This window comes from Pelophylax lessonae (assembly GCF_965119305.1).
Source record: "Pelophylax lessonae genome assembly, chromosome: 12".
NCBI classification, from domain to species: domain Eukaryota; kingdom Metazoa; phylum Chordata; class Amphibia; order Anura; family Ranidae; genus Pelophylax; species Pelophylax lessonae.
The window spans coordinates 92,000,018-92,144,196 of NC_138779.1; the positions used below are offsets into that span (position 1 = coordinate 92,000,018).

At 43.9% G+C, this 144,179-nt stretch overlaps 1 protein-coding gene across 1 annotated transcript; it reads left to right on the top strand.

The window, feature by feature from the left end:
* Positions 1-41,453: 41,453 nt before the first annotated feature.
* Positions 41,454-109,046, top strand: LOC309568882 (L-amino-acid oxidase-like; the record flags this gene model as incomplete). Its single annotated transcript, XM_082274665.1, has 7 exons — positions 41,454-41,562; positions 80,709-80,932; positions 95,751-95,860; positions 96,110-96,311; positions 104,616-104,684; positions 105,495-105,628; positions 108,236-109,046. 7 exons carry the CDS (start codon positions 41,454-41,456, stop codon positions 109,017-109,019), a joined length of 1,632 nt encoding a protein of 543 aa, XP_082130791.1. The 3' UTR covers positions 109,020-109,046.
* Positions 109,047-144,179: the final 35,133 nt, after the last annotated feature.

A 144,179-nucleotide genomic window follows, 5' to 3' on the forward strand; every position in this document is an offset into this window, starting at 1 on the left:
CGCAGCACCCCATGCTGAAATGGGGGAGTGACCAGCTTGGAGTAAACCCCTGCTTGGTTCCTACTATATGGTGAGTAGTGCCCCCCTTCCCTTGGGTCTCAGGGGGGCCTGGGGGGTCCTCCTGTGGTCGTTAGGTCTCCTGGGTCCTCCCCTCCTTTCATCCACCCCCCCCTCCCTCCCTCTGGGGTTCCCTCTGTAGGGTTATTCCCCAGGTTGGTGGGTGATTGGCATGTATGTTTATTTCTAAGTGTTCCCCACACTATCACTTCAGTGATAGTGCATGATCAAGGTGTGGGGGGATCTGATTATCCGGTCCACTTAGCAGCAGCGAGCGGCCGCATGGTTGACGAGACTGCCGGGCTGCTCCCCGGCTAGTTCGCGTGCGTGAAAACCATCAAGCCCAGTACTTGCATGCAAGTTCTGAGAGACAAACGATGGTTGTACAGCAGGTGAAAAAAAAATTAAAAATCCCATTTTGCAATTTTTAAGAGTTTTGTGTCTATGAGGAACACCCGGGCTGAGGATGAAACCAGAGTCAGCCCCAGGAAGTCCAACCTGGTGGATGGAATCAGACTGACATTTGAAAGTTCAGAGTCCAACCGAACTCCTGCAGAGTTCTTACTGTGATGTCCAGATCCTCCTGCAGGATGGAAGATGATTCTGCCCTCAGAAGAAGATCGTCCAGGTACCCCAGTAGTTTTCACGAATGTGTTAGCAATAGTGCTAGCCTTGCTCAGACAGCGGGGGATTTCGTTACTAGGTTACCTGGATGATCTTCTTCTGAGGACGGAATCATCTTCCGTCCTGCAGGAGGATGTGGACATCACAGTAAGAACTCTGCAGGAGTTTGGCTGGACTCTGAACTTTCAAAAGTCAGTCTTGATTCTGTCCCCCAGGTTGGACTTCCTGGGGCTTACTCGGATTTCAGCCTCGGCCCGGGTGTTCCTCCTAGAAACAAAACTCTTAACCACTTCAGCCCCAGAAGGTTTTACCACCTTAAAGAGGAAGTAAATAAAAATATTTTTTTTCTTCCCTGCAAAGTAAATGCATAATGTGCTAGTATGCATCACATACTAGCACATTACGTGACACCTCCAACGAAGCCCGCGTTGTCCCCGCTGCTGGCCGTGTCCATCTTAACCCGTCTTCTTCCGGGTCTGCGGTCTCCGCCAGCCATGGCACAGGGCTCTGAAGAAATGGCACAGGCATTTCTTCAGAGCGTATGCGCCGATGACGTCATTGGCTGCATGCACTGTAAATATCCCCTAAACAGTGAAAGTTTAGGAGATATATACAGCACGTATAGGTAAGTCTATATTAAGCCTTACCTATAGGTAAAAGTAATTAAAGTGGGTTTACAACCACTTTAATGACCAGGCCATTTTTTGTGATTCGGCACTGCGTTACTTTAATGGAAAATTGCGCAGTCGTGTGACATTGTACCCAAATATGTCCTTTTTTTCCCCACAAATAGAGCTTTCTTTTGGTGGTATTTGATCACCTCTGCGGGTTTTAGATATTGCTCTATAAACAAGAAAAAAGAGCGACAATTTTGAAAAAAAAGCCATATTTTTTTACTTTCTGCTATAAAACTCTTCCCAATAAAAATGTATTTATTTTTTTTTATCAGTTTATGCCAATTTGTATTCTGCTACGTTTTTGGTAAAAAAAAAATCCCAAAAAAGAGTATTTTAATTGGTTTAGGCGAAAGTTTGTGTTTTCAAACCACGGGATAGATTATTGGACTTTATTTATTAATTGTTTTTTATTAGTAATGGCGGCAATCTGCGATTTTTAGCGGGACTGCGACATTGCGGCGGACAGATCGGACCCCTGACATGCACTCCAGACACGCAATACTACGTGACTGGATGCAGCCGAGCCGCTCTGCCGCAGTAAAAAGGTGACGGGCAGTCGGCAAGTGGTTAGAATTGCAACATGTGATTGGGCTCCTGCTGTCCAACTGTCGATCGTCGCTCAGAACTTGCATGCAAGTGCTGGGCTTGATGGTTTCCACACACGTGAACCAGCTGGGAGCAGCCTGGCAGTCTCGTCAGCCATCTGGCTGCTCGCCGCTGCTGAGCGGACCGTATCATCAGATCCCCACACCTCGATCCTGCACTATCACTGAAGTGATACAAAAAAGCATACATGCCAATCACCCACCAACCTGGGAAATAAACCCCTACAGAGGGAACCACAGAGGGAAGGGGGGGTAGGGGAAAGGAGGAGGAGAGGACCCAGGAGACCTAACGACCCCAGGAGGACCCGGTAGGCACTCCTGAGACCCGAGGGAAGAGGGTCAATACTCACCATACCGTAGGAACCAGGCAGGTGTTCATTCCAAGCAGGTCACCTCCCCATCTCAGCATGGGGGTACTGCGGCCCAGGGGAACGCTGCGACTCTGGCCGCGACCAGGTCATGTGTGTCCATGCGTGGTGTCCCACTTGCGGGCCAGTCCCTCCGTGGGACCCTGTTGTGGACAACCTAGCGCAGAGCTAAGTTCTGCACGCGCTCGCTGGCCAGACTGGGAGGACCGTTAAGGATCTACAATATTCAGTACATCACCCAGTCTAGCAGTTAATTGTAGATCTCACAGAAACCAAATTGATTGTAGTTCTCACAGGAATAGACTTGATTGATGAAGGAATAAACAACAAAAGGAAAACAATTTTGTTTAAAAAAGAAAGTGCTAGGACCAAAGATCCCAGCTAGGTCCTTACTCCTGAATAGGCAGAAAAACACTGAGATCCTAGAGCAGGAAGTGGGAGTATACCACCTGGGACTATCCTATAGGTGTAGTTAAAGTTCTGTTAACTTTGTTAACCCTTTTCCGCCTAGTGTCCTACTCCTAGGAAGCGCAGCATAACCCATTGGTCTAATGAAGATATGAAGCTGTGTCCATGAATGAACATCAGAGAAAAAGGGGATGTACACATAGCATACAAAATAACCACTCACTGTTAACTGTATTGTTATTCTTGAACTACCCTGTGGTCTAGGTTTAGATTCTCCATTCTAACTATTCCTGTGAGCAGCTGCTCTTGTGAAAAGACCCTCAAGAAGCTACAGTTTCAGGAGCCAATTTACTAAGGAAGCTCAAACACTTGTAATAGGCCCCTTTCACACAGGCGGACCGTTCAGATTTGCCTGTCCTTTTTTTTTTGGCAGATCTGAACGGTCCCCCCATGCATGTCTATGGGGCATCGGATGTCAGCGGAGACATGTCCACTGACATCCGATCCGTCAAATCTGGACAGATGGAAACCTTATTTTCCATCCGTCCAGCGGATCAGATCGGATGAGAACAGACAGGTGGTCCGTTCCCATCCAATTCCCCCATAGAGATGCATGGGGACCTGGCAGGTGTGTCTCCGCACACAGCGCGGAGAACAGCTGTCATCCCCCTGCTCAGCGGGGGGAAATCGTCAGATCGATCACCCGCTGAGATAAACAGAGTCCGTCTGACGGACCGGACTGTGTGAAAGAGCCCTTACTCTTTAGAGAGAACCAAGGTATGCCTTCTTGATTGTCTGTTACCAAAATGATCAATTACAGATTCATCAGAGACAGATTCCAAAACATCTTTTTCAATGGAAAGAACTGCAAGATGATGCAGCCTTGATTGCCCCATTGTACCTCTGAGCCATGTATGAAGACGTCTCAAAGCACTAAATGATCTTTCACAAGAGCAGCTGCTCACAGGAATAGTTAGGACAATTTGCATGAGTTGTTTTACTGTCGGAAACATGAAAGGATCCAAAAGTTTCCACACGTGCTGTATTGTTAATACTGCACCTTCCTGTTTTTTACGGGCGAAGAAGTTTTTAGCAACAACTACTTCTTCATAGTGAAGATTAATTTTGTAATGTTGTGCTAGTGCCGTTACATCTTCTGACAGAAAAGATTTAGAAAGTGGGTTGCATGCCTCAATGCCCTTGACCAAAGTTTCCTCAATGCTTGAGAAACGATGATCAAGTTCAGAGAGCATTCTATCCAAACACGGGTAAAATATTTTTGTTCTAAGATCCTCTTCACTTGACACATCATCCCTTGTTGACCTGGCTTCATACACAAAGTCTTCCATCATTTTTGGTTTTTTAATTTGCCAGCATGTTTGTGGATTCTCAGTGTCAACCAAAGAAGCAGCTTTTTGAAGAATAGCTCTTGATTTGTCATTGGTTCTTAGAGAACTTAATGAGCTACAAACATCTTTTTTATACTCTAATGCACTTGACAAATCTAGGTTTTCCTTCTGAAGCAACTTATGGAAACCTTCAGTAGTACCCAGCAAACATTCAAACACAAAAAGGCAATAGCGCGTTGATAACTTACGTAATTTAATCAATAAGCCAGTGGCTATCGCAGATTTATCCTCTTTAAGACACTTAACAACAGCTGGAAAGTTGCGTATTAAGGCAGTAATGGAACGTATCTGGCAAGACCAACGCGTGTCTGACAGCTGTATTAGTTCTGTTTCTTTTAATCCAAGTTGGGCCTGAACATCAATGAAGTTTTGGTGCTGTTTAAAAGATACACTAAAAAATGTATAAAGGTTTTCTAGTGTTTGGAAAAAATCAGAGGCCTCTGGGATCGCTTTACAGGTATAACAGAGAACAAGGTTTAGTTCATGGGCATAACAGTGAACATAAATTGCTTCAGGGTGTTTGTTTTTAAATCTTGCTTGTACACCACCAATTTCACCACTCATAACTGCAGCTCCATCGTACGTTTGAGCAACACAGAGGACATTGTCTAAACCATTCACTGTGAGGCAATCTTCTAAAGATTGTGTTATTGAATTAGCGCTTAAATCTTTCAGTTCAAAAAATCCCAGGAAATGTTCTTTGACAGCACCTGTGTCAACTTGAACGTAGCGTACACAGACAGCAAGTTGCTGTTTTCTTTTATCCCTAGCTTCGTCTGCCATTATGGCATACATGCCAGATTTCTTTACCTCACTAACAATCATACTAGTTACTTCTTCTGAACAGCACTGTATGAAATCATTTTGTGATGAAGGTGAAGTATACTTAGCATTGCCTGGAGGCTTGTAATTTTGAAGGAAAGGATCAAATTTACTTAAATAATTTAAGCACTCTTTAAAATTGCCTCTATTTAAGCTTCCTTCTCCTTCTAAATGACCTCTAAATGCTATACCCTGCTTGCCAAGAAGCACTGTGGTTGCAACAATTCGCTTTAGATATTCTCGCCTTTCTCGAATTTGGAGTTCACTTGCTTTTTCTATTTTTTCTACAACATTTCCATGCAACTTAGCATCTTTATAAGAGGCCCATGCCAACATGCAAGATTTGTGAAGAGCACTCCTTGTATGCTCCTTAAAGGAGTCTAAAGCACGTTTCCAATTTCCAAATCCATGTGTGGTTAATAATGCATCCAGATTTTGCCTCTTGGTTTTTGGGCCGAAATTTCTACAAGCAAAACAAAATGCAGTATTTTTTTTGCAGGAATATTCTAGCCAATTATATATTTCAAACCAGTGAAATTGGAATGATCGCTTTTGTGAACCAAACATTTCATAAGGATAATGCTGTAGTTTAGGCTGTATGGGACCACTATCCACATCTCCTATATCCGTAACATCACAAACTCCAGTCAGATCAATGGATCCATCACCCTCTTCTGTATCTGCTGTGGTACTAGTAGTGCCTTCCTCAGCTAGTAAACTACTCTCATCACATTCTGCAATTTCATTGCTGCTCACATCTTCTTGCCTTGCCTCGGCTTCTACTGATGCCCTTTTGCTGAAAAATTTTCTGATATCCATATCCTATGAAAAAATTATTCCCAATTAAGCATTTGCTTTCCTCAAGTGGGTATATCTTAATTTTATACAGGTCTCTAAATATAAATTGTCTATTTCCACTCAATATGTGGATTCAGTGAGCGATTTCCTATAAATGAAAAAAAGACACACACGCTATTCACTTTGTTCTACCACTACCAGTGATATTCAGTAATACATTTTAGGGACATTAAAGGAACACTCCAGCCACCATAACCATGTCAACCTGCTGTTGTGATTAGGGTGCCAAGAAAGCCTTGTTGCCCCTTCCTTGGTGTGTGAGGTTAAGTGAGAAACAGTTTAAAAACATTAATACAATGTATCTGGGGTCCACTAGGTGCCCCTTGCAGCCTCCTCTGGAGTTGGAAGCTCTTTTATGGTCAGTTCAGCATACCAATATGTGTATTTTCAGGTGTTGCTCAGTAAAAAGGTGTTCCAGGAGGGCCCTGGCATTCTGGCAACATCTCACTGTAAAATTTTAAACATTTTGAAACTTACCTCTGATCTGCTGGAACTGAGTGAAATGGTGTCGCAACCTGTCGCTTCCTTCAGGGCCTTGGCTGTAAGCTGAGCCGCGCTGCTGTCCGGAGAAGAGGGAGGTCACTGAATAGGGCTCTGCCATGAAGCAAAAAAAGAGAAATAAATAAAAAGATTTGACGAGAAGGCTTTTTGGGGTACAGCCATCCGCAAAACATGGACTGCATACTACTATTTCAGGGCAATTCAAAGATTTAGCTTCTTTTGCCTGGGACTGCAGTGACTGCTTCCATCTCGTGATGGGATCAGGCGTGTTCAGATCCCACTCCACTCCTAACCAGTTTTGGGGTAGTTACTCAAAAAATGTAACTAGTTACTTCTGTAAATTGTAATGAGATTACTTTACTAGTTACTGCATTTGAAAAGTAACTTCACTACTTATTACTTTAGAAAAAAAATATGAACAAATTACAATACGCATATTTATTTGTAGTGCACAAAAAAACAATACAATATTTATTGTTTTATTTACATATATGACCACAGTGTGCCCCCTTTCAATGCCAGAGTGACCACAGTGTGCCCTCTTTCAATGCCAGAGTGACCACAGTGTGCCCCCTTTCAATGCCAGAGTGACCAGTGTGCCTCCTTTAATGCCAGAGTGACCACAATGTGCCCCCTTTCAATGCCAGAGTGACCACAATGTGCCCCCTTTCAATGCCAGACTGACCACAGCGTGCCCCCTTTCAATGCCAGACTGACCACAGCGTGCCCCCTTTCAATGCCAGACTGACCACAGCGTGCCCCCAGAGTGACCCCTTTCAATGCCAGAGTGACCACGCCAGAGAGACCAGTGCACTTACCTGCAGTGGCGGGTGTCTTCTCCTCAGTCCTCCCGCTCTCCTCCTCTGCCACACGATCCCCCGCCGTCTCCTCGTCCTCCCGCCTCCTCTTCGGCCCGTGCGAGATGTCAACGGCTTGGGTAACGCAGGAAATCGCGTTACTCAAGCCGAGTAAAGTAATTTAGTTACCGATGTTATGAATGTAACGCGTTACGTTACCAAAAAAAGTAACGTAGTTAACGTAACGCATTACATTGTAACTAGTTACCCCCAACACTGCTCCTAACCCACCTAAATGATCCCGCCAGGAAGCCGTCACTCCACACCGCCAATCATAGGCAGTGAAGCATATACTGGCCCGCAGCTGCACATACACACATTGCTCATGATTGTTGGTGTGCAGTGATGGCTTCCTGGTGAGATTGCTCAGGTGGGTTGTGAATAGGAACCCGAACACGCCTGAGCCTATCCCTACTTCCATTGTAACCTTTACCCATAGGTGTTTCGCTTAGAAACATACATTACGCACTCACTCAATGATGCACAAAGAAGCAGCACCATAAGGATGCTGCGATGAATTTCCACTCACTACGTACATACCTAGAGTTGAGGTGCCGTGCAGGTGCGTGCAACAGGCCAAGTGTTGGCAGTGTGGAATAGGTGGAGTGGACCATTGCTCGGCCAAAAGTACATCGCTCCTGTGTGCTCACTGTTCCCTAGTGTGCTGCAAATAAGGAAAGGAAAACATTTTATTTATAATGGGCTGACAAAATATAGCAATGGAAATCAAATCCAAAATCAATATTACGTACCATTCTTTTTTGAGGTGCAGCAGGTCTTGGCTGTAAACTGAGCCGCGCTGCCGCTCGGAGAAGAGGGAGATCACTGAGTAGGGCTCTGCCATGAAGCAAATAAAAGAAATAAATAAAAGAAAATGTGGCGATAAGGCTTTCTGGGGTACAGCCATCCTAAAAACATGGACTGCATACTACTATTTCAGGGCAATTCAAAGATTTAGCTTCTTTTGCCTGGGACTGCATCCATCTCGTGATGGGATCAGGCTTGTTCAGATCCCACTCCTAACCCACTTAAATGATCCCGCCAGGAAGCCGTCACTCCACACCGCCAATCATAGGCAGTGAGGCATATACTGGCCCGCAGCTGCACATACACATGACATTGCTCATGATTGTTGGTGTGCAGTGATGGCTTCCTGGTGAGATTGCTCAGGTGGGTTGTGAATAGAAACCCGAACATGCCTGAGCCTATCCCTACTTCCATTGTAACCTTTAAAGTTTACCCATAGGTGTTTCGCTTAGAAACATACATTACGCACTCACTCAATGATGCACAAAGAAGCAGCACCATAAGGATGCTGCGATGAATTTCCACTCACTACGTACATACCTAGAGTTGAGGTGCCGTGCAGGTGCGTGCAACAGGCCAAGTGTTGGCAGTGTGGAATAGGTGGAGTGGACGATTGCTCGGCCAAAAGTACATCGCTCCTGTGTGCTCACTGTTCCCTAGTGTGCTGCAAATAAGGAAAGGAAAACATTTTATTTATAGTGGGCTGACAAAATATAGCAATGGAAATCAAATCCAAAATCAATATTACGTACCATTCTTTTTTGAGGTGCAGCAGGTCTTGGCTGTAAACTGAGCCGCGCTGCCGCTCGGAGAAGAGGGAGATCACTGAGTAGGGCTCTGCCATGAAGCAAATAAAAGAAATAAATAAAAGAAAATGTGGCGATAAGGCTTTCTGGGGTACAGCCATCCTAAAAACATGGACTGCATACTACTATTTCAGGGCAATTCAAAGATTTAGCTTCTTTTGCCTGGGACTGCATCCATCTCGTGATGGGATCAGGCTTGTTCAGATCCCACTCCTAACCCACTTAAATGATCCCGCCAGGAAGCCGTCACTCCACACCGCCAATCATAGGCAGTGAGGCATATACTGGCCCGCAGCTGCACATACACATGACATTGCTCATGATTGTTGGTGTGCAGTGATGGCTTCCTGGTGAGATTGCTCAGGTGGGTTGTGAATAGGAACCCGAACACGCCTGAGCCTATCCCTACTTCCATTGTAACCTTTAAAGTTTACCCATAGGTGTTTCGCTTAGAAACATACATTACGCACTCACTCAATGATGCACAAAGAAGCAGCACCATAAGGATGCTGCGATGAATTTCCACTCACTACGTACATACCTAGAGTTGAGGTGCCGTGCAGGTGCGTGCAACAGGCCAAGTGTTGGCAGTGTGGAATAGGTGGAGTGGACGATTGCTCGGCCAAAAGTACATCGCTCCTGTGTGCTCACTGTTCCCTAGTGTGCTGCAAATAAGGAAAGGAAAACATTTTATTTATAGTGGGCTGACAAAATATAGCAATGGAAATCAAATCCAAAATCAATATTACGTACCATTCTTTTTTGAGGTGCAGCAGGTCTTGGCTGTAAACTGAGCCGCGCTGCCGCTCGGAGAAGAGGGAGATCACTGAGTAGGGCTCTGCCATGAAGCAAATAAAAGAAATAAATAAAAGAAAATGTGGCGATAAGGCTTTCTGGGGTACAGCCATCCTAAAAACATGGACTGCATACTACTATTTCAGGGCAATTCAAAGATTTAGCTTCTTTTGCCTGGGACTGCATCCATCTCGTGATGGGATCAGGCTTGTTCAGATCCCACTCCTAACCCACTTAAATGATCCCGCCAGGAAGCCGTCACTCCACACCGCCAATCATAGGCAGTGAGGCATATACTGGCCCGCAGCTGCACATACACATGACATTGCTCATGATTGTTGGTGTGCAGTGAAGGCTTCCTGGTGAGATTGCTCAGGTGGGTTGTGAATAGGAACCCGAACACGCGTGAGCCTATCCCTACTTCCATTGTAACCTTTACCCATAGGTGTTTCGCTTAGAAACATACATTACGCACTCACTCAATGATGCACAAAGAAGCAGCACCATAAGGATGCTGCGATGAATTTCCACTCACTACGTACATACCTAGAGTTGAGGTGCCGTGCAGGTGCGTGCAACAGGCCAAGTGTTGGCAGTGTGGAATAGGTGGAGTGGACGATTGCTCGGCCAAAAGTACATCGCTCCTGTGTGCTCACTGTTCCCTAGTGTGCTGCAAATAAGGAAAGGAAAACATTTTATTTATAATGGGCTGACAAAATATAGCAATGGAAATCAAATCCAAAATCAATATTACGTACCATTCTTTTTTTGAGGTGCAGCAGGTCTTGGCTGTAAACTGAGCTGCGCTGCTGCTCGGAGAAGAGGGAGGTCACTGAATAGGGCTCTGCCATGAAGCAAATAAAAGAAAAATGTGGCGATAAGGCTTTCTGGGGTACAGCCATCCCAAAAACATGGACTGCATACTACTATTGCAGGCCAATTCAAAGATTTAGCTTCTTTTGCCTGGCACTGCTTCAATCTCGTGATGGGATCAGGCTTGTTCAGATCCCACTCCTAACCCACTTAAATGATCCCGCCAGGAAGCCGTCACTCCACACCGCCAATCATAGGCAGTGAGGCATATACTGGCCCGCAGCTGCACATACACACGACATTGCTCATGATTGTTGGTGTGCAGTGATGGCTTCCTTGTGGAATTGCTCAGGTGGGTTGGGAATAGGAACCCGAACACGCCTGAGCATTTAGACTTCCTCAGGTGGGTTTTGTATTCCTATAGATTATATTTTGAGGTCAATGGGTCGCGTTTTTGCATTGAGGTCAATAAGACGCAGCATGCCATTATTGGAAAAAACACAGATAACACCCCATTTTCAGCTGATCATTTTCAGTGGCCGATAGATTGTGCATCCCTAGTTATGGCAACAATTCTTAATTGAGGAGATTTTCCCTTGTTTCCTGTTGTGTTTAAAGATCAGGTCCTAGGAGGTCAGGGAAAAATTCTGTCTAGAACAGGGGTCTCCAAACTACGGCCCGCAACTTTATCTGGCCAGGGTCAGTGGCATATCCTCTACTGTGCACAGATTGAGGAATCGGGTCAACAGAGACAACCTATGGTCTCCGCTTCTCCCTACTCAACCTCCACCCTAAGACCACCAGCGTCCTAGCCAAGGCCTTTTTTTTTCTCAGAGAATAGGTGCAGGAACTCTCCCTTGTAAGTCGCCCAATGTCTCCGCTCCCTACTGACCTCCGAGTACTGTGCTTTGATTCCTCCCCCTATCCCACCTCCCAGTATCAACCCTTTTAGAGAATATAGAACCAAGTATAATTTTGTAGTGCTAAGTAATTTGCATGGACTTTGTTAATGATCAGCTGTAAAATACAGTATATCCCCTGCAGCCAGCAACAATACACCCCGCTTTCAACCATAGTTCCCCCCCAGCAACAATAGACCTCCCCCCCACAACAAAGTAGCACCCAAGCAGCAATAGATACACCCTAGCAGTAATTAGCCCCGCCAGCAACAATAGATCTCCTAGCAGCCAGCATCAATAGAACCTCCAGCAGCCAACAACAGTAGGTAGACCACTCTCAAAACAGTATATCCTTCCAAGCAACAATTGATTCCCCCCCAACAACAATAGATCCGATTGCAGTCAGAATTAATACACCCTCCAGCACACCTCAGGATCCCTTGCCATTACCTGCATTCAGTGCTGGAGATAAAAAAAACTCTGGTCCCTCTAATAAAAATCATTGAAGGAAAAAAAACACTCTGGTCCTATCGATCAATTGCGTGTTTTCCCCAGAATTCCCCCAGAAAAGAGGATAGTGCTTTTTTTTGTCCTGACCTGCTTGCCTTCTGGCTCCTGCTCTGATGATGAAAGGGATATTCTGATGTGGACCCTGATATAAGGGAAGGGGGGACTCTGATGGGCAGGCTTTCTCTTTTGTTCTGAATCATATGCTGATTACAAACAAGATCCAAGCAAAATCTATTAATCCATTTCAATTTTATTTGTTTAAATTTTATTCATGACATCATAAAATATAATTTGGCCATTGTACTGAAAAGTTTAGAGACCCTTGGTCCAGAATATGGGTGTCAGATAGTAAAGGTCCTAGATGAGTAAAGGACTGTTCTTCGGAATACTTTTATTTCTGTATTACACTGTTAGGCCTTATGCACACAGAGCATTAAAAAAGGTGGCTGTAAAAACGCACTTTTAGAAGCTTTTTTGCATTGACGGCAATATGTATTTAGTAGCATTTCTCCGCCTTTTCTATTTTCCACTTCCAAATCCAATTACTACAGAGCACAAATCGCATGACATGTCAAAAATCAATGGTTCCCTATGAGAGCCGTCTTAACTGATCCAACCTTCAGTCCATTGTTTAAATGGAAGTCGCATCAAAATCGGATAATCCTAATCCAACTTGTGGCATGCAACTTGTGCTCTGGGGATTTTGAAGGGGAACCCCATGCCAAAATTAAAAAAAAAAAAAAAAAAAGTGCCCCCCGAGATTCATACCAGGCCCTTTAAGTCTGGTATGGATCTTGAAAGGGAACCCCTTGGCAAAATAAAAAAAAAAAGGGTGTGGGGTCTCCCAAAGACCATAGCATTTGGTCTGGTATATATTTTGAGGGAAAACCCCATGCCAAAAAAAATAAATAAAATAAATCCATATCAGACCCTGCAGCCCCACCACAGGTCAGGAAAGGGGGGGAGTGAGAGCCCCCACTCCTGGACCAAACTAAGACACATGACCTCAATGTATCCCCCCCACCCCAAAGCACCTTGTCCCCATCATCTTGATGTATCCTTGTATCCGCCTATTTACCCTAAGAGAAGAATATTATACAGAGAATATTCTACTCCTTGAAAACCAAAAGAAAGCTAAAAGATGACAATGATGATGATGACAAATTGACAATATCGCTGGCCTTCCCGCCCTGCCGCCTACCTGGTCCTGGCTGGTGGTCACCACCACATGTCCTCTTCTCTCCCTCTCTGACTGGAAACGGCGCCAGTGCCAGAAGAGGGAGGTGGCCGGTGGGTGGAGTCAGTTCATGGCGCGGAGGCGGAATTCTCGGGGCCGCCGCCGCGCGCTCTGCTGCTGCTGTCACGTGACCTGACGCTCCTGTACTGACGTCACTGGTTGCTAGATGCTAAGCGGCAGGTTAGCAACCAGTGTGTCAGGCTGTCAGCGGCTCCGTGGCTTCGGGCGAGAAGGAAGGAAGAACGACCGGGCGGAGGCAGAGAAGGAGTACACAGCGCCAGTCAGCCAGCCAGGTGAGGGGGTGGAGGAGGCTCGGGGCTAACAGTTTTTTAACTTGAAGAGGAGACTCGGGGCTTTTCAAAGGGACACTCGGGGCTATAGCCCCTGTCAGCCCCCCCCTGCCGACGCCACTGGTGAATCCCCTTTTTTATACATCCCAGTATTCTGTTGGCTTTGCTTGCGGCGGCTTGGCATTGCATGCCACTGCCAAGCCTGTTGTCTACCAGTACCCCCTGTCCTTTTCCATCCTAGAATCACCCAGAGGTTCCCCCCCTAGTGAGTAGCTTGCTTTCTGGTTTTTGCCCCCCAAGTGCATTACTTTACATTTTTCAACATTAAACCTCATCTGCCATGTAGTTGCCCACCCCGTTATTTTGTTCAGGTCCACTTGTAAGGTTTCCACATCCTGCATAGAATATATTGGCATGCTTAGTTTAGTATCATCCGCAAATACTGAGATTGTACTAGATAACCCCTCCTCTAGATCATTTATAAATAAATTAAACAGGATTGGTCCCAGGACAGAACCCTGGGGGACCCCACTTTCCACACCCGCCCAATCCGAGTACTCCCCATTAATCATCACCCTCTGGACTCTCCCCTGGAGCCAGTTCTCTATCCAGGTACTCCCCTTATGGTCCATACCTACCTCTTAAACCCATGTTACCTGCCCCCCCTAAACCCCCCTTCTTAGACACTGTGTCCCCCCCTCCCATTGCAAGTATCTGTCAACCCACTGCAGACCTCCGATCAGTGGGGGGCACAAGCAGAATTGTGTTCCTCTTCCCTGGCTCCTTCTCCTGTCTGTGAACAAGAAAACAGCAAGAAGGAGGAGGAGGCGGTTTCTGTCCGATATGCAGTAGGTTACTGCGACAGGCAGCCAACGGGAAGATGCAATACAAAGACTGGATCGCAAGGTGTAGTACCCCATACATGCCACACAAGCTGTGGGGCAGTTGCAGCTGGTTTTCCTGCTAGTACAACCCTGCCGGGCAAGTCACCTGGAACCAAGTGCTGGAACTGGGCTCCACTGTTGGACTCAGCCTTGGTTTGCTGGGGCTTACATCAAATCCTGGGACGGTCCTGGCGAATTCTGGATGGATGGGAGGTATGGGTTTTCAGACGGGAGGTATGGGTATTCAGACAACAGCTGATGTATAGATTATGCTGCAGATGGCATGGAGGAGTGTTTTTTTCTTGATTGATCCACACTTTATTTAAATGCACTCCATTCTGTCCAGACTTTGTGCTTCCTGAGGATGCTATTTCTAACAAAACGTGCGTTGGATGCATTGACAACATGACACTGGCGAATGGTCGCATATTTTTTGCTATTTAGCATTGCACTACTTTAACTGGCAATTGCTTGGTCATGTAACACTATATGCAAATTCAATTTATGTACTTTTTTGCACACAAAGAGCTTTCTTTTCATAGTATTTGATTACTACTTATTTTTTGGTACATAAATGAAAAAAGACTAAAAATGTTGCAAAAACCCAATATTTTCTTATTTATGTTATAAAATATATCCAATAAATAACATTTCTTCATAAATTTAGGCCAAAGTGTATTCTGCTACATGTTTTTGGTTAAAAAAAAAAAAACACTATAAATATTTATTGGCTTGTGTGAAAGGTATAGCGTCTACAAACTATGATATCTATGTTTTGAGGAAAATTGATTAATCCCGATGTACTGATGGCCTATCTCTTTTCTTGAGGACTTTAAAATGCCAGGACAGTACAAATACCACCTTTTTGCAAAGTACACAGTCTGAGGTATTTACTAAGAGGCATGTCATAAATAAATGTTTTCACTATTTATGTATTTTTTACATACTGTCACCAGTGCAGTACAGCATCATTAATTGATTGGTGTGGCGGTGATCAGGAATACTGACTGGTGACAGTATGTTTAAAAAAATAATAATAATAATTTTGTATCCAATTTTTAAACATTTTTTTAACATTTTTCTTTTTTTTTTTTACATTTGTTTTTCATCAGAGTAGTTCAGTGTCGCCATAGTGACACTGTACTACTCTGGAGGGGCAATCTGGATTTTGATGGCTGCTATAGTGATGATCACTGTAATACCGCATTCGCACTGAAGCGGCACGACTTCGGGGGCGACCTGTGAAGTTGCGTGCTGCGCGACTTCGGCACGACTTGCATGGACTTCATAAAATGAATGTCTATGCAAGTCGCTCCAGGTCGCCCCGAAGTAGTACAGGACCCTTTTTCTAAGTCGGAGCGACTTGTGTCGCTCCTATTAGAACCGTTCCTGTACTACACAATGGGCCATGACGGTGCACGACTTGTCAGGCTGACCAAGTCGCCTGACAAGTCGTATTAGTGTGAATGGACGGTAACAGCAATGTTTTGAATTGTCATGAACGGGTTACATTCATAACAGCTGTGATTTACTGTTGTGTGCTGCCCACAGCTATCATATGGTATTAAGTGCTGTAATTGGCCCATGTAAAAATAAGGGACTTGAAGTGATTATGCACTCTACAGGAGCCGACGGTCAGATCACCCACTCACTACATTCAAGTGAGGTTCTATTGCCAGTGCACTGCATATGAAAAAAAGAATGGCAGAAAGAGACAACCTGCCAAACAAAGAACCATAACCCCGGTTATAACTGACCTACCTCAAAAAAAGGGACTGCAATTAGCAATGCAGAAAAATCAGGAAACAGCTTTATTAATTTACAAAACATGGAGACAATAAATATAAAACGAAAAGCAGAACCGCCTTCCACCACCATAAAAAGACAACATTGTCTATTACCAAAATGTTTGTCTAGACATCATACCCACATCCATGTAGTCCAATCAAATATGACAACCACAAATGGGTAATTGAAATAAAGAACTGTATAATTATTCCACCAAAAAAGGTCCTATAAGTGATGCTGCAATTTCAGGCAGAAGAAAAAAAAAATTTGAAAAATAATCCTAAATGGAAATGCCAACTACGCTGTGAAATGACATATAGTAGACTCTGATTTGCTCTAATCTAAACAGCACACTCAAAATAGAGGACACCCGGGTGTAAAAAAGATATACTGTATATAAAAATGAAGTTGCGCTGTGCATATAAATTTGAATCATATACAGTATATCATGTGCAATAAAGACAATAAACAATATTAAAAATGAAAGGGAAAAAAATAAAAAAATCCTTCCATACCAGTGATGTGCCACCAGTGCATAAATAATTGACAAAATTAGTGTTCAAACACAATATTCCAGACAGATCTTCTTTGTGATAATAACACCTTCCACCACCCAAAATGTGATATCCTCCACCAAAGCAAAAATGCCTGCTTATCAGATAATTTGGACCTCATACAAAGGTCATCAGTTGTAGCTTAAAAGCAACCTGGGCCTTGTGCCTCCAGAGGGAATACTGATATGAATAGATCTCCCTTGAAACCATCCGGCAAATGGTCTGGCTTCAGAACATCTCGCTAATAAAAAAGATTGCACTTACAGTGGTGCGAAATAAACCCGCATGAAAAAAAGTATAGCTGGCCGGCTATTACACATTCGATCGTCCTTTCGGAATCACAGTAGCGCAGTGACGTGAGCACATCACTAGACCCCAACCCCTAGGCCCTAGCAATGTATTGACATAACCACGCTACTGTGATCCCGGAAGGATGGGCGAGTGTGTTAAAAGCAATGGAGACACAAGGCCCAGGCTGGGTTTAGGCCACAAGTGCTATTGACCTTTGTATGAGGTCCAAATTATCTGATAAGCAGGCATTCTTGTTTTGGTGAAGGATATCACATTTTGGGTGGTGGAAAGTGTTATTACCATGGAGAAGATCTGTCTGGAATATTGTGTTTGGACACTAATTTTGTCAATTATGTATGCAATGGTGTCACATCACTGGTGTAGAAGGATTTTTCTTTTTTCCTTTTTGTTTTCCAATATTGTTTAATGTCTTTATTGCACATGATATACTGATCAATGTATATGCACAGCACAACTCCATTTTTATATATTGTTTGCTTTTGTGTCTACACAGCAATGTATATATTGATAAAGATGGCAACAGGATGGATAAGGATATAAGCAGCAAACGGTTAACCTTTGTCCACTGTGATCCATACTGGGTAATAAATCTAACCGGCTCCTTCTGATTACCAGTCTCTAATAGAGAGGTGACTCCAGTGTCTACCAAGAATAACAATCTATCGCTTTCAGACACATTTTTATTAGTTTTTTTCAGAACCTTATGAGCATACCTTCCATACATCTCATGGGCCTCCCTTTTGATGTCATCATTCTTTGTGCAGTTCCTCCTAATGTAGAGGAATTGACCAATGGGTATCCCTTGAACAAGTGACTGGGGGTGGAAACTATCCGCTCGTAGCAGCGTATTAGCTGCTGTGGGTTTGCAGTACAAACAAGTCACCAACTGACCTTCTTCTTTGGTGATCTGGAGCAGGGCTGGCTCAAGACATTGTACTGCCTGGGTCCAAAAATAAAATGCCCCCCCCAACAAAAAAAAAACACGCCCACCAAAAGGCCCGCACATCCATTATTTTATATCATGATAATTAAAATTAAATTAAATTTATCAGGAAGTCAGATTTAGATGCAACAGCACCTTGTCTGCATGCACAATTATATGACATATCATTATGTTCAATTCTAAACCACAAACTCCAGTATTATTTTGTTTGTCTGAATGTCTGACGTCATTGCGCACAACACAATCACATAAGGGACGTTCACCAGAAGAAATGCTTTGCCTCCTCATACTCATCAGTTTGCACTATGGGCGGCAGTATGAGATGGGGAAATGCCAAACGTAACACTCCACAAACTGATGACACACAAAACTGCTGGAAAAAGAATCTTGGGCATCATTTTGCCTCCCCTCTCAAAGTTCTGCCTGGGTCCAATAGACCCAGTGGGACCCATGGTAGGGCTGGCCCTGAGCTGGAGGTCCAGGAACCGGATTGTCACACAGTCAAATTTGTAATTACGTTTTATATTGTGATCATTAGAATTAAGATAACTGATGAACTGATGGTTTGTGGTTTAGAATTGAACATAAGGGTATGTCATATAATTGTGCATGTAGACAAGAGGTGCTGTTGCATCTAAATCTGACTTCCTGATACATTTAATTTTAGTTTTAACTATTACCATATAAAATAATGGATATGGGGGGCTTTTGGCGGGTGTGTTTTTTTTTTTTTTGGGGGGGGGGGCATTTTATTTTTGGACCCAGGCAGTACAATGTCTTGAGCCAGCCCTGCTCCAGATCACCAAAGAGGAAGGTCAGTTATCTCTCGTCTTGACTACTGCAACTCCCTACTCATTGGCTTACCTTTAAAAAGGCTATCCCCCCTTCAGTCCATCATGAACGCTGCGGCCAGGCTCATCCACCTTGCAAACCGCTTTGTGTCTGCTACCTCTCTTTGCCAATCCCTCCACTGGCTGCCACTCAACCAATGAATTAAATTCAAGTTACTAACCATAACTTACAAAGCCATCCATAACTTGGCACCCAACTACATCACTAATCTGGTCTCAAAATACCAACCAACTCGTTCTCTTCCTTCCTCCCAGGACCTTCTGCTCTCTAGCTCCCTTGTAACTACTCCCCTGCTCGCCTCCAGGACTTCTCCCGAGCTTCTCTCATCCTCTGGAATGCTCTACCCAAACCTGTCTGACTATCTCCTACTTTGTCTACTTTAAGATGATCCCTGAAAACACATCTCTTCAGAGAAACCTATCTGGCATCCACCTAACAACTGTACTTTTATTTTATCCATCAGCCCATCCCCCACAGTTATTACCTCTTGTATCACTTGACTCTCCCTCTTAGATTGCAAGCTCTAATGAGCAGGGCCCTCTGATTCCTACTGTATTATTGTGTATTGTATTTGTACTGTCTACCCTCAAGTTGTAAAGCGCTGCGTAAACTGTCGGCGCTATATAAATCCTATATAATAATAATAATAATGAACTCGTGCAATTCCGGTTCCTGGCCCCTCCAGATTACCAAGATATCATCTATATACCAAAGCCAGATAGCCACTGAGCTCTTAAAGGATGCCAATTTGTACTCAACCATCTCCTCCCACATACCCAGATGTAGACACATAGAATCGTGCCTACAGGCACAAGTCACAGAGATTTGTTGATTTTTGACACCATGAAATTGAAAACAATGATTAGAGCAAAGTTAAGCAGATATAAAATAAATTCATTTTCCAATGAAAATGTCATAGTTTAAAGTATTCAGTCAATATATTGACCCATTCTCTCCAAAGGGCCTCTCACTTCTGACACATTGGGTCTCCCTGGGGGATTAAGGAGATCCTTGTGTAGTTTTGGGATGATGTATAGTACTGGAATATTATATTCATAAACATTCAGATGATTTGTTTCTTTTTTGGTAAGTAGACCCGCTTCTTGAACCAGAGTTAACTTAAAGTTTAATTCACTAACCAACTTTAGAAAAGGCGAAGCAGGAATTTTTTTTAGAATTTTCTTATTACCTGTCTCTTCACCTCCTTAATATAATTGTCTTCTCCCATAATCACTACATTGCCTCCCTTATCAATTTTCTTAATGATAATACCCTTGACATTCTATAAATTCTGTAGAGCTCTTCTCTAGTCGAGAAGTCAGACCGCATGGTAAGGACTGGAGTTTAATCAGAATAATTAGATATGTGCGCTCCTAGGTCGCAGGATGTCTAGGCGCACCAAAGAGAAAGTAACTAAAAAGTGCCACATCCTAATTAACAAAATGTTGAGAGTAGGGGAAGAAGAGATTGGACTTTATAGGCACCAATATAAAATAGTATATTCTTTATTAGAAAATTTACAAAAACACATAAATGATAAACCACAAAAAAGGAACATATAAAAAGAGCAACATGTCATATACGTCAATAATTGCAATACGGCGGCAGAGCCTCCAAGAAGTAGTGCAAATCACATAGCCTTATCAGGTATTGGTTATTATACAATGTTCACAAGTGATACAAGGATGACCTGTATTCATGAGGCGGCCCTGGAGAAGGGATAGCCGTCTCCAAAGGGTCGTCTGTACATAGTAGATGCAGATGTTAGGTTGAATCCCAGCTGCTCTACATGTTTCGCTTAACCTATTAAGCTTCTTCTGGAGCATATGGTAAAGACAAACATCTGAGAAAAATATTACAGGTGAAAGAACTTTATAATGAATCAGGCCATAAAGGCTAGAAAGAGTAATAACGAGGGGGATCGGTGCGCTGTAGTTGGAGCAAGGAGCCAAGTAGAATCGTCCAACCTATCATAGGATATAGAACTTCAGAAAGCATAAGTACAGAGCAAGGTATTGGCTTATTATCATGAGAGGTGTGGTCCCATGAAGAGGTGATGTGTGGCGGCCGAATGGGGAAAAAGGCCCCGGCCCACAGACCCAAGACACGGACCAGTGAGGTAAGTAACCTCACATGCCTATAGACCAAAGTATATTCAGGCTGTGGATGCTGCCACTACAGCGACCGTGTGTATATCCCCCCCGGATGGGGATACCGCCAATGGTACCGTTATTACTCTTTCTAGCCTTTATGGCCTGATTCATTATAAAGTTCTTTCACCTGTAATATTTTTCTCAGATGTTTGTCTTTACCATATGCTCCAGAAGAAGCTTAATAGGTTAAGCGAAACATGTAGAGCAGCTGGGATTCAACCTAACATCTGCATCTACTATGTACAGACGACCCTTTGGAGACGGCTATCCCTTCTCCAGGGCCGCCTCATGAATACAGGTCATCCTTGTATCACTTGTGAACATTGTATAATAACCAATACCTGATAAGGCTATGTGATTTGCACTACTTCTTGGAGGCTCTGCCGCCGTATTGCAATTATTGACGTATATGACATGTTGCTCTTTTTATATGTTCCTTTTTTGTGGTTTATCATTTATGTGTTTTTGTAAATTTTCTAATAAAGAATATACTATTTTATATTGGTGCCTATAAAGTCCAATCTCTTCTTCCCCTACTCTCAACAAGGACTGGAGTTTGACTATCTGGTGGTGGTGGTGAAGGATTTTTACTTTGTGGTGCCGACACTATTTTTAACATGATAAATTCCTTTGGCGTGTGATGCAAAATGCACTGAATGTTATGGGACTTGATTTATTTTTTTCCTAATATAATTTGTGATGATTATATCATGGATGTTTAATTGTTAGTGATTTTCAAAGGGTTGGTTGTATAATTATTATTTTTGTTTGAACTTTTTTTTTTTTTTACATGTATGGTATGCTCTTTACATGTATGGGATATTCTGAATAATTCCCTTTGAGATTAATAAAGTATGCTGACTATAATCTTTTATATATATATCTATCTGTTTGTGTGTATCTTTCTAATTGTGATGATTATACCACGGATGTTTTGTTTGTGATTTTCAAAGGGTTGGAGCTATAATTTATGTTTTATTCCTTGCACTTAAAGGGACAGCGCTTTACAAGTATGGTATGTAATATTATAATGCGCCAAAACATTTTTCTTTTTCTGGTCACAATAGCGAAGAAAGGCAATGAGAATTCCAAAATGTTACAGTTGTTAGTGAAAGAGGAATATAGAGATATATTTCCAATGGGTACTTTTGTTTCAGTGACAACTAAGAGGTGAATTCCCCTTGCATTTGGGGATTTCCTCTCACTTTTTGTTGTTTTCTTGAGAAAGAAAGTGCAGAGTAAGCATTTAATTTTTTTTGTGTGCGATTTTAACCACTTGCCATCTGCTTACGTTGCTGCTACTGCAGCAACGTGGCTTGTTATCGTCTAGCGACATAGTACTACGTCGCTAGACTCCTCCCCCTGTAGGCGGCGCTCGCGCGCCGCCGGAGGTGCGCTCCCGCTGTTTTCAGTCACAGCGGGAGTCGGGCCAGGGGAGGAGCGGTGGCGATCGCCGCTGCTCTTCCCCGATCGTCGGGGAATCTAGTTTGGAGATCCGCCCGTCTGTGTAAACAGAGCGGGCGGATCTCCTAAGTGACAGGGAGTGACAGATCTCAGTGTTCAGCATAGCTGAACATCCGATCTGTCCCTGACTCACTCAGTCACCTCCCCCCACACACGTTAGTAAGCACCAGGCATAAATTAACCCCTCCCTCTCCGATAAAATTAACCCCTTCCCTGCCAGTGTCATTTTTACAGTAACAGTGCATATATATAGCACTGATTACTGCAGTAATGTCACTGGTACCCCCAAAAGTGTCAAATGTCAGTCAAGGGTCCGATCTGTCCGCCGCAATGTCGCAGTCCCGCAAGAAAAAATTGCAGATCGCCGCCATTACTCGTTAAAAAAGAAACACACCAAAAATGACAAAAATCTTTCCCTTAGTTAGTAAACGCAATAACTTTTGCGCAAACCAATCAAAATACACTTATTGTGATTTTTTTTTTTACCAAACATAGGTAGCAGAAAACAAATTGGCCAAAAATGTAAAAAAAAATTAGATTTTTACATTTTTGGGGGGAATTTCATATAAAAAAATGTTAAAAATATTGTTATTTTTTCAAAATAAATGCTCTTTTTTTGTTTATAGCGCAAAAATTAAAAATCGCACAGGTGATCAAATACCACCAAAAGAAAGCTCTGTTTGTGGGAAAAAAAGGACGTAAATTTTGTTTGGGTACGGCTTTGGACGACCGCGCAATATTCCGTTAAATTCGCACAGCGCCGAATCGCAAAAAGTGGTCCAGACAGCAAAATCCTCTAGTGGCAAAGTGGTTAATGTGCGACTTGCATTGACATCTGTGTATGAAGTAGCGTGACTTCAAAGCCGCATTCAATGTGTACCAGGGCTCAGCGAGTTTCTGGATGAACAGGCATTATTTATCAGATGGATGGATGGATGGATGCCTCAACCTTTTCGCCCCCCTATCCATGCGTCCGGTCCCCAATCTACATGCAGGGTGATGGATGCATGGATTCCAATGGGGGATTTTTTTTTTTTTTTGAAGCATGTGATTAGAGCCAGAGGCTCCAATAGGCTTCAAAAAAGGGTGGACTCGGGGTGCAGAGCACTGCGCCCTGAGCCCACCCTGTTGTGACAATTGAAAATTAATATGAATATTCCCTATTGCCACACTGATTCTCCTCCCCGCCAATCAGGAAGCGGGTCCTGAGACCTGTTTCCCGACTGTACTGTAGCACTACCCCCGTAGGAGCTGCTGATTAGACTATTGGGTCTACGTCCTGCCTACCAACCCTCAAACGTGGCTCAAACCCTCCCTAGGCACAACTGACCCAGAATAGGACTGGAACACCAAATGACTACAGGAGAACACACCTTAAAGTGGAGTTCCACCCTATTTTTATACTTACCTCCATCTTCTCGCTCCGGGTCACCTGAAAAAGAAATGGCTAATCGCATATTTTTTTTTTTTTTTTACTTACCTCGTAGCGAAGAAAAAATACTTACCTTACTTCCTCCTTCCTCGGCCGCGGCCCGTCGTCACTTCCTGGCTCTGCAATGATTCCTGGGAGCTGAACGTCATAGCTCCCAGGAATCATTGCGCCTGCATCGGCCCCGACGTCAGTTCCGGGTCGTGCGTGTCATCCCCTTCTAAACAGCTTCTGGGCATGCCCAGAAGCTGTAGAGGGATGACGCGCGCGACCCGGAAGTGACGTCGGGGCCGGCGCAGAGCATCGTGGGACCAAAGAAGGCGGAAGAAGACGCCGAAGAGGATCTCGCTGGCTTCAAGCTGCCCACATCTGAGATGGCAGCGCTGGACAAGACGTTTGCAAGGTAAGTATTTGTCCTAACAGGTAAGTGCAACCCGGGACAGATCAGAGGCTAGCCATTGTGGAATGCACTAGTCCTGACTGTCCGGGGGGTATTAAAAAAAAAAAAAAATCCAGGGTGGAACTCCGCTTTAAAGTATTACACTTCAACAAGCAATAATGTCTTGTTACCTTTCTCCAGTTGCAGTCCTTCTGGATGACACAATGGGACAACACACAGGATTGCGTTAAGTTAAAGCTTAATTTACTATGTATCAGAATGAACAAGTGAGATACAATGAAATATGGCTCCTTAAGAAGTTACTTGTACCCACTTAGAAAGATAAAAAACCCCACACTCTTCCATAATAAATGCTAGACACAGTGCCAGACAGGTAGGCCTATCTGAGTCCCTTCACAAAGTTCTCTTCTTTCTTCTCTAGATCTTCGCTAGCAATGGTGGTGCACGGGTCTTTTTGTACTCCACATTAGAGATGGATGATCGAGAGAGAGAGAGAATGGCAGCGAACAGTTGATAGTCACCGCGGGGTGTCTGTGTAGTTTGGCGGTAAACTTCTGTGGAAGAGATAGGCCTCTGGCGGCTCTTATACAGGTACTGATGTTTGTCTATGAATCTCTTGAGGTGGTATACTGAGCCACCCGGGGTTTATTGCCTTCTGTTACACTACAGCTATCTCTGGATAAAGCTACTTCTTTGGTAGATAAAGCCAGTTTTGGGCAAGTGCCCTCTTACCAACAGGATTTTCCCTCTGGAACTCTCCAGCTGCGGTCTTAGTCTCTGATCTCTGTCACCAGCCAGGCTAGGTGTTTGTGGTGGATGACTCCGGTCTCTGCAAACATCGATAGGACCTTCGGGAAGGATCTTCTGCTGAAGATGGAACGTTTCAACTTAGTCACTTCAGGCCCAGAAGCTTTGGCCTAACATACAGCATCAGTCCACAGCTCTGGCTTCTTGCTTGCTCAGAGTCCAGTGCAGAAGGGCCGAGCCTGGCTCCTCCCTTCCTTTATGAAGCTTCCCCCACAAGGCTGTGCGGTGAGGCAGTGCACCCTGGTCCTTGCAAAGCACTATGGACGATGTAGTCTCCTCAACTTCCTGAAAGGAAAATCGCATCACAAGAAATTCCATAGCAGCTGCAATGTGTCGTTTTGGCCACTAGATGGAGCCGAGTTCCTCTCAAATGTCAAACAGTCATCTTTCAGGCATATTAAACACCGCTACACAATCCCCCCACTTAAGAAACTTTGGTCCCCAAAGAGGACAACAGCATGTACTCCAGTGCATATGTTGGCAGTACACAACAAAAACATTAACATATGCATAACAGGGAATTATCTTCCTTTTCATAAGCAGAATTCAAACTCAACAACTGCATATTACAACACAGGTTCGACATAGGAACCTCCCACCAATTGTCGGGGGAGGGAAGGTAATTCTGTTCACAGACCCCCGACACTTGGGTGGCTTGTACAGATGTGCCTGGGGGTGAGCTAGGGTTGTCCTCCACCAAATCTGCGGTGGAAGAACTAGGCTGATCAAGAGATCGTTTGGAAGTAAAGATAGCTTCTTCCGAGCATTCACCCAATTGGTCATAGGTCAGTCTTTTGGGTGGGTGAATGACTCTCCTTTCCCTCTGTTCTTTTGGGAGGCACGATCTCAGAGGTACTAGGACCAGCCACTTCTGGGGATTCTTCAATGTCCTCCTCCTCATGTTCCAACACACAGGAATCTGATGTTTCAAGAGCGGTCAGTTCTTCTTCAGAGAAAGGTGCAACCTCCTCCTCAGGATCTTCATCATCAACTACTTCTTCTGGAAGCATGTGAAAAGGTATGAATTCGGGGGCTTCTGCCCGAAGGGTTCCTTTTTCAGCCAATTCGGATGAAGACAGGGAGGCAGGTGTGGGTTCTGGTAACTGAGATGACCACATCCAGTCAGGTACCTCCTCTTCATCTTCCAGATCTTCAGATGGAGAATTTCCCTCCCTCACATCTGGGAGTGTCGACTGAGATCTGGTGACTGGTCTGGACAGGCGAGAGGTCGAAGGGGTCTCTGGCGAATCTACGACAGGAGGCATGCGAACTGCTTCAGAGAGAGGCAGTAGATGGTAGAGGTTTGGTAGTTGCTTGCAGATAACATAAGGTTGGGACTTCCAGCGGTCTGCCAACTTGTGTTTTCCCAGGACACCCAAGTTCCTCAACAATACCCTGTCCCCGGGTTGCAAGTCTTGGATCCGAACTTTCAAGTCGAAATTCCTTTTATTCCTCAGTCCACGTTGATCAGATGTGGCCTGAGCTTTATCATAGGCCGATTTCAGACTCTTCCGCAGTCGGTCCACATATCCCTTGTGCGATGCTGAAGAGGTGTGATGGGGCGAGATGCCAAAGGCCAAATCCACTGGCAACCGAGCCTCTCGTCCAAACATTAGACGATAAGGGGAATAACCAGTAGCATCACTGACAGTACTGTTGTAAGCATGCACAATGGCAGCTACATGTTTGCCCCAATGCTGTTTCTTCTCTGAGCTCAAAGTCCCCAACATGTCCAAAAGAGTCCTGTTAAATCGTTCCGGCTGGGCATCCCCTTGTGGATGGTAGGGAGTAGTTCTAGTCTTTTGGATGCCTAACAGATCTAACAGTCTCTTGATCAGTCTGCTTTCAAAGTCTCTTCCCTGATCTGAATGGAGGCGTTGTGGTAACCCATAGTGTACAAAGAACTTTTCTACAAGAACTTTGGCTACCGTTGAGGCCTTCTGATCCCTTGTTGGGAATGCTTGGGCGTATCTGGTAAAATGGTCTGTTACCACAAGGACATTCCCTTGGCCACTCAGATCAGGCTCTAGGCAAAGGAAATCAATGCACACCAGTTCCATGGGTCCCTGGCTTTGCAGATGGCCCATTGGGGCTGCTTGACGTGGCAGAGTCTTCCTTTGTATACATCGGACACAAGAATGACAGTATCCTTCAACTTTGGCCCTCATACAGGGCCAGTAGAACCTGTCTCTGACAAGCTGAAAAGTTCTTTCAGGTCCCAGATGGCCATGATTATCATGAAGAGCAGCCAGAACTCTCTCCCTGTATTTAGCTGGTAAGAACAGTTGCCACTTCTCCTCCAGATCTTCAGATGGGCCTCTTCGGTAGGCCACCCCTTCTCGGATCTGTAACCGGGTCCACTCTCTATGCAACAGACGGGCCCCCTGAGGAGAGTCGGTTAGAAGCAACTCAGGGCGCTGGATCTCCAAGGCTTCCAAAAGAAGTTTTCCCAGAGGGTCTTCCAGCTGCTCCTTCCTCAAGTCCCTTTTGGACAGCCGGGGTAAATCTTCCCCTTCAACCTGGGTCATCCTGCAATAGTATTTGGGTACTCCGACTGCCGAAACCCCAATCTCTTCGGCTCTTGATCCTCCTCTGGATCGAAGTTCAGTTCCCTGATATAGGGCACGCACCCCTTCTGGAGCCAAATGGGTCCATTCTTCATCAGGTTCATGTGGTGCATGCAACCTTCTGGATAGGGCATCTCCATCCCTGTTCCCGATTCCTGGCCGATACTTCAGGCTGAAGTTGAAGCTAGAGAGGGCAGCCAACCATCTGTGTCCTGTGGCATCCAGCTTGGCTGTAGTCAACAGATAGGTAAGGGGATTATTATCCGTCTTGACAATGAATTCAGCTCCGTACAGGTAATCTTTCAGTTTGTCGACCACTGCCCACTTTAAGGCCAAGAATTCAAGTTTGTGGGTAGGATAATTCCTTTCAGAAGGTAGTAGACTCCTGCTCACGTAGGCGACAGGTCGCAAGTGACCCTCATGTTCCTGGTAGAGTACCCCACCCAGCCCATCTCGGCTGGCATCGACATGTAGTTCATATGGTTTCATGGGGTCTGCGTAGGCCAACACAGGGGCAGTGGTTAGATTCTTTCAGCTGAATGAAAGCCCCTTCACATTCTGGGGTCCACTGATCCTGGATGGATTCCTTAGCCTTCCGGGGTCCCATGGTGGACTTCACCGGCTTGACCAGTTCAGGAACGTCATCTTCCTCGTTCTATAGTAGCTCATTGAGGGGTCGGGCAATCTTGGCGAACCCCTCCACAAACCTCCTGTAATAGGAGCAAAAACCCAGGAATGACCGAAGTTCGGTCACATTTGTAGGTCTTGGCCAGGAGGCGACAGCATACAGCTTGTCCGGGTCGGTGGCTACCCCTTCTGCAGACACGATGTGGCCCAGGTAATGGACCGAGGATTGATAGAACTGACACTTCTCAGGAGAAAGCTTCAGGCCTTCTTCATGTAGTCTCTTCAGGACCTTTTTCCAACCTCTCCTCGTGTTCTTCCAAAGTCCTGCCAAACATGATAACATCATCCAAGTATACCAGTACCTCTATCAAATTCATATCCCCAACGGTCCTTTCCATCAGCCTCTGGAAAGTAGCAGGGGCTCCTGACAACCCCTGAGGCATGCGATTGAACTCAAAGAACCCCACGGGGGTTATGAAGGCTGTCTTCTCCCGGTCTTCAGGGTGCATGGGGATCTGATAGTACCCACTCTTTAAGTCCATCACACTGAACCACCTCGCCCCTGACAGGCTCTGTAGGGCGTCTTCAATTCGAGGAGTGGTATACTGGTCTGGGATGGTTCTTCTGTTCAGTGTTCGGTAGTCGATACAAAGCCTCAAAGATCCGTTTTTCTTCCGGACTACCACTATCGGAGAAGCATATGGGCTCCTGGATTCTCGAATAACCCCAGTCTTCTTGAGTTCCGCCAGCTGCTGACATAGATCTTCTAAGTCACCCAAGGGAACTCGCCGGACTCTTTCTCGGAAAGGTTTGTCCTCACTCAGGCGGATCTTATGAGTGGCACTCCTGGCGCATCCCACGTCGAACTCATCCTTAGAAAATATTCCTCGCCATCGAGCAAGTTGTGCCTTGGCCCTCTTCACCCATTCCGGTGGGAGGGCAGTGTTTCCAGAGCAGAGCTCTTCTATGACAACTTCACCCCTTTCCTCCTCTTTAAGATCAGATGGGACAACTGGGGTAGCCGGGTTAACTTGGCCCAACAGCACTCTGGCCGGTACCTTCACCGGTGTAGTAGAGGTGTTTCTGACACTCACTAAAACCCTTCCACGGTTTTTCTGTAACACCTTCAAAGGGATCACTTCAGGGATTACTTCTATCCCTCTCGCCTCTTCCTGTGGACCTGATTCAAAGATGATAAAAGGGCCCGGCTGTTTCCATGTGAGTTTAACCGAAGCTTTCAGACACGCCACCTCTCCTGGCTGCAAGACCTTTTCCATTCTGTCCAACTTCCAGAGTCTTCCAACTCCTTCTGCAGGAGTCTCTTGCTCCAATACTAGTCGTTGATAGGCCTGCCGTAGCATGGGGTGAATCCTTGGCGTTGGAGCATCCTGTCCCTGGACCAGTTGTGTTAGGAGGCGCCTTACCAGGTCAGTGTTGGTCCCTACGATGAGAGAGCTTTTGTTGGCCCCTGGCGGACGAGGACAGACCACCGCTAGGGTGTCGAAGGTTTCAGCTTCACCAGCCACTGATGGGTCAAAGGTCAACTTGATTGGCAGATACCCGTCATAGGGAAAACTGAGTCCCGATACCCCATATCTCCAGATCTTCCAACTTCTGCAGAGGTAGATGGGTAAGGTGTTTATCATAGAAGTCTCTATACAGAAGAGTCACTTGGGCCCCAGTGTCAAGGAGGGCTCTTGTGTAAATTCCTTCTACCTGGACGGAGACTACAGGGGAGGGCCCGACCAAGTTAGTTGGGAATTATCTTGAAGTGGCCTTGTTGTCTGATTCAGTTCTCTGCACCCAAGCTCTTTTCTTCTTCCTTTTTTCCCTTGGATTCAGTCCCCGTTGAGCCCGGTGTGCATTGATTTTCCTCCCCTCAGTAGCCTGGAGTATAGAACTAGGGGCGTTGTACCTAGATCTGACTCCCTGACTCTGTTTCCCTGAACCAGTGAGCCTCCTGGAGTCCCTTGAAACTGGCAGGCACCCGGTTGACTCCTTCACCTGGGGCCCTCTGAAGTTTTCCGCTGGCTTGCGAGGTTTTGAGACAACCTTCCCTGGGCTGGGACATACTCCTCTAACATGTCCTACTCCCCCACAGTTGAAACAAGTTAACAATCTTGTAGGTCTCTGTTCCGGATCTGCTCTAAGGTACGGAGGTTCATCTGGCTTCTCCGATATGCTCCCATTAGGTAGAGTGGATGCCTGACTAGTCAAGATAGACACCATTTCTATCAACTGGGACACCTGGGTCTTTAGGAGTTCAACTTGCGAGTAACCTTCTTCTACACTTATCACTCTGACTCGAGCAGTTGAGTCAAACTGCCGGCTCTTCTTTTTGTTGTCCAGCATGACCTCTTCTTCTCTGACCATTCAAATCAGGTCAGGTTATTCTAGAATGCCACCATCTTGTCGAGTTCGCAACAGTATGGCAATGGGATCTAAAGGTTGAGCCCCTCTCAGCACCTGCCATGCACGAGTCTCATCTACCTTCCGGGGGTCTATCCCTTTCTTTAACAGGATATGATGGATGATCTTATCCAGGCGTCTAATAAATTCGGACAACTTCTCTTCCTCTTCTTGGTAACAGTGGTCTAACTGGTAAAGAAGTTCAGCCACGTTCTCCGTCCGACCAAATACATCTTGTAGAATGTCTAGATATTCCTGTGCAGTACAGTTCTTTTTGCTGAGCTTGAGATTACGTACGGCCTCTAGTGCAGGTCCCCTTAAACTTTCTGTGATTCTCTGTTTCTTGTGCTGTTCTGGTACCTCCCACTCTTCCAAAGCCTGAGTGGCGGTATCTAACCACTCTTCAAACCCATCTTCTGTTGAAGGCACAGGCTGTTTCCCAGAGAATGTCCTGAGCTTCCTATATCCAGTCATCAGATAGTTTGGGGAATCCTTACTACATTTTGCTACGATTTCCCCTGAGAACAGCACACAGTTCTGAGCTGAAGGTGGTGACTCTGGACTCCCTTCTTGGACACCTTTTTCTTTACCAGATCCCCCAGGAGTGGTGGATGAGGGACCTTCAGTAAGGACTTCTGGATGTATTAAGAAAAGTTCTGTTTGGTCAGTAGTCTTTACACTGGTCCCCTTAAAGTAATCAGGGACCCCCTTCCTCCACTCACACAATGCATATGTGTGTGGAAAGGTGGTGTCTGTCTTTATGTCAGTCACCCAGAATTTCCTGTCTGTGGACAGTGCCCTTAAAACTGGGAGGAGTTTTTCCTCAGTCCAGACCTCTCCCTTGATTTCAACCACCAGGCTATTTTCCACTACGACATTCTCTTCCCTGCACCACTCGGCTGCAGCAGTAGAATCCATTTCTGCGTTGAGGGGGATTCTGTGGCTGAGAGGGTTGTGTTTCAGCGATGTAGATATCGCCGGGCGAGCCCCCATGTGTAGCACTACCCCCGTAGGAGCTGCTGATTAGACTATTGGGTCTACGTCCTGCCTACCAACCCTCAAACGTGGCTCGAACCCTCCCTAGGCACAACTGACCCAGAATAGGACTGGAACACCAAATGACTACAGGAGAACACACCTTAAAGTATTACACTTCAGCAAGCAATAATGTCTTGTTACCTTTCTCCATTTGCAGTCCTTCTGGATGACACAATGGGACAACACACAGGATTGCGTTAAGTTAAAGCTTAATTTACTATGTATCAGAATGAACAAGTGAGATACAATGAAATATGGCTCCTTAAGAAGTTACTTATACCCACTTAGAAAGATAAAAATAACCCCACACTCTTCCATAATAAATGCTAGACACAGTGCCAGACAGGTAGGCCTATCTGAGTCCCTTCACAAAGTTCTCTTCTTTCTTCTCTAGATCTTCGCTAGCAATGGTGGTGCACGGGTCTTTTTGTACTCCACATTAGAGATGGATGATCGAGAGAGAGAGAGAATGGCAGCGAACAGTTGATAGTCACCGCGGGGTGTCTGTGTCTGTGAAGCTGTAAACTTCTGTGGAAGAGATAGGCCTCTGGCGGCTCTTATACAGGTACTGATGTTTGGCTATGAATCTCTTGAGGTGGTATACTGAGCCACCCGGGGTTTATTGCCTTCTGTTACACTACAGCTATCTCTGGATAAAGCTACTTCTTTGGTAGATAAAGCCAGTTTTGGGCAAGTGCCCTCTCACCAACAGGATTTTCCCTCTGGAATCCTCCACTGCTGTCTTAGTCTCTGATCTCTGTCACCAGCCGCGCTAGGTGTTTGTGGTGGATGACTCCGGTCTCTGCAAACATTGATAGGACCTTCGGGAAGGATCTTCTGCTGAAGATGGAACGTTTCAACTTAGTCACTTCAGGCCCAGAAGCTTTGGCCTAATATACAGCATCAGTCCACAGCTCTGGCTTCTTGCTTGCTCAGAGTCCAGTGCAGAAGGGCCAAGCCTGGCTCCTCCCTTCCTTTATGAAGCTTCCCCCCACAAGGCTGTGCGGTGAGGCAGTGCACCCTGGTCCTTGCAAAGCACTATGGACGATGTAGTCTCCTCAACTTCCTGAAAGGAAAATCACATCACAAGAAATTCCATAGCAGCTGCAATGTGTCGTTTTGGCCACTAGATGGAGCCGAGTTCCTCTGAAATGTCAAACAGTCATCCTTCAGGCATATTAAACACCGCTACAGTACGAAAGGAGAAGGCATCCTATTGACCAAGAAGGAGGTGGCCGCCGAGAGGGAGCATGGAGACTGACGGGGAAGCCGCTGCCGCCACCTGCCAGTCCCGCGGAGCAAGGTAAGTAAACTGGCATGGGGGGGAGGGGGCATTATGGTGGTGCGGCTAAAGTGATTGGGGGGGGGGAGGGGGGGTCGCCTGCTGTCTGCCACCCCCCCCTCCCGACTGATGGAGCACTAGCCGCCACTGGCCTATTGTCCTTGTCCACATGTGGACATGATCCTTTACCATGGACTCTCTCTTAACATGGTGAGGACATGTGGCATGGAAAAGTTCAGATTTTGGGAGGGGGTGCATGCAGGTATAAATTTTTGGGGAAAACACATACTTTTCTTGTGTGTGTGTGGCGTTACCCCCTCAAAATCATACCAGACCTAAATGGTCTGGCACAGAATAATGGGGGATTCCCCTGCCTTTTTTTTTTTTTTTGCATGGGTTCTCCTTGACATGAATACCAAACTTTCATCAAGGATGGAGGTCTGGTTTATATATTTAGAGGGAACCCATGATGGGTTTTATTTTTGTTTGTAGTGGTCTCCATTAAGTTAACCTATTCACTGCCAGAGCATTTTTTTTTTTTTTTTGTTATGTTTTTGGAACATATGTTGGCACGGTCCGGGCCCGAAGAGGACATAAAACCCCCCAAAATACATTTTCTGAAAGCATAGACTCTAGAAAATAATTGTGGTAGTTCCATTTTTTTTTTTTTAAGGTCATGCAATATTTGAGCAACTATTAGCCCCCGTTCACATAGAGGCGACCTCTATGGTCGCCTTCCATAGGGAAGCTGCGGACCCGTTCTAATAGGAGCGACACAAGTCGCTCCGACTTAGAAAAAGGGTCTGGAGCTTCTTTGGGGCGACCAGGAGGCGACCGCCATAGACTTCAATGTTATGAAGTCCGTGGCGGCCGCTCCGAGGTCGCGGCGCGCTGCTCGCACCGCGATCTCAGAGGTCGCCACCCGAAGTCGGATCGCCCCTATGCGAACGGGGGCTTAATCAAGTGCAATTTTTTTTAGTAAGAAACATACCTTAAGGCATACAAATTTGTCCAAATTTTGCAGTGTAAATTATAATAGTTTAAATAATAAAAATGACAATAGAGTAAAAGCGCACTATCCTGTTCAGAATATTGCTAATAATGTTTTTTTGTGGGTCCCCATTTTACTTTACTTTAGTTTTTGAGTAATAGTTGGGTGTGATGATGGCTGAAGAATGAAGTTTTACAAGTCAGGATGGCCGAGCGGTCTAAGGCGCTGCGTTCAGGTCGCAGTCTCCTCTGGAGGCGTGGGTTCGAATCCCACTTCTGACAGTAAACCTTTTTGGTGTAACACTTCAATAACCTAGAGAATGCAAACCCCTCCTCCATTACAATATATAAAATATGCATTTCCCCCCAGAATTAAAACTAGTTACAAAGCTTTTGTTTACAGTAAGCATAGCTGTCATTTTTATTTGGAAAAAAAGTACAGTTGTCTGCTGTTATTGGTTAAACTAGATTAAAAAAAATATCAAAAGCAGAAGGAAGAAGGAATAAAAAAAAGAAGAAAATTAGGAGTTTATTTTCGGAATAATTCTTGATCCGAAGTTATATGAAAAAAATAATTCACCACTAATTGTCATCAAAAAGCTCTGCCGAAACCCGGGATCGAACCAGGGACCTTTAGATCTTCAGTCTAACGCTCTCCCAACTGAGCTATTTCGGCTCCGTAACAGCATATTTTTTCACCCCTGTGAGATACTATAGCTTTCTTCTGCTTATATACGTTTCTGATTATGCATTGTACATTTTATATGATAAATATTTGTTCTTTAGATAAAATTACAACTTTTGCTGTTTTTTTTTAAAGTATTATTAGGGATATTAGTTACTGTGATAAGATATTTGCACAATGGATTGACTTTATCACCAATATAAAAACTGCATAGAGTAAATGATTGCTGTATATTTCAGATCTATTTTAGGCTATGTTTAGGCTGTATGCACATATGAGTGACATGGAAGCATTGCGTTTTTTCCTGCTTTTTATTTTGACATTTCCACAACACGTGTTGGCGTTTCAGTCATTGTTAATGGCACCCCAAATGCGCTAAAGAAATGGGTGCAAAAACATATTATTCAAAAACACTCTCCAAGCTCCAAAATGCAGCAAAGTCGCTCCTGCACCCTTTTTTTGGAGTTATAGATTACTATAGATCGTCAGATAATGATTCCGATGATCTGCGCAGTAGGAGACGACATGTCATTGTGGCGCAGGCTTTTAGGGGTTAAAGCGGGGGTTGAGTAGACAGCATATTGATGCTTTGACAATATAACAATCTTAAAGCGGAGTTCCACCCAAAAGTGGAATTCCGCTTTAGGTAGTTGTAGCCCCCTGACATGCCACATTTGGCATGTCATTTTTTTGGGGAGGGAGCTGGTACCTAGTTTTGACAGGTACCCGTGTAACGTTAGAAAACCATACCCCGTGAGAAAACCATACCCTCGTCACTTCCTGTATGAAATGTAAATGACGGAGATGTCGGCTCCGTGATCCGCTTTTACATTTATTAGCCAAGATCGGGGAAGTGTCAGGGATAGGAGCGGAGATCTCTCGTATTGCAGCACAGCTGTTTTAATGTAACCGCCGCAAGTGTAACGTTACACACACTACCGTGATATATCTATACCCTCCGTAGGTGCACCGGAAGTGACGAGGGTATGGTTTTCTCACGGGTATGGTTTTTTGACGGAACACCCGCTCCCACTTCCGCTCGGAGCGGAAGTTCTCCTCTGGCGCTTTGCAAAAATGTGCCACGTGTGTTCTAGGGTCATTCATTTTCAATGGCACATAAACGCAGTAAATCGCGCTACAATCGCAGCAAATTGCATTGCATGAAGCTTGTCACCCAAAGGAAGCTCTTGCTCCTTCTTTGGCGACGGGATTTGAGCAATGCAGTTTGCCATGGGCAGAATCGAAGCGAGATCCCAATGTGAATGGGCCCTAAAGTCATATGTGAAAAGTGAAAATAGAGTGTTTATAAGGTAAATTTTATCCCAAAAATAACACCAACCAAAAAAAAAAAAAGTTATTTCACCCCAGATGGGACTCGAACCCACAATCCCTGGCTTAGGAGGCCAGTGCCTTATCCATTAGGCCACTGGGGCACGTGTTTTAAAAGATGATAAAACAGGAATACATCGGCTTCTGTGTACCGTATGTTAAAACCACCGGTAAACTGTATTTTTTTTGTTTATATCACTTTTGAAATATATTACACCACTTGCATGCATCACCTTCTGAATTTATTTAGGATTCATTCTATTATTACAGCGGTAGTAACGTGCAATGTATACAAATATATAATGTATACTAAAAAGAAGATCGCACACTACAAAGAAAGTTACTCATCTCCGGTCTTTGTTCTCACAATTGTATACACAATATATAGTAACCAGCTGGTAGCGTGGCCGAGCGGTCTAAGGCGCTGGATTTAGGCTCCAGTCTCTCTGGAGGCGTGGGTTCGAATCCCACCGCTGCCAAGGAATCTTTTGCCCAGCAAAGTTTGCGTCCTCCCCAAGTTACAGAACAAATGGCTCCCTCTGCAAGGACATCAATACTTCACACAAACAATAATGAATAAAGAGCTAAAGCAGGATATTGTCACAATTTTTTTCACCTAAGAGATTAATATTTGGGAGGGAGGGGACTAAGATTACATCACACAGGAAAACATGACTTCTGAGCAATTACTTAACCCCTTAAAGACTAAGCGTTATTCTGTTTAAATTCATATTTGTTGCTAGAAAATTACTTAGAATAGAAGCTGCAAACATTATATATATATATATATATATATATATATATATATATTTTTTAGCACAGACCCTAGAGAATAAAATTGCGGTCATTGCAATATTTTCTGTTACGCAGTATTTGCGCAGCAGTCTTTCAAACACAATGTTTTGGGAAAAAACACTTTTATGAATAAAAAATAAAAAACAGTAAAGTTAGCCCAATTTTTTTGTATAATGCGAATGATGATGTTACACTGAGTAAATAGATTTCGAACACGTCATGCTTTGAAATTGCGCACACTTGTTGAATGGCGACAAACTATGGTACTTAAAAAATCTCCATAGGCGACGCATTAACATTTTAGAGTTGGGGCTCTTTCACACGGGCGGTCCGATCAGATCCCCAAGTATTTTAGGCGGATCTGATCGGATCCTCCATGCAGCTCTATGGGGCAGCAGATGTCAGCGGAGACACCTCCGCTGACACCCGTATCCGATCCTGTCCGTGAAATCTGGACGGATGGAAACCCTATTTTTCCATCCGTTCAGGTATCGGATCGGATGAGAGCGGACAAGCGGTCCGCTCTCATCCAATCCTCCATAGAGAGCAGCGGGAGCTGTGACACTTCCCTCTCTGCACTGCAAGCGGAGACGGAGCTGTCATCCGCCGGCTCAGCGGGGATCGCGGATCGATCCCCACTGAGCAGCACGGATCTGCCTATGGAGGCGGACCGTGTGAAAGAGCCCTTACAGAGGAGGTCTAGTGCTAGAATTATTGCTCTGGCTTTAACGACTGCAGTGATACCTTACATGTGTGGTTTGAACACTGTTTACATTTGCGGGCACGACTTATGTATGCGTTCGCTTCAGTGCGCAAGCACAGAGAGGGATAGGGCGCTCTAAAGTATAGCAAAAGTCAGGTAAGGCAGCAGGCAGTAGATGTATCCAGTAGTGTAGCAAAAGTCAGAGCAGGCATCAGACGGTAGGGGTATCAGGTGGGGTAGCAAAGATCAAGGCAGGCAGTGAGAGTCAAGAAGAGTGAACAGACAAGTAATAGGGCCATCAGTGAGAAGCAGGCCAGAAGCAGGGAACAAGGGTCGCAACTACACAGGTATTTGTCTGAGAACCAAAATCAGGCAGCAAGCACCACAGGTGAAAAGGTATGTCTTCAGGCCACCACTGAGAGCTCTATACAGGTAGCGAAGGCCATGGGTGAACAGCTACATTTTAAGGCCATCACTGAAAGCATAGCTCCCAACTGTCCCTGTTTTCAGGGACTGTCCTTGATTTGGAACAAAGTCCCTCTGTCCCTCTTTCGTCCTCAATTGTCCCTCATTTTGGTCTGATCTATAAAGTTGTATATGAAATGCACTTTTTATTTTTCAAAAGGTGTTTCTCACTGGTAAACCTTTCATCCAATTTCAAAATTGCTGCATTTGTATATTTTCAATGCCAGTAAAAAGGTAGTGGTAAAAAAAAAAAAAAAACACTTTAACTAATAGTTTAACCAATAATGTTTTGGTATAACTCTCCTTTAAGGGGGCATGGCAGGGTGTGTGTCCTATGCTACATACTTTTGCTAATAGGTGTCCCTCGTTCCCATCTCAAAATGGTGGGAGGTATGCGGAAAGTCAGAAACGTAGCGAGGGATGTGGGTGACGAGGTAAGTATTTTGGGTCACCACTGAGATTAGAAAACAGATAGTGAGGACCATGGGGGAACAGGTAAGAGTCTTCACTGAGAGGTGGACTCAAGTAGCAAGGGGCATGGGTGAACGAGTAAGTATTTGGGCCACCACTGAGAGTTAAAGACAAGTAGTTAGGGCTATAGGTGAACAGGTAAGTAAACAGGCCACCACTGAGAGCCAGAAGTGGGTAGCAAAGGGCATGGTGAACAGGTAAGTAATCCGGCCACCACTGAGAGCTGGAAACAGGTAGTGGGGCTGTGGATGAACACGTATGTGTTTGGGCCACCACTGAAAGTTGGAAGCAGGTAATGAGGGCTGCAGACGAACAGGTAAGTATTTTGGCCCTCATTGCGAGTCAAAAACAGGTAGCAAGGGTCGTGGGTCAACAGGTAAGTAATCAGGCCACCACTGAGAGCTGGTGGGTAGCAAAGGGCATGATGTAAAGGTAAGTAATCCGGCCACCACTGAGAGCCAGAAACAGGTAGTGGGGCTGTGGATGAACAAGCAAGTGTTTGGGCCACCACTGAAAGTTAAAATCAGGTAATGAGGGCTACAGACAAACAGGTAAATATTTGGGCCACCACTGTGAGTCAAAAACAGGTAACGAGGGTCATAGATCAAGAGGTAAGTTTTCCGGCTGCTTGACACCTCTCCACTCAGTGATCAGACTGCACATTGTGACTTTGTAGCAAGTCACAAGGTAGGAGGCTGCAGCAGATTCATTTTAGACATGTGCAAAGACAGACAATAATTGTACAGGTGTGGATTTACAGGACTTTGTCACCTTGTTCTTCTTCAGTTACTAAAAAAAATTGAAAGTACTAGATAAACAGCATATATGCTGCATAATAATAATAATAATAGATCAGCTTTAACTGTCACTCCCTGTAATTGTCAGGTTGCATTGTCTATTAAGCCGCTAGTATTGCTCCTTCCTTCATGGTCACAGCCTGTTTTGAAACCTTTAATATGCTGAGTGACAATAAAATTATCATAAATCTGCAAACTATCATTATAAAAATTGTCCGCGCTCACACCCACTCTATTGTTGCACACAGGTTCATACAAGGTGTTTCCCGATGAGCTGTGTTATTTGCATGAGAGGTGAAGGAAGCCAAGGACATTGAAGTACTGAGTTTTTCTTTTCTATTTTCAAAATAAATAAATAAAATAACTTTTTATTTATTTAGCTTTATATAATAGTCTCCTCTATCTTCCCCTCCTGGGGGTTCTCCCATCATTCTAGTCTAGGGGTTCTTTTACAATTGGAGACCCCCAGTGGATTGCCCAATATGTCCCCTTATCCCCTTCACCAGGCTGCCCAAATCATCATTACCATTCATCACCAGCCCTATTGATATTGGGTACCAGAATGACTAAAGCCTTGTACACACGATCAGATTATCGGACGATCTTTCGTCCATTTTTTGTTGCATGCTAGTCTTGTATGGAAAGTGAAGAAGTTGCTATCATATGAAAATTCTCGTATAACAGAATTCAACTCCAGAAGTGATGTCATGTGTTGAATTGTTTTGTATGTGTTCTTTCGTTTCCGAGCATGCGTAGTCTTGCTCTTACGATTTTTTTCGGACGAAAACTGTACTAATTAACTACTTCCATACAGTGCACTTTCACCCCTTTCCTGCACAGGCAATTTTCAGCTTTCATCGCTGTCACACTTTGAATGACAATTGCGCGGTCATGCTACACTGTACCCATATTACATTTTTATCATTTTTTTTCACACAAATAGAGCTTTCTTTTGATGGTATTTAATCACTGTTGGGTTTTTTATTTCTTACAACAAAAAAAAAGAAAAAGAAAAAAAGACGCACAAAATAAGATAAACTTTTTGTTTTCAAAATTTTCTGAGTAAATTTTGAAAATAAATAATTTTTTCTCCTTCACTGAAGTGCACTGATGAGGCAGCACTGATGGGCACTGGTAGGCTGCACTGATGGGCACTGATGAGGTGGCACTTATGGGCACTGATGAGGTGGCACTTATGGGCACTGATGAGGTGGCACTGATGAGGAGGTACTAATATGCCACACTGATGGACACTGATAGGTGGCACTGAGAGGTCGCACTGACAGGTGGCACTGATGGGCGCTGACGGGCAGCACTGATGGGCACTGACGGGCAGCACTGATGATCACTGACAGGCGGCACTGATGGACGCTGATGGGCAGCACCATCAGTGCCCACAATCAGTGCTTATAGTGCTGCCAGTCAGTGCCCATCAGTGCCTAGATGAGCAGGAACTGATGGGCACTGACTGGCAGCACTATAGGCACTGATTGTGGGTACTGATGGTGGCACTGTGGGCACTGATAGTGGGCACTGATTGTCACTCTATTTCACTTTTCTGTAATCAGGGCACTGATGATCAGTGCCCTGATTACCTGTCCTGGTCTCCCCTGTGAGGAGGAGCTGCTGATCGGCTCTCCTCGCCTCACACTCTGACAGTGTGAGGCGAGGAGAGACGATAAAAGGCACTTCTACATTTATATGTGACCTGCTGTGATTGGACACAGCCGATCACATGGGTAAAGAGCCATGTCATTGGCTCTTTACCAAGATCGGGCTCACGCCGTGTCCTAGCAACATGGCGCGGCCACGATTGCCGCACTGCGTGCCCCCACAGGCGTGCGTGAGAGGCCGTTCTGGTGCGCCGTCATATGACGGCGTCCCAGAACAATAGCTGCACCACTCCACCGTCATTTGACGGTGTGCGGGCAGTATGTGGTTAAACTAAAATTGGACGACGTGTTGACGTACAATAAAAATTTTATAGCCTGCACATCCAGTTTTTGTCATCTGAAAATTCGTAATCGGCTTTCGAAAGCATTATACTAACAATCAGAAAATCGGCAGATCGTTCGTCGGACGAAATTTTACTTCCGATTTTCGTATTGTGTATACGGGCCTTTAGACATTGTCAATAGCTTTTCATATGGATAGCTAGGAACAGAATCGCTGAAAGAAAACCATAAAGGTTTAATTATATTTAAAGCAGAACTAAAGTTCCACTGCTATTCACTGTGAGCAGGCAGGCATGCAATGTCTCTCCCGCGCTAAAACCTACCTGTGCTCACAGTGATCCCCGGCATGTAAACTGAGCTGCGCATGCCCAGTTCAGCTTCAGGTGGTTAGCCCAATCCCTGCATGTCGGGATGAATAGCTCCTGCGACATTATCCCGTTTCGGCCAATGAATATAGCTGAAGACCGTCACACAGAGGAAGATGCCGGCACTGCCAAGGGACAGGACCGCTGGGGGAAAGGTAAGTATTCCTCCATTTAGTTCCAATTTAAAATTGACCAGTCAGTAAACTGACATATCTGCACAAATTAATTCCTGACTTGTTACAGTATAGAGTAGCATGATGCTTTCACATTAATAAGTTGTATCTTTTTTTCATTAAAATCTCTAAGAGTCGGTTCACACTATGGCGACACGACTTCGGGGGCGACCTGTGAAGTCGCGTGCACCGCGACTTCGGCGCAACTTGCACGGACTTCATATAATGAATGTCTGTGCAAGTCGCTCCGAGGTTGCCCCGAAGTAGTACAGGAACCTTTTTCTAAGTCGGAGTGACTTGTGTCGCTCCTATTAGAGCGGGTCCTGTAGCAGTCAATGGACCGCGAGGGACCGCGACTTGTCAGGCTGACAAGTCACCTGACAAGTGTGAATCGAGTCTAAGTCAAAAATTGCCTAGATTACAGAATATGCTCTGCTGAAGGAACAACAAATATATATAAGAATAGAGAAAATCCACAAAAGTTTTATATGATATGGAAGCCTTGGCTAGTATATCCAGATATGATTCCCTGTTTTTTACCTCTTTTGTTAGAGGAGACAATCGGGTCTAGAGTGTAAAGATATGAATAATATGGAATCTTGTCTGTAATGGAAGGATAGGTTGAGACCCCGTTCACACTGGGGCGACGCTACTTCCCGGGGCGACCTGTGAAGTCACGGCGCGCAGCTAGCCCCGCGACCTCGGAGCGGACGGCACGGACTTCATATCATTGAAGTCTATGCAGGTCGCTCCGGTTCTCCCCAAAGAAGCTCCAGGCCCTTTTTCTAAGTCGGAGCGACTTGTGTCGCTCCTATTAGAACGGGTCCACAGCTTCTCTATGGAAGGCGACCTACAGCGACCTGTCAGGCGACCAGGTCGCCTGACAGGTCGCCCCAGTGTGAACGGGGTCTGAAGGGGAATTTATTTTTTGTTTTGTTTTTTTGTGTGATGGAGGTTTTTGTGTGGGTCAAATGTTGTATCCCATACGTTCATGTTGTACGGAAAAAAAATGTAATAAAGATTATTGTTAAAAAAAAAAAAAGATTACAGAATATGTAAACCCAACATTTCTTTTTCCAGATATGTGCCTGCTGTACCATGTTCCTGAATGAATAAGTATCCTGTTCTCTTTGTATTTCTGTCTTTGTTTGAAATCTCTGGTGTCCCTGCCAGTCCCCCTGCTTTCTTATTAAAAACTGACCACACTAGGTAGAAAAACACAGCATGGTCAGTTTTCTAGCTGTGCTGGGAACTCAGTCTGTTCTCCTCCAATGATCAGATTTGTCCTGACATGCCATTCACTGGGACCATTCGCCAGTGTGCTGCTGTTTCTCCTCCCCCAGCTCTCTAATTCCTTATGCAGCTGAGAAAAGAGGGAATGTGATAACATAAAAGAGGGGGAAAATGTATTTACATGTTTGTTTTTTTTTAATAGAAAAACACAAATGTTTGGCCTGTATTTCTATTTTATATTGAATGGGTTGTTTTACAAGCTAAGGGCTCACATATACTATATGACATTATCCTCAGTATTTTTTCAGTCTCCTCCAGTGACCAGACTGAACATTGTAACCTTATACAAGTCACAGGGTGAGAAGCTGCTCCGGGAGCGGAGTTGTGTCAGTTATTTGTGAACACAGCCTAGAACTGCACAGGCACCAGGATTTACATGATTGTGTTATCTATGAGCTTGCGTCTCAGTTCTGAAAGTAAATACTCACCCTGGATGATGCCTGAAGAAAGATAATGCTGTCCTTTTGGAGAGAATGGAAAATGAAGGCATTGTAGGGGGAGCTCGCTAGGCGAGGTAATAAATACACGGAAGTCCTACATTTGTACATGACTGAGCAAGTATACACTTAACATGAAACATATACTGTATCTGATGCCAAGTCCACTTTAATTACATTCACCAAGCATTTAATTAGGAATACCTAAACGCCCTCTTGTTAATGCAATTATCTAATTAACTTATATAATCTAATTATCATCTGGCAGCAGCGCAGTGTATAAATTATGCACATACAGGGCAGGAGTTTCAGTTGTATCTAAATCTAAACATTTAAATGTAAAATATTACAGTTGACCAGTCCTTGGCTGTGGTGGCTGCATTCCTTTTCTGTTTAAAGCCTTTTCTCCTAAATGTTCACCTGGTGATCCTGCCAGTAACACACTTCCTGTCCTAGGGTGACAACACTCACTGTACTGTATCTATGAAGAAGCAGTGTTGTCACCCTAGGACCCATATGCATTCTGCAGTGTAGTTGAGCACCATGGGAAATATGGTTCCAAAAGATCTGGGGTGCCAAGTTTCGCCATTACATTCCTAGGACAACTCTATAGAAACCTCCTACACTCCTCTTCTTTATCCCCTTTAAGACCGGAAGGATTTGCCCCCTTCCTGACCAGGCCCTATTTTGCGATTCGGCACTGTGTTAATTTAACATGCAATTGTGCGGTCGTGCAACGCTGTATCCAAATAAAATTGATGTCCTTTTTTTCCCCACAAATAGAGATTTCTTTTGGTGGTATTTGATCACCTCTGCGATTTTTTTATTTTTTTTTTTGCGCTATAAACAAAAAAAGAGCAACAATTCTGAAAAAAAAAAAAAAAAAAAACTTTTTTACTTTCTGCTATATAACATTCCCAATTTAAAAAAAATAAAATAAAAAATAAAATTTTTTCATCATTTTAGGCCAATTTGTGTTCTGCTACAAATTTTTGGTAAAAAAAATCCCAATAAGTGTAGATTGATTGGTTTGCGCAAAAGTTATCGCGTCTACAAGCTAGGGGAAAGATTTATGTCATTTTTATTTATTTAATTTTTTTACTAGTAATGGCAGCAATCAGCGATTTTTCAGATGGACTGCGACATTACGGTGGACAGATCGGATTTTTATTTTTTGCGCTATAAACAAAAAAGAGCGACAATTTTGAAAAAAAAACAATATTTTTCACATTCTGCTATATGACATTCTCAAAAAAAAAAAAATTTTAAATCAAAATTTTTAAACATTTTAGGCCAATTTGTTTTCTGCTACATATTTTTGGTAAAAAAATTGCAATAAGCGTATTTTGATTGGTTTGCGCAAAAGTTATTGCGTATACAAACTAGGGGGAAGATTTATATCATTTTTTATAGTTTTTTTTTTTTTTTTTTTTTTTTTACTAGTAATGGTGGCGATCTGTGATTTTTTGCGGGACTGCGACATTGCTGCGGACAGATTGGACCCCTAACTGACATTTTTTACACTTTTTGGGGTACCAGTGAAATTACTACAGTAATCAGTGCTAAAAATATGCACTGTTACTAGAATAATGCCATTGGCAGGGAAGGGGTTAACCCTATGGGTGATCAAGGGGTTAAATGTGAGCCTAGGGGAGTGATTCTAACTGGGGGGGGGGGCTTCTGAAATGCCATAGAGACCTGTGATCCTATATAGAAGGATCACATGAGCTCTATGATAATTTCTGGGAAAAGAATGGTCAGCTGTGTTTACAACAGCTGCCCGTCCTTCTCTCTCAGCGGAGAGCGATCGCGGGTGTCAGGCAGCAATCGGAGCTGCCTGACCCATGCATCGGCTTCCCTGTTGCATAATGGGGGGGAGCACGGCGGCGCGCGCTCGCCCCCCTAGCTTCCCGCGTGCGACCGACGTAGCTCTACGTGGGTTTGCACAGGAGAGCCCCCCTGCCGCAGTAAAAAGGCGGCGGGTGGTCGGGAAGTGGTTTATATACAGGGTGTGGTCCTCTTTAGTCCTAAACAATGTGAATGGTAAGAGTGCAGCAGAGGCAGAGAGCATAGGAAGGGACCATAGGTGTGTGCAGCCTATTGCATTAGGGTGTGCACCCCAAAGATCAAACACACATGCATGAGTGTGCGCCTACATATATATGACCCCGGCACATTGATCTCCCGGCCGGTGCATATGGCAGAGCCCATAAGAGGAGGATCTTTCCCATCTCCCCACCTGCACACAGAGTGATAATGCTAATACACACATAGTGATTAGGGTGTGCCCAGGCACACCCAGCACACCCTGTGTGCACGCCTTTGAAAGGGACCAAACAGATGTCCATTGTTAGGTTTTAAACAATGTGATAGCGCTGCAAGCATAAATCAATTCACTTACAAAGAAATATAAACATTAACAGAATGATAAATAATATACCATGTAATGTGATAAAATTGAAGATAAAATCCAAAGTGGGTACCTAAAGTGCAATAAAAGTGCAGAAATCACTGTCTGGTTATATATAGTGCAAGTTAAAAAATCAGTACTGAGGTGCATAATATTAAAAAAAATGAAAAAAATGAAAAAACACTCCTGTGCAAAAAAATGTGCAAAGTCCAAATCTCTACACAAAGTGCAATGTGTGAATCATTCCATGTGTCCACTCCTTAGATCTTGTGCTGCAATCCCCAGGTGAGGTGTTTGCTCGACTCCAAGATTAACCCACTACGGGTCTAAAGCAATTTGTTTTAAAAGTATAATCACTGCCGTCCACTTTCTAGATAGCTCCACACTCCTTGGCAATGTTCCCATTTAGCTCCATAGCGCTCCAAAGTCCTTGATAATGCTCCAAAATAGCACATGTAGAGACATAAAAAGACAAACTCCAAGGGCGCAATACCCAAACGTTATGGAAGCAATAAGACAGATCCCAGCTTCAATCATTAAACTCACATTTAAATAAAATACAGCTTCAATCACAATTCCAACAGTGATCACATAAGACAGCATCAAACCTGCCCACCGCTTGGAACCTCTACGCGTTACGTCACATCCATCATGGCTTCAACTGGAGGAGAAAAAAGTCAATTTATTTACCTGCACGTGGTGGAGCACTAAATCTATGGGAAGAGGAGCACTACAGAACACAGCATGGCTTGTGGTTATAGAGACTGCCACAATATACAATTGTCACTGTCCACATTGGACTGATTATCAATTTTTTCTTTTTACTACTTGACATAATATCAGACTGTTTTATATGCAGTTTACACTAGTGCACTTTGAACTTTATACAGTATGTTATCTGATTCACATGGGTTTTGTATAGAACAGTGCCTTACTTTACTAGAATTTGATTGTTTGATTGTGTACACTACACTTAAAGGGGCAGCAGTTATCTGATAGATTTGAACACTCTACTAGAGTTGGCGCCTTCAACATGTACAAGCTATAGAAATTTGAAGTTTTCTATTGAGGCTTGACACCTCATTCATACTTGTACTACTTGTCATATGACGTTGGACAGCAAAGTCATACCCCATGTTTTCCAATGATAACTATTCACATATCTACAACTTAAAGTCGTAGAGGCCTCAAAATATTTCATGCACTACTTTGGTCCGACTTTCATGCAACTTGAGGGCCATAGACTTCAATGTTAACACTAGAAAGTTGCATGAAAGTCACACTTGAATGTTTTAAATGCAACAGTGCGTCCGACTTTGCAGAAGGAAAGTCACATCCAAGTCGCACCCATCCAAAGTTGCACTCCAAAGTCGTACAACTTTGGAGTCGTACAAGTGTGAATGGAGCCTGACCATGTGAAGTTTTTAGAGACCTTTTAAGCAGGCCATAGAAGAGTCGAAAAACGAAAATAGCTCATGCGACTGTGTCATTTCTAAAAAGAAAACCAGCATGTTGTATCTGGCACATTCAATTGTGGCAGGAAAATCATGTGTTGCAGCTGGCACACTAATGATGCGAAAAACTAGCAATTCGACGATCGATGCGGATTCATTCATTTTACGACTCGTCTATGGCCTTCTTTTCTCTGAGCACCAGGACTGGAGCTTCTTAGGATGTCTTGTAAGTGGTTGTAGTGGTGTCTTATCTTTATTCTCCCTTGCAGTGGGGCAGCATTTGCACCATAAGGCTCCTTTCACATGGGCGGTGCGCCCGACGGAGTCCGTTTTGCTCAGCGGGGATCAATTTGCCTATCTCCGCCAAGCAGGCAGATGGCAGCTCCGTCTCCGCTATGTGTGCAGAGACAGAGCTGTCACATCCCCACTCTCCTCTATGAGATCGGACCGCCTGTCCATTTTCATCCGATCTTATCCAATCCTCCAGATGGATGGAAAATAGGGTTTTCATCCGTCTGGATTTCACGGACCGGATCGGAGAGCAGCGGGTGTCAGAGGAGATGTCTCCGCTGACATCCGCCGCTCCATAGGGCTGCATGAAGCATGTCAGTTTTTCAGGCGGACCGGATCAAAATGCCTGTGTGAAAGGGACCTAAGGGAGTTGGGCGTTACCGGATGCATGTTGATGCATGGCTCAACGTGCGTCAATGCATGTATATTAATGTGCCACAAGAGGGGCCCTTAGTAATATATATGTGCCTTTGTGTTGCTCTCTTAGATCCTGAGTGCTGAATCTTATGCAATTCTGGGTTGAGGATTCAGGATCTCTTTGGTATTATTGATCTTTTATATTGTATGTTTTATTAAAACTGTTTGTTCATTCTTCCAACCACAAGTTAAAGACAAGTAAATTTGATTCTTTACCGCAAACTAGTAGTGTCTACTCATTCAATATGTCTGAGCCTATAGTGTCAAGTGGGTTGGACAATGTTCAGGGCAACAGAAGTGAGGAGGATGTGTGTTCACTTTGCCACTCCCCAGGGGGCAGGGCTACATAGCTATTAAATCACAATTGCTGCACAGAAACTCACATTTTACGTTTTTTTTTTAAACTCAGTTATTTCATCAATGGCACTTTATGTCCTCCAGCACTTTCTCTCCAGCCATAGGATGGGATTGACAGTCTCTGCAGGGCCCTACGATCATCTCCTGCCCATGTCACCAGGGCTGTGCAGTGCCTGACTCCACCCACAGTGGGGGAGCAGGGTGTTTTGATTGGCTGTCTCTGCTGCTTTTCACTCCTGAATTGTGGCCAGCACTGATGAAGAAGTCAGTATGCAGGTAACATTGGCCTTCACACTAGCAGCTGCTAGTCGGCTTTGGTTTACATTTTAACTTTGCTGTAATACAGCCAGCACTGTTGTCTGCATTTGAGGTTTGCTATGATGTAGCTGGCTCTGGAATGCAGTCAGCGCAAGGGGCGGAGGCTTTTGTTTTCTTCATGGCCAACAGAAAGCAGGCCGCACATGAGAGCACAGGCTTAGAACAGTGTTTCTCAACCTTTTTTCAGTCCAGGCACCTTTAAAATTATGGACAATCTCAAGGCACCCTCTAAAATGATGAACATCCATTCTAAAATGTAAAATCTATTCTGATAGTTTTACATAATACATCAATACATCAACATCCACATGTAGGACAACCAATGTTAGAGGTGATTTATTCTTCCAAATCTGATACACTTTTGCACACTGGTTCTGACTAGTATTCCAATGTTTCTCTTCTCCCTCAGTTTTTCTCCATCACTCAGCTAATGTGACACCTGCACCCCTTGAAATGGAAATCTGTGCCTTTGTGTAACTTAAAGCCAGGCCTTCTCCACCCACTGGCTTGTATACAATTTTGGGGCAATTTTTAGGCATTTTGCCAAGGCACCCCTGAAGAAACCTCAAGGCACCCTGGTTGAAAAAGGCTGCTCTAGAGTTTACTCACAATGCTGCGAATACCTTAAAACCATTCAGTGAGTGTCAGTTCTGCACTCAGAGATGCCTTGCTGAGAGTGGTCAGAGGAGAGTGGCCAGACTGTCTTTTGCTGACTCAAAGGCTATGGTAATTCAGAGTCAAGTCAATTTCTCCATATTTTATCTAATTTTCAATGAAGTATATAACCCCATTGTTCTGAGATGTACAGATAGTAAGCAGATTTCCAGGTACATTCCGTGAAAATTACTTAGCTGCCATAGATCCACCATCCTCGTGTCAATAAAGAAGCTTGATTATAAAATATTTACACTGTCTTGTAAATATTAATTCTGCTCTGATTATCAAGCAGGAAGGACACACCATTGAAGTGGAATTTTAATTTGGTAAGATAGGTACTGTAAATATAGCACTAATCATAAAGTCATTATGAACCAGAACAAACTGTTAGTAGCTATCTTGCTCAAATTCTGGGTCATTGCAAGGACACGTTCCATAGTTTTTCTGTTAGAAATTGCAGTCAAAAGAAAGACAAAACCCCCTTTTTAAGCAAACAAAATCACAATTAACCACTTCAGCCCTGAAAGGTTTACCCCTCTTCATGACCAGACCTTTTTTTGCAATACGACACTGCGCTACTTTAACTGACAATTGGGCGTACGTGCTGCACTGTTCCCACAAATAAAGCTTTCTTTTGGTGGTATTTGATCACCTCTATGCTTTTTATTTTTTGCACTATAAACAAAAAAAGAGCAACAAAAAAAAAAAGAAACAGTATTTTTTACTTTATGCTATAAAAAATTCCCAATAAAAAAATGTAAAAAATTAAATTTATTCATCAATTTAGACCAATATGTACCGTATTCTGCTACATCATTTCGGTAAAAAAAATCCCAATAAGTGTTTATTGATTGGTTTGCGCAAAAGCTATAGCGTCTACAAAATATGAGATATTTTTATGGAATTTGTATTTATTTTTTACTGGTAATGGCGGTAATCAGTGATTTTTAGTGGGACTTTGACATTGCAGCGGACAAATTGGACACCTAACTGACACTTTTATGGGAACCAGTGACAATAATACAGTGATCAGTGCTAAAAAAAAAAAAAAAAAATGCACTGTCACTGTACTAATGACACTGGCAGGAAAGGGGTTAACATCAGGGGTGATCAAAGGGTTAAGTGTGCTCCTAGGGAGTGCTTTTTAACTGTGTGTATGTGGGGGGGGGGTGGCTTAACTGGAGGAAGACGGAGATCCGTGTTTCTGCTTAGCAGAAGATCTCCATCTTCCTCTCTGACAGAACGGCGGTCTGCCTTGATTGCATAGGCAGTCCGCCGTTCTACCTCTCCTGTGAACATGTTCTGGCAGACATTGCGTCCGCGGAATCTGCTGATTGACTTCAGCAGAAGCAAGTACATGATTTTGCGCAGGAGGGCTGCCATGCCGCAGTATATCTGAGTGGGGCAGTCCAAAAAAGGTTAAAGGGCTATGTCCACTCAGACTGAGCAATTGGTCATTGAGTTGAAGCAGAGCTAAAGTAACTGATTTCACTGTTTCCAAAAACAGTTACTGTGACAAACTCGCTCAGGACAAGGGCTTTTGGAGGGGACTGCAGGATAGCCTCTTGTCTACTGACTATGGACCCTGGCTTGTGAGAGAACTCTGTTCTTTGTGGGGTGTATGCTGGGGGGACCCTTGGAGTAATTTTACTTTGGATTCAAGTCCACATCTCCCCAAGACATACACACCCTGGGACTCTAGGCCTAGGATCCATGGTAAAGGCCTAGCTGCCTATTGCCAATAGGGGACTGCTCGGCACAGTCAGACTCATGGCAGATGCTAATATCATCAGCTCAACCACCTGTCTTCCACACATTGCTGATTGTGCTGATTAACTCACCTATTGTCTACTGAGGGGATGTGTTTACATTTATAATAATGTGCATTGTACTTCATAAGCTCAATGACAGCAAGTCTGCTAGTTAATTAGATCATGTTAATTAAATCTGTTAGTTGCTAATGGGAAAGTAGAATATTGCTTGTGTTGGTTGTTCCTTAGATATGTTAATTATATTTATGTACACAATTTTATCTGCATATGTTAATGTAATCAGGCACCTGACCTGGTGTGGTATACAGTATATTCGGTGTGAGTTTGTTCAATAAATGTTCCAGATCTTATACAAGCTATTCTCAGCTAGTTTTGTATGGGGACGGCTAGAATATCTGATAATATTTATGCTCAAGACTGGGGGAAGCGGTATTCTGACGGAAGATCACAAGCACATTGTGGGGTCATGATTCCGTTACAGTTACATTTAAGGCATGCTATGAATGATAACTGTTACAGTTGCTTGTACTCTCAACCAAACTGTCAAGCCATCAAATGACTGATATTATAACTATTTACATGGGCAGCAGCATAGTCGTTTCTGGATATGTTGGAGGGGGGATTTAAACATTTTCTTCTATATTCTACATTATTTTTAGATTTATTTAAAAGGTGAACACATAATGACAAGATGGCATGGCATGTAAGTAGGTAGTGGTTACTGCTGCCCCAGCAGGAAGTTAGGGGTTAACTGTAAATTCCCGTGAAGGAAGGGTAAATAGAGGAAGGAGTTTGTTTTAGCCCTGGTCCACTTTGCCAGGCCCACCCAATGCCATTACCGATGTCTGAATTGCCAGTATCATGCCGAAGTTGGAGCTAGATTCCAAACAACCACTATGGGAGTTTTGCTTGGACCAGTATCCTGAGGCAGCCATATTTGTGAAGTTGGGGACTAGGGATGTTAGGAAATGTTAGCACTTTATCCGGTACTGTCTATTGTCTCTGTCATTATGTTAATGTATTCTTCAAGTAAAATTTTTGAAACATTGCCTTTGCCTTTTTTCTTTGAAGTTACTAAAGAGGTGCAATGTAAGTAACCGGCACACACAGTCTACAGCTTGGGTCACTAGATACACTGGGTTATGAAGACAGAGGTAGAAGGAGTTAATAAAGTGTGAAGTTCCAAATGGTTACCAAGGGTAACGAAGGTTTCTCTAGCAGCCTGTCATTAAGCAAGTACATGTGACAGGTGAGATAGCCTCTTGCAGTGAGGGAGATGTTGTTGGCACTCCTTCTGCTGCAATCAGTCTCCCAGAACAATGGGAGCAAATATGCACTGCCAGGGGCCCTCATTCTGCACACAGGTACGGAAGAGGAGGAATTAAGTGCACACATTAAGTCTACACTTGGTGCACGGTGGGACCCCATACCATTGGTGGGAGTGAGGTAGGTTTGATACGCTAGACAGGTGGAGAGGGCATTGGCTCTGCGTGTTCCTTCTAAATGCACAAATAACTGTGGTGATGTTTAGTACATCAAGAGAGTTTACTAGAGTTGGTTCATGTTTAGGGGAAACATGGAGGACGTGAAGACAACCCCCCCCCCCCCCCTCCCTTTGCACAGCTCACAGTTACAGAGTTGAGGCAATCAGCTGGAGATCCCTCTCCTGTCACAATTTTTGACTTGGTGTCAGGAAAATCTGTCAAAAGTGATTCTTGCTGATAGCAGAGATACAAAGCAGCAACCAGAAATGACACTTCGTACTCTTAATTGAGACAACCACACACTATAGAGAGAAATGCTTTGTTCATATTTCATGCCTGAGATTTACAACAATTTTTAAAGAAAGGCCTGGAAGTGACTAGAAGCTGATCTGGAAGCAGTTCTTTGAGTTGCTAAGCTTGGGTATTAGATTGTAAATGGGACATTCCAAAATTTGTGAAAATCCTCTTTTCACAAATATACTGATGCTGGAATGTTTCATTTTGTTGTAGATACATCTGGAAGCAAAGAAAAAATATCCTGGTGTAGCACCCTACAGGTAGGTGCTAGATAAATGTATAGTGGGCCTTGTCTGCCTAACAGCAGGGCCATGATTTCTGTAGTAAGGTGTCATGAGTTCCAGATGTGTTGAGCTGAAGGGGAAGTCTCCCCACTGGCTCCTGTGAGAGGCTTCTCATAGGGCAGTGGAGGAAGCCCAATCAGGGGGCACATCCAGGCTTGTAGCTACCCCAGAAGGCAGATTATGCTGCAAAGAATTCTGGGAGTGGGTATAAGTTTGGGGGAGCATGTGACGCGGGTGTCTTTGGCGGGAGCAGAGTCCCAGGAGGGAGAGAACGGCTGTCTCCCCTCCTGTCTGAGGAAGCGGATGTCTTGGGGTGTCGCCTGAGAATCCAGAGAGTGCTGAGTGAGCTGAGGAGGATCCGGTGTGCCGAGAACCAGCGGAGAGCAAGAGGGGTTCAGTCCCAGGAAAGTTTACACAGGTCGTGAGTACTGAGGATTGCCCCTGGGGGTCTGCCTGAAGTGTTATAGGAGACCACACCGGAGAGGGTTCTGGGATCCAGTGCCAGCTAGCGGTAAAGGGGGGTGCCTAGGTTAAGGATCCTGAAGTTACAGAGGGGGTACATAATCAGTGGACCCTGAAGAGTAACAAGTGTAAAGGAGGCGCCTGCAGTAGGGCCCTGAATTGTACAGAGTGTTGGTTGAGAATTGCATTCATACAGGAACCTTTAGCAGTTTACTACAAGCCAGTGCAAGGCTGGGGAGTAAAGTCAGGGACTCTGCAAGTCAAACAGTGTCAGAAGCTCTCTATTCTGCAGTACTGGATCTTCTGGACTTAAGGTCGGGGATCTAGCACTTCTTTCAAGTTACAGTGTGTTACTACGCGTCAGTGAGCGTTGGCTAGCTTCGGTTGGCGTCAGGACAGCGTTGACAGACATTTCCTGGAGAAAGTCCCAAGTGTATACAGTTGAAGCCTACAAGGAGTATCCCACTCATACCCTTCTCCCATCCCCTTTTCTTCAATAAAACTACAAAACAAAGATGCCGGAGTAGTCTATGTCTCAGTGCTCACACCCAGGGCCTCAGCCCACATGGGCTGGAGATGTCACCAGTACCGATGGCAGATCCACATCAGGTAACAGGCCTGGAAAACCTGCTACACTGGTATGGAGTCACATAAAGAATAAAGAATAGTAGGCTTCTGTTTATGCTTAGTCTCTAATGTGCCTGCTACTGAAATGTTGTACTTGATTCTAAAACATAATCCATTCTTGTTTGCAAAACTGTAGATGACATCTAGGAGAATCAAAATGATGTGGAAGTGGTTGAGCCAGTGGAGGGAGATGACTAAAGGGATGATGGCCAGCAGTTTCCAATGGTGGACCAATCTCAGCCAGAGGGCTCTCACATCTCCATAGGTGAAGGGCAGCAGATTCCAGTGACAACCATGTCATACATTGACAGCTACGTTCTCCATAATCTGTAAATTAAATACTTCAAGTCCAGTCTGCTTACATGGAAGAGGGAATTAGACTCAATTGTTCACTCTTGCGGTTGCATCACTGCACTTGTAGTTCATTGATTCCTGGTATTTAACCCTTGTGATGAGGTCACTGTTCCATACTCTTACACTTGGACCTCTCCACTGCCTTTAATACAGTTGACCATTTCCTCCTCAAAAAAAAAGCCTTGATTTGCTTGGTCTCCATGGCTGTGCGCTGCGTTAGTTCAAATCTTCAGTGTCCCAATTCTACTTCCTCCTCTCCTACTCCTTTTACCTTTGGGGCCTCCCATAGTTCTGTCCTTAAACCTCTCCTTTTCTTGATCTACATCTCCTCCCAGGGTCAGCTGATAGCTTCCCATGGCTTCCATTACCATTTCTATGCTGATGACACCCAAATCTATCTCTCTACCCCTCAGCTCACCCCATCAGGTCCCTCACACATTACTGATTTTCTAGCAGACACATCTGACTGGATATCACACCACTTCCTCAAACTCAATCTACTGTATCTACAATTGAGCCCATAATATTTTCTCCCCCACGTATCCCTTCCCCTGACTTCTCTGTCAAGACCAATGGCATAACTATCAGTCCGTTCCCACATGCCCGAGTTCTAGGGGTACCAAATCCCAATCATGCCACCTTAACCTTCGCAACATCTCAAGAATACACCCCTTTTTAACCAATGACACCACGAAGATTCTAATCCCATGGTTATCTCTTGCCTTGACTACTACAACTCCCTCCTCATTGGATTGCCTTTACATAGGCTATCCCCCTTAAGTCCATCATGAATGCTGCTGCAAGACTCATCCACCTTACCAACAATTCAGTGTCCTATGCCCCTCTATGCCAATCCCCCAACTGGCTTCCACTCAGCCAATGAATAAAATTCAAAGTACTAACAATAACTTACAAAGCCATTTACAACTCTGCCACCAGCTCCATCACTAGTAGTGTTGAGCGAACACGGACTGTATTATTCGTGTTCGTACCGAATAATTGGATTTTTTGTACCCGAACACGGACACGGACACTTTACTGTATGTTCGGGTAAAAATCCGTGTTCGGTCGTTTTATTTCCGGGTTTTGCATGCTTTGGCGCTCTTTTCATGGCGGGCTTTCAACAGCCAATCAACAATCGTTTAACTGGTGTGCCTTAAGCCATCCCAGCCATGCCTGCAAATGTCTCAGTAGCTGTGATTGGCCGTCTGAAGCATGTGACCAAGTCTTTATAAGTTCGAGGCAGCCGCAGCGGCGTCATTATGCTGCTTAGATTCAGGGACAGAGCACACATCAACGTGCTGGCTGCTGATTAGGGAAAGATAGGCAGGAAAAAAACATTTGTGTCCGGATAGAATTGAGGGACAGGTCGGAGTGTTTAGGCAGGGCGAGTTGTAGGCATTTTAGGGATAGAGTCTGCTGAATTATAGGGTCAGTGTCTTCTACAAACTACAATCGATATTGCTGTGTGGGGGGTGGGGTCTGCACTCAATTCTGATCTACGATCTCTTCTCAATCCTGTTAGGGACAGAGTCTGCTGAATTTTAGGGAAACTGTGTTCTACAAACTACAATCGATATTGCTGTGTGGTGTGGGATTGGAGATAGGCAGGTGTCAGTGATCCACATCCATTTTTCTGTGTGTGAGCTGCAGTGAACACAATCTTTTTGGGCTGCAGTGAACACAATCTTTTTGGGCTGCAGTGAACACAATCTTTTTGGGCTGCAGTGAACACAATCTTTTTGGGCTGCAGTGAACACAATCTTTTTGGGGTGCAGTGAACAAAATCTTTTTGGGGTGCAGTGAACACAATCCTTTTTGGTGTGCAGTGAACACAATCTTTGTGGGGTGCAGTGAACAAAATCCTTTGTGGGGTGCAGTGAACACAATCTTTTTGGGGTGCAGTGAACAAAATCCTTTTTGGGGTGCAGTGAACAACATCCTTTTTGGGGTGCAGTGAACACAATCTTTTTGGGGTGCAGTGAACAAAATCCTTTGTGGGGTGCAGTGAACACAATCTTTTTGGGGTGCAGTGAACACAATCTTTTTGGGGTGGAGTGAACAACATCCTTTTTGGGGTGCAGTGAACAAAATCCTTTTTGGGGTGCAGTGAACAAAATCATTTTTGGGGTGCAGTGAACACAATCTTTTTGGGGTGCAGTGAACACAATCTTTGTGGGGTGCAGTGAACACAATCTTTTTGGGGTGGAGTGAACAACATCCTTTTTGGGGTGCAGTGAACAACATCCTTTTTGGGGTGCAGTGAACACAATCTTTTTGGGGTGCAGTGAACACAATCTTTGTGGGGTACAGTGAACAGAATCTTTGTGGGGTGCAGTGAACACAATCTTTGGGGGGTACAGTGAACACAATCTTTGTGAGGTGCAGTGAACACAATCTTTGTGGGGTGCAGTGAACACAATCATTGTGGGGTGCAGTGAACTCAATCTTTGTGGGGTACAGTGAACACAATCTCATACTTCTGAAGGTTTGAGGGTGCTGCCTGTTCCATACTCCCCCTACTCCTCATCTAGCCTTTTAGGGGTACAAACAATAGTAATTGGGGCCTAGTGTGGTTGTGTACGTGTGATATACATACACTTTTTTGGGATCATATTTTCTATTCCGCTATTTAATCAAAAACCTTTGGGGATCAGTTAAATTGGGGGATAGTCTGTGTTGGTACGTGTGAGAGAGATCCACCTTTCCAAGTTGTTGGGGTTCATCTCATACTTCTGAAGGTTTGAGGGTGCTGCCTGTTCCATACTCCCCCTACTCCTAGCCTTTTAGGGGTACAAACAATAGTAATTGGGGCCTAGTGTGGTTGTGTACGTGTGATATACATACACTTTTTTGGGATCATATTTTCTATTCCGCTATTTAATCAAAAACCTTTGGGGATCAGTTAAATTGGGGGATAGTCTGTGTTGGTACGTGTGAGAGAGATCCACCTTTCCAAGTTGTTGGGGTTCATCTCATACTTCTGAAGGTTTGAGGGTGCTGCCTGTTCCATACTCCCCCTACTCCTAGCCTTTTAGGGGTACAAACAATAGTAATTGGGGCCTAGTGTGGTTGTGTACGTGTGATATACATACACTTTTTTGGGATCATATTTTCTATTCCGCTATTTAATCAAAAACCTTTGGGGATCAGTTAAATTGGGGGATAGTCTGTGTTGGTACGTGTGAGAGAGATCCACCTTTCCAAGTTGTTGGGGTTCATCTCATACTTCTGAAGGTTTGAGGGTGCTGCCTGTTCCATACTCCCCCTACTCCTAGCCTTTTAGGGGTACAAACAATAGTAATTGGGGCCTAGTGTGGTTGTGTACGTGTGATATACATACACTTTTTTGGGATCATATTTTCTATTCCGCTATTTAATCAAAAACCTTTGGGGATCAGTTAAATTGGGGGATAGTCTGTGTTGGTACGTGTGAGAGAGATCCACCTTTCCAAGTTGTTGGGGTTCATCTCATACTTCTGAAGGTTTGAGGGTGCTGCCTGTTCCATACTCCCCCTACTCCTAGCCTTTTAGGGGTACAAACAATAGTAATTGGGGCCTAGTGTGGTTGTGTACGTGTGATATACATACACTTTTTTGGGATCATATTTTCTATTCCGCTATTTAATCAAAAACCTTTGGGGATCAGTTAAATTGGGGGATAGTCTGTGTTGGTACGTGTGAGAGAGATCCACCTTTCCAAGTTGTTGGGGTTCATCTCATACTTCTGAAGGTTTGAGGGTGCTGCCTGTTCCATACTCCCCCTACTCCTAGCCTTTTAGGGGTACAAACAATAGTAATTGGGGCCTAGTGTGGTTGTGTACGTGTGATATACATACACTTTTTTGGGATCATATTTTCTATTCCGCTATTTAATCAAAAACCTTTGGGGATCAGTTAAATTGGGGGATAGTCTGTGTTGGTACGTGTGAGAGAGATCCACCTTTCCAAGTTGTTGGGGTTCATCTCATACTTCTGAAGGTTTGAGGGTGCTGCCTGTTCCATACTCCCCCTACTCCTAGCCTTTTAGGGGTACAAACAATAGTAATTGGGGCCTAGTGTGGTTGTGTACGTGTGATATACATACACTTTTTTGGGATCATATTTTCTATTCCGCTATTTAATCAAAAACCTTTGGGGATCAGTTAAATTGGGGGATAGTCTGTGTTGGTACGTGTGAGAGAGATCCACCTTTCCAAGTTGTTGGGGTTCATCTCATACTTCTGAAGGTTTGAGGGTGCTGCCTGTTCCATACTCCCCCTACTCCTAGCCTTTTAGGGGTACAAACAATAGTAATTGGGGCCTAGTGTGGTTGTGTACGTGTGATATACATACACTTTTTTGGGATCATATTTTCTATTCCGCTATTTAATCAAAAACCTTTGGGGATCAGTTAAATTGGGGGATAGTCTGTGTTGGTACGTGTGAGAGAGATCCACCTTTCCAAGTTGTTGGGGTTCATCTCATACTTCTGAAGGTTTGAGGGTGCTGCCTGTTCCATACTCCCCCTACTCCTAGCCTTTTAGGGGTACAAACAATAGTAATTGGGGCCTAGTGTGGTTGTGTACGTGTGATATACATACACTTTTTTGGGATCATATTTTCTATTCCGCTATTTAATCAAAAACCTTTGGGGATCAGTTAAATTGGGGGATAGTCTGTGTTGGTACGTGTGAGAGAGATCCACCTTTCCAAGTTGTTGGGGTTCATCTCATACTTCTGAAGGTTTGAGGGTGCTGCCTGTTCCATACTCCCCCTACTCCTAGCCTTTTAGGGGTACAAACAATAGTAATTGGGGCCTAGTGTGGTTGTGTACGTGTGATATACACACACTTTTTTGGGATCATATTTTCTATTCCGCTATTTAAACAAAAACCTTTGGGGATCAGTTAAATTGGGGGATAGTCTGTGTTGGTACGTGTGAGAGAGATCCACCTTTCCAAGTTGTTGGGGTTCATCTCATACTTCTGAAGGTTTGAGGGTGCTGCCTGTTCCATACTCCCCCTACTCCTAGCCTTTTAGGGGTACAAACAATAGTAATTGGGGCCTAGTGTGGTTGTGTACGTGTGATATACATACACTTTTTTGGGATCATATTTTCTATTCCGCTATTTAATCAAAAACCTTTGGGGATCAGTTAAATTGGGGGATAGTCTGTGTCGGTACGTGTGAGAGAGATCCACCTTTCCAAGTTGTTGGGGTTCATCTCATACTTCTGAAGGTTTGAGGGTGCTGCCTGTTCCATACCCCCCCTACTCCTCATCTAGCCTTTTAGGGGTACAAACAATAGTAATTGGGGCCTAGTGTGGTTGTGTACGTGTGATATACATACACTTTTTTTGGATCATATTTTCTATTCCGCTATTTAATCAAAAACCTTTGGGGATCAGTTAAATTGGGGGATAGTCTGTGTTGGTACGTGTGAGAGAGATCCACCTTTCCAAGTTGTTGGGGTTCATCTCATACTTCTGAAGGTTTGAGGGTGCTGCCTGTTCCATACCCCCCCTACTCCTCATCTAGCCTTTTAGGGGTACAAACAATAGTAATTGGGGCCTAGTGTGGTTGTGTACGTGCGAGATACATACACTTTTTTTGATCATATTTCCTATTCCGCTATTCAATAAAAACCTTTGAGGATCAATTGAATTGCGGCATAGTCTGTGTCGGTACGTGTGAGAGAGATCCACCTTTCCAAGTTGTTGGGGTTCATCTCATACTTCTGAAGGTTTGAGGGTGCTGCCTGTTCCATACTCCCCCTACTCCTCATCTAGCCTTTTAGGGGTACAAACAATAGTAATTGGGGCCTAGTGTGGTTGTGTACGTGTGATATACATACACTTTTTTTGGATCATATTTTCTATTCCGCTATTTAATCAAAAACCTTTGGGGATCAGTTAAATTGGGGGATAGTCTGTGTTGGTACGTGTGAGAGAGATCCACCTTTCCAAGTTGTTGGGGTTCATCTCATACTTCTGAAGGTTTGAGGGTGCTGCCTGTTCCATACTCCCCCTACTCCTAGCCTTTTAGGGGTACAAACAATAGTAATTGGGGCCTAGTGTGGTTGTGTACGTGTGATATACATACACTTTTTTGGGATCATATTTTCTATTCCGCTATTTAAACAAAAACCTTTGGGGATCAGTTAAATTGGGGGATAGTCTGTGTTGGTACGTGTGAGAGAGATCCACCTTTCCAAGTTGTTGGGGTTCATCTCATACTTCTGAAGGTTTGAGGGTGCTGCCTGTTCCATACTCCCCCTACTCCTAGCCTTTTAGGGGTACAAACAATAGTAATTGGGGCCTAGTGTGGTTGTGTACGTGTGATATACATACACTTTTTTGGGATCATATTTTCTATTCCGCTATTTAATCAAAAACCTTTGGGGATCAGTTAAATTGGGGGATAGTCTGTGTCGGTACGTGTGAGAGAGATCCACCTTTCCAAGTTGTTGGGGTTCATCTCATACTTCTGAAGGTTTGAGGGTGCTGCCTGTTCCATACCCCCCCTACTCCTCATCTAGCCTTTTAGGGGTACAAACAATAGTAATTGGGGCCTAGTGTGGTTGTGTACGTGTGATATACATACACTTTTTTTGGATCATATTTTCTATTCCGCTATTTAATCAAAAACCTTTGGGGATCAGTTAAATTGGGGGATAGTCTGTGTTGGTACGTGTGAGAGAGATCCACCTTTCCAAGTTGTTGGGGTTCATCTCATACTTCTGAAGGTTTGAGGGTGCTGCCTGTTCCATACCCCCCCTACTCCTCATCTAGCCTTTTAGGGGTACAAACAATAGTAATTGGGGCCTAGTGTGGTTGTGTACGTGCGAGATACATACACTTTTTTTGATCATATTTCCTATTCCGCTATTCAATAAAAACCTTTGAGGATCAATTGAATTGCGGCATAGTCTGTGTCGGTACGTGTGAGAGAGATCCACCTTTCCAAGTTGTTGGGGTTCATCTCATACTTCTGAAGGTTTGAGGGTGCTGCCTGTTCCATACTCCCCCTACTCCTCATCTAGCCTTTTAGGGGTACAAACAATAGTAATTGGGGCCTAGTGTGGTTGTGTACGTGTGATATACATACACTTTTTTTGGATCATATTTTCTATTCCGCTATTTAATCAAAAACCTTTGGGGATCAGTTAAATTGGGGGATAGTCTGTGTTGGTACGTGTGAGAGAGATCCACCTTTCCAAGTTGTTGGGGTTCATCTCATACTTCTGAAGGTTTGAGGGTGCTGCCTGTTCCATACCCCCCCTACTCCTCATCTAGCCTTTTAGGGGTACAAACAATAGTAATTGGGGCCTAGTGTGGTTGTGTACGTGCGAGATACATACACTTTTTTTGATCATATTTCCTATTCCGCTATTCAATAAAAACCTTTGAGGATCAATTGAATTGCGGGATAGTCTGTGTCGGTACGTGTGAGAGAGATCCACCTTTCCAAGTTGTTGGGGTTCATCTCATACTTCTGAAGGTTTGAGGGTGCTGCCTGTTCCATACCCCCCCTACTCCTCATCTAGCCTTTTAGGGGTACAAACAATAGTAATTGGGGCCTAGTGTGGTTGTGTACGTGCGAGATACATACACTTTTTTTGATCATATTTCCTATTCCGCTATTCAATAAAAACCTTTGAGGATCAATTGAATTGCGGGATAGTCTGTGTCGGTACGTGTGAGAGAGATCCACCTTTCCAAGTTGTTGGGGTTCATCTCATACTTCTGAAGGTTTGAGGGTGCTGCCTGTTCCATACTCCCCCTACTCCTCATCTAGCCTTTTAGGGGTACAAACAATAGTAATTGGGGCCTAGTGTGGTTGTGTACGTGTGATATACATACACTTTTTTTGGATCATATTTTCTATTCCGCTATTTAATCAAAAACCTTTGGGGATCAGTTAAATTGGGGGATAGTCTGTGTTGGTACGTGTGAGAGAGATCCACCTTTCCAAGTTGTTGGGGTTCATCTCATACTTCTGAAGGTTTGAGGATGCTGCCTGTTCCATACCCCCCCTACTCCTCATCTAGCCTTTTAGGGGTACAAACAATAGTAATTGGGGCCTAGTGTGGTTGTGTACGTGCGAGATACATACACTTTTTTTGATCATATTTCCTATTCCGCTATTCAATAAAAACCTTTGAGGATCAATTGAATTGCGGGATAGTCTGTGTCGGTACGTGTGAGAGAGATCCACCTTTCCAAGTTGTTGGGGTTCATCTCATACTTCTGAAGGTTTGAGGGTGCTGCCTGTTCCATACCCCCCCTACTCCTCATCTAGCCTTTTAGGGGTACAAACAATAGTAATTGGGGCCTAGTGTGGTTGTGTACGTGCGAGATACATACACTTTTTTTGATCATATTTCCTATTCCGCTATTCAATAAAAACCTTTGAGGATCAATTGAATTGCGGGATAGTCTGTGTCGGTACGTGTGAGAGAGATCCACCTTTCCAAGTTGTTGGGGTTCATCTCATACTTCTGAAGGTTTGAGGGTGCTGCCTGTTCCATACTCCCCCTACTCCTCATCTAGCCTTTTAGGGGTACAAACAATAGTAATTGGGGCCTAGTGTGGTTGTGTACGTGTGATATACATACACTTTTTTTGGATCATATTTTCTATTCCGCTATTTAATCAAAAACCTTTGGGGATCAGTTAAATTGGGGGATAGTCTGTGTTGGTACGTGTGAGAGAGATCCACCTTTCCAAGTTGTTGGGGTTCATCTCATACTTCTGAAGGTTTGAGGGTGCTGCCTGTTCCATACCCCCCCTACTCCTCATCTAGCCTTTTAGGGGTACAAACAATAGTAATTGGGGCCTAGTGTGGTTGTGTACGTGCGAGATACATACACTTTTTTTGATCATATTTCCTATTCCGCTATTCAATAAAAACCTTTGAGGATCAATTGAATTGCGGGATAGTCTGTGTCGGTACGTGTGAGAGAGATCCACCTTTCCAAGTTGTTGGGGTTCATCTCATACTTCTGAAGGTTTGAGGGTGCTGCCTGTTCCATACCCCCCCTACTCCTCATCTAGCCTTTTAGGGGTACAAACAATAGTAATTGGGGCCTAGTGTGGTTGTGTACGTGCGAGATACATACACTTTTTTTGATCATATTTCCTATTCCGCTATTCAATAAAAACCTTTGAGGATCAATTGAATTGCGGGATAGTCTGTGTCGGTACGTGTGAGAGAGATCCACCTTTCCAAGTTGTTGGGGTTCATCTCATACTTCTGAAGGTTTGAGGGTGCTGCCTGTTCCATACTCCCCCTACTCCTCATCTAGCCTTTTAGGGGTACAAACAATAGTAATTGGGGCCTAGTGTGGTTGTGTACGTGTGATATACATACACTTTTTTTGGATCATATTTTCTATTCCGCTATTCAATAAAAACCTTTCTAGGGCAAGATCTTAAATTACAGAAATATGAGGAGACCGTCAAATAAGGGCCGTGGCCTGGGTCGTGGTGCTGCTGGTAGAGCTCCTGTTGCAAGGAGAGGACATGGTCGATCTGTGCCAGCTACACGCACAAGTGAAACACCTTCCTCAAGTGTGAGTAGGCGACAGAACCTGCATCAGTATTTGGTAGGGCATCAAACGCCCCTAGAAGTGATGAGGCCAGAACAAGTTGAGGCGATAGTAGATTGGTTTGCTGCTGACAGTGCCTCCAGTTCCTTCACATTGTCTCCCACCCAGTCTACTGCAGAAAGGTCAGAGTTGGCACCTGCAGCCAATGTCCAACCGTCTTTCACCTCACCCCCTTGCAAATCAGGCCAGCAGTCTGAGCCCCAAGCCATACAGCAGTCTCTTATTCTTTTTGAGGACTCTGTCAGCAGGGTTTCCCAGGGCCATCCACCTAGCCCTGCCCCAGAAGTGGAAGAGATTGAGTGCAGCGATGCCCAACCACTTATTTCTCAAGATGAGTACATGCAAGGATCATCGCAGCACGTCTCCGATGATGACGAAACGCAGGTGCCAACTGCTGCGGCGTTCAGCATTGTGGAGACCGACAAGGAGGGCAGGGGTGAAGACTGGGTGGAAGATGATGTGGAGGACGATGAGGTCCTCGACCCCACATGGAATGAACGTCATGCAGGTGACCTGAGTAGTTTGGAGGAAGAGGCGGTGGTCGCACAGAGCCACCAGCACAGCAGAAGAGGGAGCAGGGTGCAGAAGCGGAGCGGCCGTGCCCTAGACACTACGCCCGCTACTGCCCAACGCAGCAAGGGAACGAGCGCACCAAAGTCAGCTCAAAGGAGTTCTCTAGCGTGGAAGTTCTTTAGAAAATGTGCTGATGACAGGACACGAGTGGTTTGCACCCTGTGCAATCAGAGCTTGAAGCGAGGCATGAACCTTCTCAACCTGAGCACAACCTGCATGATCAGGCATCTAAGTGCAAAGCACGAGCTGCAGTGGAGTACACACCTTCAAAACCAAGAAACGTCTCTGGCTCATCCTGCTTCCTCTTCTGCTGCAGTCTCGGCCGCTCCAGCCACATCTGTAGTGATACCGGCACCTGCCACCCCGCAAACAGACGATCTGTCAGCAACACCACCACCTGGGTCACCAACAACCATCTCCACAATGTCCCGTGGAAGCGTTCAGCTTTCCATCTCCCAAACACTTGAGAGGAAGAGGAAGTACCCCCCTACCCACCCGCGATCCCTGGCCCTGAATGCCAGCATTTCAAAATTATTGGCCTTTGAAATGCTGTCATTCCGTCTGGTGGAGACGCACAGTTTTAAAAACCTTATGTCGGTGGCTGTCCCACAGTACGTCGTGCCCAGCCGCCACTACTTTTCCAGGCAAGCCATCCCTTCCCTGCACAACCAAGTGGGGGAAAATATCAGGTGTGCACTGCGCAACGCCATCTGTGCCAAGGTCCACCTAACTACGGATACGTGGACCAGTAAGCACGGTCAGGGGCGTTATATCTCCCTAACGGCACACTGGGTAAATGCAGTGGCGGATGGGCCTGAGGCGGATAGCAATTTGGCGCATGTCCTTCCACCACCGAGGATTGCAGGGCGCTTCAGTTTGCCTCCTGTTCGTAACTCCTCCTACTCCGCTTCCTCATCCTCTACCGCCTCCTCATCCGGACAGCGTAACACCTTCACCACCAACTTCAGCACGGCCAGGGGTAAACGACAGCAGGCAGTTTTACAACTTGCCTGTTTGGGGGACAAACCACACACCGCGCAGGAGTTGTGGAGGAGCATGGAACAGCAGACAAATGAGTGGTTGCTGCCAGCGAGCCTCAAGCCCGGCCTGGTGGTGTGTGTTAACGGGCGAAATCTCATAGCAGCTCTGGGCCTAGCCGGTTTGACGCACATCCCTTGCCTGGCGCATGTGCTGAATTTGGTGGTGCAGAGGTTCCTTAAAAACTACCCCGATATGTCAGAGCTGCTGCAGAAAGTGCGGGCCGTTTGTGCGCACTTTCGGCGTTCTCACCCTGCTGCTGCTCGCCTGGCAGCGCTGCAGCGTAACTTCGGCCTTCCCGCTCACCGCCTCATATGTGACGTGCCCACAAGGTGGAACTCCACCTTGCACATGCTGGAAAGACTGTGCGAGCAGCAGCAGGCCATAGTGGAGTTTCAGCTGCAGCACGCACGCGTGAGTCGCTCTGCGGAACAGCACCACTTCACCACCAATAACTGGGCCTCCATGCGAGACCTGTGTGCCTTGTTGCGCTGTTTTGAGTACTCCACCAACATGGCCAGTGGCAATGACGCCGTTCTCAGCTTAACTATCCCACTTCTATGCCTCCTTGAAAAAACAATTCGGGCGATGATGGAAGAGGATGTGGCACAGGATGAGGAGGAGGAGGAGGATGAAGAGGTAACATTTCCAAGGCTTTCAGGGCAGTCATTCGCAAGGGGCTCCGAGGGTGGGTTCCTGCACACGCAAACGCCAGGGACGCAATTGTCCAGCAGGGGCACAGTTCTGGAGGATGAGGAGGATGAGGAGGAGGAGGAGCTGGAGGAGGAGATGGAACCATGTTCACAGCAGGGTGGCACCCAGGCCAGCTCATGGCCATCACTGGTGCGTGGCTGGGGGGATACAGAGGACACGGACGATACACCTCCCACAGAGGACAGCCTTTCGTCGCCTCTGGGCAGCCTGGCACACATGAGCGATTACATGCTGCAGTGTCTCCACAACGACCGCCGAGTTGCCCACATTCTAACTTGTGCTGATTACTGGGTGGCCACGCTGCTGGATCCCCGTTACAAGGACAACGTACCGTCCTTAATTCACTCACTGGAGCGCGATCGCAAGATGCGCGAGTACAAGTGCACGCTGGTAGACGCCATGCTGCTGGCATTCCCATCTGACAGCGGGGCCACAGTGGAAGCACAAGGCAGAGGAGGAGGAGGAGGAGGTCGCCAACGCAACCAGGGCACCGCCAGCACCTCAGAAGGCAGGGTTAGCATGGCCGAAATGTGGAAAAGCTTTGTCAGCACGCCACAACAAACAGCAGCACCAGCAGCTCAGATGGAACGTCTTAGCAGGAGGCAGCATTTTACCAACATGGTGGAGCAGTATGTGTGCACACGCCTACATGTAGTGAATGACGGGTCTGCCCCCTTCAACTTCTGGGTCTCCAAATTGGGCACATGGCCTGAGCTTGCCCTTTACGCCTTGGAGGTGCTGGCGTGCCCTGCAGCCAGTGTATTATCTGAACGGGTATTTAGCACGGCTGGGGGCGTTATAACAGACAAGCGCAGCCGCCTGTCCAGAGACAATGTGGACAAGCTCACGTTCATTAAAATGAACCAGGCATGGATCCCACGGGACTTTTCCGTACCTTATGCAGAATAGCAATGGATACCGACCTTACCCACCCATTGTTCCATTTTTGCTCTTTCTCACTCTTTTGGGGTGTACCCTCATTTAAAATTTTTGAAAAGAAGCAGTGTTGGCTACCTCGTCCTCCTCCTCAGGGCCAGATTAATGTAGGGGCTATTGGAGCTGCAGCTCCAGGCCCCTACCTTTTATATAGGCCCCGGGTTGGCCATATTCACTGTTACCGCTCTTCTGTCACTTGTAAACACAGAAGTCTGGCTTCTATGCTCGCTTCCCCAGGCAGCACCCTCAGAACCTCCCCACACAGCGTGAAGGCCGGACAAGGAGGGACAGTTGGCGATGCATGGATGTGTTTATGGGCTTCAGAGACAGCATCCCATGTTGAATTAGGCATGCATGGCTGCACCCTTCCTCCTCTGGGTGCATGGCAAGGCACGGCCCTTAAGGCCCTTCAAAATCCTCAGCACCAAGCCCATGATGCTGTTAATCCGGCCCTGGTCCTCCTCCACCGCCGCTTCCACCTACACCGCCCATAGGTGTGCGCAGCCTATTGCATTAAGGTGTGCACCCCAAAGTTGAAATACACATGCATGTGTTTGCCAGCAGGGAGAGTAATGTATCGGGGCCATGTACCTGTAGGCAAGGAGAAATAGAGCAGAGCAGGTCCCAGGGAGATCTTTCCCATCTCCTCACTGGCAATGCTATGTGCCCTAGGTGATTAGGGTGTGCCCAGGCACACCCAGCACACCCTGTGCGCACGCCTATGTCACCGCCACATCCACCACCACCTCAACCTCCCTCCTACTCCATATGGGCCTCGTCCTTCAGAGATGAAGAAGAACATTGTTTTATTTTTCTGTTTTTTTTTTGTTGTTTTAAGTTATTTCCCTATCCACATTTGTTTGCAGAGCACTTGCCATGCTCTTAATTACGTTTTGCTGCCATTTGCAGCACTCTAGCCCTTTCCTTTGGTGTTTTAGAGCCATTTTAGTGCCTTAAAGTTCGGGTCCCCATTGACTTCAATGGGGTTCGGTGTCCGGGAAAAGTTCGGTAAAAGTCCGGGACACGGACCCGGACTTTTTTTTAAAGTTCGGCCGAACCCGTCGAACACGGACATCTAGGTGTTCGCTCAACCCTAATCACTAGCCTGATCTCAAAATATCAACCAAGCCACTCTCTTTGGTCGTCTCAAGACCTTCTGTTCTCTAGCTCCCTTGTCCCCTCCTCCCATGCTCGCCTTCAGGATTTCTCCAGAGCTTCTCCCATCCTTTGGAACTCCCTACCCCAATCTGTCTGACTGTCTCCTAATCTATCCATCTTTAGTTGATCCTGGAAAACCCTTCTCTTTAAGGAAGCTGATCCTGCTTTTAACTAATACACTTTTTTTTTTACTTTCTCCATCAGCTCATCCCCTGCCTACAGTTATTACCTTTTGTATCAACTGACCCTCCCTCTTAGATTGTAAGCTCTATTGAGCAGGGCCCTCTGATTCCTCTTGTTCAAAATTGTATTGTAACTGTAATGTCTGCACAAACTGTTGGCGCTATATAAATCCTGTATAATAATAATAAAAGCAATAATGAGGTTGGAGCCCCAGTGCAGGGGTTCATTTTGTGGTATAATTTTTTTTTTTTTAGACTTTGAATAAAGCCATTTCGTAAAAACAAATCCTTTACATTGGTACATGCCCTAAGTTTATGTCTATGGTCCCTATCTTGCAGACTGTGCCCATACACATGAAAACTATAGTATCTCAGGATCAAAAGACCATATCATTTCAGATGCAATATTATTAGATGGGTTTTGATATAGTCAAATGTCCTGATTATCAATTCTAATATTTTCTAATATTTTATTACCCAGAGACCTTTAGATTTGTGACCAACAACTTTACGATTAACTGGAAGGGAAAAAGACCAGAGAGTCAAGAAGTTATAGATGTGAACATAATTCATTTATGTATTAGATGTGGGCATTCAGGAGAGAGAACTCCAATCATAAGGATCCATTTTTGGATTTAAGTAACCCAAAAAATTAAGAATTTGTCCTAGCTGAGAAACCCAAGCACAGAATGATGGATGTTTAGCTGGCACTTTACAATTAATCAACGGCTTGTACAAGCTACTAAAGTTGAACATCCTCTTCCTGTATTTATTGTAGAGCAGGGGTGTCAAACTCAATCTAATCAAAGGGCCGCATAAGCAGTGTGATTGCCCTCAAAGGGCCAGTTGTATCTGGGGTGCGCTACATACAGAGTGCAGAGTTCAGGAGTGCATTAGGTACAGAGTTAAAGGTTTAGGGGTGCACTATGCACAGTGTGCAACCCAACCCCCCCAAAGCTTTCTTGCATCTCTCTCTCCTACCGGTTCTAGTACCTCTGCCTCGCCTTGCAAAGAGATTGTTCTCTCTCTCTCAGATTCTGGAGATCTGTCCCTGCCATTAGTTTGTGCAGGGATCTGTTACTTCCGGGAGCCGCTGTGTTTGCAAAGGACAGCGAGGAGCGGAAGGCCAGAGCTGGAGGTGGTAGAATGGAGTTTCACCATGTTTTGGTTGCAGAACTGAGTGCCAGGGCCACTTGACAAGGCCTGGATGGCCAGGTTTGGCCCGCGGGTCTTGTGTTTGACATGTGTGTTGTAGAGGATCTTGCACAGGGAGAAATGGACCATTATTCCCCTAACCAACTATTTTGTCCCCCGACTCCATGCCAGGGAGGGAGGGACTGGTGCCCCCATGGAGCGGCCAGTGACTGGCCAGACCGGCTGCACTTCATTCAATGGGTGAGGGTAGAGCCTAATGCTCCGCCTACCCTCCTCCGCACGGCAACCTTACACGCTAACTTCTCCCTGGGGCGGGGTCTGTCTATGTCGAGGAGGAGGAGAGACGAGAGAGGAGGAAAAGGGAACCCTCAGGCCAGGACAGCAAGTAGGAATTGTCGCTACTATTACTCCAATAATCACATTTAAAACTTTGCAGTAAAAATATTTTCAAAAAAGATATAATAATAAATAATAAAATTGATGTCCTCTTTTCCCCACAAATAGAGCTTTCTTTTGCTGGTATTTGATCACCTCTGCGATTTTTATTTATTGCGCTATAAAAAAAAGTGTGACAATTTGGAGAAAAAAAAAAACAAATTTTTCACATTCTCCTATATAACATTCCCAAAAAAAAAAAAAAAAAGAAAGATCAAAAATCTAAATTTTTCATCGTTTTAGGCCACTTTGTTTTCTGCTGCATATTTTTGGTAAAAAAAAATCCCAATAAGCATATTTTGATTGGTTTGCGCAAAAGTTATAAAAGTCTACAAACTAGGGGAAAGATTTATGTCATTTTTATTCATTTTTTCTTTTTTTTACTAGTAATAGCGATTTTTAGCGGGACTGCGACATTGCAGTGGACAGATCGGACCCCTAACTGACATTTTTTACACTTTTGGGGGGACCAGTGACATTACTACAGTAATCAGTGCTAAAAATATGCACTATAACTGTAATAATGACACTGGCAGGGAAGGGGTTAACCCAAGGGTGATCAAAGGGTTAAGTGTGAGCCTAGGGGAATGTTTTCTAATTGTATGGGGGAGGGACTTGTGAAATGAACATAGAGACCTGCGATCCTAAATAGGAGGATCACAGGCGCTCTGTGATTATTTCAGAGAGAACAACAGTCTGCTGTGTTTACAACAGCAGATCGTTGTTCTCTCTCAGCGGGGAAAGATCGTGGGTGCCGGCAGCAATTTCAGCCGCCGTCCCCGTGGATTGGCATCCCTGCTGCCTAATGGAGGCCCATAGGAGCACGCGCTCCCCCAGGAGCACTCCCGTGAACCGACGTACCCAAACAAAACAACAAAATATACAATTAGGCACTTTGTACCCACTTTTAATGTACAGAGAGGAAGAGGTGGAGCTCTAAGAGGAAAGGGTGGAGCCTAATGAGAAATGGGTGTGGTTTACAGATGACAGGGACGGTCTGAAACAGGAAGGGGTGTGGCCTTGACAGGAAGGGGTGGGTGGTAAAGATAGAGATCAATATAGGGTACACTGAACTGACCAATAGATACTGAATGGCCTGATATCTTATCAATTGTCCTGTATATAGATAGAGACCAATATAGGGTACACTGAACTGACTGATAGATACTGAATGGCCTGATATCTAATCAATTGTCCTGTATATAGATTGAGATCAATATAGGGTACGCTGAACTGACTGATAGATACTGAATGGCCTGATATCTAATCAATTGTGCTATATATAGATAGAGATCAATATAGGGTACACTGAACTGACCGATATATACTTATTGGCCTGATATCTAATCAATTGTCCTATATATAGATAGAGATCAATATAGGGTACACTGAACTGACCGATAGATATTGAATGGCCTGATATCTAATAAATCGTCCTATATATAGATAGAGATTAATAGAGGGGACAATGAACTGACCAATAGATACTGAATGGCCTGATATCTAATCAATTGTCCTATATATATATATATATGGAGATCAATATATGGTATATAGTGCATTACTAAATATACTTCAGTATCTGATCTCCTAACTTGTAAAAAGCACAAATCTTTCTCCCTGCCTAACTCACTGCTAGCAATGCTTCTAATTAGACTACACTACACTGTCTGATAAACTGCAAATCACTCTCCTCTCCCTGCTTCAAACACGATCCTCTCCCTGCCTGAAAAACACGATCCTCTCCCTGCCTAACTCACTGCTAGCAATGTCTCCAATTAGACTACACTACACTGTCTGATAAACTGCAAATCACTCTCCTCTCCCTGCCTCAAACTACTACTTGCTATCTCGCCCACACAGTCATTCTACACGTGGCTGCTGTGCGAGCAGCCTTTATAAAGTGTGGGGCGTGTACTTAGCCCCTGAGCCATGATTGGCTAAAGGCAGTCTGTCTTTGTCCAATCATGGCAGAGATGATTTGATTAACCAAAGCATGGAGGTCAGGGTGCATGCTTTGGCCAATCACATAAGGCATGTATCATGGATGTGGGCGCTCAAATTCCCCGCGAAGAAGCACATTTGTTCGTCATTCGATGAACGAGCGAACAGCCAATGTTCGAGTCGAACTTACGTTCGACTCGAAGCTCATCCCTAGTTGTAACATCAGTTGTATGCTATTTATAAAATCAAATTAGCATGTTGGTGTTTTATTACTAAATATGCAAGAGTTGCTCCTCCTATTAAGTTAGTAATAAAAACACAGTGAAAATCTACATTATTAGTTCTGCACAAATAGAAGAACATGAAGACGTTTGGTAAGTGTTTGCTCTTTTTGTTAATGCTATATTGTTTTGATATTAGGAATGAACAAGTATTGACAGTTTTTGGGTTTAGAACATTTCTGCAATTTTTTCTTGACATTTTACTGAAATTTACCATTTTATTGAAGTGCTTTGTCAATGTGGAAAACTAAATTAAGGTGGTTTCAAGTGTTATTTGACTGCTTTTATAGGTGCTTTAAATGGCTCCTGATGAGCATATTTTACTTGTGTGTTTTTTTTCTTTTTGTGTAGTGTACTATAGTTTTTTTAAATCTCTCCATTTTCTTTGTTGTATACTTGTATGCAAAATATGTATTTTTCGGTGCACATTGAGGCTGGATTCACACATGTGCCCCCCCAATCTGTATCTGTTTTCTATTTAAATAAATGTAAACACATCAAACCACATCTTAACATACACATTAGGGCTGGACTCACAGCTATGTGTTTTCCCACTGATGGATTTTCAGTATAAATCAATGAAAAAGCATCAAAACGCATCTCAACTCATGCGTTAAGACTTACATTGTTGCGCATTTTTAATTTGTAAACGGATATAATACTAAAATCAATTAGCGCAATCACAATATACACATAAATTCTGTGCTCAAATATATGAAAAAAAATAATAATGCTGTCAGCTGACACTAATTGAGTAAATTAACAACACTTATCAATACCATAAATAAATAGAAAACAGTGCAGCGCAGCAGAAGAAAGTCTCTTGTACTCAATATCAACACCAAAATATCAAAAAAGTGCTACAATTATAATGTGTAAAAATTATGATAGTTCACAAATAGTGTAAATTAAAGTCCAATCAGTATATGCAAACACCACTGTGATATGGTGATTCAAATAATAGAAGTGCTCTGTGTTCAACCACCATACACTGGATGTATATAGGGTATAATGGTAAGATGGTGCGAGTGTCAGGCCATTTTTTGCGATACAGCACTGCGTTACTTTAACTGACAATTGCGCGGTCTTGCCACACTGCACATAAATAAAATTTATATTATTTTTTTTTTCCTTTCCCACAAATAGAGCTTTCTTTTGGTGGTATTTGATCACTTCTGCGGTTTTTTTTTTTTTGCGCTATATACAAAAAAAGGCTGACAATTTGGAAAAAAAAAATATATACTGTATATATTTTTTACTTTCTGCTATAAAACATTCCCACTAAAAAAAATCTAATTTCTTCATCAATTTAGGCCAATATTTATTCTGCTACATATTTTTGGAAAAAAACAATCCCAATACGTGTGTATTGATTGGTTTTCGCAAAAGTTATAGCGGCTACAAACTATAGCATATTTTTATTTATTTATTTATTTTTTTACTAGTAATGGCGGCGATCAGTGACTTATAGTGGGACTGCGATATTGTGGTGGACAAATATGACACCTAACTGCCACTTTTGCCACTTTTTGGGGACCAGTGACACCAGTACAATGATCAGTGCTAAAAAAAAGCACTGTTACTGTACTAATGACACTGGCATGGAAGGGGTTAACATCAGGGGAGATCACAGGGTTACCTGTGTTCCCTGGGAGTGATTACTAAGAGTCGGTTCACACTATGGCGACACGATTTCAGGGGCGACCTGTGAAGTCGCCGTGCACCGCGACTTCGGCGCGACTTGCACAGACTTCACATAATGGAAGTCAATGCAAGTCATTCCGACTTCTGTCAAAAGTAGTACAGGAACCTTTTTCTAAGTCGGAGCGACTTGAGTCGTTCCTATTGGAACGGTTCCCGTAGCACAGAATGGACCACGACTTGTCAGGCAACCAAGTCGCCTGACAAGTCGCGGTAGTGTGAACTGGCACGAACTGTGGGGGATGTGCTTTGACTGTGTTCCTGCTTAGCACAGGCAGACCATCGTTCTGCCTTTCTCCTGAACGATCGTAGGGTCCTGCCGGTCATCGCGTCCGCCAGACCCGCTGTGTCCAATCAGCCTGAGCGAGTCGCCGGCAGTGCACACCCCAGATTCGGAAGTGTTAGATCACATACTAGGCACGTTATCTGACACAGAGCGGCCACCCTGCTGCAGTATATCTGCGTGGGGGGTGGGGGGGGGGGTCCGCTAGTGGTTAAATGGAGAGCATTACATTTTGTGTGCATCTCTTTTCTTCTCATATACATTGGGTGTTTCTGAGTGCCTGAGGACCTGTGTACTATTCCTATGGGAAAACAGGAGTGGGGATTTGGCAAGAGTCTGTCAGAGCTATTATCCCTGAGAGGAACACTGCTTACTTTGACCTTCTGGTAATAAAGGAATCAATGATCACGGTTATCATTCTCAAAGAGTGTGCCACATCCCTATGTAAATATACAATATAGGAAAATTTACCCCTGGGAATTGGGACTTTATAGGCACTGTGACAAATATACTAAAGTATTATAAAAACAGTTTTTTATCATATCATAAAGATAAAAGCGTATATACAAAAAAATGCTCACTAGGGAACAGTATACATGAAATATACAGAATTAGCGTTACATCAATACATATATCTAGAGAATAATGTACATCAATAGCAAAGTTACTCAACGCGTTTAAAGCTTGCATAGCTTCTTCTTCAGGGATACAACAATGCGTTATTCTATAGTTCGTATTGATGATAAGTTCCGCATTAACATGTATAATATAAAACCACTGTCTCAGAACATCGGCCACTCAAGCTTGAATTTTTTGTATACTTCTGATCAGAGCAGGATGTTAGTATTTAGGAAGTTGTAATTGAACCCAGCACTTAATGGCAGCTGAGGCCAAAAAGGGGAGGTGGACTCTGTCCTTGTCACAACAATCAATTGCCTTTCAGCAAGGGGGAAGTTTCTTTCAATGAAAAAGTCTTTGTCAATATTAAACAAGAGTGTCCATAAACGGCAAAAAGCGTATAAGTAACGTTGATTGGTGAAATCCATGAAATCCACCACCAACCACCAACACGTAGTATAGGCTTCTTACCAGATAGCGTGGGCCAACTGTGCCTGTAGAGAGCAGACCACAGCCCAACAGAAGGCGTTGGGGCTGTTGTACAGGAGGCTGCCAGAAGACCCTGACATTGGGAGCGATCTGGATTGGTGTTTCCAGGAAATCATGGATTAAAGAGACCGGGTGCTGAACATCTCGAAAGTGCTCTGGGCACAGGAAGATTTGAAATCCCGTCTGAAGTGTTAGCAATGGGGCAAAGTAACAGTGTGCTTTGCCCACTTCCACCCGCAGCTATGGAAGCGGAGCTCTTATGGTGGATGCAGCAAGTGTTGACTCACTTTGAGAAATCTATTTCTGCACAGAATGAGCTTGGATGGAGGAATGTGCCCTGCATTAAGGTAAAAAGTGTTTCAGTATATGTATCGCTCCCTCACCCTCTCTTCTCCTTATACCTACCTGAGCCCGATCTTGATCCAGCATTGGCCCATCTGTAGCGGCTCTCTCCTCTTCTTCCCATTTTAAAAACAATAAACAAAAGGCTAGTTAAGCAATCTATAGTAATTGTGTGGACATGCCTAAATCATATACCAACCAGGGCCAAGCCATATATTGTAGAGCCAGTTGTAGGAGGTGAACGATAGGACACCATGTGGTGTTGCAACAGTGGGAGACAGGCAGGAATAGCCAATAGGTTATTTTTTTAAGCTGACCCATAAGTTTGAAAAAAAAAGCAAAAAAAAACATTGCAAGGTTGCAATAAGCATGTTCTACTGGTATTGTACCTCACTAAATTTTTTGTGTCATAAATTGTCATTCAACCCAGAAAACTGAGGACATATGGTGAGTGCAGGGTGTCATGAACCCACCCCCTGGTGGGGCGCCAACACAGTGCCCTGCACTCACAGTGTAAGGATAAGACATCGAGGACCTTCTATCATCACTAGATAGGATACAAGAAGAAAGAGGACCCTGCTTATCATATGGCTACGCTGAAGACATCTGGAAAAGAAAAGTAATTTTCAAAATAGAGCATAGCATAAGCAAAGGGGCCCCTGGGGTGGAGTGGGTGACTTGGGGGCAGAGCCCAGAACTGGGCTTTAACAGTCACATGGGTTAACTTACCATGGAGAATATGATCCTTATAACATTTTTTACTTTCTATTTCAAATATATGAAGAAAAATTCTTTACTGATCTTTAGTCTAAGCCAAGTGAGCCTAGTCACTTTTTCCTAAAGTTGTGTACCAGCAAATACTGGGGTATTGTCAAGAGGAAGATGAGAAACACCAGACCAAACAATGCAGACGAGCTAAAAGCCACTATCAAAGAAACCTGGGCTTCCACTACACCTCAGCAGTGCCACAGACTGATCGCCTCCATGCCACTGATGCAGCAATTAATGCAAAAGGAACCCCAACCAAGTATTGAGTGCATACTATACTCTACATGGACATACTTTTCAGGAAGCTAACATTTCTGTATTAAAAATACTATACTATAAAAATACTTTTTTTTTATTGGTCTTATGTAATCTAATTTTCAGAGATACTGAATTTTGGGTGTTCACTAGCTGTAACCCATAATCATCGAAATTAAAAGAAATAAATGCTTGAGATATATCACTGCGTGTAACGCATCTATATAAAATATATGTTTCACTTTTTGAATTGAATTACTGAAATAAATTAACTTTTTGATGATATTCAAATTTTATGAGATGCCCCTGTATATATTCATTTTAGTTTTGTATAGAGTGGGGAAGGGTTAGAACCGTAAAAGATATTTATTAATGTCCCCTTGGGAAAGATTTTGTACAACTTCTGTCCAGATCTCTGTCAGTAAAGAAATCTTAAGCTGGCCACAGATGATTCCTCCATTCACACAAACAAGGTGGATAGAAGAATCCCTCTGCCAAAACATTGTATTCTGACAGCGCGACTCTCCGCTGTCAGAATACACTAATCAGCTACTGCAGCCATTGATCACCAATAGTTTTCCAACATTACCATTTAACAGAAGTCGATCTAATGAATTCTCCTGTCGTACAGGGACGGCCACACATGGATTGACATTCGGCTAGTCCCTTCTGAACTGACTCAATTTTGATTCATCTATGGCCAGTTTTACTGGCACAGATTCAGACAACAATACAGTTCTGGTAGATACCCCAACCCATGCCCAAGCTACTAATGAACTGAATGATGTATAAGACAGATTCTCATTTTTCTCTCCTAATGACACAACAAGAAGTGAAGAGGATCTCAGACAAAAGGGTTTGAACTCTTTCCAACTGTATCCAAAACTAAAAGAGACATTTTATTGGAGTTCTATTTTAAGAACAAGCCAGCGCACACCTAGACTATAAATAATGGCATGTTGTTTTCTTGTATGTCAAAGCTCATAAATGGAGGTTCCTCTGCTGCTTTTGCCTAATAAAAATTCTTTGCTAATCACTTTTAATTGCAAGGTTAGTATTGTTGTTTTGTGCTGGCCATTTGCTACTAAAAACTAGGACTAAAAATAAATAATAATGTCGGAATGTTCAGGGCTTTTGGATTATAATACTGATTATGTGCTTAACTGCACTGGTACCGTGGTCAATCTCAAAAGTCCAAAGAGGATGTGTTGCTTTGAAGTAACTTTTCCGATGTCCCCAGGGGTCCAGTAACTACCAGAATTGAGATTACTACATGTTTTCAGAAATCCTCAATTTAGACCTTGTTAAAAATAAACTTAACTGGATCGTGGTCAATGATAGGTTGATGGGCATATTGAAAAATAAGCAACCTAAATTTGAATGGGATAAATGGGTTTAATTTATCTCTCCCTTTAAAGCCTTAGTGTAGAGGTCTTTCTCCTTATTTGTTTACTGTTTCTTCATTCTGTTTTCATGATACCTGTATTTTTTACTAATCAAACAGTATTGAGGATGCTCCATGTATATGATATAGCTCTATTCCCCACTCTGGGTTCAATTTACAGATAAAGAGTGAATATATGATAGAGCTGATGGGAATATACCAATTGGAAGTCCACTTTGCCTTCTGTGTTTAAGGATTGTTGCTGTGGTCAGAGCATAATATAGCACTAGGCAGTGACATGTGTCTCTTTTTATAGGTATAGACATGTTAAGATTTGACTAACATGAGAATTGTTTTTATTATATATATATATATATATATATATATATATATATACTATATTACCTATATTATCAAAAGTATGCCTTTACACGCACATGAACAAGGTTTAGGAGTGTGCCTGTAGTCTCTGGTGCGCAGTCATGTTGGAACAGGAAGAGGCCATTCCCAAACTGTTCCAACAAAGTTGGGAGCAAAAAACTATACAAAATGTGTAGGTATGCTGACGCTTTAACAGTTCCCTTCACTGGAACGCAAAGCCCAACCCCTCAAAAACAACCCCACACCATAATCCCCCCTCCACCTAATGATTTGGACCAGTGCACAAAGCAAGTCCAGGCCTTAACCCGATAGAACACCATTGGAATGAGTTAGAGCGGAGACTGTGAGCCAGGCCTTCTTGTCCAGGTCAGTGCCTAACCTCACAAATGTGCTTCTGGAAGAATGATCAAACATTCCCAAAGACAAACTCCGAAGCCTTGTGGACAGCCTTCCCAGAAGAGTTTAAGCTGTTATAGCTGCAAAGGGTGGGCCAACTCAATATTGAACCCTACGGACTAAGACTGGGATGCAATTAAAGCTCATGTGCGTTTAAAGGCAGGCGTCCCAATACTTTTGACAATATAGTGTATAAATACTGTAAATACCAGCACTCTGAATACACCAGTGAACATTTTTGTCATTTTTCTCAGGTATGTTATTCTTATGATGGGTCATAGAGGAGTAATTGACCAGAAGATGTCTATAAAGATAATAAAACAGACTTCCAGCAGAATTATCCATTAATATTATTACCAATCATATCGTTTTTATTATTGGTAATATCAGAAAGATTATTCAGTAGGAAGTCATACTCTCTACACTCATGACAAGTAAAATAACAGTGTAAAAAGTCAAGGGAGCATACACAAGTATGGCAGTCAGATGGCTGGTTGTTCTTAGTCCTTTCAATACTAAAGATGGCCTTTCAGTAAAGCTGGCCATAGAGGGTTTGAATCTCTTCTGAACCTGCCAAGATTCAAACTATGCATGCACAGGTTGATTTTACCCAAGTTGATCGATCAACTTGGATACAACCAGCCTGTCAGATTTTTCATATGATTATTGCCAGTGGCCATACCCGCTAGCAGTAATCACAGTGTGTCCTCCCAGCAGGTTACAGGAAAGAAAATTGCACCATCTATGGCCGGCTTAGCTTTACATGTCTGCATGAACTTCTGTTGCGGTGCCGTAATACATATGCGGTAACGCACATTATGGTACTCATTAACGAGCGTTAAGTCAGGCAGCCTAATTTGTGAATGAGCTTCCAACGAATCACAACAGCTTACTTTGTAATAATGTAGGAAACCACAACGCATGGTATATGGATTGTAGTGTGCTGCCATGCATTGTGTGATGGGCCATCCTGTACAATGGGTTAGGGTACCATTTACAATAAAAGTCCCTTCAATGCATCTGCATTGCCATGCATTGTGGTCATGCACATTTACACATGGATTTTATCACTCATTGTTACAAGGCACAAATGTAAATTGGCCCTATCTAGTGACACCGAACCCGACTTTGAAATTGTATGACTTCACTTGAAATCACACAAATTCAATACTGCATGTCAGTGCAACTTCAGGTGTGACTTGGCTGACATCTGTGCAGCTTCATGCACAGATGTCTATGCAAGTCACACCTGAAATCGTCAAAAATAGTTCAGGAACTTCTTTTTCAAATCAGCGTCGTACCGATTTGAACAGTTCCATTGCTGACATTAGGGTGCAACTTGGCATGCTGTTTGGACCTGTCAAAGGGCTCCTACAGTTCTGCAGCATTATTGGAGGCAGTTGTAGGAGAAAATGTATATTGTTTATCATGGCCGTTAAGCCATGAGTTTCATTTCTCACACAAGTTGCATCAGCCTAGCCTAAGAAACAAACAAAAAAGTCCCCAGTGGGGATCTCAATTACATTATATCCATATTTTTGTGGTTCGCTAGTAAAAATATTATCTACAATATCTCTTTGTTTCCTCAGTATTTCTCAGCCTGCTGGTTTGGGCTGGAGCATATGGTCAAAGCAGCAAAGGTTCAGACTTGCTGGAAGAGTGTCTTAAGGATCCAGAGTATGAAGAGATGATGGATATTGCCGTACAAGGATTGCCTTCTGTGCCAAAATCGAATCAGAAACATATTGTAATTGTTGGCGCCGGGATGTCCGGATTATCAGCCGCCAAAGTATTACAGGATGCTGGTCACAGAGTAAGTTGATGATTTTGTCAGAGGGTACTCAGACCTTGGTAGTAATTCCTTTCCACCTAGTTATTATTATTATTAAACAGGATTTATATAGCGCCCAGTTTGTGCAGCGCTCGCTTTACAACGTTAGGACAAACAGTACAGTTACAATACAATTCAATACAAGAGGAATCTTAGGAGCTTACAATCTAAAATAATCAGAGGGCCCTGCTCGTTAGAGCTTACAGTGCATTCTGATGATCATAAAGGCTCCGTGCTGTCAGAAATCATAAGCTCAGTGGGGTGGATTTCCCCATGCAGAGCTCTTGAGGAAGTCAGGGGGCTTGTCTCCCAAAACGTATCCCACAGCAATTACGTATCCATCATGCTGGAGTTGTGATCACATATGCATGTGATCAGGGCTGGCGCTCCAGCTAGGGTGCACTGCTGTCTAGGGGCGCAGCCATTGCCACTGACTTCCCCACTAGCCTGGCCCGGGAACAGGAGTGGCTGAAGATTGCCATCCTACACAGAGCTGGGGCGCTGACTGTCTCTCCAGAGAAAGCAGCACCCGTGGAGGACATCCATCACAGCTGCTACGAAGGAGGTCAGCAGTAGCTCAGCTTGTGAGGAGGGAGACAGCTGGGGAGCCAGACGAGGCAGGCAAGGCTTGGGAGGTAGAGGACAGTAGGGAGGGGACACTGGGGAGCCAGACAAGTTGGGCACGAGGACAGCTGGAAAGCCATAGGAGGCGGGCACGAGGACAGCTGGGGAGGAAGCGGGCACAAGGACAGGTGGGGAGCAGGAGGACGCATGCACAGCTGGGGAGGCAGAGGAGGACAGTGGGGAGGGAATATTGGCGAGCCAGGCAAGGCGGGCGCGAGGACAGCTGGGGAGCCAGATGAGGCAGGTACAAGGACAGCTGGGGAGTGGGACGAGGCGGGCCCAAGGACAGCTGGGGACCTGAATGAGGCAGGCACAGCTGGGGAGGCAGAGGAGGACAGTGGGGAAGGGACACTGGGGAGCCAGAAGAGGCAGGCACAGTTGGGGAGGCAAAGGATGACAGTGGGGAGGGGACACTGGGGAGCCAGACGAAGTGAGCATCATGACAGCTGGGGAGCCGGATGAGGCAGGCACAGCTGGGGAGGCAGAGGACGACAGTGGGGAGGGGACACTGGGGGAGCCACACGAGGCGAGCACAAGGACAGCTGGGGAGCTGGATGAGGCAGGCACAGCTGGGGAGGCAGAGGAGGACAGTGGAGAAGGGACACTGGGGAGCCAGATGAGGCAGGCACAGTTGGGGAGGTAGAGGACGACAGTGGGGAGGGGACACTGGGGGAGCCGGACGAGGCGAGCACAAGGACAGCTGTGGAGGTGGGCACCAACAGGTCTCCGGACGTAGGTGAAATTATCCTGCCCCGATAAGTCTGCTGTGACTCTGTTCCCTGTTGTAGTCACCCACGCCCTAGGCAAGACTAGCACCCCCCCCCTGGTAGGCATTGGGGGGGGGTGTTAGTTTTGTCTAGGACGTGAAATAGTTAAGCACCGGCCCTGCTTATGATTTCTTCATGTTTGTGAGAATATTTTTGGCTTTTTAATATATTTTATGGTGTTGGAAATAATGCACTAGCTGTTTACGCCCTCCTTTATTTCATTATAAGTACATAGAGAGCTGCAATAAATGTTGTCTTTCTTTTCTGTCAAGGTTCAAGTTAAAGCATAACTAGAGCATGGCTAGTAGCTACATAGTTACATAGTTAGTGAGGTTGAAAAAAAACATCTGTCCATCCAGTTCAACCTATGATGTGTGTGTGTGTTTGCTTTTAACCGTACATTGTATACCCCTGTATGTTGTGGTCTCTAAGGGGCCCATCTAATAGTTTTTTGAAACTATCAATGCTCCCTGCTGATACGACTGCTTGTGGAAGAGAATTCCACATCCTTACCGCTCTTACAGTGAAGAACCCCTTACGCACTTTAAGGTTAAACCGCCTTTCCTCTAGTTTTAGTGAGTGGCCACGTGTCTTATTGTATCTCCTTTCTCTTACGCCCCAAAGTTCCGTCTCGCCTTACACGTTTCATCATCAAATGACCTCTTCAGAGGCATGGTAGCCGGATGAAAGCACACATTAAATAACAAATAGACTGGAAATGATACACCGGAAGTACGGCATATCCGCTATGCATTCCAAGGCTGGATTTCACAACCCGGAAACAGCTAAACAGATCAATCAGAGATATACACGGTGTAAAAGTAAAGGAATTACCCTACAAAATACCATATAAAGACTAAAATATCCAAAACATAACCAAAAAGAATTAAAATCAAACTATACTATAACCAGTTTAGCATCCCAAGGCTACGTTACAAGCCAGAAGTTGACTTAAGCCAAACCAATAATATAAGGACCATAATTGGGCAAACTACAACACCATCTTGTGGAGATGTCGAAAAACTTTCAAATGCTCTCAAAATTGAATTACATTAATAATAAATTAACATAATTCCATAAATGAATATGTAGTAAATTGATAAACAATCATTTAAATAATAAAAAAAAAAAACATCATGCTCATAAAGGTAGAAAGTATCATCATACTCATCGACATAAAGACAATACTGGAAATATATTTAAATCTCAACTGTTATTTAAAAAGCAGTCTATATCCCATTCTATATTCATTCCCCAAGGTTTATAAGTCTTAAGGTTATATATCCAGCGGGTTTCGAACCTTGATATTTCCCTCCGGACATGACATAAATTTATCAGTACCCCAAATTAAGGTACCTTTGGGATTTTTTTTGTGGCAGCGCACATAATGTTTGGAGACACCATGCCCCGGAAATCCTCTCCTAATATTACCCAAATGTTCTTTAACTCTTATTTGTAATGTTCTTATAGTACCGCCCACATATTGTAGGCCACAAGAACATTGGATAAGATCTACAACATTAGTAGAAGCACAGGTAATGAAAGATTTAATATTGTAGTGCTTAGATCATGTCACCATAGATTGAAAATCACATACCCTTCTGTCAGAAATGGCATTTATCTGGCAGACAGCACATTTCCTACAAGGGAAATATCCATCAAGGTCTTGAAAGAAGGACATTATTTTAGGACTATCAATGTCATGTGCTTGCTTCCGGCTGTCACGCCTCTGAAGACATAATTTGATGATGAAACGCGTAAGTCGGAACAGAACTTTGGGACGTAAGCACGCTACTAGCCACAGCCATTTTAAATCTATGTTTACATGCTTGTTTAAGTTTTAGCACTTGTGAGTGCAATATTTTTTAATAAATTGAACCCTATATATGTTGAGACATACTGTACTATTGTGGTCTGTTTGAATTATTTGAGGTGATCCTGCACTTCAGTGGATGTGGAATTGTTTAGGTACCTCCTTATAGACCATGATGGACAGTTCAGCGTGAGCATTGCCCATGGAATGGAACAGGAAGGATAATTTTTCCTTGGATACAAAGCATTGCAGCTGCAGTATGTGTATACCCCCATACAGCCTCCTTTGCAGCTTGGGTGGATGGTAAAACCGCAAAACAAAACCAACTGTTTTTACTGCCCTTGAGCCACTAGTGTAAATGAGGCTCTGGGGCTCCTTCACATGGACAGGTGGGGGGGGGGCAGTAAAAGCAGGAGTTTGAGCTGCAGTTTTACCACCCCATTATGACAATATGAAATGACAGGTCACTGTGAAAAGGGGCTTGCTGCAACATCCCTGCAGCTTTGTGCAATGAACATGGTTGCAGTGTGTCAGAATTTTCAGGGTTAAAACAGGTGTCCCCTCACAGCCTGCCAAACACCAGTCACATGTCTAAAAGAGCCCTTTTAGCTTCCCCCTCCCCTCCCTCAGAGCCCCCCTAGTTATTTTTAGTTTCCTACACCCCACAGAGCCCAGCTCCCCTTCCCTCCTTCATCCCACTGGCACAGATGCCAATCAGTCCTCCTCAGACTGAGCTATTTCCCCCGATGTATTGGGGACAGCACCATCCTTTTTAACACTTGACCAATAGTTTGCTGCCTTATACCATAAGGCATTTTCACAACACCTGGACAGGATGGTGTGGATTAGTTGGCATTTCCTTTTTGCCCGTGTTTGTTGGGGTCATGTGATTTTTTTTTTGTTTGGATCAATATTCAGCATGTGTTGTTTCTGGATATATCACTTGAATCATATAGTGCCGTGAAAAAGTATTCATACACCTTGAAATTTTCCGCATTTTGTCATGTTGCAACCAAAAACATAAATGTTTTTTTGGGGGGATATTTAGTGCTAGACCAACACAAAATGGCACATATTTTGAAGTGGAAGGAACATGATAAATTGTTTTCACATGTTTTTAAAAATAAATATCTGAAAAGTGTGGCATGCATTTGTATTCAGCCATCTTTACTCTGATACCCCCAACTAAAATCTAGTGGAACCAATTGCCTTCAGAAGTCACCTAATTAGTAAATAAAGTCCATTTGTGTACAATTTAATCTCAGTATAAATACGGCTGTTCTGTAAAGCCCTCATAGGTTTTTTTTAGAGAATCTTAGTGAACAAACAGCATCATGAAGGCCAAGAAACACACCAGACAGGTCAGGAATAAAGTTGTGGAGAAGTTTAAAACAGGGTTAGGTTAGAAATAAAATATCTGAATCTTTGAACATCTCACGGAGCACTGTTCAATCCATCATTTGAAAATGGAAAGAGTATGGCACAACTGCAAACCTACCAAGACATGGCCATCCACCTAAACGGACAGGCCGGGCAAGGAGAGCATTAATCAGAGAAGCAGCCAAGGGGCCCATGGTAACTCTGGAAAAGCTGCAGAGTTCCACAGCTCAGGTGGGAGAATCTGCCCACAGGACAACTATTAGTTGTGCACTCTACAAATCTTTGCCTTTATGGAAGAGTGCCAAGAAGAAAGCCATTGTTGAAAGAAAGCCATTAGAAGTCCCATTTCAAGTTTGCAAGAAGACATGTGGGGGACACAGCAAACATGTGGAAGAAGGTGCTCTGGTCAGATGAGACCAAAATTGAACTTTTTGGCCTAAAAGCAAAACGCTATGTGTGGCAGAAAACAAACACTGCACATCACCCTGAACACACCATCCTCACTGTGAAACATGGTGGTGGCCACATCATGTTGTGGGAATGCTATTCTTCAGCAGGGACAGGGAAGTTGGTCAGAGTTGATGGGAAGATGGATGGAGCCAAATACAGGTCAATCTTAGAAGAAAACCTGTTGGAGTCTGCAATAGACTTGAGACTGGGGCAGAGGTTCCCCCTGCCAGCAGGGCAATGTACATACAGCCAGAGCTACAATGGAAAGGTTCAGATCAAAGTAGTGATCGACCGATATATATAACGGATTTTCGTTGCCGATACTGATATTTTGGCCATTGAATATCGATATAGGCCGATATTTTTGTACATTTAAAACATTTTTTTATTTTTTATTTTTACACTTGACAGGTACTGTTGTGGAGGGATCTGGGGGTCTAAAAGACCCCAAACCCCTCCTCTGCACTTAAAAGCATTCAAAACAGCCAAGTTTGGCTGTTTCAAATGCTGTCATTTTTTTTAATCTAGCGCCGAATACCTGGAAGTGATGTGAATCACTTCTGGGTTTTTACATGGAGACCCGATCAGAGCCAAATGCAGCTTCGATCGGGTCTTCTCTTCCGCGGCCGTGCAGGCAGGATGCCCGGGTCTCCCGGTGGGATGGAAGACACGGGCAAGCCGCAGAAGGCAGTGGGAGGGGGGATGTTCCCTCCCGCTCCTTGTAATGACAGCAGAGTGGCTTCTCAGCCGCATCGGTTGTCATTACAAAACAGCCGACCTTCGGCTATAGATGCCGATACCGGGGTGATGCCTCTAGCTGTAGGCATCACTCCGGTACAGCACTTTCCCGAAATATTGGCAATACCGGTAACCTTAGGGGCCGATTCCGATATATTGGGGAAAGTGCAGATCGATCCCTAGATCAAAGCATATTCATGTGTTAGAAAGGCCCAATCAAAGTCCAGACCTAAATCAAATTAAGAATCTTTGGTAAGACTTAAAAAATTGCTATTCACAGATGCTCTCATTCCAATCTGCCAGAGTTTAAACTATTTTGCAAAAAAGAATGGGCAAAAATGTCACTCTCTAAATGTGCAAAGCTAGTACAGACAAACCCAAAAAAACTTGCAGCTGTAATTGCAGCAAAAGGTGGTTCTCCAAAGTAAGTAATGGATGTATAAAAATACTGCGCTACCCTGGTAATTTTTTGTATTGTGACAGTAAAAAATGAAAAAGTGCACGTGCAATCTTGTAAACAATGCTCATATAATAACTTATTGCTGATATATATTACTATAAAATATTCAATAATTAATCAATAAATAATCAATATATATTTCTGTGAAATACCGTGATATAACTCTTACAGTGCACGTGCTAAATAAAAAATATATGCTGAATGAAATTGCTTTCAATATATTAAATGTACCACACAAAAAATATATATTACATGAAAGTCCAATATGAAAATAAGTCCATGAAGTGAACACAAAATAGGTATGTACAAAATACGTGCTCAAAAAACTCTCGGTGTGGGGATAAAGTGATGCGTGCCGGTGATCCTTGGGTTCTCACACTCTGTGCCCAGGGGTAAGGTAGCACACTTACCAGAAGGTGTGGATTCCAATGGCGTACGCCAATAGGAATCGAAAACGCTTTGTCTGCTGCTCCTATGTATGGATAGGTGGGTGGACGATCTCCTTATGGATAGGGATGAGCATTCAGCATGGAAGAAAGAAGGTAGAGGCTCCTCATAGTGTAAAAAGGTTTTTTTCCTTTTATTAAAACTTCAAAAAAATCACATCAATCTTCACATACACCATCCAAGTAAAAATCCATAAAACCCCCGATCTGTACTGCAGACTTTAAAAACACTCCAAATATGATAAAAAACACTCCAAATAAAAAACGTGGGTGACACAACAAAAAAACAAACTCGACCCAAAATGACTGCGGGGTCAGAATATTGAAGCCGCTCTTAGAGCTCCTATGTTGCCTCGCGGCTGGGATACACATAGGACGCTAGCTATACCCGCTGCTTGCGCCGAACCCGGAAGTTGGAATCTCGGCATGCGGTCAAGCTACTAACTCAGAGCGAGGCAACGTGCGTGCCAACTTGACGCGTTTCGTCAGTGTATGACGTCTTCGGAAGTGGCACGTACGTTGCGTTTCAGCTTGGTTATATGGAGGAGTATTGGCTCATTTTCCGCTCTTTTTTCTCCAGCTCGTATTCCCCTTTCATGACATATTCTAGAAAAGATGGAATCTATTCCATTGATGATGGGTCTGCCTGGTGGTGCTGTAGTGCTTTTGTGTATTTTTGGGACTTGGTATATCACAGGAAGTCTGGGGTGGTCGGGGATGAGGGAGAAGATTCTAGAGAAGATTCCATCTTTTCTAGAATAGGGGAGTATCTGGATTCCCATCTACAGCCCCTAGCACAGACTTACCCGGCCTATTTGAGGGACAGTAAACAATTAATTAATATCCTAAATGAAATAAAAGGCACCTCCAATTTAATCATGGCTACAATAGACGTTGAGTCGTTGTACACTAATATAGACCAAACAGATGCCCTACGAGCTGTCATGTGGGCCCTAAAAGAAAAGACAGATCTTAAACACGACCAACAAATCTTACTAGGTGAAATGCTGGACCTTGCCATGGGGAGTAACTACTTCTGGCATGAGGGCCAATACTATAGGCAACACAGAGGCGTAGCCATGGGGGCAAAGTACGCCCCCAGTGTAGCCAACATATTTCTCAGTAAATGGGAGGAAGAAGAAATATTTCAAAAAAACATCAAGGATCTTGTAATCTACAAAAGGTACATTGATGACATTTTTATTATTTGGTCAGGAACGGAGGAATCTTTAAAAGTTTTTATGCATGATATGAATATTAATAATTATAAAATAAATTTTACGGGTAATTATGATAAAAATGAAGTAAATTTTTTAGATCTCACTATCAATTTTAAGCAGGGTAATTTTTACACCAGGAGTTTTTTTAAAGGAACAGATCGTAATGGGTATATATCCACTCACAGTTGCCATCATCCTAGATGGATTAATGGCATTCCCAAGGGGCAACTGCTAAGAATGCGTAGGAACTGTAGAGACGATAATGATTATGTGCAACAAGCTAATATTTTAATAGACAGATTTGTTAATAAGGGGTACAATGAAAAAGAACTAGGGACATTGAGAGATAACATCGGAAAAATGGATAGAACAACGTTATTAGTAGATAAGATTAAGAGCGATCAACCTGGCACCAGTCACTTTAACCTAGCATTCATCACACAATATCATAGAAACTACAAACAATTAGAAAAAGTAATAAAACGTCATTGGCACATATTGATGAGAGATAATACCCTCAAAACAATATTACCTCCAAAACCAGCCTTTATATATCGCAGAGTGCCCAATCTGAGAGATAAACTTGTCCACAACATCCCAGACCCCCCTAAGACGGGGTCAACCTTCCTGGATTTCAAAGGTTTCTATGCTTGCAAAAAATGCAAAGCATGTAAAGCAGTCAAAATGAAAAATAGGAGACAAACCTCCTTCAAATCCCACACCACATCCAAAGACTACCAAATCAAAAAACTTATTACATGTACCACCACACATGTAACATATATAGTCACCTGTCCATGCGGCCTTCAATATGTGGGCCGCACGACTAGAAAATTGAGCATTAGAATAGGGGATTAGAATAGGGGAACACTTAAATAATATAAGAAAGGGATTCAAGAAACATAGCCTATCCATGCACTTTAGAACCCACCATAATAGAGACCCCACAGTAGCCACATTTTGTGGTATTGATACAGTAGAACCACATTGGAGAGGGGGAGATAGGAGAATAGCTATATCAAAGAATGAAACTTTTTGGATATGTAAACTAGATACTCTACAGCCGAAGGGAATGAACAAAGACTTGGATATAAACTGTTTCTTATCTAATTATTGAATTTTAAGCATTGTTTTGTAGTATTGTTATATTTATTGCACCAAGTATGCCATATGTATGGGAAATCATTATAGTATACATTTGGCGAAAAAGGGATGGTTGTTCCCCGATGGCCACGAAGATTTATATATGTATTTATGTTAATATCTGGGCTATAAGCAATATACAGTATATATGTAAATGGAAACTAAACATTTGTTCATAGATCTGGATTTAAATTATATCACATTGCACTTTGAATAGAAATTTTTTTGCACACAATTTAAAAATTAATATAAAAAAATTACAGCAATTTTTAGCAAAATTTGCTGACAATACAGCATAATATACAACCAGTATATTACCTCTTGTTTATATATGGGACCAAAATCAGCCGGCCGCAGGCCGACGTGCACATTGTTTCCATTTTTTAATTTATTATCACATTCCTATTTTTGTCCCACTGTTTACATTCGGGGTAAAATACATGGTTTTAATATATATAAATTGGGAAAAAGGTAATATGGTAGCGGAATAGATAGACTATGAATCAAGTGAATTGCTTCCGGTCTATATGTCATGAAAGGGGAATACGAGCTGGAGAAAAAAGAGCGGTAATGAGCCAATACTCCTCCATATAACCAAGCTGAAACGCAACGTACGTGCCACTTCCGAAGACGTCATACTCTGACGAAACGCGTCAAGTTGGCACGCACGTTGCCTCGCTCTGAGTTAGTAGCTGGACCGCACGCCGAGATTCCAACTTCCGGGTTCGGCGCAAGCAGCGGGTATAGCTAGCGTCCTATGTGTATCCCAGCCGCGAGGCAACATAGGAGCTCTAAGAGCGGCTTCAATATTCTGACCCCGCAGTCATTTTGGGTCGAGTTTGTTTTTTTGTTGTGTCACCCACGTTTTTTATTTGGAGTGTTTTTTATCATATTTGGAGTGTTTTTAAAGTCTGCAGTACAGATCGGGGGTTTTATGGATTTTTACTTGGATGGTGTATGTGAAGATTGATGTGATTTTTTTGAAGTTTTAATAAAAGGAAAAAAACCTTTTTACACTATGAGGAGCCTCTACCTTCTTTCTTCCATGCTGAATGCTCATCCCTATCCATAAGGAGATCGTCCACCCACCTATCCATACATAGGAGCAGCAGACAAAGCGTTTTCGATTCCTATTGGCGTACGCCATTGGAATCCACACCTTCTGGTAAGTGTGCTACCTTACCCCTGGGCACAGAGTGTGAGAACCCAAGGATCACCGGCACGCATCACTTTATCCCCACACCGAGAGTTTTTTAAGCACGTTTTTTGCACATACCTATTTTGTGTTCACTTCATGGACTTATTTTCATATTGGACTTTCATGTAATATATATTTTTTGTGTGGTACATTTAATATATTGAAAGCAATTTCATTCAGCATATATTTTTTATTTAGCACGTGCACTGTAAGAGTTATATCACGGTATTTCACAGAAATATTTATTGATTATTTATTGATTAATTATTGAATATTTTATAGTAATATATATCAGCAATAAGTTATTATATGAGCATTGTTTACAAGATTGCACGTGCACTTTTTCATTTTTTACTGTCACAATACAAAAAATTACCAGGGTAGCGCAGTATTTTTATACATCCATTACTTACCTATGAGATCACTACTTTAGTAGTGTTCTTGATTACTTGCTGCTTCCCAAAATACCTTACCAAAATACCTAGGCGCGAGTACACCATCTTTTTCATTTTTGGTTCTCCAAAGTATTGACTCAGAGGAACTGAATACAAATGCATGCCACACTTTTCAGATATTTATTTGTAAAAACAATGTGAAAACCATTTATAATTTTCCTTCCACTTCACAATTATGTGCCACTTTGTGTTGGTCTATCACATAAAATCCCAATAAAATACATTTTCATTTTTGGTTTTACCTGACAAAATTTGGAAAATGTCAAGGAGTATGAATACTTTTTAAAGGCACTGTATATGAGTTCTTACTTCTGCTGAGGAAATGAGGGTTGTCTCGCAAAATACATTGTGTAGCACTGCTGAGGTGTTCAGTATTTCAGATTTGACAATTTTTAAAGATATGTATCTTTAATCAAATGTAACAATTTTTTATCAAATTAAGAGCCGGTTCACACTGAGGCGACACGACTCCTTACTACTTGGGGGGCGACTTGTGCATTACATTGCACCACGACTTCGGAGCGACTTCACATAATGGAAGTCTATGCAAGTCGCTCCGAGGTCGCCCCGAAATAGTACAGGACCCTTTTTCTAAGTCGGAGCGACTTGTGTCGCTCCTATTAGAACGGGTCCTGTAGCGGTCAATGGACCGCGAGGGAGCGCGACTTGTCAGGCTGACAAGTTGCCTGACAAGTCGCACTAATGTGAACCGGCTCTCAATGTGTCTCTCAAAGTTCCTTGGGAATTGTTGTTTTGTTTATCATGACACCAATGACACAGTGGCATTTTTCCTTTAGGCTACACCCCTGACTCAGAGACATTTTTGACTTTCAGTGACACCACAGATGCAGGGACATTTTTTCCTTTGCTGCTGTCCCATATTTGTGCACTGATTTTAAATGTTTAGTCTAAACATTACATATCTATTAGATGGACTGCATAGGGGACATGGACTTCGGTCTTGATGGACTCCGGTTGTCAAAGATTTAATGGAGGTGAGCAAATATGCCTTTACTGGATTATAATACCCATTCTTTGCCCAGGACATTGGAAGGCCTTGTCCCGGCACTGCCTGTTCCTGTGACAACTGTCTAGGATGGGTTGTCCCAATGAAAGAAATTGTCCCCAATTAGTGCTTTTAAACCTCCTTTACTCTTTCCAACATTATATATATTGGTTTTATATATACTTACATAAGAAAGTAACTTTAACAAGACAGGAACATCTTTTTCTAGAACAGGTGGCTAAAAATACATCTATAGAAATATCAAATCATAAGCCCTTATGGTAGACGAACTAGCTATCAGATGTCCCTGTTCTGGCAAACCCTTCCCTATTTTGGACTCTGAATTGATGTAGCCTTATGCACAGGTGGCCAAAATATGGTTGGGTTAGGATAATATAAGTGGACGACAAGAGGAGACGGACATGTTTACATTTTTCAAGGTGTAAATCTCAACTCAAGGACACACAGTAGTACATAAAAGTATGGTGTAGTACCTGATACATTTTCAGTCATCATTGGTCCTTGTCAAATAAAGAGAGATTAGGGTACAACAGTACTCAAACTATGGATGTTAAACTATTTACATATTCCATCAAGCAGTCAGGGCCGGTGCTTCCACTAGGCAAACTAGGCAGCCTCCTAGGGCGCATTGCCACCTAGGGGCGCAGCCACAAGTCGGCACTCTGGGCACTCTCTCTCCATCATTAATGATCCTTGTGAGCTGAGGAGAGGGGAGGCAGTGGGGGAGGAAGAAGGGACAGAGGAAGATGCCAGCTGTCTTGGGTAGTGGCGGAACTACCAGGCCTTGGCTTTCCATCACTGTTTGGGGGGGCCCCAAGAGGCAGGAAGGAAGCCCACCGGAGTGCTCACTGCTTGATGATTCTCTTTGGTGGCAGCTGAGCGGCCTAAACCCTGGGCAGGAAGTGATTCCCTGCACTGAGCTGGTGGGCAGCCATTCATGTCCCTGGGCTGGTATTAAGCAGGGAGCAAAGGAGAGCTGAACCTGAGCTGCAGCTCGGCACTGGAGGACAAAACCTTTATTGAAGCAGAAGCGACGAGGCACCCGAATAGTCTGAGGAGGTTGGTGATGAAGGCCGTGCGAAGCTCTCTGACTGCTGCTTCTCCCTCCACCATGAGCCGGTTGGAGCTGTGGTGAGCACTGTGGTCCAGTAGAGGAGCGTCCTGGAAAAAGGATTGACGGTGAAGGAGGGCAGAGTGCGGGCCACACTCTTCATACTGCCCAGTGAGTGTCCCCAGAACAGGGGATTGGGGTCCCTGGGTGTGACATAAAGGATCCCTGGTGTGAAAGGCAATCGGGATCACCAGGTGTGCCATGGTCAATCAGAGTCACCAGGTGTGACATGGGTCACTGGGTGTAACAGGGGTTCGGGGTCACCAGGTGTGCCCTGAGGAATTAGGGTCCCTGGGTGTGCCATGGGAGATTGAGAGGTCCCCAGGTGTTACATGGAAAAACATCAGGGTCTCTCCAAGTATGACATGGAGGAACATCAGGGGCCCCTGGTGTGACATAGAGGAACATTGGGGTCACTGGGTATGACAGCATGACATGGAGGAACACAGGGGTCCCTGCATGGAGGAATATTGGGGTCAGTGGGTATGACAGCATGACATGGAGGAATATTGAGGTCAGTGGGTATAACAGCATGACATGGAGGAATATTGGGGTCCCAGGATGTGACATGGAAAAACACCAGGGTCCCTGGGTGTGACATAGAGGGACATCAGGGTCCCCAAGTGTGACATGGAGGAATATGGGGGTCACTGGGTACCACAGCATAACATGGAGGAACCATTAGATCAGGGTCACTGGGTATGACATGAGGAGTTTTTAACCTCTTCCCTTTTTATTTTTTTATTTTTTTTGGGGGGACGCAAGTAGCTAGTCTTGCCTAGGGCATAAAATAGTCTAGCACCGGCCCTGCAAGCAGTAAACAAGTTTTAAATAGAGCTAAAGCCATTGCATTTTTTTTTCCTTTTTGGAAAACAGAGAGGTATAACACCTGTCAGTTTTTATTGGCATCTCATTGTGGGAGACTCCCCTTCACTTCCTTCCCCATAGCCACAACAGGATGTGAGCAGAAATCCCTCCAAAGTAGAAGACATGCTTGGTTTTTTACCAGGGTCACCAGAACTAGTGCTCCCATTGAAAGATTTTCCCTCTATTCCTTTTCTGGTGTGAACCCGCAATTTAGGAATTTATTTTACTCTCACTCTTGGTGATAACAGTCAACAGGACAAAGAGACAGGGTAAAACAGTGGTTCTCAACTCCGGTCCTCAGGACCCACTAACAGGCAAGGTTTGCAAGATAATGGAAATACATTACAGGTAATATAATATGCTGCTCAGTGATTGCAGTACTCTAGTCTGCATCTTCCCAAGGTAATACTTAAAATTTGGCCTGTTAGTGGGTCCTGAGGAATGGAGTTGAGAACCACTGGGGTAAAACTTTTCTAACAGGGATATAGATGACAAAACCAGATAGGTGTTCTAACCCCCTTCACTCTATCCAAACCTGTGTTGTGAACATTGAAAATTAATTTCTCCACAATGCCCATAGATACTCAGGTGTATGGGGACTTGTTTTTAAGTGTCTTTACTGCTTGTTTGGTATGTAAATGCCTATTTGGAAGGTTAAAGTAGGTTAAAGTAAAGGCTCAAGGCTTTTTACCTTGGCTTTTACCTCGGCTCTCTCGGCTCTCTCGGCTCTCCCCCCCCCCCCATACTTTACTGAGCCCCATTCCGATCCTCCTTGTTTGAGACAGCAGCGGTTGTCATTGGCTCTTGCTACTGTCAATCACAGTCAGTGAGCCAATGAGGAGAGAGAGGGGGCAGAGTTTAGAACATCTGCCAGATTGTTTTTTGCTGTTGGTGCTGGTGTCTCTGTTGGGCACTTCTTGTTGAGTTGGCAGATGTAAGTCTCTTAAAGGTGGACACCAGTAACAATGAAAACCCAACAGATATTTAACCCTTTCTCACTCTATCCAAAAATGTTTGGCCTGGCATTCCAGTTTAATTGATGGTGGGAAAGATTGGTGTTAGTGAACACATTATTACAGGACTCTATCTTTTATACTTCAGGTGACACTGCTGGAGGCCAGTAACCGTGTAGGAGGTCGTGTACTAACCTATAGAGATCCAGAGGGCTGGTATGGAGAACTGGGACCCATGCGTATTCCTCCATCTCACAGGTATGTATAAAAAGCTCTTTTATATTTATAAAAAAAGATTTATTTTACATTTAAAGTTCACCCTTCGACCTTCTGATAAATAAAACCTAAGGCTGTCAATTTCATGAGGATTCGGATTTTCACGTTAAAACTCCCACTATATAATGTTCAACTCTATCAATAAGTGCAGAGAGTCCAGTTATTTCCAAGAAAGCTTTATCAATCTTAGTATGTGAAATTCGTAAAACGAGCATCTGTTCATTTTTACAGGCTTATTCGGGAATTCATTCGTCAGTTTCAATTGCAAATTAATCCTTTTATTATATCTAATGACAACAATGTATTGATGTTCAATAACATAAGACAACTGCAAAAGGATGTTGCTAAGATGTCAAACCTGTTTGAGTTTGCATTGACCCCTGAGGAAGAAGGAATATCCGTTGATGACCTATATTCTAAAGTGGCATACAAGGTAAGCACTGTGTCTCAGATAATACTATATCCCCAGTACTTCAGAGTGCAAGGACCCGAAACACCCACTCCCTGTGCATCAGGACAACTCCCAATATATATATATATATATATATATATATATATACATACACACATACACACACACTATATTGTCCAAAATATTGGGACACATGCATTCACACGCACATGAACTTTAATGGCATCCCAGTCTTAATCCGTAGGGTTCAATATTAGATTGGCCCACCCTTTGCAGCTACAACATCTTCAACTCTTCTGGGAAGGCTGTCTACAAGGTTTAGGGGGGTGTCTTTGGGAATGTTTGACCATTCTTCCAGAAGCCTATTTGTGAGGTCAGGCATTGATTTTGGAAGAGAAGACCTGGTTCACAGTCTCCGCTCAAATTCATCCCAAAGGTGTTCTGTCAGGACCTGTCAAGTTCCTGCACCCCAAATTCACGAATCCATGTCTTTATGGACCTTGCTTTGTGCACTGGTCCAAATCATTTGGTGGGGAGGGATTTATGGTGTGGGTTTGTTATTCAGGGGTTGAGATTGGCCCCTTAGTTCCAGTAAAAGGAACTCTTAAGGCATCAGCCTACCAAGACATTTTGGACAATTTTATGCTCCCAACTTTGTGGGAACAGTTTGGGGATGCCCCCTTCCTGTTCCAACATGACTGCGCACCAGTGCACAAAGCAAGATCCACATAAAGACATGGATGAGCAAGTTTGGGGTGGAGGAACTTGACTGTTCTGTACAGAGTCCTGACCTCAACCCGATAGAACACCTTTGGGATGAATTAGAGTGGAGACTGTGAGCAAGGACTTCTTGTCCAACATCAGTGTCTAACCTCACAAATGGGCTTCTGGAAGTATGGTCAAACATTCCCATAGACACACTCCTAAAACTTGCGCACAGCCTCCCCAAAAGAGCCAAAGCTGTTATAGATTCAAAGGGTGGGTCAACTGAATACTGAACCTTACGGACTTAGATTGGGATGCCATTAAAGTTCATGTGCATGTAAGCTGTCCCAATTCTTTTGACAATACAGTGTGTGTGTATATATATATATATATATATATATATATATATATATATATATATGCAGAATAACCCTGTGCTACCCACAATAACACCTGGTTATGTAACTTGAAGCAACTAAGTTATCCTCCCGGATAACCATTTATTACATAGTACCACTACAATTTCCAAAAAATCCTTACATGCATATAAAATCAATTAAACAGCAACAAAATACAATCATCTACAAAAGTAATTCTCAAAATTGCAAAATTTGTGTAAAAACAGTGCACAATAACAGTTTAAATATATATATATATATATAGCACCCCCCTAGTCAGGTACTAGGTAAAAGCATCACATTGCTTTCCTGCTTCTCAGGGAGCAGGATTTTTAATTAGGCCTGTTGCATGTGTCCAGGTGTGACTCACTTGGTCTGAAGGAGTGTCCCCACCCACTGTATCCAATAGGGGAGCCTTTTGGACAGTGGAGGAAACCCAGCCAGTGACACACAGGGTTTTGTGGCAGTCCCAGTGGGAAGGCACAACAGTGGTGCATCCTAAGATTGACCATAAAAGCCAAGGGCACATGTGACCAGGGGTCTTTGGCAGGAAGCAGTGTCCCAGGAGGAGGGTGACGGCTGTCTCTCCTCCTGTCAGCAAGGAAAGTGGTCACAGGTAGTCAACCTGGGGAGCCAGAGTGTGGTGCCGAGCTGAAAGGTCTAGGATGCTGATGGCAGAGATTAAGGCAGAGCTCACTAAGGAAAAACAGTGTCCGTGAGTACCAGGGAGCCTGCCAGGGGTCTGCCCAGGAAGGGGACCATTCCAGTGAGGTCAGAGGACAAGAGCTTGCACACACGGTCAGTAAGAAAGGGGGTGCCAAGTTAGACCCTGAAGAGTGATTCAGTTCATTATTCAGATCTTCACTTCAGTGGCAGGGTAAAGCAGTGGCCTTGCTGCATTCTACAGTCAGTGTCCTCAGAATTGTGCATAGTTACTAGTTGGAGTATCCCACTCATCCCTTCCCCTATCAAAGTTCCTAAATAAATACAAAAAAACCCAAATCCCCTGGACTGTTTATTGACTGAGCCAAGAGTTCAAGTGTAAGGATTTAATGGACTGGTGGTATAGGTAACCCTAGGGAATCCATTTTAAGCAGCTCCCATGGGGGCAGTGCTACATATATATATATATATATATATATATATATATATATATATATATATAGTATATATACAGTATATAACACTTCTTCATACAGTCCACTTGAAAAAGCGAAGAAAATTTCTTTACCCAGTTCTGGACCAGAAGGATTTGCCCCTTAATGACCAGGCCATTTTTTTGTGATTCAGCACTGCGTTATTTTAACAGAAAATTGCACGGTCATGCGACCCAGTACCAAAATAAAATTGGTGGTATTTGATCACCTGTGCAATTTTTATTTTTTGCGCTATAAACAAAAAAGAGCGACAATTCTGGACAAAAAAAAACAATATTTTTCACATTCTGCTATATAACACCCCCCCCCCCCCCTCCGAAAAAAAATGTAAAAATCAAAATGTTTCATCATTTTAGGCCAATTAGTATTCTGCTACAAGCGTATTTTGATTGGTTTGCGCAAAATGTATCGCGTCTACAAACTAGGGGAAAGACTTATGTCTTTTTTTATTTATTTATATTTTTTACTAGTAATGGTGGCGATCAGCGATTTTTAGCGGGACTGTGACATTGTGGCGGACAGATCGGACCCCTAACTGACATTTTTAACACTTTTGGGGGACCAGTGACATTATTACAGAATCAATACTAAAAATGTGCACTGTTACTGTAATAATGACATTGGCAGAGAAGGGGTTAACCTAGGGGCGATCAAAGGGTTAAGTGTGAGCCTAAGGGAGTGTTTTCTAACTGTATGGGGGATGGGCTTCTGAAATAACCATAGAGACCTGTGATCCTATATAGAAGGATCACAGGTGCTTTGTGATCATCTCAGAGAGAAGAACGGTCAGCTGTGTTTACACAGCGACTGACGTAGGGCTACACAATTTCACGCAGCCGAGCCAGCCTGCCCCAGTAAATCTGCTGCGGGATGTCGGCAAGTGGTTAAAGAATATGTTACCCCAGCATTTCATATTCCTGATAGGTGTCTGTTGTACCATTTACTTGTGTTTAAAAGTATCCTGTTCTCTTTGTATTGCTTCCTTTGGGTTAAAAATCTGGTGTTCCTGACACAAATCCTATTTCAAAACTGACCACTGTAGGCATAAGAGCACATCCATCTTAGTGTGGTCAGTTTTCTGGCTGTGCTGGGAGCACAGTTTGCCTGTCCTCCAATGGGCAGACCTATTCTGACCCCCACACCCCTCCCACAACCACACAACCATTCACTGGGAAAATCAATGTACTGCTCTTTCTCTACCTCTAGCTCTTTAAGCCCCTTTTGCAGCTTAAAACTGAGATTATGTGATCACTTATAAAGAAAGAAAAACAAAAAAGATATTATAATGTTTTTATACTGTACATAAAATAAACATTTGCCTTTCATTCCTATTTTAAACTGAATATGGTGTTTTACAAGACGAGGGTTCACATATACTGTAAATTTGTTTTCCACCATAAAGAATCCACCAAAGTGATCCTCTCGATACTCAATTAACTTACATTGAGTGAATCACTTTGGTAATTTCTTTATGGTGGACATCAATTTTAAAGGACTAAAATACAAATATTACGCCCAGCTTAGACCAGATATATAAAAGCTTCTAGCAAAAATTTGTTGATCACAAATAGATATTAAATTAAATCAATCTTCAGCGCTAAAAACACAGTGTTAATGTTGGCAGCAAATTTTGTACATTTAGATTTAGTCTTAGTCTTTTTACTAAAATGGCATTTTAGTTTTAGTCCAATTTTAGTCATCTGCAATTGTTTTGGTTTTAGTTGTATCTAGTTGACTAAATCTCCTGTACATTTTAGTCAACTAAAATGTCCTACATTTTAGTCAACTAAAATCTCCAGTACATTTAAGTCGACTAAAACTCATTTTAGTTGTCTGAAATCTAATGGGTTTAGTTTAATTGGAATGTATTATTTAAGCATTTCTCTACGAATTCCAAACTCATTATATACTCCTGGAGTGAAAAATCGAATATGTTATTATTTATGGTTTTAGACCCCGTTCAGACAGGGGCAACGTGACTTGCTGGGGCGACCTGTGAAGTCACGGTGCACAGCGTGCACCGCGACCTCTGCGCGACATGCACGGACTTCATATCATTGAAGTCAATGTAGGTCGCCTCCAGGTCGCCCCAAAGTAGTACAGGACCCTTTTTCTATGTCGGAGCGACTTGTGTCGCTCCTATTAGAACGGGTCCTGTGCTAATCAATGGCAGGCAACCCACCGCGACTTGTCAGGCGACCAAGTCGCCTGACAAGTCGCGCTAGTGTGAATGGGGTCTAAAAGTAATTACAAAGTCTTGTTTTTTTTTCTCAATAAAAATAACAAACATGTTATACTTACCTCCTCTGTGTAGTGGTTTTGCACAGAGCAGCCCGAATCTTCACGGGTCCTTCTTCTGTGCTCCTGGCCCCTCTCTCTTGTCGAGTGCCCCCACAGCAAGCAGCTTGCTATGGGGGCACCCGAGCCAAGTCACAGTTCCCTGTGTCCATTCAGACATGGAGCTGTGGCCCGCCAAGCTCCGCCCCGCCCCCTCTCTTTCCTGATTGGCTGACTGAATTTGATTGAAAGCAGTGGGAGCCAATAGTGCCACTGCTGTGTCTCAGCCAATCAAGAGGGAGAGTCTCGGACTGCCGAAACACTCGTGGACATTGCTGGAGAGAGATGGGGCTCAGGTAAGTATAAGGGGGTGCTGAGGAGGCTGTTACACACAGAAGGCTTTTTATCGAATATCTAATTTTATATATAGAATGCATTAAGACTGACTTTACATCCCTTTAAGGCTAGAATAAGAACATACACTACAGACAGAGATTTAGTTGTTATATAATGTCTTAAAGTAAAACCAAGTTTAGTTACAAGAATATTGCTTTTTTGACAAAAGTGTAACGTTAAAATAAAAAAAATGAATTAAAACTCTATGTGTGATGATGCCACCATGCAGTGCACATTTACATGAACTTTAACAGTTCAAGAAACTGAACAGAACACAAGAAAACATTTCAGCAGCTACAGCTGTGGCCAAAAGTTTTGAGAATGACACAAATGTTATTTTTCACAAAGTCTGCTGCCTTTTTTTTATGGCAATTTGCATATACTCCAGAATGTTATGAAGATTGATCAGATAAATTGCAATTAATTAATAAAAAAAACATTTCCACTGCATTTTTCACCTGAAGAAGGCTTCAAGGTGCCCAAGAAAGTCCAGCAAGCGCCAGGACCGTGTCCTACAGTTTAATCAGCTGTGGGATTGGGGCACCAGAGCCTGATCAGAAATTGCAGCAGGCAGGTGTGAGTACATCTGCATGCACATCGAGGTAAAGACTTTTGGAGGATGGCCTGGTGTTAAGAAGGGCAGCAAAAAGGCCACTTCACTCCAGGAAAAAAATCAGGGACAGACTAATATTCTGCAAAAGGTACAGGGATTAAATCTTGTACAGAGAAGAATAGGTGAGCGCTACTGTGTCATGCCAGCAGTAAAGCATCCTGAGACCATTCATGTGTGGGGCGGGTTGCTTCTCAGCTAAGGGAGTGGGCTCACTCACAAATTTGCCTAAGAACACAGCCATGAATAAAGAATGGTACAAAAACATCCTCCGAGAGCAACTTCTCCCAACCATCCAAGAACGGTTTGGTGATGAACAATGCATTTTCCAGCATGATGGAGCACCTTCCCATAAGGCAAAAGTGATAACTATGTAGCTTGGGGAACAAAACATGGATATTTTGGGTCCATGACCAGGAAGCTCCACAGACCTTAATCCCATTGAAAACTTGTGGTCAATCCTCAAAAGGCGGGTGTACAAAAAAACCCCTACAAATTCTGACAAACTCCAAGCATTGATTTTGCAAGAATGGACTACCATCAGTCAGGAAATGGTCCTGGCCCAAGAGAATGATTGACAGCATGCCAGAACAATTTGCAGAGGTCATGAAAAAGAAGGGTCAACTCAACACTGCAAATATTGACTCTTTGCATTTAGTTTACTGTCAGTTTATTATTTTAACAGTTCTAATTCTCAGATACATTCAAAGAAAATATGCACAGTCTACTATAATGCCTTTGGTGTGTGGATTAAAACAGTCACTACTTTTTATAAACTCCTCTCCTCTCTCTCTCAGCAGTCGCAATGACAATAGAGGTAAATATCACACTAAAAAGATTACTGGAGAAGGACCTCGATGTAAGGCTGCCCTTTTTGACGGTTACTGATCTATTTTTCTTTTTCATTAGTGTGATATTTACCTTTATTATCAAATTTGTCAATGCTAAGAGAGAGAGGAGTTGATAAAAAGTGAAGGTTGTTATTGTTTCACATACTAATGGCATTTGTAGCCTGTGCATTGTTCCTATGAATTTAGAGAATTAAAACTGTTGTTGAATTATTCATTCTTCCTATCGCAATAAGCACAACCTACAAGTATTAGGTATGCTTCTTATGTTAGAAATAGAAATACCTGGAGAATAAAACACTTCTATTTGTTTTGATTCATTTTAAGGAAAGCACTTTGTGCCAACATGACCCTTGCTCTATTTCGCCGGCCTCTAGAGAGGTCACCTGTGACACTGAATATCCTCTCTGCAAAGGCTTAGCCAGCAAGTCTAATGCAAAAGTGTCACTCTTTGACAGCCAAAAATCTGTTCCGGTGTCCTCACTGATGATGGCAACTTGGTGCAAAAACTCTTACTTATATTTTCTTAACTGCTGTTCTATGCTGTTTGGGGAGATCCTCTGCCTGGGTTTTCTTCGGCATTTAGAAAGAAATGCAGGGAGCACTTTATATGTTTAAGCACTTTATTTGACTGTCACAGACTATAAGAAATACTGGAAATGGTGTTGAGATTTCCTCTTTGAAGTTGGATTGTTATATATGAACTCTATAGTGTTTTTTAATGGACATTATGGTTCATTGTTTTAATGCAGCTGACTGATTTAATTTTAAAGGACTGTTCTTCACTTCAAGCGGACCGTATAAAGAAGTACTATATACATATATATTGATTTACTCTGTTTTTGTGCACTGTTTGTTACACAAATTTAGCACTTTTGAATTTTGAGTATGATTTTTGCACATTTATTATATTTCATTACTGTTTGATCTATATTTGCATATGGGGATTGTATGAGGATTATTGTGGTACTATGGCGCTGGGTATTTATGTATAAAACTACAAGTACTGTTTATGCCTAGCTAGACCAATGAAGACAGGAAAAGACGGAGTGCCAGTACAAAGCAGGCAGACAAGAGCAGATAGAGTCATGACTAAGAGCAGCAGCATACACATACAAACATACAATAACAGGAGTCAAAGCCAATGCAGATGGGTAAACAGGATCAGAAGTCGTAAACATGATATAACCTGACCTTTAACCTTCTTAGCGGTATTCCCGAGCGTGGCTCGGGGTTACATTTCAGAGCCAAAAGCGGTAACCCCGAGCCACACTCGGGGTACCGCCAGAAGCATCGCTGGATCCTGTAAAAGAGGTTACTTACCTTGTCACCGGGATCCAGCGATGTATGCGAGCGGTATGCGGCGGCAGATCTTCCTCCCGATCGTCTCCGTGCCCCGGCTTCCGTCTCCTGCGACGTGACGTTCGCAGGGGGGTGGAACCGGCGGCAAATTCAAATGTAAAACACACCAAACACACTGATACCATTCAAAATAAAATAAATTCACATTACATTGCCCCCCAGTGCACTTTCCTGCAGTTTTACTGTATTTTTTATGTATGTATATATATATATATATACATACATATATATATATATATATATATATATATATATATATATATATATATATATATATGTATACATACATACATACTTTAACTTATTTATAGTTTTTTATTATATTAAAATGTATAATTTTATGTTTCAAACTTTATCATACCCAAGATGTTATAAAAAAGAACGCAGAACGCACAGTAAAAAAAAAAAAAAAAAAAAAATATGTAAATAGTTCGTTTGGGCTGCTTATTCTCAAGAATTACATGCAAAATAATGGTACCGCTTTCAGCACCTAAAATCCGAAAGAATCATACCGCCATGGAGGTTAAGGAAATCTAGTCTTCATTGTAACTTCTCACATTTTCTTTCTTTAGTTTGTAAGACAAGTTGCTGGAAAAAACTGCTCTGGAATCTTGGACATGTTTGGCAAAGTTTCTCTTCAGGTAAAATTATTAGGCCAAAACAATAGCACTGAGAGCACACATATCTATTGACTGTACACAGGGATCTTTAGATGTGTATTTTGCTTTCCACATTTGCATTAATGAAATCAGCTGGGTGTAAAAATTGGGAAGTTATTTTCTACACTTACACAGGGGCTGCTTTTAGCAGGCTGTGGCCCTGTACCATGTAATCACTGGGACTAATCACATCTAGCAATACAATTGTACACAACAGATGGCAAGAAAGGAAGCCATTCATTGTTTACAATTGTCATATGATCTGCTGTGATTGGTCACAGTGACCACATGGTAGTGGCAGGGGGCTGGTACACTGATTAGTCATTGGCTGTGTCTGATGAGCACAGCCGGTGACAGATTGCGTGCAGGGTGGCTGCATAAGAGGCGCGATCCGGGAGGACGTCATATAATGTCCGACCGAATCAATGAACATCCAGCCCTGCCTATAGCAAAAGCTAGTTAAATCATGAACTTTAAGGCTAGTTTTACACTTGGAACAGATGCGGCTCACAGCAGGGGTCCTGTGCGCCCATGTTTTCCTTTTCAGGGACGAATGGCCGAAATGTTTGCCTGAATTTGGACCTGAAACGGAGCCAAAGACACAGAGGACTCCCATGCAATCCGCTCCGCAGCAGCCCCGGAGATATGTGAACTGACTTCATTGAGAGCCAGGTCTCCTGTCATGCGAATTGGATGTGGGGAATTCACATAAGTGTGAACCCAGCTTAAAGTTTAGTAAATTCCCATCTTTGCAAAACTTTGATACTGTGTTTTTATTTTTTTCTGAAATAGTCTATCCTGGCGGATGAAGGACGTTTAAGTGCTGGTGCTATAAAGATGCTTGGAAACTTCATGAATACTAATAGTCAGCCCTACGTCTCATTTATGGAAGCAGTTCTGGATTCTTATATTTTTAAAACCCCGAGGTACAGAAAAAAAAAAAGTAAAAGCATGCATGTGTCATATTCCCTGTATTTCTCTTTATGAAAATATATTTAAAAAAACGACAGCTTAAAGAGTGGTGAGCTGAACTGCCCTGGGTTTGGTACGAGCAGGGTTCGGCAAACTTCAAAGGAGTATAGATGCCAAACCCAGACCCCACTGAAGTCAAAGGAAGCCAAATCTGTGAATTGAAACCTGCCCATTTTTCTAGGCTAATAGACAAAGGGTTCTCAAAAATGGTATGGGGGATGGGTGTGGACCAGTGGCGACTGGTGCTCAATTTTCTTTGGGGGGCAGCCAGCGGCCTCCCCAGCCAGCCAACCACATAACAAACCCCACCCCCTATCGCTTGATCAATCACCTACCAGGCTCCCCCCCCAGCCCCTGTACTTATCCCATCCAGGTGGTGGCTTCTCCCCCTGTGTCTCCTCCTAAGTCCATGCGGTCGCTTCTCCCCCTGGCCAATCAGGAGTTAGGACTTGCGACCAATCAGGTCTTAGGACTCCCGGCCAATGGGGACTCAGGACCCCCTTCCTGATTGGCCATGAGGAGAAACAGGAAGACATTAGCGAAGATTAATTTGCTAATATCACACAACTGGGTGGGCTTTGGGTGCAGTGCTCTGCGCCGAGCCCGCCCTTTTTGAAGCCAATTAGAGCCTTCGGCTCTAATTATGTGCTTCTAAAAGAAAAAAAAAAAACATTGGAATCCATACGTCCAGCACTCTGCATGTAGATAAGGAGCCAGGTGCATTGAGGGGCCCCTAATGGATGGCTGGACACTGGTGTGGACACTGCTCTAGAGAACATGTACCAAAAAAAAAAAAAAGAAAATCCATTATTCTGGGAGCACTTATTTTTTGAAGCACTGAAATTTACAATTTAGAAAAGTGTTTTAAATTGCTGCCTTTTTAAATCACTTGGCTTTTTTTTTTTGTCCAAAGGAAAATGGGACAGAGCCCCCAAACATCCCTCCAAAATAATAGCAGACCTCTAAGATCCACAATGAAATGTCATTTGCAGGCAATTTAAACAATAGCGTTTTTATTTTTTTTTTAAAAGACGGAAAAAACAATTGCGTAGAGTCTCCCTCAAAATGCATACCAGACTATTGAGTCTAGTATAGATTTATTGCAGAATTTTGTCACAAAAAACAGGCACATTTGCAAAGTACCCCACTGGCAAAATACCTTGTTAATGTCACAATGTTGATAAAGACAAAGGCCTTTTCCCCAAAACCCTGGCCCAGTGGTCATGAGTGTCTGCAGGCGATGATATCAGAATTTGGAAGCTCCCTTTCATAATAAGGGGGCAACTATTTATATGTGACTGAGTAATACCAGGATACTAGGGGAGAACACAGGAACATGGTTAACTGTGCATGTACATGTTAAATTCTAAAAAGCAACATAGTCCATCTCCATAAAAATAATAGTTATTTTTCCAGAGGATAAGGCAATTCTAATATACTAAAAATGTTTTTTCATAACTTTTCATTTTAGTTTTGGAGAGGGTAGGAAAAGGTTAAAGCTCAAGTTAGTTTATTATGTGCTGTCTGTGTTACATTAGGGAGATTTGACTTTATTTCCTAACATGGAGAGGAGATCTTTCCAGGGTGAGAAGAAATCCCTTCTTAGACGGTTGTTACTGGAAATTTTGGATTTTCCAATACTTTCTTTCAATAAAAAAAAGTAGTTCTAACCCTTCCTTACTGTATCCCAAAACGTTTTTGACAAAGAAAAAGTTACACCTTTCCACAATTCTTTTTATGTTGGGGGTCTTCCATTAACATCTATATCAGGCCTTAATATAGGATAAGGGTCTGGCATGAATATGAAGGAGGACTCCGCCAAAAGCACAAATGTTATGGGGGAGCCCCAGAAAAACAAAATAAAACCATAAGGTCCTTCAAAAAATCAATACCAGGCCAGGCTCCTTTCCTTAACATGCAGCCTTGCTGGCCACAAAAGACAAAACAAGCATACAAGCCCTCCCCTCCTCACTGAACCATACCAGGCCGCATGCCCTTAACATACAGGGGTTCTTTGCCAGGGGCAGATCCCCCTGGCAAAGCACCCATGCTGATGAGGACAAAGGCCTCTTACCCTACCCCTGGGGTCTGCAGGCGGGGTGGAGACTTATTGGAATTTGGATGCCCCCCTTAACAATTAGGTGGCACCCCCCTATATAAATGAGCAAGGGGTACATACCACTTCTCATTACCAAAAAGGTGTTAAAAAAAAAAAAAAAGGCACAGTTCCTTTAATATTAAAAAAAAAAAAAAAAAACACAGTGGTCATATGTATGGAGCTTGTCCCTCCTGCTTCATTATTACTAGAGCCCGGGACCTGTCTTTGTCAGATTGGTCATCATGCTCTTTGTGCTTAGGGAGTGGATCTTCAGTACAGAAACCTCAGCCGCCCATTGATGCAAATGTTCAGCTTGTGGGCGCTAAAGACCACCCTCTTTGGCGCCACCATATGCGTTATGTGGATGTAAAAACGTTAGATGGCTACATTATTATATTTAATGACTTAGAGAAATTAATATAGATAAGTATGACCTAATTCAAAAAATATTCTATTTCACCAGGTTAGATGAGATCACTGGAGGTTTCGATCAATTGCCCTTGGCCTTGGCCAAACATTTGGGAAATGTGATTAGATTGAAATCCACTGTAGTTAAAGTCATGAGGAATGAAAAATCAGTAATCGTCTACTACCGGAAGGATAGAACCACCCCTCCCACCAGCATAATTGCAGACTATGTTATCATAACATCCACCGCAAAGGCAACCAAACGTATTAAGTTCAGTCCTCCTTTGACCAATGAGAAGGATTTTGCAATAGGTAACATCCACTATGCAAGTGCCACAAAAATCTTACTGAGCTGCACTGAGAGTTTCTGGGTAAAGGATGGTATAGTTGGTGGAAGAAGTATCACCGATCGCCCATCGCGTTATATCTATTACCCAAGTCACAACTTCACCGGAGGAAGAGGGGTCCTCCTTGCATCATATACTTTGTCGGATGAGTCATCGTTCTTCCTATCCCTCAGTAATGAAGAGTGCATTGATATTGTTTTTGAAGACTTGGCTGCCATCCACTTGAGACCAGAGAAGGAGCTCCGACATCTTTGTCCTAAGGCTGTGGTGAAGAAGTGGAGCCTGGATCCATATTCCATGGGTGCATTCGCCCATTTCATCCCGTATCAGTATAGTAACTTGTTTGAGTCCCTGTCTCAACCTGAAGGCAGAATATATTTTGCTGGAGAACACACTTCAGCTCCCCATGGTTGGATTGACACAGCTATTAAAAGTGGCCTGAAGGCTGCAAGAGCTGTTCAAAGAGATGCCAACACATTTCTCCACAGATAATTTAATTGCATATGTGTATGAATATCAATATTTATTGCTTCTGGAAATATACATCTTTGTCAAGCAGTGTACTTTAAAAATTAAAAAAAAAAAATGATTTTGGTGACAGTTTAATAGTATCACCATTCTATATGAAAATACATCTGTGTGTTAATTTAGGCCAGGTGCACTAGGGCTTTTTCAAAAATTGTAATCTTCAACTAGACATGACTGGACTATTACTGGACTATTATTATCAAATAATAACTTAAAATCACATGTTTTGTGTTATGATGAATTATCTATACCAGTATGTATTAACTTTATTGTACATGTGATTTTTAGTTATAATTTAAGTATATAATCCTAATATGCGATTTGTGTACATTAATATGCAGAGGTGCAGCACCAGATTTTTGTTTGGTGGTCACACTTATGTATATATGTTTTACTGTGGACATCCGAGGAGGTAAGATAGAGGAGAATATTCACTTTCTATTTAGATTTATATGTCCATTTGGCTTCCTAGGTGGTGGTCTAGCTGAGGTGGCTACACTGAGTTTTGGAATTTACTACCTCCAGTTCTGGTTCAGAGAATTCACTTGTCGATATCCCTATTCCTAGGCATAGTGAGTTACAGTTAGGACAGAAGTGGCATCAGCAGCAGAGAATCTGGATACAGATCTGGCATATCATTTCCGGTCCAACACATCCCTGAAAGGGAGTTGTGTTTGCCGAAATGTCACTTCCAGTGAGACAAGAGTTGGGTGGAAGTGGTCGCGTTAGCTCCGTTGAGCCAAGAGGAAGAGGAAGCAGGCATAGCGTGACACCTTCGATAGTGTCACCAAGTAAATACTCCAAACTGCTTGACCTAACCATGAATTTCCACACTAGTATTAGTTAAAAAGGTAATTAATCAGTGAGACTATTTGAGCTCTGGTTTATGGTTGGCTTCCCACCTGCTAAAGAAGCCCATGAGGAGGGCGTAACATGTATGGATGAGAGGAGCCGTTACCTGTGATGTCATTATTCACTTTGGTATCAGCATGGTGAGCTGAATACATGCTAGTTTTACACATATTTATATGATTAAAAAATCCCTTGATCCAATTTTTAATAAATTTATAGCAGAGAGCACTGTGGTTTCTCTATTTCTATTTTTTGTTATGATATACGTTTGATTGAGATTCAAGAAGTGGAGTAGCATGATTCAGGGGCGTCAATTGAGGAGTGTTTCAGCACCACCCAAGATGGAGTTCACTGGGGCCTTTGTGACTCTGTGGTGGGGTCATACCTTGGAGGTGAGCAGGCATTTTATCCAGACGTGGTGGGAATCAAACACATCGGATGTTTTTTAACCACTTAAGCCCCGGAGGATTTGGCTGCTCAAAGACCAGGGCCTATTTTGTGATTCGGCACTGCGTGACTTTAACAGACAATTGCGCGGTCGTGCGACGCTGTACCCAAATGAAATTGACGTTCTTTTTTTCCCCACAAACAGAGCTTTCTTTTGGGGGTATTTGATCACCTGTGCGATTTTTACTTTTTGCGCTATAAACAAAAAAAGAAGCGACAATTTTGAAAAAATAACAATATTTTTCAAAGTTTTTTATATGAAATTCCCCCAAAAAAATGTAAAAATCAAAATTTGTTAACATTTTAGGCCAATTTGTTTTCTGCTACATATTTTTGGTGAAAAAAATCGCAATAAGCATGTTTTGATTGGTTTGCAAAAAAGTTATTGCGTTTACTAACTACGAGAAAGATTTATGTCATTTTTATGGTTTTTTTATTTTAACTAGTAATGGCGGCGTTCTGCTTTTTTTTCCACGGGACTGCGACTTTGCGGATGACAGATTGGACCCTTGACTGACATTTTTGACACTTTTGGGGGTACCAGTGACATTACTACAGTAATCAGTGCTATACATATGCACTGTTACTGTAAAAATTACACTGGCAGGGAAGGGGTTAACTTTATTAGAGATCAAGGGGTTAAGTGTGTCCCTAGGGGCATGCTTCTAACTGTAAAGGGGCGTGGCTTTGATGTAACCACGGAGACATACGATCCTACATAGCAGGATCGTATGATCTCTGCAGTTACACCAGGGAGAATGAAAGGCGGTTTTGTTTACATTAGCCGCCTGCCTTTCTCCCTTTCCAGCGGGAGATCGCGAGTGACCGGCGGACATCGGAGCCGCCGGTCACTCGCGCAGGGATGGCAGTGAACGAGCAGGGGTGGTGAGCGCGCCTCCGGCGGCGCGCACTCGCCCCCTTTTGGCTCGCGAGCGAGTGACGTACCCATACGTCACTTTGCCCAGGGGGTGCTGACCACTGCAGTATATGTACTTGCGGCGATCGGCAAGTGGTTAAGGACTGTCATTTTGATAACCACACTACAGTGCAATCCTGATATTGGGGACTATTATAGTGTTGATACTACATTATTTCAGCTATGAGATTATGTTTATGTCTTATGTTTTATTTTATGATTGCGCTGCACTTAATTTTTTCATTTAATTTCTGTGTACAGCTTAATAGTAAGAAGCTTCACCATTTTAAAAAAGTTATTGTAGCAATATTTCCAGGCATTGAGCCTGATATGGGTCTGCCATTGTTACCGGTGACACTTCCAACACATTTAAGTTGTGAACCCAAGTGTGAGAATTGAGACAATGACCATTCCAGCATCTTTGTTTTGTTTATTTTGTAATGGGGATGGGAGAAGGGAATGAGTGGGATACTCCTCTGGCTCAACTAGGTTCAACTGGGACACTGTGCAGAAAAATGCCTGTTAGCGCTGTCTTGACGCCAGCTGAATGCGGGCCAACGCTCCCTGGCGCTTGAAGATACTGTTCTGCGGAACTGTGCTAGAACTTCGACTTTAACACACTGGTTAACTCAGAAGATCCAGGACTGTAGGACATTTGACTCCTGACACTGTAGCTCAAAACTCCGGTGAACAGCTCCCTCCAGCCCTTCACTGACTGAGGTAGCTCCTTGTAACTGCTTGTGCTGCTGCAACACTTAATACTGTACACTTCACACTGTACACTGTGCACAATAATTCTTCAGGGCCCAACTGCTGGTGCCCCCTTTACACTACAGGGTCCTCTGACTAGGCACCCCCTCTGACACTTCAGGGTCCTCTGACTAGGCACCCCCTCTAAAACTTCAGGGTCCTCTGACTAGGCACCCCCTTTACCGCTAGCTAGCTCCTGGATCCCTTGGACCTTCACCGGAGTGGTCCCCTCACAGCTAGGCAGACCCCCAGGGGTAGTTCACATTACTCACGAACTTGGAATGTTTTCCTGGAACTAAGCCCCTCTTGCTCCGCTGGTCCTTAGCACACTGGATCCCTTCTGCAGCTCAGCTCTCTCTCTGCACTCTCAGGCAAGCCGCCCGAGACACCTGATTCTTCTGACAGGAGGAGAGACAGCCGTACCCTCCCTCCTGGGACTCTGCTTCCCGCCAAAGACATTGTGTCATGCGTTCCCTTCAAACTTATACCCACTCCCAGAATCCTTTGCGGCAGAATCTGCCTTGTGGGGTAGATACAGGCTGAATGTGTCTCTGATTGGGTTTCCTCCACTGCCCTATGAGAATTCGCTCATGGAGCCTGAGGGGAGACTCCCCCCTCAGCAGACATACCTGGGAGACATGACAGCCTAGCTGAAATCATGGCACTGCTGTTAGGCAGCCTAGGCACACTATACTTTACCTAGCACCTACCTTGTAGCGTGCTACATCATGTTAAGTAAGCATTCATAATGTGTATAAAAAATAAGTGCGCTATCAAAAAAATGAAGATAGGCCCCGTTCACACTGGGGTGATCCGACTTCCCGGGGCGACCTCACAGGTCGCGGCGCGCTGCTCGCACCGCGACCTCGGAGCGGCCGGCACGGACTTCATAACATTGAAGTCAATGCAGGTCGCTCCAGGTCGCCCCAAAGAAGCTCCGGACCCTTTTTCTAAGTCGGAGCGACTTGTGTCGCTCCTATTAGAACGGGTCCACAGCTTCTCTATGCCAGGCAACCTACGGCGACCTGTCAGGCGACCAGGTCGCCTGACAGGTCGCCCCGGTGTGAACGGGGTCTATAAAGTCTTCACCTGTGTGAACAAAAACAAAGTGGCTACATAACCCAAAACATTCAAAAGGAAGTAACCACTTTGTTTTTGTTCACACAGGTGAAGACTTTATCTTCATTTTTTTTGACAGTGCACTTATTTTTAATACACATTTTCTTGCACCCAGTATTCAGGGTTTATTTTGTTGCAGCAGTCCTTTTATTCCCATTGAGTTAGCGCACCTATTTTTCTTTGTTTTTAAGCATTCATAATGACTTTGCTTTGGTCTTTGTTGGGTCAGTATAGCATCCACCCAGGTCATGGCTCTAAAAGAGAGCAATTTGTTTTTCCAGCCCTCAGGCCTTCTCCCTACACCCCATCCTTTCCTTGACTAATTTGGCTCGGGGAATTACCTACAGGACTCCGTTGCTATATCTGGGAGCAAACTAGTTGGTTCTTATGTATCTGTTTATATAAGATATTATTTAAACCCACGCTAAGAGTAACAATGTGCAAACAATAATGTGAATAATGTTTTTGCAGCTGCTGTTCGCTAAGTCTAAATGTAGAAAAGACGATGTACCAAAAAAACAGCGCTTGCAAGAAATATAATAAATGAAAATATGAATCACCAATGAATATTGATCTAAAGTGCAATGGTTATATAAATATTAAATCAATTATTATTTACTGCAGTATTATTATAGTTAGCACTTTTTGTATTGTGTATTTAGTTGCACCTACCATCAATGTAATTGGCACTATTGCACTTTTTATTTGTGGTCATTTATTGCAGCAACTATTGTGTATCTAGTTGCACTAACCATCATTGTAATTGGCACTATCGCACTTTATATTTGTGGTCATTTATTGCAGAAATTATTTATATTCAGCACCATTGCACTTTTAGATCAATATTTATTGGTGATTCATATTTTCATTTATTATATTTCTTGCAAGCGCTGTTTTTTTGGTAAATCGTGATGATGTATCTGTTTTTTTGGCATTTAGCAACCTTCTTGTAGACAATTAACAAAGTTGAACAGGAGTGCCACTTTTAAAGATAGACAGCAATGAGTGCTGCCCTTTCCATACAGAAGCTTCTTTACCTGCTACACCCATTATATCACATGTTTTAATTGATTCCTGTTGCAGGATAGTTAATTGACCAGGATGATGGGTGACGGTTACCAGCGGGTATTACTAACAATATTTTACTCTATACAGGGTTGATCCAGAATGACAACTTCATCCCTTTCTAGATATATGTGTTAATCAGGACAAAGAATTTCAGTGCAAATATCTTGACATGATTAACTATTAAAGTATAATGAATGCAAAACTTTCTTTTTAGTTTTAGTGAAAGCAAAAGAAAATCACAAATTTCTAGCTGTTACTAGAACAGGAATACAGGAAAAATCTTCCAAGAGGGACACTAGCTCTGGTGACAAACAGGAACCCCCTCACCTTTGATGGATTTCCTCTTACTTCCTGTTTTGGCTATGGAACAGGGAAAGAAGGGAAATCTCGCCAATGGAACAAAGATGACCAAAAAAAAAGCTGACAGAGGTTATAACCCTCCCTTTCTCTATCCAAAATGAAAAAAAGTTGATCTGTGTAAATCTGTGTAAATCTCAGGTCTGGATGAACAGAAATACAATTGCTCCTGCAGATAAAACATTTCCCATGTTTGTATGTTTGGCTGAATTGCAGCTTTAATTGGTTACAATATTTTGGCTGGCCAAATTGTGCGGGAGACAGTAAACTTGGGTACGATTTTAGCCTGTGATCTGGCAATGTTACAACATAGCTTAAAGCGGAAATAAACTGTATCTGAGCACCACAAACCAAAGCACTATGACCCGTCCATGTCTCTGTGCTTTATTTTGCTGAGAAATCACTTGGAAAAACACCCCCCTTTACATTTCTAGCCATAGTCATCTTGAATGTGGGCAGATGATTCCTGTAGCACTTACTTCCTGAAATCCATCTGCCCTTAGCTGGAGTAAGGTAAATGTGATGTAAAAATTTGTATTGAATAAGATGATCCCTAGCCAACACCAGTCTGCAGTTAATCTCCCAAAAGTCATCTCAGTCATCTCCGTCCAACTGAGGGAACACTGCCTCCCAGGCTGCTCTGCCCGAGAAGCTTACTAACATCAATAAACAATTGCTTATAGATAGCGATGAGCTGAACACCCCCCCCCCCCCGGTTCGGTTCGCACCAGAACACCGCAAACAGAGGAAAGGTTTGTTTGAATAGACATATCCCATTGAAGTCTATGGGAGTCGAACCTTGAAAATAAAACGGCCTCCTTTTAAAAGGCTTAAATGCAAGTTATTGCCCCAAAAAAGTGTATGGTGTTCCGGGTACTGACATGGGGAACATGTAGCAATGAAAAAAAAGTTTTTAAAAATGATCGCTTTTAAAGGAGCAGTGATTTACTGATTTTAATGAGGCTTAAAGTGAAGCTATAAAAATGAAAAATTCCCTCAAATATTGTGCCTGGGGGTTCCCCTGAATGTGCCTGTAAAGTAGTGCATCTCTAAGATGTATGTAGCCTGCTGCAGCAATACTGACATTTCTAAAACAAAAAATGTCATATACAAATATACATACACATTTTAAATTGCATGTACTTGTCATACAGGTGCAGAAAAATTGGGCCTTGGTTGTTGGTGGTGCCTGAACACCATAGCCCCTCGCAGTTACTCTTACTGGGCGCAGGAACGGGCCCTGCTGCCAAAAAATCCATCCAAATTTGAAATCGCATGTACTTGTCATACAGGTTCCAAAAATTGGGCCTTTGGTGTTGGTGGTGCCTGAACACCATAATCAACCCCTCACAGTTACTCTTGCTGGGCGCAAGAATGGGACCTGCTGGTAAGAATTCCATGCAAATTTTGAATAGCATGTACTTGTCACTTGTCATAGAGGTTCAGAAAAATTGTGCCTTGGGTGTTGGGGGAGCCTGAACACAGCAACTCATCACAATTACTCTTGCTGGGCACAGGAACGGGCCCTGCTGATAAAAATTCCATACTACAGTGATACCTCGGTTCACTAACTTAATTCGTGAACTGACTCTGGTCGCAAACCGAATTGGTCGTGAACCGAGGCACATTTTCCCATAGGGTTCAATGTAAATCCGGTTAATCCGTTCTCACCTTTTTATTTTTTTGTTTTTGAAGCACAAAAATATGAAACAAATTACAATACACATTAGTACAGTATAGTAATGTATAAAGAGAGAATGACTTCTGGCTTTGGGAGTCCAGTACAGTAAGCACTCAAACGGATGAACTGTACAATACAGTAAGTACAGTATTGTACAGAAGTACTGTACAGTATTGTACAGTACAGTACAGTAGTACAGTACAGTACTGCATGTGCTAAAAAGCACACCAAAAAGAAAAAAGTGTCTTCACAGTACTCACAGTACTTATTTCTGTGTCTCTTCGTCTCTCCACGATCTTCCTACAGGAAGTCACGATCATGTGACAGCCTGGAAATAGCATTAAAATGGCCGCGGCTCCTATTCGTGAACCGAAGCGGAGTTCGTGAACCGGAGCATATTTTTTGAACTTTTATGTTCGTGAACCGAGTTGTTCGTGAACAGAAGCGTTCGTGAACCGAGGTATCACTGTAATTTAAAATTGGCAAAGATCAAGTGTTGTATGTGTTCTTATCAGTGGTATAGTGGGGGTGCTCTGCTGTCATCTGACCTGGCCAAGGTTGGGTGGCAGCTATACAAACTGGATGGATTGATGGGGACTGGAAGGTTAGTATCGGCAGGAACTGAAACTGAAATTGGGCCTTGGTTGTTGGTGGTACCTGAACACTGCAACCCCTCACAGTTACTCTTGCTGGGCGCAGGAACATGACCTGCTGGTAAGAATTCCAAACAAAATTTGAAATTGCATGTGCTATACAGGTGCCAAAAATTGGGCCCTTTGCTGTTGGTGGTGCCTGAACACCATAACCAAGCCCTCACAGATACTCTTGCTGGGTGCAGGAATGGGACCTGCTGGTAAGAATTCCATACAAATGTGAAATTGCATGTACTATACAGGTGCCAAAAATTGGGCCTTTGCTATTGGTGGTGCCTGAACACCGTAACCAAGCCCTCACAGATACTCTTGCTGGGTGCAGGAACGGGACCTGCTGGTAAGAATTCCATACAAATTTGAAATTGCATGTGCTATACAGGTGCCAAAAATTGGGCCTTTGGTGTTGTTGGTGCCTGAACACCACAACACAGTTAGCAGGGCACAGGGACAGAGCCTGCTGTTAAAAATGACGTACAACATTTAAATTGCATGCACCTGTCATACAAGTGCAGAAAAATTAGGCCTTGGGGGTTGGAAGTGACCTAAACCAAAAACATTGTTGGAAGCTAGCAGAATCAAGGTAGGGGAATAGGATAGGCAGCATATGCAGTCTTCAAGGGATGGCAGACCCCTAGAAAATTCAATTAATTACATCAGCATCAGGGGCTTGATAGCCCTTGTTGATCCAGAACTGGTTCATTTTGATAAAAGTCAGCTGGTCAACAGAGTCTGTGGACAGACGCACTCTTTTGTCCGTCACAAAACCTCCAGCAGCCCTGAACGTCCGTTTGGAAAGCACGCTGGTAGCAGGACCGGTCAGTAGCTCCATTGCATATTGAGCAAGTTCTGGCCAGTGGTCCATCCTCAAGATCCAGTAACCCAGTGGATGCTAAGCTGGAAAGGTCTCCAAGTCTGCTCTTGCACCTATATAATCATGCACCATATGATGGAGATGCTGCAGATGGTTGCTTAAACCTAACAGCCCTGGGTGCTGCTGAGGACAAAAGAACTGTTTAAAGGTATCAGTCAAATGGCTGCCTTCTCCACCGCTTCTCCTTTGGCTGAACGATGCCTCAGCAAGACATCCAGAGAATGTTAACCTCCCAGTGTCTGGAAAGGGGGGTACACAAATTTTTTTTCAAGGCCTCCTCAAGATGTTTCCTCTGCTCCCTCTATGAAGGCAGGATGAGCTCTGCAACTTTACCCTTGTAACGTGGATCAAGAAGGGTTGCAAACCAGTAATTATCCCTCTCCTTGATAGCATGAATCCTTGGATCCTTTTGCAGGCTTTGCAGAATCAGGGAGCCCATGCAACGTCATTGTCAGCAGGAGCAACCTCTCCCCAACCACGTACAACTCCTGGGATTTCTGGGGAATCAAAACCATCCCTTGAAGACTGCTGTATGCTATCCTCTATATCCATGCCGCCAAAATTCTCCTCCTCCTCTTCCTCCTGTGTGTTTTGTGGCCCTGCAGAAATGATATCTGCATAAAGGGGGCCTTGTGAGTAAAGAAAAGCCTTCTCTTCCTGCCAGTTGTTCTGCCTCAAGTGTCCTGTCCATGATTCCACGCAGCGTGTGCTCCAGCAGGTAGACTAGCGGGATAGTTTCACTGATGCATGCATCGTCCCGGCTCAACATCCTTGTGGCCTCCTCAAATGGTGACAGGACAATGCATGCATCCTTAACCAAAAGCCACTGGCGTGGCGGAAAAAAACAAGCTCCCATGACCCTGTCCTTGTGCCATACTCGCACAGGTACTCATTGATGGCCCCCTGCTGCGTGTGCAGCCGCTGCAGCATTGCCACGTTGAGTTCCACCTGCTGGGCATGTCACAAATGAGGCAGGTTGAATCCCCCTTGAATGCCAGATAAGTAAGCACTGGCATTGAATGACCAGCGGAAATAGCCACATACTTTTCTGGCCTGCCTCGGAAGATCTTGGAAGCCCGGGTATCTGCTCAAGAAACGCTGTACCACCAGATTCACAACATGTGCCAAGCATGGAACATGTGTCAAGTGTCCCTGTCGGAGGGCGGAGAGAAGGTTGGTGCCATTGTCGCATACAACCATTCCTGGCTCAAGCTGTCGTGGCGTCTACCATCTCTGAGCCTGCCCCTGCAGAGCTGACAGATTCTCTGCACCCGTGTGACTCCTATCCCCTAGACAGACCAACTGAAGCACAGCATGGCATCTTTTAGCCTAACTGCTTGCGCAGCCCCTTAAATGCTTAGGGAGCACTGCTGCTTCAGAGGACAATTGAGCAGAAGAGGGCATGGAGGAGGAGGAGGATTCAGATGTGGCAGAACAAGGACCGGCTTTTTGGAGGCATGGTGGCAAAACAAGCTGCAACACCGAACCCTGTCCTGCATCCTTCCCAGCTGCCAGCAGAGTTACCCAGTGCGCCGAGAAAGAAATATAACGTCCCTGCCCATGCCTGCTGGACCAAGAGTCAGCAGTAATGTGCACCTTCCTGCTGACCGCTTTGTCCAACGAGGCCAAAACACTACCTTCCACATAACGGTAGAGAGCCGGATTGGCCTTACACTAAAAGAAATGCCTTTTTGGGACCTGTCACTTTGGTACAGCACATTCCACAAATTCCTGAAAGGGAGCCGACTCTACCAGATGAAAAGGCAGCAACTGTAATTCTAGAAATTAGGCCAAGCTAGCATTTAGACGCTGAGCATGTGGATGGCTGGGACAGTATTTCTTTCTACGATTCAAAAACTGGGGTAGTGAAATTTGCCTGCTGCTCAAATCAAGCGGTGGTGTACTGGTAGCAGATTGGGTGCAAGTCTCTGTGCCACTCATTGCTATACCATCATCCCTCTCAATGCTGGTATTTGAGAAGTCATGAGGTAATGTAGGGTTAGAGATCACAGATGTGGAGCAAGGTGATGTATGCTTGTTTTGATCTGGTGCCTCTTTCCGGTGCTGTCGCCAACAGACTGCATGGCAGGTCGTCATATGCCTTGTCAAGCATGTGGTGCCCAAGCGGCTGGTGTTCTGGCCACGCTTGATCCGCTTTAGATAGATGTTGAAAACAGCAACGCTGTGGTCTACTGCACAGATGCTGAAAAAAGCCCACGCTAATGAACTTTTGAGAGTCTGTGGGGATTTTGCAGCACCCTGCACCTGTGGAGCTCTGTGCTGTGACACAATAGGTTGGCTACCGCTATGGCGGCCCCTGGAGCACATCCTGCCTCATTGGAGTTGTGCGTCCTCCTCATCCTCCCCCTCCTCCTCCTCCTTTATCCTGTCAGGCACCCAAGTACAGTCAGTGACCTCATCATCCCCTCCCTCCTCGTCACCGGAGCAAACTTGGCAATATGCTTCAGCTGTGGCAACATGACTGCTTTTTTCTTGTCCATCATTGTGACCCCCTCTCTCTAGGCTTAGGTTATTCCCTTCATCAACCTTTGAACCAACATCACAGCTTTCAAATTGCTGCGCATCCTCCAGCAGCATGTCACTGACACTATGATCGAATAGTTAAGGTGACTCCTCCGTGCATGATGGAGGGGCGACAGAAGGAGTAGCTGTGGAGAAGGAGCCTGTGGAATGGGCTGCTTTGGCAGCTGCAGTGGAAGGCAAACTACTGTGAGCGTGGGTGTCAGAGGATGAGGAGGATGAGGACGGCTTATCGATCCACTCCACCAACTCTTCCACATGTTGTAGCTGAATAACACTTGTAGCACCGGAAATAAAGGGCATGCGTGCCCCGCCTGCAGAGGATGCACTATGTTGACTGTGACCACCACTTTTCACAATGGACACAGAGGCTGCTTGCCCTCTTTTCATGGCCTGTGAGCATCGTCCTTCCCTTGTTGGCCTTTCGGACATGATGTTGATATAGATCAATATAGGGTATACGCAGTAATACTCAATGCCCTGATATGCTGTAATCGATACCCCTATAGATGAGCTGTGGTGGTTATAGATGTACGCAAGTGACCGATTAACAATACTCTCACTGATATATTGTGATCTATAGCCCTATAGACGAGCTGTGCTGCTTATAGGATGTACGCAACCCCTACAGATGAGCTGTGGTGGTTATAGATGTACGCAAGTGACCGATTAACAATACTCTCACTGATGTGATGTAATTGATAGCCCTATAGATTACGAGCTGTCATAGTTATAGTATGTACGCAAGTGACCAGTTAACAATACTCTCACTGATATAATGTAATCTATAGCCCTATAGATGAGCTGTGCTGCTTATAGGATGTACACAAGTGACCGATTAACAATACACTCACTGATATGATGTAATCTATAGCCGTATAGATGAGCTGTGCTGCCTATAGCATGTACGCAAGTGACCGATTAACAATACTCTCACTGATGTGATGTAATCCATAGCCCTATAGATGATCTGTGTTGCTTATAGATGTACGCAAGTGACCGATTAATAATACTCTCACTGATATGATGTAATCGAAAGCCCTATAGAAGAGCTGTGGTGCTTATAGATGTACGCAAGTGATCGATTGACAATACTCTCACTGATGTTATGTAATCGATAGCCTTATAAATGACGAGCTGTTGTGGTTATAGTATGTACACACGTGACCAATTAACAATACTCTCACTGATGTGATGTAATCGATAGCCCTATAGATGACGAGCTGTCGTGGTTATAGTATGTACGCAAATGACCTATTAACAATACTCTCACTGATGTGATGTAATCGATAGCGCTATAGATGAGAAATCTCTCTCCCTCCCTGCTAGGAATGAATGACTGGCACTGCAAACTGCAAAGAAACAATTCTCTCCCTGCCTGAAACACGTTCCTGGCCCTCCCGACACTGCTAGGAATGTCTCACTGGCACTGCACTGTCTGACAAACTGCAAATAAACAAATCTCTCCCTACCTGAAACACGTTCCGGGCCCTCCCTACACTGCTAGGAATGAATCACTGGCACTGTCTGACAAACTGCAAAGAAACAAATCTCTCCCTGCCTCAAACACGTTCCTGGCCGCCCTTACACTGCTAGGAATGTCTCTCTGCACTGTCTGGCAAACCCAAAAAAAAGCTACTCTCGCCCTGCCTCACACGCATCCCTCTCCCTGTCTCCTCGCCCGCACAATCACACTACACGCTGCGGCTGTGCGGGCAGTCTTTATGTAGTGTGGGGCGTGTACTTGGCCCCTGAGCCATGATTGGCTAAATGCAGCCTGCCTTTAGTCCAATCATGGCAGAGATCATTTGATTGGCCAAAGCATGAGGTCAGGGTGCATGCTTTGGCCAATCACATAACGTGCTGCACGCGCATCGAGCGCGCAGTGCATTATGGGAATCTCAAATTTCCCACAAAGAAGCACATTTGTTCGTCATTCGATGAACGTTTAAACGACCATTGTTGGAGTCAAAGTTAGCTTTGACTCAAACTCGAAGCTCATCCCTACTTATAGATAGTGGACAGGGCCTTAACTAAAAAGTCCTCCCTAAGCAGAGACTCAACTCACTTAAATTTGGAGAATTGCAGTACCAAATTCAGTGTTATATGCATGCCTAAGTTGCAAGTAGTGAAACAAATGATTATTAGGCAGATACGATTTAGCCAATATGCATTTTCCCCAACATATCGGTATTGGCCCCAGAACTGGCCGATATTGCCGATATTTTTGTGACGTCATTCTGCCTTCTTAGGCCACCTCCCTCGCCTTGGACAGCCTCGTCTGGAGTCGGGACTAGTCTCGCGGGAGTGTATCACAGCCATACACCCACCCACAGCAGCCCGGTGCCAGCCAGCCACCCACATCCACAGGCCCTGTACCAGCCAGGCAGCCACCCACAGGCATGGTACCATCGAGCCAGCCAGCCACCCATAAGCCCTGCACCAGCCAGCCAGCCACACTCACTGTACTAGCCAGCCAGCCACCCACACACACTGTACCAGCCAGCCAGCCACCCACAGGCCCTGTACCAGTCAGCCATCCGTAGCCCCTGTGCCAGCAAGCCACCCACCACAGGTCGCTAGCCAGCCAGCCACCCACCACAGGGTGCCAGACAGCCAGCCACCCACAGGCCCTGTACTAGCCAGCCACAGGCACTGTACCAGCCAGCCGCCCACAGGCCCTGTGCCAGCCACCCACCCGTCACAGGGTGCCAGCCAGCCAGCCACGCACCACAGGGTGCCAGCCAGCCAACCACCCACCACAGGGTGCCAGCAAGCCAGCTATTAAGCATTAAACAAAAATTAACCTGTTCAGTACCAGATTTGTGTCAAAAATTGTCTTTATTTTTCAAAACTTTAAATGTACAAAATATCGGCCCATATCGGCCGATACCGATACGTTGTGACCAAAATATCGGTATCGGCCCTGAAAAAACCATATCGGTCCATTCCTAATTCAAAGTGATAAAATCAGGTACCAAGCTTGAAATATGAAGAGCTAGTTAATTGACCCTTTTCACCTGTTGTAAGGGACAATTTACGGGAACCCTACATGTTGGAGATGGTATCCTGAGCAGGAAGATTTGGGATTTACCCCAATTAATTTTCATTCCCGAGAATAGGGCAAAGGAGTTCAAAATAGCTAGAGCTGCCGATAAAGATGAGTCTGAGTTACGTAGAAATAGGACCATGTGCTCCGCATAGAGTGCTGTATTTTTTGTCAGACGGCCGACCTGTATCCCCTGTATTTCCATAGAGGCTCTCAATGCTGCATCCAGGGATTCAATCAGTAATGCAAAAAGACCAGGAGACATAGGGCAGCCTTGGCAAATACCCCTGCCCACTGAAAAGAAGTCCAACAGCAGACCATTTCATTTAATAGCCGCAGTTGGGCTATGGTAGAGAATGCTGATCCACCGTCTAAACTGAGGGCCAAAATCATATGCTTCCAACAATGTTGTCATATATTTCCAGTCAACGGAGTCGAAATGCCTTCTTCAAATCGAGCAAAGGAATATCCCTCCACTGGAAATATCTGGGCCTAACTGGGTATGAGTAAAAACCCTTCGCAAGTTAATGTCTGTGGCTTCTTTTGGCATAAAACCTGTCTAATCAGGGGAAATAAGATGTTGCAAGACAGGCAAAGGTCTGTTAGCTAGTAATTTGGTAAGTATTTTGAAGTCAATATTGAGCAAAGAGATAGGTCTATATGAAGAGCACTGAAGGGGATATTTATTTGGTTTGACGAATAATACTTTGTGTGCCTCATAAAAGGAAGGAGGAAGGGAACCAATCTGGAAGCAATCCGAATACAATTGGAGTAATCCTGGTGCAAGAATGCCCAAGTAATGTTTATACCACTAAAGACTGGGTGCCTTACCAGGGGGGAAAGGACCCAATCGCAGAGGACACCTCCTTCTCCTTGGGGGCATCCAAGAGCACTCTAGCTCTCTAGTCTATTCCCGGTAAAGTAGGCAAATGTGAGGGATCCAGAGTAGCGAGAAGGTCATCTACGTTGTAAGGTGCTATAGGCAAAAATAAAGTCCAATAGAATGAAACAAACATCGGAAAAAACTTCATCCCTGGCAGTCAGCATTTCTCCAGATGGAGAAGAGATACATGGGACTACGGTCAGGGGTTTGTCCTTGGCAATTAACAAAGCTAAAAGCTTACCATTTTTGTCCCCTTTCTCAAAAATGTGTTCCCTTCTCTGTTGTATAGTGTAGGAGGCAATGTTCTGATAATGGAGATACAAGGCCCTCCTAGCGAATTGTTTGCCAAGGTATCTGGGGAGGGTAGATCAGCATGAGTCAACGCACATTCCTGCTCCCTATCCTGAAAAATTTCACTGTGTGTTTACGCTCCATCAGCTTTAATCGCTGATATTTACATCCCTCTTGTATTGGCTTTAACCACTTTCGGATGGCCCACCATGTATTTACGTCAGTACTTTGACGTTAAATACTGGGGTTATGGCAGCAGATAGCTATTATAACCCCAGTATTTTTTTAAACGGTCGGCGGTCCGCTTTAACATAAGGGTGGTTCCAGTGGCGGATTCGCCGCGGGATCACCATTATAGGCGGGGGGGGGGGGCAGGTGCCCTTCCTGCCACTTCCCGGTCATTTTGCCCACTTACCGGACCTGTCGGTAGCAGGGAAAACGATCCGGTCCACTGTCCTCTCAGGCAAGAAGTCGAGTGAGGGCAAGGTGGCCCTCACTCGACTCTATGGCCTTGGAGGACCAGAGCGACGTCATACGTCGCTTCCTAGCAACGGTTTTTCATCATGAAAAAATGACTTTTTTTTTTCATTCTTAGTTTAGATGTGAGATCTGAGGTCTTTTTGACCCCAGATCTCACATTAAAGAGGTCCTGTCATGCTTTTTTCTATTACAAGGGATGTTTACATTCCTTGTAATAGGGATAAAAGTGATCAAACATTTTTTAAATAATTCATGATTAAGCACCCTGTGTAGATTAGAGGTATCCAGGGAATAGTCTAGAACAGTGTTTCTCCATCTTCTTCAGTCAAGCCACCCTTAAAAAATTATGGACAACCTTGAGGCACCCTTTAAAAATTATGGCACCCCATTCTAAAATGTAAAAGCTATTCTAATAGTTTTACATAATGCAACAACATCCACATGTTCAAGTAGGACACCCAACATTAGAGGTGATTTATTCTTCCAAAGCAAATACACTTTTGCAAACTGGTATGGACTAAGTAATCCAGTGTTTCTTTTCTCCCTCCGTTTTTCTTCATTACTCAGCCAATGTGACACCAATGCTGATGGAAAGGGGTAGGGGAGGGTCAAACAAGGATTCTATGCAGGGGACTGACATCCTCTTTATCAACTGATGATGCCATTGGTCATTAGGTTGCCGGCAACTAGAAGGATGTAATGGTGCACAATGAAAACCTGTTACTTAGATTAACTAAAAAGGCAGCCTTCATCCACATGCCGTCTTGTATACAATCTTTGGGCAGTTTTTAGGCATTTTGCCAAGGCACCCCTAAAGAGACCTCAAGGCACCCCAGGGTGCCTGGGCACCCTGGTTGAAAAAGGCTGGTCTAGAATATTGTTAAAGTCTCCTGCTATCAGCAGCTTAGATGGGGAGTGGGGTGCTAGTTTTTCCAACAAATCCTAAAGAATGTCACTGGAGAATGGAAGTGGAATATACATATTTACTAGAGCTAAACAGCGTGAATAGACTTCAATCAATACCACCACATTATTTCCCCCGGGGTCAGTAAATACCATATCTATTGCGCACGGTAAAGACTTACGTAGCAAGATTGACACCCTTCTGGCATAAGAGGAGAATGTGACATGCATGGCTCGTTGGATCACAGGACGTCGCAGAGCTAGAATTTTGCTGCCGAACAGGTGGGTCTCTTGCAATAAAATAATGTGAGGGTGTCGGGCCTGTAAATATTTCAGCACCAGGGCCTTTTTACATTTAGAATGAAGTCCCCTGATGTTCTAGGAGATGATGTTAAAGTGGCTCTTCAGTCATTTTTTCATCTTTCTGCTATTAAATCTTCCGCCCTTTGTTGTTTTAACTCTGGATAGTAAAGTCTATCTCTCTCTCGATATGGGGAGCTTCCAGATTCCAATAAGCCCCCCCGCCCACAGACCCCGACAACCACAGCCCAGGGTTGTCAGGAAGACGCCCTTGTCCCCATCAACATGGGGACAATGTGCTTTGAGGAGGGGGGCCACATGACCACAAGTAATTTTTTGACTCATTTGTTTTTCTTTAGAAATGTCATTTTTGATGTAGCATGTTTTATGCATGGTACAGATGCACCACTTTACAGGCACATTAAGAGGACCCCCAGGCACTAAATTTAAAGGAATTTTTCATTTTTATTGCTGTACATTAGGCATAATTAAAATCACTGATACTGAAAAAAAAATTGTCAAAGGAGGAGCGGTAGAGAAGGGGCCACCTCTGTGATGCATTTCAAATATTTTTAGTCCTCAGCACCCTGGGCTGTCAGCTTTTACATCCCATCAGCAGCGTCTGCATCATATGGTGGGAGATTATCTAGGGGCGAAAACAGACATGGAGAGCTTTCCAAATGATGATCCACTGGGTTACTGGGTCACGTGAATAGACCACTGGCCAGAACCTGCCCAGCATGCAAATGGGCTGCCCTGCATCCAGCGTGCTTTCCGAACAGGCATTCAGTGCAGCTGGAGGTTTTTTGACAGATAAGAGAGCGCATCTGTCCACAGACTCCGTTGACCATCAGCTATCAAGCCCCTGATACCGATGTCACCAATTAAGTGTTTTTGGGATGTGGAATCTCTGCAAGACTGGCTGCCTAGCTTTGTGGGTGTTGATTTTATCTGGAAGAAAATGTTGGTGTAGGTTTCTATGGGCACAATTAACACCCAAGGACTCATTTTTCTGCACCTGTTTGTGCATATAATTTCAATTTTTTACAGCAAGGCCAATTCTTGCTTTCATCAAGAGCACTTCTATAGGGTTTCGGTGTGAAGGCACCACCAACACCCAAAGCCCAATTTTTCCACACCTGTTACTTCTATCCAAAATCTAAGAAACAGACACCAGAAGTTATCCCAAAAATCTCCAATCTTGTTCCGAGTACACTAAATTGTGGCCTCATCATGAAGACTGAGCCAGCCCAAGCTGTTGTTTACAAAATAAAGAAAGCTTGCAGGGAAAATGTCATTTTTTTTTCTTGATAAATGTCATCATTGCTGCAGCAGGTTCCATACACAGTACACATGTGCCACTATACTGGCAGACTAAGGGGACACCCCAGGCACTATATATTTAAAGGCATTTTTCATTTTTATGGTCTCTTTAAGCACCATTAAATCACTGCTCATTTAAAAATGATCTTTTATAAAACAAAATTTTGCAGGGCAGGACCCGGACCGCTATACCATTTGTATGCCCAATAACTTGCATATAAGCTTTCAAAATGGGCACTTTTGCGATGTTCAAAAGTTCTGGCGTGAACCGAATTGGGGGTTGTTCCAACCAATTTAGTGGGAACAGTTATGGTGTGATAGTTGATATTAACTGCAACTCAGATAGCAAGTGCATGTGTTTATAATGTGTAATTTTTTTTTTACTTTTTTGTATTAAAATGTATAGTTTTCATACTAAAAGTAGTGTACTCTGGTCCCTATAAAGTCCATAGAGTTGGTTTCCAATTTTTTCCATAGTAGCATTAGGACATGGCACTCTATACTACCTATCTTTGTATCCACTGTACCACCCCGTGAGGATACAAACCTAAATACTTTACCATTTCTACCAATAGATACACTTTTAAAGTAGAATTATAGGCAAAAACTTTTTTCTTTATTTTTCATTTTGGATAGAGCAAGGGAGGGTTATAACCCCTGTAAGATTTGTTTTGCCATCTGTGTCTATTGCAGAAATTTCCCTTCACTTCCTGTCCCATAGCCAAACAGGAAGTGAGAAGAAATCCCTGTAAATCAAGGGAATTCCTTGGGGACACCCAGGCCACCTGAACAAGTGTCCTCATTGGAAGATTTCTCCTCTATTATTTTTCTGGGGACAACCCAAAATTTGGGTAATTTATTTTACTTTCACTTTCAATGACAATGGTAAACAGGACAGATAGAGAGGGTGAATCTCCTTATCGGGGGAACAGACAGCACTAAAAACGGACTGGTTTTCTATTCCCTCTCCACTCTATCCAGAACTAAAGAAATGCTTTGCCTTTAGATATACTTTAAAACTTGTGGACAGCCTTCCCAGAAGAGTTGAAGCTGTTAAAGCTGCATAGGGTGGGCCAACTTAATATTAAACCCTACGGACTAAGACTGGGATGCCATTAAAATTCATGTGCATGTAAAGGCGGGTGTCTCAAAACTTTTGACAATATAGTGTATTTCTGTCCTATTGTTATTATTTCACATGCAGAGTAGCTAGGTTTTGTCCACTGTATTTGTGTAGTGGTCACCTTGCAGTATGTTAATAGGTAAACCTGTTTATTACATTAGAGCAGTTGTCTCCAAACTGTGGCCCTTCGCATTGCCTTTATGTGGACCTTGGGGCACTATTCCACCAACTGACACCAGTGATGGGGCGCAATTCCCCCTACTGGAATGTAAGAAGGTGGAAGCGCTTAAACACATGTATTCATTTACAATACGGATGCCATCAATGGGGCACTATTCCTCCCATAAAACCAATGGTGGGGCATTTTCTTCTGCCAATGGCCACAGTCCAGGCCCCCTAAAGCCTGAAGGACATTAAACAGGCCCCTTGCTTAGAAAGTTTGGAGACCCCTGCATTAGAGTTTATATGCAGCTTCTGTTATTTTACTTAATCCTGTCCCTTCTGGTCTGGGATTCTATAGCTAGTTTTAGCTCGGGGTTCAAAACCCAGTATAAGCTAGAGCCAACTTAGGCATCAAATATAAACAGTAAAACAGTGCAGCGCGCTAAAAATAATAAAACACAATGGAATAAAATCGCAGCTAAAATCGCAGATAAAACACAAAAGCAAAGTCCATCTATAAGAGCCAGATCAAAGGTCGGGTAAGAAGAATCAAAAAAGGGTAGTAGGTGTAATAGTCCTTATAAGGTGCAAAGATTCCTAATAAATTCCCGAGGAGCCAGGTGCAGATAGCAGAAGACACACACACTCCCTCCACCTTCCAGAGTGGCCTCTCACCTTATTATGGTATTACACGGGCATTGTAAACATAGACACATCACCAACTCCAACCTCTTGACAATCAACTCACAACTTTTACTGTGACTGGTTTTGGTTGCAGTCCAAACATCCAGTTAGAATACAGTCTCTGGGTAAATAGAGGAATTCTGCTCATCCGCTGTTAATAGGCTTTAGTAATCCTGGACCCAGGCTGTGGTTCAGTATAATGCTTACTTGTAAGTGATTCGGTTTCTGGTCCCTTTTGAATCCAGTGACATTCGGTGAGGTTGCCGGTGGCTAAGAAATCCTTCACCTTTATTCTCAAAGGTCTTTGCTGCCGGTTGGTGGCTTTTACCCTTTGATTTGAGCAGTTCCAATTTGTCCCTAAGAAGGGACAAATTGGAACTGCTCAAATCAAAGGGTAAAAGCCACCAACCGGCAGCAAAGACCTTTGAGAATAAAGGTGAAGGATTTCTTAGCCACCGGCAACCTCACCGAATGTCACTGGATTCAAAAGGGACCAGAAACCGAATCACTTACAAGTAAGCATTATACTGAACCACAGCCTGGGTCCAGGATTACTAAAGCCTATTAACAGCGGATGAGCAGAATTCCTCTATTTACCCAGAGACTGTATTCTAACTGGATGTTTGGACTGCAACCAAAACCAGTCACAGTAAAAGTTGTGAGTTGATTGTCAAGAGGTTGGAGTTGGTGATGTGTCTATGTTTACAATGCCCGTGTAATACCATAATAAGGTGAGAGGCCACTCTGGAAGGTGGAGGGAGTGTGTGTGTCTTCTGCTATCTGCACCTGGCTCCTCGGGAATTTATTAGGAATCTTTGCACCTTATAAGGACTATTACACCTACTACCCTTTTTTGATTCTTCTTACCCGACCTTTGATCTGGCTCTTATAGATGGACTTTGCTTTTGTGTTTTATCTGCGATTTTAGCTGCGATTTTATTCCATTGTGTTTTATTATTTTTAGAGCGCTGCACTGTTTTACTGTTTATATTTTTTGCTACCCAGGTTTTGTTTCTGTGCCTGTTTTAGTGTTCAGCTGCTATCTGATAGGGTTGAGCGCTGATATTTCTTACCATTTGTTTATCCAACTTAGGCATCCTCTGGCTACTTGGTATTTAGAGGTCCAGCTGCATGGCAAAAAGGAAACTACTAGGGGCTAGGATGCAGAGTAGATAGTCTGATTCTGAATTCCATTACCCCACCACCGTTTCTGCTGGTGAGAAGCTTCATTCCAGTCTGATTAGAAAATGGTTGGAGGATCTCCCCATCAACGCTGATCTTGTCTTAATGTGTCCTAATCTGACACGGACACTGCATCGTGATCATCTCCAGGGGCCCCTGCAACTAAACTTTGCTGCAATGTTCATCTAGAGGTATCTTTATTCATTCATTTATTCATAACTATATACACTTAAGTATACAGTATATGTACAATCCTACTAGGTCTGTTGTTGGGCCCTTTGCTGATAATACCATTTGTATATTGGATGTAAGTACTATAATTAATCGTTTCTTATATAACGTTTGTAATATTTTCACACTAGTGTGCTTCTATGTACTTACGGGTATTGTTATGTTCTGGTTGCAGCAGTTCCTCTGCTCACAAATATTGAATTATTGAATTATTGAATACTGGTTCATTTCACGGAAAGGGAATCCTCTGCTCACACAGGACCTGTCCTGTGTGGAGGCACTGCCAACCTTATTATTAAAGCCACACTTCCACTTAGTGAAGGTTCTGGTTCAATTATTTACCTACAACTTTAGCGCAATATCCTGTTTGGGGATGGCCATTCTTCATAATCCCATACCCCCCCAAAAGAGGCCTACACGTTTAACAAGCAATAGTAAATAATTAATACCTAGACAGATAATAGTAGACAATGTCAATCACTTCCAATACCATCATTATTTTCATCTGTCAACTGAGATTACACATAAACATTATGTTGTAACATCAGTTGTATGCTATATATAAGATCAAATTAACATGTTGGTGATTTAACACTACAATATGCAAGAGTTGCTCCTCCTATTAATTTAATTAATAAAAACACAGTGCAAATCTAGAGCATTAGTTCTGCACAAACAGAAGTAGGACATGGAGAAATTTGGTAAGTGTTGTTTGCTATTTTCGTTAATGTTATATTGTTTTGTTAGGAATGAGGAAAATTTACAGTTTTAGCTTTTCGAATATTTCTGCAATGATTTTTTTTGACATTTTACAGAAATGTTATCATTTTGGTGAAGTGCTTTTTCAATGCGGAAGAAGAAACTAAGGTGGTTGAAAGTGTTATTTGGCTGTTTTTAGAGATGCAATAGTCTTTAACCACTTAAGCCCCGGAAGATTTTACCCCCATTCCGACCAGGGGGTATTTTGCGATTCGGCACTGCGTGACTTTAACGGACAATTGCGCGGTCGTGCGACGTTTTACCTAAACGAATTTGGCGTCCTTTTTTTCCCACAAACAGAGCTTTCTTTTGGTGGTATTTGATCACCTGTGCGATTTTTTGATCACGCGCTATAAACAAAAAAAGAGCGTCAATTTTGCAAAAATAGCAATATTTTTCACATTTTTTTATATGAAATTCCCCAAAAAAAAAATTTAAAAATCAAAATTTTTTTACTTTTTCGGCCAATTTGTTTTATGCTACCTATGTTTGGTAAAAAAAATCGCAAAAAGCGTATTTTGATTGGTTTGCGCAAAAGTTATCGCGTTTACTAACAAAGGGAAAGATTTCTGTCATTTTTGTTGTTTTTTTTTTAACGTGTAATGGCGGCGATCTGCGATTTTTTTTGCGGTACTGCGACATTGGGGCGGACAGATCGGACCCTTGACTGACATTTTTGACACTTTTGGGGTTACCAGTGACATTTCTACAGTAATCAGTGCTATATATATGCACTGTTACTGTAAAAATACACTGGTAGTGAAGGGGTTAACTTTATTTGGGAGGGAGGGGCTGTGTGTATCCCTAGGGGCGTGCTTTCTACTGTGATTGGCTGGGGCTTGAGCTGTATGGACACTGATCAACGGATCTACATACTAGATCCGAGTGATCAGTATCCTAACAGCAAGGAGAATGACAGGTGGCTTGTTTACACAAGCTGCCTGACATTCTCCCTCTCCCCTGCCGATCGCCGAGTGACCGGCGGACATCGGGTTCGCCGGTCACACGCGCGGGGGGGTCCGTGACCACGCGGGAGCGGGAGCGCGCCTCCGGGGGCGCGCGCTCGCTCCCTAGACCCTCACAAGCTAGTGACGTAGCCCTACGTCACTTTGCCTGTGAGGGGCTGACTGCCGACGTAGATCGGCGTTAGGCAGTCGGCAAGTGGTTAAATTGCTCCTGATGAGCATATTTTACTTTTGTGTGATTTTTTCCCTTTTTCTTCCTGTACTGGCCTCTGAATAATTTCACTTCAGAGGCCCGGGACTAGCAGTCATCTCTCAGGCGGAGATCATTTAACCTGACAGAGATGTGTGATATGACAACTTATAGTGTTGGGTGCAGGAGCGCTCCAGCACTTGGCACCCCACCGCCACTCTGCAAATACAAGTCAGGTCACAATGTGTTCAGCTCTGGAGCCTGGCAAAATCCACACTGGGCAACCCTCAACTGCGGAGTCACCGCCCTTTCTTCCTTTCTTGTTTTCTCTTAATTTTTTTAACATGTTTTTTTTCAAGTGTATTCATTTATTCATAAAAAATGTTTTGTTAAAATTTGTTCAAATTGGATAAAGTTTTCCCTATTGCAAAGATTACATTTCTACCTGGAAATAAGTAATGGCCTCACAATTAGACATGTGCAATTTGTTCCATAACTAATCGAAATTCGGCTAACTAATACGACTAATGCGAAATAAATTATAACAAAAATCATGAATTAATTCGGCATGATTCGTTAAAGTGGTTGTTACCCCCCCCCCCAAAAAAAAGATGCACCTGTCTCTTTAATGTGCTAGCTATAGCATAGTGCTTTTGTTTTTTCAATTACCCCTTTATATCTCCTACAATACCTATTTGATCCTGCCTGGTCCTGACTTGAGGTGACCACGTTTATCATGGCTGCTGTGCTATGAAAACGTGGTCAGGATATGTGTCTCCATCATCCTCTGACCTCTCCCCCATCCTCTCTGCTCTCCTGTGTCCTCCTCCCCCCTCCCCTCCCTGCCGGTCAGCTCAGTGTGTGTGTGTGTGTGTGTGTGTGTTACTGCCAGCCCCTCTCTTGTATTCAGTTAAAACACACAGTTTAAGTGTATGGGGAAAACAAAGCTTCTAAATACCATTTTTGCAGATATCTTCTGGCCTACAGGGCTAAGGGCCACAGCTGGAGAAGCCGAGCGGCCAGCACAGCGGTCAAGCAACCTCACGGCTGATGTCAGCAGGAGATCTGGGCTCCTCCTGCTGTAGCCCTGGATCGGACTAGAAGAGTGTCCGGGAGTCACTTGATCGGCCTGAAGATAGCTGCAAAAATGGTATTTAGAGGCTTTGTTTTCCACATACTCTTACATAGCGTGTTATAGCTGAATACAAGAGAGGGGTTGGCAGCGTAATGCAGCCCCGAGGTTACAAACACTTTTATTCTTTAAAGGGCTAATGTAACAGCAGGTTGACTCAGAGTAAATCCTACAGCCCAATCAACTGACTGATTTTGTGCAAGAGGTTGGATTACTAATACTGGCAAAGTGCATTCCTGAGAACTGAGTGAGAAGGGTGTTGTATTTGAACAGAGGAGACTAGCTTTGAGAAGCAGCAGAGGAGACATTGTCATTGTCATTGTGTGTGTGTGTGTGTGTGTGTTAATGGATTCAATAAACAAACAACTTTCAGAATTATGATTCGTTATCACAAATATATATACATAAATAACAAATTATCTAAAAATAAAACAATTTAACAATTAAAAAAATCGATTCATTATAAAGAATATCTATACTCTACAGAAATAATGAATATTGTGTTTGTGTGTGTGTGGTAATGGATTCAAGCTCTAAACATTAGCAATGAGCACCAGAACATCTCGAACAGGGGAAATGTTCTAGCTAACATGCAAACTCCATTAAAGTCTTTGGGACATGAACATGAAAAATCAAAAGTCCTCATTTTAAAGGCTTAAATGTAAGCTATTGGCCCAAAAATGTGTATGGGGACCCGGATACTGCCCTGGGGGACATGAATCAATGCAAAAAATATTTTTTAAAACAATAGTTTTTACAGGAGCAGTGATTTTAATAATGCTTAAAGTGAAACACTAAAAATGAAAAATTCCTTTAAATATCGTGCCCGGGGGGCCCCCTTAATTTGCCTGTAAAGTGGTGCATTTGTGCGATGTATGTAGCCCATTACAGCCATACTGACATTTCTAAAGGAAAAAATGTCATTTAAACTTGCTTGTGGCTGTAAAGTATTGTTGGCTCCAGATAAAAAAAGAAAAAAACGGCGTGAGGTTCCCCCCTAAAACCCATACCAGACCCTTATCCAAGCACACAGCCTGGCTGGCCAGGATGGGGGTGGGGGTGAGGGTGAGTGAGTGCTCCCCCTCCTGAGCCATACCAGGCCACATGCCCCCCCCCACCCCAAAGCACCTGGCCCCCATGTTGATGGGGACAGGGGTCTCTTCCCGACAACCGTGGGCTGTGGTTGTGGATGTCTGCAGGGGGAGGCTTATCAGAATCTGGAAGCCCTCTTTAACAAGGAGGCCCCCAGATCCCGACCCTCCTCCATGTGAATGGATATCGGGTACATCGTACCCCTACCCGTTCACCAAAAAAGTGTACAACAAAAAATAAAGACAAAAGCCAGTTTCTGCCAAGTCCTTTATTACAAAATAAAAATGAAAAAATAGTGTCCCCGATGTAAATCTATCATCAATCACGTCACCTGCCGCACACCCGAAAATTAGGAAAAAAATAAAAGATGCTTCCGCCGCTTCACACGCCTCCTGGCGAATGAGCTGCTAGAGCTGTGACTGCTCTTTTATAAGAAAGGGGCAGCGACACCCTCCCCTTCTGATGTGATGTCAGTTAATTTATTCAATGCACCAGCACCATAATGCACTGCTCTGGTGCAGTGAATAAATTACTGACGTAACATCAGTAATTTATGCATTATGGTGCTGGTGCAGTGAATAAATTATCTGATGTCACAACAAAAGGGGTGTTCCCGCCCCTTCCTTATAAAAGAGCTGCCACAGCTCGAACCACTCATTACGCTGGATGCGTGTGAAGCGGCTGGAGGGTTTTTTAAAAAAAATTTCGGGTGCGGTGGGCAAACTTCCCGCTGAGCGCCCTATTTGTTTGTGTGTTCAGCGAACACACGAACAGCTGATGTTCGTGTCGAACTTACGTTCGACTCAAACATCAAACCCATCTTTACTAAACAAGGTGCCTCCTGGTACCAGCAGAAGTGACACAGCACAACGACTGGCAAAGTGCATTCCTGAGAAGAATGTTGTATCGCATTTGAGCAGAGGAGATGAGTTTTGAGAATCAGCAGAAGAGACATTGTCATTGTGTGTGTGTTAATGGATTTAATAAACAAACGACTTTCAGAATTACAATTCATTATCACATTCACAAATATATATACATAAATACCAAATTATAAATGAAACATTTAAGCAATAAAACAAGTCGATTCGTTATAACGAGTATTTATACTCTATAGAAATAATGAATCATCCGAAAACGAATTAACGTAACATAACGAATATAACAAAACAAAATCATGTATTTTAGGAATGGAATTGAAACAAAACAAACTTTTCCGCCATGCACAAGTTACACAATACTCACAATATTAAAATGAACTCAGAAATGGGTGGTATGCTCCTGTTCAGGAAACCTTTGTGCAATGTTTATTTACGACATGTAACATGCAAAAGTATATTTGTCATATTTTGTATGTGAATCTTTTTTTTCAAAACAATAAAATTATTGAAAAAGAAAATGTATCAGGGGTAAAATACAAATGTGTGAATTCAGCCTTAATACCTAACACCTTAATTTACACCCAAAACTGAAAGAATTTAAAACCTGAGAGGGTTCTAACACATCACTGTTTTTCCAACTGGAAGGATAAAAATACCTGTTTCCCCTCTGTACACCGTGGTTCCTCCCACTGCCTTGTACAATCTGTAGTAAAGTTTGAGCCGGTAGGAGAAACCACAGCTTGCAGTAGGGGAGGAAATATTCCACACAATCTCCAATGTGGAGTGCTTGTAGGGGGTGCCGTGAGGAGGAGTTTTAACCAAAAGGCTGCCTGAAAGGTAAGTATATTCTCTCTTCTTTTTTTTTTTTAAATCAAAACAACTTTATTCGTGTACTGAAAACATCCAACACAAAATACAGGCATTTGAAAAGAGTTTTGCTCTACTGCAATAACAACATCATATGCAGTGGCACGTATGGACATAGGATAATCAAACATACATATAAGTACAACATACAGAAGCTAATTTCGAAGGAACCTCTAAAAGGTCCACGGCTGCCATAAAAGCTATACACCAAGGGCTAGGAGTTACAAGTATATGAGGAGTTCAACCATCTATCCCAAACCTTTTTGTATTTACCAGGACACCCTCTATTAACATAAATAATTTTCTTGTACGGCAGGGTAGCATTAACTTCCTTGATCCACATCGCCAGAGTAGGTACAGTCTGCTGCATCCACACTCGAGCCAGGAGTTTACGGGCTAGAAAAAGTGTTTCTTGCAAAAATCTAACCGTGTGCTTGTCTAAATCCTCATCAGAAAGAAGTCCCAACAGGCACATCCCAGGGTCCAGAGACACAGGAGCACCCATCCGATCGTGGAGAAACTGGACCACCTGTGCCCAGTACCCGCGTACTTGTGGACATTGCCACAAAAGGTGGTCAAATGTGCCAGTCTCCTGTGAGCAATGAGGACACTGAGATGTCCGGTTGGGGCAGAAACGAGCCAGACGTACAGGGGGAAGGTAAGCTTGATGAAGGATACATGTTTGAGTGAACCGGTCAGACATTTTGGGGGAAGCAGATTTGGCACATAGTAATACATCACCCCAGTCTTCATCTGCAACCTCCCCCAGCAATGGCTCCCACCTAGTCTTTACGTCATAGGCAAGTTTGGTGGCTGCCGGAGTCACCAACATATCATATAGCATGGTGATAAGGCCCCTGTGATCAGTATGCGTCAGTACCCTGGCCAAGTCCAGCGGCTCCCCCGAAGGGCAACCCGCACTAAATTGAGAACTCAGGGCGTGGTGAAGCTGCATGTACTGAAAAAACATGGAAGGCGGGAGGCCATACTCCTGTTTCAGCTGGCTATAAGTCTTCACAGCGCCCCAATGTAGTACATGGGAGAGCAGGAAGACGCCCCTAGATATCCAGACACTAGGGTCAGGCAGCTGCAAGAGTTCAGGAAGGGACCTGTTAAAGCACAACGGTGTATCAGCATGTAAATTACTGTCCCCCACCCTCCGCAGTGCCAAATCCTATACTCTTTTATACTGATGTAACAGTCCTCCACGCGGAGGTGGCTGGGGGGACCCCGCCATCCCCCGGAAGATGTCGCAGAACGGGTGTGGAACAGTGGGTGGAGGGTCCCTGCAGACCAAATGACGGCACCTCAGATTGTCCTGCTTGTCTAGATGATAAAAATGGGAAAGCTGAGCCGCCAGGTAGTACGAAGGGAGATCAGGGACAGCTAGGCCCCCCAGGGAAGTCGGGAGCCTGAGCAGCCGAGCAGACAGCTTGCGCCTAGCCGAGCCCCAGATGAAAGAATTCCAAAGAGACTCTAAGACCTTGAAGTAGCGAAGGGGAATGTAAGTCGGGCAGTGCCACAGCACATATAGCACCTTAGGCAATAGTATCATCTTCAGTAGCCCCATGCGCCCCATCACCCCCAAAGGGAGCCTGGCCCAAGTTTGAAGTTTAGTTTTAAACAGGGCGATGAGGGGTTCAACATTCAAGGAAATATAATCTGAGGGGACCCTAGAGATATAAATACCCAGATACTTAATGGTGACCACCCGATTCAAGGGCAGGGAAGCTTGCTCTAGCGTAGGGGGAAAAACATCCATGGGTAGGACCTGAGACTTATCCCAATTAATGCGCAAACCAGAAAACCGCCCAAAACGTTCGATAACCTGCAGGGCCATAGCCAGGGAAGGACCCGAATCAGAAAGGCACAGGAGCATGTCGTCGGCATAAAGACTGACTTTCTCCACCAGGGGGCCAGCACAGAGGCCCTCCACCCCAGGATGGGAGCGAAGCGCCACCGCTAGAGGTTCGACCGCAAAAGCATACAGCAAGGGGGAAATGGGGCAGCGTTGACGAGTGCCCCGAAGGAGGGGAAACTCGTCCGAGGTCCAACCATTCGCCAACACTCGCGCCCGTGGGGCATTGTAGAGGATGGTCAACCACCGAATGAAGCGCGGGCCAAATCCAAAGGCACGTAAACAACACCATAAATATTGCCATTCAACGGAATCGAAGGCCTTTGCACAGGGGAGAGAATCATCAGTGGAGACCATATCCGCTGAGTCTCCCAGTCTGGGGGAAACCCACATGAAAATAAAGAAATCCCCCCATTGCGAGCAGGCAGGAGATACAGTAGCAGCACCATATAACACATTGAGCAAGTACAGCAGCAAAAAACAAGTAGCGTAGTCAGTGCACAAAAGAAAAAACCCACTAAAAATGAAGAAAAAAATAAAATCCAAACCCACCCAGCTCTACACTGACCCCAACCTGTGCGAGCATATATCCCAAAACAAGAAGTTGTAGGAACATAAAAACACATGCACCAGCCCTGGCAGAGCGGCCTAACAGCCACGCTCAACCATGGCTGGGGTACCAGGCATAACATATTAAACAATAGAACCAAGAGAAACATCATGGTCGCCGTGTATCGAGGGGGCAACCAATCTCTGAAGATCAAACAGAGCACAAGTGACACAACCGGCGATCAGCTCCTACGGGACAGACCATCCAGGAGTCGAGCAGGTATGGGAAAAGAGCCGCACGGCAGTCTGAAGGAGTTCCACAAGGCCCGGGTACAGGAGGACGGAGCAGGCACATAGCCCATCCAGAGCCAGTTCAATGGATGGTCAGCCGGTGGCAGCAGGATCAAAGTGGCAGAACACAAGGGGGGGGGGGGAAGTCAGGGAACACATGGGGTCCACACCAAAACCAGTGCACCGAGTTTCAGCATCAAGGGTCAGTTCTCCAGGGAGACAGTAGCAAGGGAAGGAGTGTTCAGGAAGGGGGAGAAGGGGGCAGACACCAACAGTACTCACACCTAGGCAGGTCTCAGTCTGTCCAGCCACAGCAAGGCCTCGTCAGGATCCTCAAAGAAGTGGATCTTATCTTCGCCAACCACGCGGAGCCGGTCCGGGAACAGCATAGCGTATTTCAAATTGTGGGAGCGCAATTTCCGTTTAACCTCGGTAAATCTGCTGCGGCGCCTCTGAACCTCCGCAGAAAAACCCGGAAAGGCAAGTGTTAAGGGTAGGATGACATCCCGGTCCCTGTAATTCAGGAACTTGGCGATGAACACACGTGCAGGTGCTCCGGGCGGCGGTGGCTTGGCCGGGACCCGATGTGCTCGTTCCACCACAAAGGACTGGGAAAAGGGTTCCCGGCCATAGGTAGCCACAAGCAGGTTCTCCAAAAAGACAGCCGGGGAGGCGCCCTCAGCCCCCTCAGGGAGGCAGATGAACCGCAAATTATTGCGGCGCATCCTGTTCTTCAAATCGTCCTGCTTGGAGAGGAGCTGGGCAATATGGCGCTCTGCTTGATCGGATGAGGCCTGCAAGGGGGGAACCGCATCCTCCACATGTCCCAGGCGGCGCTCGGTCTCTGACACCCGATCGCGCACAAGCTGCAGGTCTTGACGGATAAGAGACACATCCACCTTCACTTCCTCGATCTTGGCGGTGAGTGTCGCTTGGCAGGTGGAAATCGCATCCAGGATCTGAGCCAGTTGTGCGGCGGGAACTTCAGACAGGCCAGGCTGTCCGGCGCCATCTTCCGCCGAGGCCCCCTTGGTCGAGTGCCGGAATTTCTCAAGTTTAGCGGCTGCCTCAGACTTCTTTGTCGGCGGAGACATGTTGCGGCCAGCTGCAGGAGGGAACCCGGGTCAGAAAAGCGGTAAAAGTCGGGTCTAATAGTAGTCAGGATCTCGATAACAGGATGATGCCGGCGGAGCTCTCAGGCAGTGCGTCCTACTCCATCGCGCTTCAGGCCACGCCCCCTATTCTCTCTTCTTTTACAGGTATGCTCTGAACTATGCTGTGCTGTGCTGTCAGGGTCACTTTAAAGATCTTGATGTTGCGATATCTTCTATTCTATTTTTACCTCATTTTTTTTTCTCTTACGTCCTCCGACAGTCGCAGCCTCTCATTAAGCCTTCACGAGTGGGTAATGGCGCCCTCTGCAGGAGCAAGCAAGGCAGTTTGAAAGGTTAATAAAAAACTTTCTACACTTGGACACACCTCCAGGGGGCCGTATGTCCCTCAGCCATTATCCTGACACAGTTACTACCGTCCTTCAGTTTTATGCTGCCTAGCATCAGGAGAAGGCTAGTTCTTCCCAGCTGGGACCTAGTGTCTCAGTTTCTTTATGTTTATTTCTTTGGAAAATAGCTTTTTTATTTCTTCTCTTCACTCACTATCGCTAGTTAGTCAGGGGAATTCCTGGAGGACTACAAGCGACAGCAGAGCTGGGCCTCACACTGGATAATATACAAACCCGATTCCAAAAAAGTTGGGACCAGTGGCGGCTGGTGTAAATAAATGCAGACTGCCCACAGCATTGTCCCCCAATCAATGCAGAGTGCCCACAGCATTGTACCCCAATGATTGCAGAGTGCCACAGCATTGTATCCCAATAAATGCAGAGCGCCACAGCATTGTACCCCAATAAATGCAGAGTGCCCACAGCATTGTCCCCCAATAAATGCAGAGTGCCCACAGCATTGTACCCCAATGATTGCAGAGTGCCCACAGCATTGTCCCCCAATAAATGCAGAGTGCCCACAGCATTGTACCCCAATAAATGCAGAGTGCCCACAGCATTGTCCCCCAATAAATGCAGAGTGCCCACAGCATTGTCCCCCAATCATTGCAGAGTGCCCACAGCATTGTACCCCAATAAATGCAGAGTGCCACAGCAATGTACCCCAATAAATGCAGAGTGCCCACAGCAATGTACCCCAATAAATGCAGAGTGCCCACAGCATTGTCCCCCAATCAATGCAGAGTGCCACAGCAATGTACCCTAATAAATGCAGAGTGCCCACAGCATTGTACCCCAATGATTGCAGAGTGCCACAGCATTGTATCCCAATAAATGCAGAGCGCCACAGCATTGTACCCCAATAAATGCAGAGTGCCCACAGCATTGTACCCCAATAAATGCAGAGTGCCCACAGCATTGTCCCCCAATAAATGCAGAGTGCCCACAGCATTGTACCCCAATAAATGCAGAGTGCCCACAGCATTGTCCCCCAATCAATGCAGAGTGCCCACAGCATTGTACCCCAATAAATGCAGAGTGCCACAGCAATGTACCCCAATAAATGCAGAGTGCCCACAGCATTGTCCCCCAATCAATGCAGAGTGCCACAGCAATGTACCCCAATAAATGCAGAGTGCCCACAGCATTGTACCCCAATGATTGCAGAGTGCCACAGCATTGTATCCCAATAAATGCAGAGCGCCACAGCATTGTACCCCAATAAATGCAGAGTGCCCACAGCATTGTACCCCAATAAATGCAGAGTGCCCACAGCATTGTCCCCCAATAAATGCAGAGTGCCCACAGCATTGTACCCCAATAAATGCAGAGTGCCCACAGCATTGTCCCCCAATCAATGCAGAGTGCCCACAGCATTGTACCCCAATAAATGCAGAGTGCCACAGCAATGTACCCCAATAAATGCAGAGTGCCCACAGCATTGTCCCCCAATCAATGCAGAGTGCAGCGTGCGTGCTCCCTTCAATTTAATGCACTTACCTGGCGGCGGTGGCGGCGGGTTCTTCCCTCCTCGATCCAGTCCGTCCTCTCGGCGGCGGCGGCGGCGGCGGGAAGGAGAGCGGCTTCTCCCTCGTCCTCCGAGCGGCGGTGACGGTGAGTGACTGACTCACGCACCGGCACCGCCCCCATTGTGACGTCAGGGATCGGATGTCCTGGATGATGATTGGTCCAGGCTGGAGACTGGACCAATCACAGCCAGGATATCCGAAAGTGGGGGTGTCCAATCGCAAGGACTTGCGATCGGGTTACGCCCCCAGAAGGCTGCCGATCGGCGCCTCTTCTGGGACGTAACCCCACCCCCCCCTAGCCACCACTTCCCTTACAAAGGCCGGCGAACCCAAATTTTTTTTTTTTAAACTTTATTTGTTCGCTGTCATTTTTTTTTTCTTTTTTTTAGGGGTAGGGGGGCGGCGCCCTGGCGCCCGCTATGCACGGGCCGCCACTGGTTGGGACACTGTACAAATTGTGAATAAAAACAGAATGAAATGATGTGAAAGTTTCAAATTTCAATATTTTATTCAGAATACAACATAGATTGACATATCAAATGTTTAAACTGAGAAAATGTTTAATTTTAAGGGAAAAATAAGTTGATTTTAAATTTCATGGCATCAACACATCTCAAAAAAGTTGGGACAAGGCCATGTTTACCACTGTGTGGCATCCCCTCTTCTTTTTATAACCGTCTGCAACGTCTGGGGACTGAGGAAACAAGTTGCTAAAGTTTAGGAATAGGAATGTTGTCCCATTCTTGTTTAATACAGGCTTCTAGTTGCTCAACTGTCTTAGGTCTTCTTTGTCACATCTTCCTCTTTATGATGCGCCAAAAGTTTTCTATGGGTGAAAGATCTGGACTGCAGGCTGGCCATTTCAGTACCCGGATCCTTCTTCTACGCAGCCATGATGTTGTAATTGATGCACTATGCTGTGCTGTGCTGTCAGGGTCACTTTAAAGATCTTGATGTTGCGATATCTTCTATTCTATTTTTACCTCATTTTTTTTTCTCTTACGTCCTCCGACAGTCGCAGCCTCTCATTAAGCCTTCACGAGTGGGTAATGGTGCCCTCTGCAGGAGCAAGCAAGGCAGTTTGAAAGGTTAATAAAAAACTTTCTACACTTGGACACACCTCCAGGGGGCCGTCCGTCCCTCAGCCATTATCCTGACACAGTTACTACCGTCCTTCAGTTTTATGCTGCCTAGCATCAGGAGAAGGCTAGTTCTTCCCAGCTGGGACCTAGTGTCTCAGTTTCTTTATGTTTTTTTCTTTGGAAAATAGCTTTTTTATTTCTTCTCTTCACTCACTATCGCTAGTTAGTCAGGGGAATTCCTGGAGGACTACAAGCGACAGCAGAGCTGGGCCTCACACTGGATAATATACAAACCCGATTCCAAAAAAGTTGGGACCAGTGGCGGCTGGTGCTTAAAATTTTTGGGGGGGGGCGCAAAAAGAAAAATGTAATAGGTATTGCTTCGCGCCAAAAAACGCAGTAAAAAAATTGCGTGACTTTGAAGCTGTGCCCCCTTCAATGCAATGAACACTGTGCTGTGCCCCCTTCAATGCAATAAACACTGTGATGTGCCCCCTTCAATGCAATAAACACTGTGCTGTGCCCCCTTCAATGCAATGAACACTGTGCTGTGCCCCCTTCA